Genomic DNA, 122,725 nt, shown 5'->3' with positions numbered 1-122,725 from the left:
GTAAACAAGAACGGATGGAGTAGTACCAATTTGATTCGCCGAAAACACTAAATGCATACGTTTTGAGCTTGTTCTCCGATCAAATCGAGACGCAATAATTTTTACACGGATGGGTACTGCTTGCAACTAAGGAACGGTACAAACAGATTCCATCTACGAACGGGGAACTGCAAACGAGAAGATCTAGACATTGGGGAGTTCGTGTTGTTTCTGAAACGCAACCTATAGACACCACACGGGCCACGCGTCTGGAGAGGATCAACGAGGATGCGGACGTCGAGCACCCGGCCAGACCACGGCAGAGTCGCGTGGTAGCCGCAGTGATGGGATCAGAATACATGCGCCTGGTCGTGCCGCGGTGGCATGGAATCCCGGGACCGGGATGGGATTACAATTCTATTGATCTATTCTCACATCTAATCATGTGAAAATTTTGATGGTTTGATCTTTTCCCAGATCAAGAGAGAAGGTAGTCTTGGTTGGAGTTGTTAAGCGCTCTCAGATGCATTGTTCCTTGCAATTTGAAACACTGTTGGTTAGGTTACTAGACGTGCAATATTTCCTTGTGTGATACGGCTGTTTCCTACTAGGGGTACTCCTTTCACATCCAAAAGTAATTTTTTTTATACTGTAGTAACATGTTCATTGCAACACAAACTGAATGCGCTATCTTTTCTCAATTATTGCCATTTTGCACCATAACTCATCTGCTACCTACTGTTCATAAGTGCACCTTTCTCCAGGTTCTTCTGTTCCTTATATATAAGGAGCAAGAAGGCAGTGGAAGCAGAACAAACTCGGCAAGACTTTAGAAAACCATAGGAGGTGAAATTTTGGGACCAAACCTGAATATTGCGATCATCTTTCTCGTTTACTCTAGTGTCCTTCATCCCGTACAGATGGGTGCCAATACTGGACCTTTAGTTTCATTCTTGTCCACATTCCACTCCACATAGGGAATTTGACAAGTATGAGAACGGGAGGCATCGGGATTCATCCTCCTCCTGTAATTTATTCAGTTTCAATTGATGGAAACCACCCTGCTTCTTCCTTGTAAGGATTTGTTTCGTGGGGAAGAAACCAGTCAGCTTGCTCAGCGGACAGTTGAGTTCATAATAACAGATGCAGGTGAATGGCAGCGCCATCAACGAGATAAGCGCATACAACAACAGTGTTAAAAGAAGCCACCATGTTCGTCGAAAGGGTCTAGAAATTTCCACGTTAATCATAAAAAAGAGAAAGATTTGCACCGTTGGATTTTATGAAGATCTAACGGTCTCAATAATAAGAAAAAACTCTACCAAAATTCAGAGCTATAATTAATAAAACATATATTAAATTTAGTATATATTAAACTCCAAACTCTGTGTCTGTATATGCTCTTGTAGCATATACGGAGATATAGAGTCCACACGTGTATTAAATTATTCCATGTATCCATGTCAAATTTAGTATGTTACATGGAAGTATAAACTCCCCTATAATTTTCTGAGTCCACGTGAGAACCCATATCTCAATCTGAAGCTTACCATATGTATTAAAGTATTCCATGTTCGGTAACGTATACGTATATGGGTACTTGGAAAAGCATCTGACACCACGATTAATCGTAAGAAGCCACCATATTTTAAGTTTATCGATTCTGATTTGATTTCTAAAAAAACCCTAACATACATGTTTCATTATTTGCTTTCCACGTTACATGCATAACCATACAACACTCATGCTACTCACAACACGCATCTGTCAAGATTTTCAAAATAAAACGCTTTCCAATCCATGTAAACTAATCCTCTAGGCTAGGACTAAATATGAGAGGATAAACAGACGGCGTCAGTGCGGATACTGTCACGATGCTCGGTGAACTCCAGAAGGTGCGATGACTTGACGACGCTTTGCTACAGCCAGCGAGGAGCTGGTGTCCATGGAGCATTTTTGGAAAGCAAAAGCATCATGTCTAAAAAAAATGGGTTGGACGGACGAGACGATCAGCTGGTTAAGTGGTGAATGAACAAGAGACAGGTGGTTGCTGGTCAGTTTTCTGCCCAGGTGTGAGCGATGTAGCAATCCAAAGAAGACATGTGGAGAGAGGAAGAAGAAGAAGAGATGACGTGGACTACACAGGTGAACTACAGAAGTGGTGAAACAATCCACATTTGCAATGAAAACGTCCACGTTAGCAAAAACATTAGGTAAAACCAGTTCAGGAGTGAATTGTCCAATATTTGACTGTTCAGGGTAGTAAACTCGGACAAGTTTTTGTTCAGATGGTTATATGGATAAAGTGAATTGTTGAGGGGAGTACAAAGAACTTCTTCCTTCCAATATATAGATCATGGACTCCTACATTCTTCAAGAAGAAGCTTGCAGGGGGTTTCCATAGCATTCTAAGTTATATTTTCAAATGTAGGATTTTTTGGGTATTTTTTTAGACAAAAAAGAATTGAATGGTTTACCTTGAACAAAAAAGTAGAGTAAACCTTGAACATAACTAGTTCACTGAAAAAGCATGTGCACGCGCTCCCTCTGCTACTGATTGAAGTAGCTCGTGCTTGCAGTTATTAGCAAGTAGCAGCAGCACAGTAAGTGAAATGTGAATGACACCCTCATCCTTTAGCCAGTTGATTCTGGAAAAAAATTGAGTCCAAGCCTGGGACTCCCAGGTTTTCCTTTCATTGTCCAAAGTGCACCACCCTTAGGAGCCTAACCTCACATGTGGCTCTCCAATTTTGATCCTGCACTGCCAGAGGCGTACGCAATATCGATGCGCTTTTGTAATGTACTACAGCCGTACATCCGTACATGAATATAAGACGTTTAGGACGACCTAGTTAGTTTATTTTTGAACGAGTTAAGTTGTGTACTACTGCTATTCCACGGGTCCTTGTAAGGTTGCATTACAGACACCTGCATGCTTTGGTTATATATACACATCCCTGGGAAAGTGCACAGAGATTAGCGCAAGAAAACGTATGGGAGTGCATCGAACTATCAGCTAGCTATCCTTCCTATAAACCAGCTACTGCGGCTTTTGTTCCTACTTTCTCTTGATCAGTTCAATCACTGCTGACTCACGATGGATAATGACTAACGAGTCTACCTTGAGAGGTGCTGTAGGACAGTAGTGGAATTCTCGTATTTTCTAGCTAATGCATAGAGGAATTCATCGTGTCGAGTGGGGTAACTGAAGCTGCTTTTAGCTTCTAAGGCCCTGTTTGGGAGAGTTTATTTCGACTTCGGCTTCACCTGTTTTACACAAAATGAGATACTGTAGCGTGAAATTATTTTGTAAGCCGAGGTTAAAATAAACTAGAAGTCAGGTGAAGCCACTATTTTTGGTTTCACTGGTTTTAGCTTCACTGGTGAAGCTGTTTTGGAAGAAGCCTTTCCCAAACGGTCCCTAAGTGGTTGAGCGAGATTGATCTGTGTGGCTCCCGAGCAATCTATCTCTGGTAGCTTGCTGGCTGAAATTTTTTCTTAAGCACTCAATCCCTGCTCACAATCCATAAGCAGTCTACCTAAAGGTGCCGAGGACAGTAGTGGAAATGGGATGCATATAGGAATACATTTGGTCAATCCATATTGTTTTCGTAGCTTCAAAATTTTGAGCGAGGATTTGTGGCGCCCCTGAAATCACCATTATTTAGCAGCTTCTGTCTGGGAGAAATCTTTGCCTGGTTTAAATTGCCCACGGTACTCCTCACTCGAGAATCATGACCTAAAGAGATGTTGTAGTTCCCGGCTGAAGAAAAGAATTTTGGTGATGAGCTAACTTTAGAGTTACTCATCATCATCTGACTGCACTAGTGACTAATTTACTGATGTATGGAATAAACTGTTCATCCTCTCACATTTTGAACAGAAGTAACATCATTTTGATTGAATAGCATGCATGTTGCTGCCAGATGTTCGAAGTACTTTTTTGAAACTAAATGTTCGAAGTACTCCTTGATGCCTTTGCCTAAGTAAGTCACAACAACAAAGATTTTTATGCTGCTCTGACTATTGAGCAATATGGAAATAACATCAAGCGAATCTGGTATGATGGGTGGTTAGAAATGGGTGTAATAAGGTTCGGAAGGACTTGCTTCCTCATAGGCTCAATCTCAAAGCTAACATGTATAGTTCTTTCTGTCCAGGTTGATGATTAGCCAAAACTCATTCTAGCAGATTGAACTTGAGATATTATTGCTGGAACCTCTTGAAATCAATTTTAAGATTTTCTTACCTAAACTTCTGACAAACTACGGACTCAGTGAGAGTGTGTGGTTGTGAATTGATCTAGCTCAAGAAGATTTGTTGGCCACCCCGAAGAGCGCCAAGCTTTGTTGTAGAATTGAGATCTGTGCTCTTCTATTATTCATGCCAAAACCTTGGTCCAGCCAAGCTGGGGCTTATTTAATAGCCAGCCTATGGTTCCAACAAAGTGATGGCACGGGTGCGGTGATTATTCACATAAATATTAAGACGTTTTCATTAGAGACTCCTGAATTCAAATTAAAAATTTAAATAATCACGAAAAAAGAGGGGAAAATGAAGTTGGTGACCAGCTTAATGGGCTGCCGAGGGATCATGACCGCAGCCCAAGCAAGAGGAAAATGTTTTGATAATCACTAATTACTGTGTGATGAAAGGATTACAAGATTTTGATTCTCTCGTACAAAAAAAAATCTAATTCCGGAATGCTTGTGGAGAACCCACATGCAATTGCATTGGCACCACGGGTGATGTAACTATATATGCAAAAATAGGGCATGGTTACTTTTTCTACTCTATCCGGTGTCTAGGTTAAATCCCCACTTCCAAGTTCACCTACTCTACCACGAAATAATTAACTATGGTTCGTGCTTCTTATGGTTCAGAGGCTAGAATTATTTCATTTAACTAAAGTTCCAAAGTCGCATAGCTATCTATAGGCATGAACCCTACATATATAGCTTGAGAAAGTGTCTAATAAGATGAAGGTGGTAGGACCTCTTGACGAATGGAGAAGAAACCGACAGAAAAAGCACTCAACAAACAATTCCCAATTTGTAACAGCATACATATATAAGTAGTTTGCTGATGTGTTGTCGAGGAGATCAAATGGAAATGGGAGGCGTGCAGGAAGTCATCACGGCTAATCATTCCCAAATTGCTTCACAGTCTCACAGATTCACCAGCGGGGTTTGTTACAATTGGTACGGTGTTCAGCAACACATGATTGTCTCTGCCACTGAAGCCGAAGCGGACATATCAGGGACAGCATCAACATTCAACAGCATCGCGGTGATTCTTCTTTTCCTAGAAGTAAGGCCAACGATACTCCAAACATCTCCAAAGGGTTAAGTAGGTTGTGATTAGAAACTAATGCACGCAAAGAACTGAATAAGGTCCAGACTTACATTGGTAGAGTAACTTTGTGAAAAAAAGTTGATGCCGTGTATATATTCATATTTTAAAATACATTATTATGATATTATATAAATTAAATATTGGTAGAGTAACTTTTTTTCAAAACCTTGTCATAAAGAAACGAGATACATGCTGGAAAAAAATGGAGTATGTAAACCAAGCAGTAAAAATCTTGAATAGTCCCATAACAGCAATTCACCTTACTCTGTTCCAAGACATTAAACTCTGGAAGATACATCGCATCCTTTTCATTCATTACCATTTCAACAATCAACTATTTGAAAGGGGCAGAGTAGGGACAGTGCAGTCTGAAGCCCTCACTTTGAAAGGCAAGAACAGTTGGCATGGGTGCACGGCTCCTGGATCAAAAACTGAATTACACTACTAGGGAAAACGTCATTACTACCGGTTGGAAACCCCTTTAGTACCGGTTTCGCAACAGAAATAACCGGTACTAAAGAGTATTAAAAAATTAAAAAAAGAAAGAAATCCTCGCTCGACCCCACCGCCCTCCGCCCCATCACCCTCCTCTCGCTGTTGTTGCCACTCCGCCCGCCCCCTCTTGCCGTCCTCCTCCGCCCGACCCTGCCTGCCTCCGCCCCTCGCCCTCCTCCTGCCGTCGCCGCCACTCCGCCCCGCCGCCCTCTGCCCCGTCGCCCTCCACCCGCCGTTGCCGCCGCTCCGCCGCCGCCTCACCTCGCCCTGCCGGTGAGGGGCGAGCGGAGGGGGGAGGGGAGGGGAGGTGAGGCAGAGGTGAGGGAGATAGAGAGGATAAGAAGAAGGAGAGGAAGAGGGGAGGGGAGGCAGAGGAGAGGAAAGTGTGAGGGAGATAGAATTGAAGGAGCGGTAGCAGGGGTTGAGGATAAGGTGGCGGGTATCACCCGGTACTAAAGGTTACCCTTTAGGTTCCACCCAGTACTAATGTGCCTTAGGGCCTTTAGTACCGGGTGGAGCCTCCACCCGGTACTAAACGGGGTCACGGGGGCTCCTCGAGGACTATCTTTTAGGCCCGGTACTAATACTTACATTAGTACCAGATCAAAATGCAACCGGTACTGAGCCTCGGGATGAAAGCTCATTTTTCTAGTAGTGTTAGTAGGTAAGTATGTTGATGTGAACTCAAAATATCTAGAGGAAGCAAGGGAAGAAGGTGAACAATAGATATGGAATGGTAATCATAGATGCGACTGCTGTAATCCATTTAGTTAATCCATTTAGTTTGGAATGTTTCATTCTCGACCGAGTTCTCAATCGTTGGTTGGTGTCATTCTGTGCAACAGGTATCTAACTTTGGAGATGGGAACGCGGGGCATCAGGAATTCATCTCGGTTAATCAAAAAAAAATTAGCCTTCTTAGTTTTTGCTTCAAAGGAGTTGATATTTAATTATAAACAATCTTCTTTTAGTGTTAGTGCTTCCTAGTTAAGCAGAAAAGGGTAACTACCAGTCTTGAAGATCGATGCAGAATCTTTACCATTTCTTTGTTTGCCAAAGTGGTTATTCAATACTTGATGTAAAAAGATTCAAAACAAGTCTTTGCTCCACTTTTGCGGCTCATCGTTCAGCTGAACACGAGCAAGTAGGATAACTGAATCGAGGATGCATGATCATCTCGTGCTAGAGCACAGTTTGGTGCATGATTCTTCTGCCTACCGGTTTGATTGCAGAAATGTAAGTACTTCTCGAACTTACAGCTACCAAACAAATGCTCGTTTTATCTTTCGCAACAACTTTCTTTGCAAACAAATGCTCTTTTTTATCTTTCGCAACAACTTTCTTTGCAAATATTTTCATGACAATGTTACTCGTATATATTATTGGAGTATCAATAACAACAGTCAAAACCGGTTTCCTTTTCTTATTGGTAGTCACTTGTATACTCTAAGCACTTTAGAGACAAGTGTTTCGGAGTTCTTCTGCCAAATTCCATTATTTGGACTAGAATACTAGATATCTAGAGTTGCACAGCAAGTATATAAAGCAAGCAGAAAATCTTGAATAGGTCCCACAATAGCAACTAACCTGAGTTTGCTATCAAGACATTAAAACTCTGAAGATACATCAAATCGTTTTCATTCATTACCATTTGAACAACCATCTATAGGAACAGCTGCGGTCAGTCAGTCCTCACATTGAAAGGCAGAACTGTTAGCGCTACTCCTGGACCAAACACTGAATAAGTAGGGTGATACGAACTCAAAAAGATCTACAGGAAGCAAGGGAAGAAGAAAGGCCATGGGTATGGAATTCTAATCACAGATGAAGATGCTGTGATCCATTTAGTTTGGAATGTTTCATTCTCCACTGAGTTCTCAATCGTTGTTTGGTTTCATCGTGGGCAATGGGGGTATCTAATTATGGTGATGGGAACGCGGGGCGTCAGGAATCCATCGTGGTTAGTAAAAAAAAAATTAACCTTTTCGTTTTTAGCTTTAAAGAAGTTGCTATAGTATTTTCTATTTTGTTTAGTGGTAGTGCTTTCTATTTAAGCAGAAAAGGGTAACTTTAACTAGCATTCTTGAAGATCGATTGAGCGACTCTTATTTTACCCATTCTTTTCTGCCAGAGTGCTTACTTGATACTGATGTAAAATTCAAAACAAGTCTTCACTCCACTTTGCAGCTCATGATTCACAGCATCATCTCGCAGCACACTACATCAAGGTGCATGGTCCTTCTTCCTGATGGATCGATTGCAGAAAGGTAAGCACTTCTCGTATTTACAGCAGCCTAACAATGGTTTTTATTTTATTTTTTCGCGACAACTTTTTTTTGCAAATATTTTCATGACAATGTTGCTCGTATATATTACTATTGGATTATCAATAACAGTAGCGAGATCGTCGGTTTCCCTTTCATATTGACACTCTAGTTCATCATGCACTTTATCTTATTCCTATATGTTCTTTTTTAATCAGTGTGCTATTGAACTAATTATTTTCTTTCATTTCGATGGGTTCCTAACATGGCCAGACTTATGCGGCGGCGCCGAACCCAGTTTGCTCAGTTGAACGTACTCCATCAACCTGGCCCGGCACCTCAAGCAACAGAGTACTGCAAAGCCTAATTTCTGATAAACCTTTGGAGTCGATCAGCCTAGTGCAGTCTAGAACATCACAGACTGACGATTGGTTGCAAGCCAACAACACCTAGATGATCTCACATTCCTCTGCAACTAGAAGCATCAGATAAGAATGACTAGGGACAATCTACTTGCTGAGATGTCTTAAACAAAAGCACTTAACAGTCTACTACGCGCTTTGTTTGCGGGTCAAGTGGAAACGCTGCAAACTGACGGCAGCGTCGCGACGTGATGGTTCCTTGCGTGACCGCCTACGCACGGCACAGTCTGCTAACTCGCAGCAGCTGCGGGGAAGTTTCCGTATCCCTTCAGAGCAAACGCCCCACCTCACCAATCAGCAGCGCTACGCCGCTACCCGTCCCGACCGAAACTACCCAGATTCTAGGATCTTACGCGTGGGCCCCGCGCCCTCCCCTAATTTTATGCTGCCCGCGGGGCAGGTCATCAGCCACCACCGTGTAGTTTATTCGCCTCGTCTCCCCCGTCGGTCGCCGCGCCGTCGAGTGGAAGGAATTTCTCCGAGTCCGTCGCCCCCTCCCTCCCCTTCGCTCGCAGGTAATGGTGCTCCCCCATCGGATTCCGCGCCGGATTCCTCCGTGATTTAGGGCTTAGGTTGCGGCGCTCCTGATTTGTGGATGTGGTGTTCGTGGCTCTGATTCGATGGGCGGATTCTGCCGCTAGGTCTTATGGATGCTCTCGATTTGGGGGGTTGGGATTCGTGGCGATTTGGGGTGGGTCAAGCATGGGGCCGCGGTTTGGTTGCTAGTTTGATTGATCTATTGGCGTAGGTCAGTGATATTGGAGGGGGGAGAATTGGGATTTCCCTCGGAGAAGAGGTTGGAATCTGCTCCGAAAAGGTTGACGAATTTTGGCCTGGGCGGGCGGTCGAGATGGAATTCGATTGGCTCCTGGTTGTAATTCCATGTTCTTCAGAGTTTTGCGTGAAGGTTCATACCAATCTCGTGGGAGTTCGATTTTCCCCCCTTTAAACACAAGCCCTGTTTAGGATCGGTTAGAACCATTTTGAAATCGTCAGGTTGCGCATCTAGAAGATGATCTCGTGTCAGAAATAAATCTTTAGATTTCGGGAGAGTTTCTGATCATGGTAATTGATATGTCGTCTATATCATAACTATTTGGACAATCTTTGTTGCTGCTATACTTATGGGTCTGTGGCTTAATTCTACTTAGGACCATGAGAATTTTACCCTTCCACTAAACATGGACCCTTTTGGTGGCTTTCACTGTGCTAAGTAGAAAAATGGGGTGCTGTTTGTAGTTATGTGTAATAATTTCTTACTTGTTGGTTGTACTAGGATTAATATCTTCAGTCATTTTTATGAATTTTATTGGTAGCCATGTTCTTCATCCTGTAATCCTTGGGAATTGCAGCTTAATTCGTTCCGACTATAAGCAAGATGTCAGCAAATGTTGGTGAATCAACGAGTGCTGGCAGCAGCGGCGACGCAGCTGGGGGGAGTTTTGAGTGCAACATATGCTTTGAGCTGCCACAAGAGCCAATAGTGACGCTTTGCGGCCATCTCTTCTGCTGGCCATGCCTTTACCGGTGGTTGCACATCCATGCACACTCACCAGAGTGCCCGGTGTGCAAGGCCCTTGTCGAGGAAGACAAGCTTGTTCCCCTTTATGGACGAGGCAAGGACCGTGTTGACCCAAGATCAAAGAACATGCCTGAATCTGACATTCCTCACCGCCCGACTGGCCAGAGGCCTGCCACAGCCCCACAGGCTGATACTAACAACAACAACAACAACTTCCCCAATGCCAATGGGAACCCATGGTTCATGGGCACAGGAGTCCCATTGGCGAATGCACGGTGGGGGAACTATGCATTCTCGGCTGCTTTTGGGGGCCTGTTCCCTATGCTTAGCTTCCAAGTCCATGGATTTCCAGATGCTGCTGCTTATGCGCAGCCTCCTGGGTTCCACTATGGGTACGGCCATGGGCATGGCTTCCATGGTGGGCATATGGGACACACCCATGGCGTCCACAGGCAAGCACCATTGGGGCAACAGCAGCAGGCAGACATCTACCTGAAGGCCCTGCTCCTCACAGTTGGAGTTTTAGTGATTGCAAGCCTCCTTGCATTTTGAAGCTGTTGGCAACATCCACCTGGAGGCCCTGCTCATCATGGTTGGAATTCTAGGGGATGCAAGCATGTCTTTGACAACTTTACATTGTGATGGACTTAAGAATTGTCTTATATCAGTGTTGAATCTGTATTATAGCTTGGTGCTGAATGTTGCGTAAGTTATTCGTGTATTTGCATGAAGTGTCCATAGAATATGTATTTAGCTCTAGATAAGTATTAACGTTTCACTACACCCTATATAGTATTAGGAGGAACCTGGTGCAATTATTATTGCTTAGTTTTGATGATTTTTGGAGGTGAACGTGATGTACAATTGTTTGGAAGTCATCTCCCCGCATTGCATTTGTAATCTGTACCCATTTAGACTGGACATGGATAGCACCAGACAGAATATATGAGAAATTGTGTTTTGTGTGTCTGAACTCTCGTATTTCCATCAATTGTTCATGTTTAGCAATGAATCTATAAGCCGCACATATTTATTCCACAAATAATAGCCTCGATAATCTTTTGTGCAACTTGGAAAGAGGTTTAAATTTCTTGAGTTGAGCCATACTTTGATTCCATAATCATATAATTATAACTATTTAGTGCGTAGCTACGAGGAATCAGATGTTTAATATACGTGACAGGATCATTACTCCCCAGATTTGATGCTTTCTTGTAGTGAATGATGTTTTGTATAATTGTAGCTGGGAAGTCATCTCCCAGTTGCCTCTGTATTCTTTACCCATTTCAGAAGGATGGCACGATACAGAATATATTAGAATCAGTGTATCTGAACCTGATTATACATGACTCGCTCATTTTCATCAATTGACAGTCCATACTTAAAACACACCATCTTACTGGTCTTAAAGGTGAACAGGTTTAGGAGCTACAGACTGCAATGCCTAGAACTAGAGGAACAGACTGCATAATAACAGGCAGAACTGGCATTCTGGAGTGCTAAGTGTCAATGAAATATATGGTTTTTAAGGATCGAAAATTGATAGCAGTAACTGCAAATAATAGTTTGCTCTTCTTTTGCAAGTTGTGTAACCATGATAGACTCGCTGTTACTTCAGATTCTAAAGATCTGCATGGGGACACCTGCTGCCAATTCGGGCTGCTTCTGAGGCTGCAACCTCTTTGGCCTAGAAACAGTACGCTTTTTTCAGCGCAAGGATCCTAATCAGCTGTTACCGAAATCTGAATCGAGCTTCCTGCCTAAGCCATCGGTTTGACCTGTTGAATTGTTTGTATAATACACGATGGTCCACTCACACAGTCACCCTGCACCCAGCCAGTTTGACCTCCTGGGCTTCAGGTGGATGGAATCAGTGCTCCAACACTTGTCCACTGAAAACGTGCAGAGAAAGAGATGAACCATGTGCTGTTGGCTTGTTGCCTTCAACTTGCGCGGATCCACCAACTGGACGAGAACGAAAATGCAGTTGGAATTGGGCGATGGTCCAGGGACCCAAAACGGGATGGATAGTGAACCATGAGGGGCTCGACAAAAGCCACAGAGCAAGCAAGCCCTTTGGTGCTGTTCAATGTTTGGTCAGTTGCGCTGACCTTGCTGCCCGAGCCGAGAAAATATGCGCTATCCATATATGATATGACCGTATCGCCGGGGCCGTCACCCGACAAGACGCGCTGTGGCGACTTGCCGGATCGACCCGCCTTTCCGCCGTCGAAAAGCCCCGCCGCGTTTGCACTTCCGGACAGCGCACCTGTCGAGAAAAGCGAGGCCGATCGGCGGAGCCGGATGAGATGGCGATGGGGATTGGGACTGGATCGGCCAAGTTGCGGCGGAACGGAACGGAAAAGGAGATCGAGGAAGAAGCTTCATGGAAAGCCAAAGGCCCGGAGCGGAATGCAGCGCAGAGGCCGGAAGTGGGGTGGGCGAATGATTAGTGGAGCCGCCACCGCTTCCGCCTGACTGCTGCTGCGAGCCTGCGACCGCCTGCAATCCGAGGCCACCGTCGCGGAGACGTGGACGACCGGATCGGAGAGATGCCGCTGGTGCTGCGGTACCCGCTGCTGCCTCTGGAAGTCCGGAGCCGTAGCCGATTCTTTCAACCCAGAACCAAGGCCGCTGGCCACACGGTCGTCGGCTCGTCGTGTCTATGGCGTGGCAGTCAGTCTGACGGCATGCAATGCCAATCTGGTGGTTGATGAGTCGCGCTTGTCAACTGCTGTTACAATGCTCTACAACAACAGCTTTTGAGCGGTGTTGATGGGTGCGTTGGTCGTAGTCCACAGCGCTAGCTGTAAGCCTGTAACCCTGCGACGACCCTGCTGAACGGCGGCTGGCTCCGGAATTCGACGGTCGTTTTCTTGCGCATCTCGTGTTCTAGAGTCCCAGTAGAGTTCGTGCGTGCAGTGGATGGATAATCTGCAGGGCGGCTGTGGGGTTTGCACCTAACCGCTGCTGCCTAAAAGTTGACAGCCGGTTTACCCGTCTGAGACCGGCTGACCTGCTCGTCAAAGTCCTGTTCGAAGTTGCCCTTCGTCAGTCGGTCACGCTTGTCGTCGCCCTCGCTGGCGCAGCAGGAAATGGAATGCTAGCAGGCTAGGCTAGCAGCCGTGGGGGAGACAACGCTTTGGGATCGCGACGCGAGCACGGCAGGATACATGGAAGTTTGGCGCGCCACTGCCACGCGGCTGACGAACCCGTTGGCAGTTTGGCATTGCCCCTGTTATGTTACGTTCGTGAGTGAGCGCGGAACAGAGCACATGGGATGGAAATCTATCGAGCCGACTAGCCGAGCATCTATCTGCTTGCGTTCTCACTTCTCACGTTGAACCGAACTAAGACCATTGCCAGTAGACCAAACAAGCACTCCCCGTGCTAGCATTATGCTACTCGAACCCTTTTTCATTTTAGTTTATTTGTATTTTTTTTTGTAAACATGAGGTATTTTTCCTGTCTCGTTAAATGTTTTATCGTTGGCTCAAGAATTGTCTCGAAAAATACACGCCTCGTAAAAAAAATGTAAAATACGTTCCCAAGATCTAGTACCTTGCACTGAGCTAAAGATCGTATCCTGCTGAATCGACAAATGTCAGAAAGGAATTCAAATCGAATAATTTGAACATGAATAACAGATCAGCTGATCAGGTGCTACTGCTGCTGCTGCCACGGGCTATTCTTTACTAAGGCACAGCACGCCCTCACAAGTATAACTACCATTTCCGAACAAGAGAGGCTCGAACAATGCGGCACCTCGATCGATTACTTAAAAGGTCCGTGTTAGGTACTCTGATCGGACATAGTATCCCACAATTTTAGAGATTTTGACTTCATTTTTTTTACTGATGATCAGAAGGAACATTTGACTTCATTTTCTTTTCGCTTCTTTCCTCTCTTTTTTTTTCACTTGGAGAATCAATACAGGTACAGTGGATTTTTAAGTGGCAACAGAGATACGGAATTATTGACTTGCTGCATCTGAAAGTTTGCATTGACCCTCCCTACGTGCAGGGCGTACTGTTCCTACACGTGAAAATGCCGCTGCACTCCTGCTTAATGCGTTTTACTAGGATATTTTTGTCCTTTTTTAGGGGTGTTTGATACGATATGCTAAACTTTAGCAGGGTCACATCGAATGTTCAGATACTAATTAGGACTAAACATGAGCTAATTACAAAACTAATTGCACAGATGGAGTCTAATTCGCGAGATGAATCTATTAAGACTAATTAATCCATCATTAGCAAATGGTTACTGTAGCACCATATTGTCAAATCATGAACTAATTAGTCTTAATAGATTCGTCTCGCGAATTAGACTCCATCTATGCAATTAGTTTTGTAATTAGACTATATTTAATACTCTTAATTAGTATCCAAACATCCAATGTGACCGGTGCTAAAGTTTAGCAGGGGGTATCCACCCCCTTAATGCGTGAGATCTGTAGGGTTTTCCAAGGGCCTGCTGCTTCCTTCTACTCTGTAGCTTCACAATAACTGAAGATGCTGCTCATGTGCTGTCTCTCAGGCTCAGCTCAGCACATCCCGTCTCCTCCAGCTCTGCTGCATGGTGTCATGGTGTATGTCGGTGCATCTCCCTGTGACCTGTCCAGCCCAATCAGTCTGATCGGTGTTACTTGATGCCTAGGTGGCCAATGACGAGTGATGGATGCTTCTGAATTCTGATATGCCATACATGCAGATTGACTAGGTAAATATTGCCGCATTAGCGTGAGGGTTCTAACTTTCCTTCGTGATCTCTAACTGTAAACTCCGTTCACTAACCTTGACAAGCACACTTTTATCGCAATTTTGCAATTGATCACATTGCCCCTTTGGGTAGGCCATAGCGATTCATTTTCCAGCAGTGTCAATTGTCAAATATTACAATGCTTCTGGAGCTAAGATATACATGTGGCGTCCCTTGTTTTGAACCATTCCATAAACACATGGAAAGCTATAGGCTATGCGGGGTCCCTTGTTTAGAACTATTTCAGTGTATACACACATTGAAAGCTGTAGGGATCCCTTGTTTAGAACTACTATTTCAGCGTAAAGTGTAAACACGTCGAAAACTATAGGATATGTGGTGGCCCATGCTTTGTTCCCTATGGAATGTAGAGGGCAGTGGTGTCCCCTGCTGGAACCGACTGCCTCCATGTGCTCATAGGTTCACCTTTGAATTCAAATGATAAAAGAGAAGATCATACTTGAATTGTAGCAGTGGTAGTACTATTGGACAGCGGGCACACCGACACTCGCCAGTGATTCTCCTTGCCAATTTTCGCAGGGGAGGGTAGCAAATGGAAGTTTTGGGGCGGCGCACTCGCTGGCATCGGAAAACGCCGCGAGCTCCGCTCCGCATTCCCCCGATCCGAAGCTGATTTTTGAGATCGCCACCCACTCGATTCGCCTCGCGCGTGGACCTCGAAAAAGCCCTCGCGGTTCCAGTCTCGCAGGGGCAGCAGGGGCGCAGGGCAGCCTGTGCTCGGTGCTCCACGCCTGCGATCGCATCTCATCGAGCGTGCGCGGAGCACCGAGATCGAAGCGAGCACAGTGAGGTGCCGAGCTGGAGCAGGAATGCAAGATGCCTCGTCGGGCGGCATGCTACCACGTGTCACGTTCTTCGGAGGGCCCACAGGAGCCACGGGGACCCCACCTGCTTCCTGCAGCTGCGGTGAAGGGACGAACAATCGTATACTTCCGTAAAAAAAATTGCAACTCACGCATTTTGAGGAGTCAAGCAGTTTCGAGTTAACTAAATTTATAAAAAATATTAACATTCACATCTTTAAATAGATTTAGTATGAAAATATATTATATAATGAATCTAAATGTTAGTACTATTTTGTATAAATTTAATTAAATTTAAATTTGGTTAATTTTTTGGGAAGGAAGAGTTGCATTTTTTTTAGGATGGAGGTAGTATCTCCTTGCCGACAAAAACAAGGCGCCATTATTAAAAAAACAAGACGCCATTTAAATCCAGCTGTGCACGACGACAGAGTCAGAGATGCCTGACTCCTTTGAGCAATTTCAGCGAAGTGGGCATCACATGTGTGTGAGTACAAGTTCAGGAAATCGGCGGCGGATTATTCAAAATATAATCACAAGTTTGATGGCTTCGATGTCCTTTTAGTGCCGGGTTTCACTATGGTCATGCTACGTTGCAATCTAATAAAAGATAAAAGGTAAATAAAGCACGTTTTTTTGCCACACTAACTGCTTGATTGGATGGTCTCGATGTCTTTTTAGGTCAGTCTCAGTGCACAGTTACCTAGATTGAAAACTAGGTAACTATGTTAAATGAGTGTCATAGGGATGAAATTTGTCTCTCATCTGATGAAACTTCTTTTATTAATTACTTTGCCAAGTTAGTAATTTTGCTGAGGTGGTATTGAATTTAATGCTATGAAACTCCCCATTAAGACTGGCCTTAACGCTCTACTTTCACTACAATCGTGTTTATGTTGCAATCCACGAGCTATAAAGATTAGGAAAAGGTAAATAAAGCACGATTTTTGCGACCCTAACTACTAAGATATTGGCTCAGAGAATACCACAGACTAAGTATTAGTAGGCTGCTTGGTTCCCAGTCATGGAATGCCATGCCAAAGTGCGGCGGCGCCACAACCTATGACGGGCAAAATTCACGTCTCACAAAAACTGTTGCAAATGCTTGTGGCGTACTGTGCTGACCAAACACCCCCTAGTATTGTTCCCCCTGGAAATAAATTAATCAAATAATTTTGGCTCACCATGTCACCCAACGTGGGCCACGCAATTCTAATGGATAGGAGTATATCATGGATCCTCCACTATGTTAATCCCAATCCGCTGAGCTTGAGCTTTAAGATGATTTTGATAGCCAACTTACATATATACACATCATTAAAAGAACGTAGTGGCAGTGTGGCACAGTACCATCAATCATTTTCCCCCAATCTCCGTAATCTCTGTTCCAATAAAGCGCACTGCCCACCCTACCTATTTACCTCACCCAAACAAACAGAAAGACCCCATGTGATAAACAAGTGGAAGCCTTCAGCTAACAAAATCACTCAAGATTCGCTTTATTTACCACACTTGCAATTATTTTCACGCGCTAGCAGTGCCTACAAGTCGCCCACTGCAACCTCACCGTCACGCCACACGCAAACTAGCTGTAACTTTGGAAAGATTACCCCAATATTTAATAACTACTACCGCTACACGTTAATCACATCGCATTCTTCTCCCTTGACACGTTCAAATCAACTTCGAACAGCGCTTTGCTCACGCAAGTTTCGGTGGAAGTTTCGCGAAGAGTTTCATATGTATTAAATTTCATGCCACATCAGCAATTTTGTTGATATGGCAAAATCTTTACGAGGAGAGAGAAGGATGAATTTCATCATATATGAGAAGAGTTTCATCCCATAACACTCAACAATTATAGTTACTTAGTTAACAGTCTCAGTAACAATATAATAAAACTGTACATTGAGACGGGTCTTCGCCAGCCAACCAGTCAGTCGTAGCCCCGCAAGCCTTTGACCCAGGTTTGACACCTCCACGCGTTCTCACTTCTCACCCGTATATAAACACGGGGGCGCGCTCACACGGACTCAGCCTCCCACAGGGCAACCCACACACACACGCTTCGCCGAGATGTCGCCTTCTCCTCTGCTCCTGCTGCTCCTCTGCGCCGTCGGCGCCACGGCCGCCGCCGTGCCGAGGTACCGCGAGGCGCCGCACTTCACCAACTCGGCGGCGGCGCAGTGCCCCCCGCCGCTCCCGCCGTCGAACGCGGACGCGGCGTGCTCGCCGCACGCCGCGGTGCACGTGGCCATGACGCTGGACGCGTCGTACCTCCGGGGCACCATGGCGGCCGTGCTCTCCGTGCTTCGCCACGCCTCCTGCCCGGAGTCCATCTACTTCCACTTCATCGCCTCCGCGACGGCCACGAAGGCGACGGCGGAGGAGCTGAGGGCCACGGTGCGCGCGTCGTTCCCGTCGCTGGCGTTCCGGGTGTACCCGTTCGCCGACGAGGCCCGCGTGGCGGGGCTCATCTCCACCTCCATCCGCGGCGCGCTCGACCGCCCGCTCAACTACGCGCGGTCCTACCTCGCCTCCACGCTGCCGCCCTGCGTGCGCCGCGTCGTCTACCTCGACTCCGACATCGTGCTCACCGACGACATCGCGTCCCTCGCCGCGACGCCGCTCCCGGGGGAGGAGACGGCCGTGGCGGCGCCCGAATACTGCGGCGCCAACTTCACCGCCTACTTCACGCCGGGGTTCTGGGCGTCTCCCGCGCTCTCCTCCACCTTCGCCGGCCGCCGCGCCTGCTACTTCAACACGGGCGTCATGGTGCTCGACCTCGCGCGGTGGCGCCGCGCGGGGTACACCGCGCAGATCGAGGAGTGGATGGAGCTCCAGAAGCGGGTGCGCATCTACGAGCTGGGCTCGCTGCCGCCGTTCCTGCTAGTGTTCGCCGGCCGCATCGCGTCGGTGGACCACCGGTGGAACCAGCACGGCCTCGGTGGCGACAACTACCGTGGGCTCTGCCGGGGGCTCCACGCCGGCGCCGTTAGCCTGCTGCACTGGAGCGGCAAGGGGAAGCCCTGGGACCGGCTGGACGCCGGGCGGCCGTGCCCGCTCGACGCCGTCTGGGCCAAGTACGACCTGCTCCGGCCGGCCGCCGGCATCGAGAGCTCGTGAGGATACGGCGCTCGATCGAGCGCTGGTTTTTTTGATCGATTTAGACATTAGAAAGCATGTGCTCTTCGTTCTTTTGTTGATCTAGATATTGATAGATAATCAGTGTGTTCATGTGAACTGTACATAGTGCTGCTTAAGTTTAATAACAGAGACTGATTAGCCATTTTGATCTTCAAAATTTGTGCCTTTTTAGTCAATGATGCATGGATCAGAATATTTTTTTTCAATTTTTTTTGTTTCAAGTGGGGAAAATGAATAGAGCACTTCTTCAATTTTAATTTAATCTAAACGCGTCAGTATCTATGTGGCCAACTCTAGATTTCAGAGACGCGCGCAAAGTGCCCGTGTGAGCTGTGGACGGTACTCTTGAAATTAACTAATATGCTTTGATATTGCTAACTTTGGCTTTTCTTTCTTGGCTAGAAAACTTTGGCTTTTCTTTCATGGGGCGGTATTCCTCGAAGTTAATTTAAGTTCCCCCAATTTTTTTTTTTGCTTTTATTGCCTCTGATTAGAAATTCAGAGGCATCTTTCACATAGCTGCCACCTTACACAGGCTGTCCAATTATGGTTCCCTGCCAATATATCTCATACTAAATCATTGAGCTGCTTTAGCATATTCCCCCATGTTAAAAATAGCCCGAATCAGTAAAGTAACAAACAAAAATACCGTCCACTCTTTGACAACAGTTTTTCGTAATTTTTTAAGAAAAAAAGAAAGATATAGGCAAACTTTTCTTGCTTAACTTTAGGCTAGTTTCAACGGCGCCAGGAAAGAAAGCTGCTTCGGAACGCTTTGGGCCCCGCATACCTGTAGGCGTCGCGTAGAGTTGGCGAGAATCCTACAAGCAAGCGCAGCGCGCCGCGGCATCGCTGGACCCCGGCCGGGCTGAGCGGGCGCATCCGGTGGTTCGGCCTCCACTTTGGGTAGCCGCGCACCGAGCTTTTTCTCTGCTGATGATCCGGTCGTTATTCACGGTGTCAGTTTCAACTCCACTTAACCCTTCCTCTCTCGTCATTTTCAAATTTTTTTTGAGAGAAGAACTTTGTTTTCTCGTCATCGTCTGGACGTCAGCGTCCAACGACCTCTTCTACTTTTTAAAAAAGGAAATGTTTCAGGCTTCACATAGCCGTTTTACGAGTTTTACAACATTCTCAGCTCAAAAGTTATGAAAAAAGAAAAATATGTATGTATATAAAGGGAATAAATCAAAAGTAAAGTCTATTATTGCTTCTCCATCCATTTTTGACGAAGATATCCAAAGTGACAATCTCCAACACTTTGCTTGCTGAACATATAGTTTCCCTTGATTCTTCATGGTACAGTAGAGACCAAAATCGCAACCAATATGCTCCCTAAAAATAGCCTGCTAAACCGTTTTTTCTCCAAACCCAAATCGCGTACACCAAATAGCTCACATAAAAGCTGCGACCCCACGATAATCAGTAATCTTTCTTTCTTTCCTATACCTGTTAACCAGTTTCGAAGCATATGAGATACTCCCTCCGGTATTGATTTTAAGGTCGTTCCGGAGATTGTTGCGATTTCAAAATAGAGGTCGTTCATCAGTGTTTCCGTCCATTGTGGACTATTCTGCCCTTGCGTGTGCTTGCTCCCGAGGCTGGACTCGCTAACTCTCGAGGTAGCAATTAAACTGCACGCGCAGCCCTCTTGTCTTCCCCGCTCCTCTCTGAACGGACGCACGAGCCATCCTGAACCCTTCAGCTGACACGGCCGTGCCCTCCCGTCTTCAAACGCCTACACGTCTTCCCCGACGAGATCCCCGCGCTGGCGATGGTGGAGGGCGGCGAGGAGCCCGCGCGCGGCAGCGACCCTGACAGCGGCACGTTGTCCGCGGCGTCGATCCGGAAGAAGGCCATCGAGGTGGGGTCGCACGTGGACACGCTGCAGACCGGCGTGATGGTCGCGCCGCCGCACCACCGCGAGCGCCAGAGGCACCACCACCACCTCTCTCGCTCGCTGCACGCCGTTGCTCATCGTCCAACAGTCATTGAAGCCATGGATGGGAGCTCGCAGGTCATCGCGCTGGAGAAGGACGACGATCACTCCATGGACGTGCTCATCGTCCCTGATTCCGAAGGCAAAGACGACGACTTGTGTTTGTGCAATCGTTGTGGTGAAGTACACGGTGTGCAAGACATTGAAGTATGCCGCCGCGTTCGCAGGGAGCAAAGCAGGTGCTCTCGATGTCGTCTCGTCCATAGAGACTACGACCTCACAGCATGGATCATAGACGGCTTCGACAAATTTGATTGTGAGCTATACATTCCCAATGTCAATGAGCTTCAAATGGACGGCGAGACAATCATTTTACCAGACCATGTCCAGAAGAGGGTGCATGAACTCAGTCCAAATATGCAAGAGTTAAAGGAACAAGAGGCAAACAAGACTGATACATAGGGTAAGTACAGAAATTGTTACATGTCTCATGAACTAACCCTAGTCATTGCCTAGTTTTAATCTTCTTCTCCTAATTGTTTGCTGCAGCAAGAATTGCCTTTGCTTGGTCAACTATGGATGCCTCACAAGGAATTTGCAATGGAAGCTGACCTAGTGTCTCTTAGTCTTTCTTTGTTTATGTGAGGGATTTTATATTTATTCGCTCCAGCAACCTTCATAGCTTCCTTCATAACTAGATGCAATGTGAGCCAAATTCTATTAGCCTTCTCTGGACAATACTCATTGAAAGCCTATTTCAATTATGAAAAAAATGTTAGAATGAGTATGGAACTGATATGAAATATTATTGCATGAATGTACTAGTAGTTTACCTCTTGCACAATAGGGACAAGTTCTTGGATTGTTCTTGCTGATTTCCTATATTGAATGGCTTGAATTGCACCAAAGAAGCCCAAATCTAATATATTGAAGTCCGGAGAATTCGGAGGTTGACAAATAAGTCTAATATCAAATCCATCTTGCCTAGCAGCTTCACAAAATAAATGATCATTAACCTCTAAATGAGATGGTGCATTGTCCTGAACAATGTAGATCGGTTTGTGAATATCCTCCATTGGCCATTTTTCTCTAATACCGGCAGCACCCTCTCAATCATGAACTCCCTAATCACATCTCTTGTGACGTGAGCAATTGGTTTAACTTCCCATGTTCCAGCTTCCCGATTCATGCTCCTCCTCTTAGCTTGTTCATAAGTCACAAGAGGGAATGATCCAATTTTTCCATCAAAAATACAAACTCCATTATGAAACCTTGGTCGAGCTCATACAACCAAAAACATTAGGCGTGGAATGTGGTTCTTACTTTTACTAGAACGATGTGGATCATCTTCCTCAGGCAGCAAGTAATGTTTTGCAGAATTTTGTGTAAGGAAAAACCACTTCTCATCGATGAATACATGATCAAATAAATCTTTGAAACATGGATCATTAGGTGTGCTGTCCGGATCAAGCATATCAACACACCATTGCAACCTTGCTTTCTTGTTTGCTTCGGTTAGGTAAGGTTTGATGCTGTTTGAATGGCGCCTAAGAAGTCCTTTACGCATGCACCGAATCAACTTTGCCTTGCCAACATGGAGGCGCCTACTCACAGTTTCTAAAATCATTCTTTCATTGAGAGGAATATTGCGTAAAGGTTCCAAATCAATAGGAGTTTCCTTTCGGCCTGAATGACCTCTCTTTCTACTTGTTACATTGATCACAATGCCTTGAGCTAGTGACTCTTTTCCTCTCTTCCAAATCTTCAGTACGAATATGCAAACCAAATTGAGATGCAACCTCTCTTGTTACTCCCTTCTCTAACCTCCCATTGTTACTTCTTGCCAATAAAGTTTGGTAAATTAGTTTCCTAACTTTATCAGTAGCATCTTTCTTTCTACTAGCACCTAGAAGTTTAAAATAAAAATGTGTGAACATGACATTCAACACAGCTACAAGTTCAAAAAACACAAATAAAAGTTGAAGAAACAAAACCTAGCTCCGGTGCCTCCATCTCTAATCCATCACTGCCATCACTTGTTTCATCAATCAAGTCCATAACATGATTGCCATCGAAGTTAAGATTAAATCCACCTACAAGACATAATTTTAGCCCGTAGTCCTATTGGGGTGCTTCAAAATCATGATAAAAAGATGATAACAAACTGACCGTATTGGGGTGCCTCAAAATCGATGGCACCATATTCATCTAGTGGCAAGTTCAAATCGATGAAACCATCATCTTGTGCCTCCATGATTAAATCAAATCCTATTAAAAAACTAAGAATTGATGACACAATAAAAGGATAGTTGCAGGGGAGCTGAAGAAAGAAGAAGAAATAGAGCATTACCGATGCTGTTTTCCAAAGCCAGAGGATCAAGGCTCATTACCGATGTCATTTGTGTGCTAGGTTCATTTGGGTGCAAGGTGCCCTGTTAGGCTGTTGCGCGCTTAAATAGACTGTTCAGGAGGCAACTGAGGCGACGGACCGGCACTCACAGGTGCCATGCAAAAGAAAAAAAGTGCGCCAATGCAACCAGGGCGAGGGAACCGAAGAAAAAGGAGCGCCATGCAACAAAAAAAAGCGCCAATGCAACCAGCACGAGGGAACGGGAAAAAAAAGAGCGCCATGCAAAATACCAGCGCGCGCTGCGCCATGCAAAAATGCCAAAAACCAGCACAACACAAGAATTGAACCCGCGACCTCAAGACTCTAGAACACATGCGATAGCCACTCAGGTGGAGAGAGGTTGTTGTATTTAAATTAATCCGAGGCATATTTAATAATGGCAAACATGGAAGAATAGATCCAAATTAATCACACTTTGGTATGCTAAACCTTGTCCTAAACGACCTTAAAATCAAAACCGGAGGGAGTACTGATTTAGGTGGAGTTAACCCAGTAGCTACATGAACAATCCTCCAAATAGATTTAGCATGCTGGCAGTCAAAAAAGAGATGTTTGATTATTATAATTGCAGAAACAACATTTTTGACTCACTGACCATCTTCGCTTTGCTAAATTGTCCTTCGTTGAAATTACACCTCGCTGGAGGTATCAAAGGAAAATCTTTATTTTTAGCAGAATCTTCAGCTTCCATATGAATTTATTGATGAAGGGAGTACCCTGGTTTAAAAGATATTGATACATAGATCGTACTATAAAATAGTCGTGACTATGTACGTCCCAGGTAAAAATGTCCCCTCCCATTAGAAAGCCAAAAAATAGCAATTTTTGCTACTAAATTATACCAAGCTACTAGTTTATCCCCAACTAATGCTCTTCGAAAAGAGATAATCAACAACATTTGATTTATCACATTTGCCACTGTTTCATAGGGATTATGGACAATATTATACAATCCAGAAAATTTCTCTTTCAAAGGTTTAGAGCTCACCTAAGTGTCCTCCCAAAATCTGGTTTGTGACCCATCTTTTATCTTTGAACCTAGATATTTATTCCTGACTTAGGTTTGCTAGTTGCCATTTTCGTTAAGTAATTTAAACAACCATTTGCTGAGAAGGTATCTATTTTTAATCCAGAAGTTTGTTATTCCCAAACCACCTTGATCTTTGGGATGACACAAGATATTCTATTTGGCTAAGTGGTATTTTAATTTATCATTATTACCTTGCCAGAAGAATTCGGATGGATAAAAGTCCAACCTTTTAACTTTTAGGAATTTCAAAGAAGGACATCATGAACATGGGAATGCTACTTAGAACTTAATTCAATAAAGTCAGCCGATCGCCATAAGATAAATGTTTGACTTCCCAAGTACTTAATTTGTTCTTAAATCTTTCCTCAATTACACTCCAATCTGCATTATAGAATTTATGGTGGTGCATTGGGATACCTAATTACCTGAAAGGGTATGGCCTAAGGGCACAACCAAACAAATCAATATATTCTTGCTCATACTGTTTAGCCTCTCCATAACAAAAGATCTGATTCTCATGGAAATTAATTTTTAGTCATGATAATTGTTCAAAGACACGGAGCAATAGCTTCATATTTTTAGCTTACTCCAAATTATGATCCATGAACAAAATCGTATCATCTGCATATTGTAAAATAGACAATTCATCTTCCACAAGGCGAGGTATCACCCTATTAATTTGCCCATCCTCCTTTGCCCTCTTGATTAAAATAGAGAGCATGTCTGCCATAATGTTAAAAAGATAGGCGATATGGGGTCTCCTTGTTTGAGGCTATCTTTTTTTGGAAGTAGTGTCCAATGTTATCATTAATTTTGATGCCCACACTTCCTCCTACAATAAAATTTTCAATCCATGTACACCACTGCTGGTAGAATCACTTCATGCGGAGTGTTTGTTGTAGAAATGACCATTTTACCTTATCATAGGGCTTTTCAAAGTCAATTTTGAGAATCACGCCATTAAGTTTTTTATGTGGAGTTCATGAATAGTTTCGTGTAATATCACTGTTCCTTCCATAATGTTCCGACCTGGCATGAATGCTGTTTGAGAAGGTCGAACCACTTTGATAGCAACTCCTATGAGTCTATTTGTAGTAATCTTTGTGAATATTTTAAAGCTCACATTGAGCAGATAAATTGGTTCGTATTGTTGTATTTTCTTTACCTTTTTATTTTAAGACCTCTTCTACATGGAATGGCGCTCCACACAGTCCACACTGCAGAGTTGGAACCTGTGCTGCGAAGGACTCGGTCGAACGGCTATCAGCTTTGTCAGCGCGATTTTTTTTTTTTTTTGAGAGGAAGGTATGTCAGCGCGAATGGATCTATGTCCCTTTTTTGAAGTGGTATTCGGATTTCCAGTAATTTGCCAGGGCCCCATGAAAACCCAAAATAGGCCGGCTGTTTAGCAGTGAACTCGTTCGCAAAAGGCCCATGAGCTCATAAGCCAAGGCGTTTGCAAGCCCAAGTTCCACTCCCTCGTCGGCTCGTCCGGCGTCCCTCGTCCGCAACGCGACAACGGCGAGGTGAGGGGAGATTTTTCTTCCGCGTCGAGTCACGCTGCCCACCGCCATTCACGCGTCGCCGAGCTCACTCTCCCCCGAATCTCCCTTCCTACGATCGTATCCCAGCCGATAATATCTTCCCGGCGATCGGAAATATCTCGCGTCGCCGTTCCCCTCATGTCCTTTCTCGCTTTGGCCACCCGTCCCCTATCCCCTTCCGCGCGAGACCCCTATAATAAGAAAAATCAGCCACTCCACTCCGCACCTGCACTCGGCGCTCGCGTCGCTCCTCCGGTCCTCTCCCGCCGATCGACAACGTCCGGAGCCGCCGTTCCTCTGAGGTGAGAGAGATCTGGCGCAGTGTTTGGGCTCGATTCTGCAGCGGGTGGGATTTTGTTTGTATTAGTTGCGCTTGCGACACTAGTAGATGCTCCCTCCGTCCGAGAAACAATGCAACTCTCGTTTCCCGAGGTGGTCAACTAATTTTAAATTTGACCAAATTTATACAAATAGTAGGTACAAAATAAAGTAATATATTTTTATATTAAATTTATTTGGTGATGTGAATGTTAGTAATTTTTTTTTATAAATTTGGTTAAATTTGAAACTATTTGACTTCTCGAGAAACGAGAGTTGCAAGGGAGTAGATAATCATGCGTGTAGACGGCAGTTCTCTTCAGTTTGTTGCGTCTCCTTCGTGCAACATTGATATTTCAGTTGTTTTCAGAAAATTTACCGTATAGCAATAGTTTACTCTAGTGGAAACATATAGTTCGGGTTTGTGAATAGGCGCAGAGGTAAATAGTCACACAAATGAACAATTCCAAAACTCAAGTATACACCCTTGTAACCGTCTTAAACAATGGAAATGTACTGTTGCTGAAACCAGATAGAATTAGTTAATGAATAGTCTCTGAGACGGTGGGTGCATGGGACAAGCATATAGCATCAGTTTGGTTGGCTTCAAACCTGCAAGCTAGAGAAATTTATTCAATTGCTAGATGACCCATTCTTTTGCTGTCATGTTTTGATGCCCTCTGCTAGCCTTGCTGTCAGGTCAAATTTCTAATATCATTACATATTTGAAGCACAAAAAAAAGTAGAGAACCTTCCATGGGCTTTCGTGGACGTAAGACTGTGCTTTTCTGCATTGGCAAATAGAAGCTGTGTATTTTTCCAGCCTATCTTAGTGCGCTGTGTGCGGTCACTAATTCAGTAATTCTTACCTTGATCAGGAAATGGCTGCACTTCAACCCTCATTTTCGTCAACAATGGCTCTGAAGAGTAGCTGCAGTGGGCTGAAGTTCCCAAAAACTGCACTTCTACCTTGTTTTGGTGGCATTTCACGTCAAGACATTCAAGACAGGAATGCTAGCCTCGCTTATTTAATCCCCAAGGTTGCTTCAGTGACTGACCAATCAACATCAGAGCCATCAAAACCCAGGCAAAGCAAGCACACAGTCGACCCTACAGCTCCAGAATTTCTGCCACTCCCATCATTTGAAGAATGCTTTCCAAGGAGTACCAAAGAATCAAGGTATGGTTTCCTTTCTCGTTTGACCTTGTGACTATTCTTGGACGTGCTAACATGCTAATAGCTTATATTTGTTATGGCTTATGCGTTTCAGTGAAATCGTTCACGAGGAATCTGGTCATGTCCTCAAGGTTCCATTCCGGAGAGTCCATTTGACTGGAGATCAGAAGCACTTTGATACATATGACACCAGTGGTCCTCAAAATATAAGCCCAAGGATTGGTAACTCCCTGGCCTTATGCTTTGTTTTTGTGTCTTGGATTGCTCTGACATTCTGGTTACTTATGTATGTTTACATATCTTTAAATTTATATGACCATGTTTACTGTTGCTTTTTTAAAAAGCTCAATTGGACTAATTAGTCTAATTTTCATAAAAAGAAGGGCGGACCTGGCGCAGTGGTAAAACTCTCCACTTGTGGCCTGGAGATCCTGGGTTCGAACCAGCCTCTTTGCAGAATTTTAAAAGAATTTTGCAAGGGTAAGGCTGTCTAGGAATTCCCTTCCCCAGACCCCACCTTGTGTGGGAGCTTTCGCACTGGGTACGCCCTTTAGTCTAATTTTCATAAAAAAGGGCAAGAATATGAAATGTTATATGTCCTGCAAACTGTGATACACGAATTTCCTTATAAAACTAACTGTGATAGTATAAAACAGCAAACAAGGCATTGATAAACCATAATAACTTAGAAGTGCTCACATCACCATGTTGCTGGGCTATTTTTCTCTTTGTCTATGCAATGTTTTTCTTTATATTTAATATAGTTTGATAACAGAAGGGCTCTGTCCTGCTGTTTTCCCTCAAAAGAAGTTCCATTGCTCCCCAGCATACAATTTAACACATTAAGCTGTTTATAATATTCAAAAATAATTTGCAGGACTCCCAAAGATAAGGAAGGAATGGATTGATAGGAGGGAGAAGATGGGTAGTCCTCGTTACACACAAATGTATTATGCTAAACATGGAATCATAACAGAGGAGATGTTATACTGTGCCAAGCGCGAGAACCTTAGTCCTGAATTTGTTCGGACAGAAGTTGCCCGTGGACGGGCCATAATTCCTTCCAACAAGAGGCACCTGGAATTGGAACCCATGATTGTTGGTAGAAACTTTCTTGTAAAGGTGAATGCAAATATTGGGAACTCAGCTGTTCTGAGCTCCATCGAGGATGAAGTTCACAAGCTCCAGTGGGCCACAATGTGGGGAGCTGATACTGTCATGGATCTCTCAACAGGGAGACATATCCATGAGACCCGGGAATGGATTATTCGTAACTCTCCGGTTCCTATTGGGACCGTTCCTATTTACCAAGCACTTGAGAAAGTAAATGGTATTGCTGAAAATCTGAGCTGGGAAATCTTTAGGGATACCTTGATTGAACAAGCTGAGCAGGGTGTTGATTACTTCACAATCCATGCTGGTGTCCTGCTTCGTTACATTCCTCTTACAGCAAAGAGAATGACTGGCATAGTTTCACGTGGTGGCTCAATTCATGCAAAATGGTGCTTAACTTATCACAAGGAGAACTTTGCTTATGAACACTGGGATGAAATTCTTGACATATGCAATCAATATGATGTGGCATTATCAATTGGTGATGGTTTGAGGCCCGGTTCTATTTATGACGCAAATGATAGTGCTCAGTTTGCAGAACTGCTGACTCAAGGTGAACTAACACGTCGAGCATGGGCGAAAGATGTGCAGGTGAGAATAAAAAACCTGTTCTGAACATAAACATGGTTTAACTTCAAAATGCATAAGGTAAATGATTAGTTGGAAATGGTAGCGCCTGTGCAGATCTGGTCAGAAAAGTATTCTATATTGTAACTTGTGAGGATCTATACTCAAAACTTGTTGGATTTGAAAAATGCGAGTTTGACAGAAAGGAAAACAGTGAACCAAGCTATCCTTTTGCAATACAACTAAATATGATTGCTGGATCAACAGATTGCATATCAAACATAAAATATGCCACTCCTAATACCATCTAGCTGTTTAACATCTAATCAGTGATCTGCTTTTATTTCCAGTGCAGTTAAGTTTACCTAGGAATTTTCTGTTAAATCGACTAACATATAACAAAGTACTAGATGATTCAAAGTTTCAAATTGCTGATTTGTAGACCATGGTTTGTATATAACTCAATAGTTGAAACTTTGGGGCAAACTTCCTGATATCTATCAACTTTTAGGTGATGAATGAAGGTCCAGGGCACATCCCAATGCATAAAATTCCTGAAAACATGGAAAAACAGCTGGAGTGGTGTAATGAAGCACCTTTCTATACGTTGGGTCCACTGACAACTGATATCGCACCTGGTTATGACCACATCACCTCAGCCATTGGTGCGGCCAACATTGGAGCTCTTGGCACTGCACTTCTTTGTTATGTTACACCAAAGGAGCACCTTGGGTTGCCTAATCGTGATGATGTTAAGACAGGTGTGATATCCTACAAAATTGCTGCTCATGCTGCTGATTTGGCAAAGGGTCATCCCTACGCACAAGCTTGGGATGATGCCCTTAGCAAGGCAAGGTTTGAGTTTAGATGGCTCGACCAATTTGCTCTATCTCTGGATCCAGTAACCGCCATGGCTTTCCATGATGAAACATTGCCATCTGAGGGTGCCAAAGTAGCGCATTTCTGCTCAATGTGTGGGCCCAAGTTTTGTTCGATGAAAATCACAGAGGATATTAGAAAATATGCAGATGAACATGGTTACGGAACAGTAGAGGAAGCTGTGAAGGAAGGAATGAATGCTATGAGTGCTGAATTTTTGGCTGCAAGGAAAACAATCAGTGGGGAACAGCATGGTGAAGCTGGAGGGGAGATCTACGTACCAGAAAGCTATGCAGCTCAAAAATAAGGTTAGCCTCTTTTGTATTGTTTAAAGTTTTCCTTCAGATACACATGAAGCTTATGTTCTGAAGATGTATGGTCTCTCAAGAAACGTGGGTTAATCTGTCATAGAGGAATCATGTGATAAATTGTTCCGTATTTTAAACCATTTTCACATTAACAAGCTAGTATATAAATGAACCCTAGCCGACTTGATACTTCAGTATTCATACATGCTAGTCAGTTAGCAGGGATATGGCTATTACATCATTTGATTTGCAGAAGAGATAGTGCTTTAGAAATTAGAAGTACTCTTGACTCTTCAATCCTTTAATCATGCCGGTAATCCTTTAAATGCGAATGTTACACAAAACTAAGCATACTGTCATGAATTTGAGCCATGGATCTTTCTCTCTTTTTTTCTGATGCATTGTTAACCATGGATGCTGATCTCATGTAGGACGCACTGCTTCCACCTTAAAAAAGTATTTATATTATGCGATTTTATTTGTAGTTTTACGAACTTTGCCAAACTATTAGTTTATTAGGCTTTGCATTTGTGTAGTTGTGAATACTGAAGCTTGTTTACTCAAAATTGCAATATTTGTGTAGATCTCCTCGGAGCCTTCCAAGTGAAGCAGATTTGCTGGCTGGAGCCTTCGTCAGCAGCAATTGTACCATCTTATGTTAGGAGATGGTAAGCAGAATGTGAATAAAGCTGGCGTTGCTTACCTTCAGTTTGTGAATGCCATTATGGATTGTAATAAAAGGAAACTCTATTCTGTGCCCCTTTGGATTCTGTTTCTCCCTCAAGTATTCATCGTATTGTTATGGGATTGTTATTTATGAAAGTTGCACCAGGGGTGCCTGCATTCTCAACAATGTGAAGGCTTCTTGGCCTTGACTGTTGTGAGATGGGCTGAGAAAGTCCCTTTGAACCTGAACAGGATAATGCCTGCGAAGGGAGTGTGCATTTCTTTTTTCTTGTTTTTCAGGAACCTGTCAGCCTTCTGGTGGAAATTGAGGTACCAACTGTCCGTGCACGTAAAGAGCTCAGTAGATGGGTCCGCCTGTGTCTTACATCTGAGGTAACATGGTTCCATTCCATGATCCTTTTGCATGATTTCATCAACCAGCTCTGTTACCGTTCCCATAGAGAGTAAAGTGTGCCTCATCATGACACTCAACCCATCAATACACCCATGAAATTTTGTGAAGAATTTGCTATCCCTACATAATCTATTTCGACATCTGTCTAACTACATTTATTTACATTAGGCGTATAGAGCAAGATATTTAGAACTGCTACAGATTGTTTTTTTAGCTGCATTCTGCCCCTTGAGAGTGGAAGTACCAACCAGAATTGCAATTAACTTGATCCTACCATCGTATTGTAGCCGTCTACTGAGATAGGAGTTATTTCTGTAAACAAACTTCTGCCCTTCTCATCAGGATGGTCAGATAGTGTTATCCAAAATTTCACAAAATCTTTTTAACAAAGAATATTGTAAATATCTCATGTGAACAGTTTCAAATTCCGCATTATGCATGATTGTTTACAACTGTATGTGAAAGCAGAGGCAGGATCTTAAAACATCAATAAATTCAAAATAGAAATAGATTGCAAGTCATTGCATTGGTGGAGAATAATTTTATCAGTTTTACTTTCTATGGAGTGCATGTTTCTCATGTATCACTGCCTGCTTCACTTTTACACTGAATTAGTGAATTATACCTATGTTCATATAATCCAACTGCCCTGGCTGCCGTGAGATGCCAAGAAAAATGTTTTGGGAAAGTAAACATTTCTTTTGTGGCTGGAAATTTGTGCTCGTTGCGGTACCACCATACCAATGAAACTATGCTCATTTACAAATTGAAGATGAACTCTGATTGTGCTTCTACAATGGAGTTTCAAATCATTCAGAGATGAGCTGGGCAAAGGCACCCTGTTACTGTACTGTGATATTGGTGCTCAAGTTCTCATGCCATCCCTTATAAGGGCTTCCCTAGCAAATTTGAGATGTTAACTGTTATTATAAACTTACATTCTGATTTATGTGGAACTCTGTCTGAAATCTGAATGTTCCCCCGAGTATAAGTTTCGTTACGGAACAAGGATACATGCTGCTTTTCTGGTCGCTATATATGCCTTCGGTACCGTTTTGTGTGCTAGTCCCTGAAGTCAACAAGATTGACGTCCCGTTGTTGACTGGAGGTAGAAATATTTTGCTTTATTGTTTCCGAATACGAAATAAAAGGAAAGGTAAATAGGAACAGCTTTGTGAACTCTTGCTCGACATAAATGGAGGCTTCTTGCAAAAGTATTTGGCGTTTCCAAGCTTCTATAATTTCAGGGTATAACTTGATCAGGGACTGTATCGCTTGTGCGCATTAGCCAACTGTTAAGAAATTACATATTTTTCCTTCCATTCTTGACACAGTTTATGTGCCTTTCATCTGAGCATCCAGTGTGCTGATCCACAGTTGTTAATGTGCTGGCTGTTTTATACTGCCACACGTAGATAGCTTGATGATGTGTAGAAAGCCAGAAAGCAATAGCTTCACAGTGACACTGCCATCGCTTCATTATGCTCTCGGTAGCTAGACGCGTCACGGGCTTAAGATAATCAGATACTTTTGGTCCGATTACTGACATCTTCGTTTACTTAACACCACCGGGTTTTTTTTCTATAGCAATTTTTTTTTTGACGGGTCAGGGGGGACGAAGAGTCCCACCTGAATTATATTACCACATACGCCGGCAAGCCGGCGATGGTACAACATTTGCACGGTTACAGTGGCTTCAAGAGCCAGGATGGAAGTAGAAGGGGACGGGGTAGATACAACACCAGAGTACAACAGAGGAATGGGAGGAACACAACTCGCAGACAATTCAAAGACAAAACATGTCACAATCGAAAGACAACCATTAATCACCGATTTGCGCCTCCACCGAACAACGTACTTGCCGGTTACACTATGACCGTTGCACCTTGCCCCACCCCTCGTAGCTACGCCGTCCTGCTGCTGCCCTCCATCTGAGTGACCGCGCAGCAAGAAGGGGACTTAGAGCGGCGAAAGGACGCGCAAGCCAAAGCTTACCGGAAAATGATGACATCCCTTGGAGCTGACGGCGCCACCTCCAGCACATCCGAGCTCCACGTACCACCATTCAACGCCGCTCAAGAGGAGGAATCCTTGAGGGGGAATGGCAGAAGCGGTGGATACACCACCCGGCATTTGATTTTCTGACACCATCAACAAAGAGAGCATCGACGAAATAGAGGCCCCAGGAGAGGACGCTCACCGAATCACGCCGGCGACAAACAGCCAATGACAGCCTTGCCAACGAACAGTAAGGAGAAGGAAGGCATAAGAACACCAAGAAGAACGAACCAGCTTTGCGGCATGGCGGACGACAGTAGTTCGGGATGGGCGATCTCGTCATCACCTCCAAGGAGGACCACGGCGCCTGAGGGCGTCGTCGGTGACGGCACCGGCCAAAGCCGAGCTAGGATTTCTCCTGACCGAACCATCCCAACTGGCGTCGCTCCAACCAGCGCAAGCGCGGCCATACCAACATGTGGGTGGGAACACCTCGAAACAACACCTCCATGGAGGAAACGACACCTGTAGGTGTCGCTGTTGTCGGCAACGGCATAACGCCGGGCTAGGATTTCTCCCGACGAGTTCCCGACCCGTCGGCGCAGCACAGGCATCGAGAATGACGGGGAGCCTTCGCCGCCCTTGATCTATAGCAATTTTGACCATTTTGTTCCTACGAAAGGTCTTTATATAATCCAAAATCTATATAATACCAATAAAGTGACTCACCTTTTTGCTTTTGTTATAAGGGGGTGTTTGGGAACACCATGCTAAACTTTAGCACCTGTCACATCGGATGTTTGGATACTAATTAGGAGTATTAAACATAGTCTAATTACAAAACTAATTGCACAAATGGAGTCTAATTCGCGAGACGAATCTATTAAGCCTAATTAGTCCATGATTTGACAATGTGGTGCTACAGTAACCATTTGCTAATGATGGATTAATTAGCCTTAATAGATTCGTCTCGCGAATTAGACTCCATTAGTTTTGTAATTAGCTCATGTTTAGTCCTTCTAATTATCATCCGAATATCTGATGTGACCCTGCTAAAGTTTAGCACCTCGTATCAAACACCCCCTAAGACTGTTCAAACCAATCGTGCTCTGCTGCCTAGTGTGGTATTGTTCAGGCCTTCAGGGTGCGCAACTGCGCATCTCCAAACCTTGAACGCTGGAAGCCACTGTTTTATGATCAACGCACCAGGTTTATGACAGCTTTAGCTTTTTTTAAAAAAAATAACTTGTCCAAACCAATCGTGTTAAACTTAAATTTGAGGGCTTTGATTGTCGGCTCCCGAAGACACATATGGTCGTGATCCACGAGGCACGGAGTACGATTTTGCCAACATTTTGTCGATCATCAATGGGTGCCAACGTGACAAGCTATATGTTGTCGTGTTCGGTAGCCAGCCATAACTGACCACAACTGGAAAAGTTGCGGTAGTCGCAGGTTAGACACCAACCAAGCACAGCTTATGTTTTTTGTGGCGTTGCTGTATGTGAGGCGTGGCGAGGCATGGCTGGGAAACAAGCACGCTGCATGGCCGAACAACTTTTCAGGGACCAAACGTGCATTTGACAAGGTTGCAATCCAATTATCAAAATAACTTATTGTGAAAAAGGTTTATTATGATTGGTAAGGCATCGGTTCAAATTAACCCTTACTTCTCCAAGCCCCTTGTGCTGCTGTTACACCCTCGCTACCTTATTTGTATCTCAAAACGTATTAGGCGATTGTAAAAACAACATTTTGTTTCTGATCCTAACCGAAAGTTAGCCTTCAATAACTTAACTATAACAAACCTAATGTTTTTCTTCTTCACGGATTATCTTCTTCAACCTCAAAGTCCCCTTCTTTTACATGTGCTATGATGCTAATAATATACCCCATCCTACTCTAGAGTATCAGACAGTCTTCCACTGTCGACTGTGCTTCGGCTTCGCCCACCGGTAGTTTTGTGCTACCTGCAGTCAATAACATCTATATCGTCTTGCCACACCGCTCTCTTGTGTCCGTCTCCTCTGCCAGAACATCATCGGCTTGTTTGGCTGGACTTATAAGCCGGCTGAAAAGTTGAAACAGCTGATTTGTTGTGAGAGAAAAATACTGTTTGGTGGCTGATAAGCTGAAGCGAACAGAGCCCATACTTTTCGAGAGCTTTCTCTAAACCGATGAACAACCCCTCTGTGTTGCTGATGTTGATGTTATGCATCGACTAAAGGTATAGAAAATTTTAGGAAATTTAAATACTAAAAGAATCACAATCCTTTTTTTAAAACACTCTAGGTAGTAGCAAGCCGAGCTGCATAACTAGTTACTGCACCTTCGCTTGCTGCAACTGCAGAAAGAGCCTCTAGTTTAAGCAGTGAGGGTATCTGAGCAGCACTTCGGATTTCGCACCTTCGCTTGCTGCAACTGCAGAAAGAGCCTCTAGTTTAAGCAGTGAGGGTATCTGAGCAGCACTTCGGATTTCAATCCCCCAATTTAAAATTGCTTCAAAATCTTATTTAGGGGAAAAAAATTATCTCCAACAGCTTACCTATCTTCCGCATCCTTCCCCAATCCCGAAATTTCCTGCAGCTTATGGCCACGGGCGGCCACAGCTCACGGCGCTGGACGTACGATTCATGGTTGTTCTTCCCTGTCGCGCAGGTTCCTGGTGAACGACGTGCCGATCCGGCGGTACGAGAGGAAGACGGAGGCCACGTTCCCGGACCGGGAGATGTGGGCGTACGGCTCCATCTGGGACGCCTCCGACTGGGCCACCGACGGCGGCCGCTACCGCGCCGACTACCGCTACCAGCCGTTCGTGTCGCGGTTCGCCGACCTCAAGATCGGCGGGTGCGCCGAGGACGCACCGCCCCACGGACGCCGACCCGTGCCGGCGTCGCCGTCGGGGGCGGCGCTCAGCCCGCAGCAGGAGGCCGCCATGCGGTGGGCGCAGCGGAACTCCATGGTGTACTACTACTGCCTCGACTCGTCCAGGGACCACGCGCTCTACCCCGAGTGCTGAAACCACTGCACTGAGGGTCGTTGCAATATACGATTGCAACTCCCAATCCAAACCAAACGCGTAGAAGAAGGTGCCGATCTGGTCCTTGGCCTGGAACTTGTAGGTGTAGTTGGCCGCCGGCGGGATGGCGCAGTTGGTCCCCACCACGCTGTCCTGCCACGAGTTCTTGCGCTGCTTGATGCCGTTCTTTTTTTTTTGAAACATTTTGATGCCGTTCCAGGTGAGGAGGAAGGAACATGTAGCCTTCTTCTTTATCGTGGCCGAGGTGATCTCTATTCTCTGCTCTAGGATTGGAGAAGCTCATGGCCACGTTCTGTTTCGGTTCTTCTTTAGTTAGAGGTAGAAGAAGAAAGAATGAGACGGGAAGAGAGTACGGAGGCGTCAGGCTGAGCCTAATTACGATGACGTGAGCTGTTTTGAAATATTAAGAGCTAGTTATTAGCGATCTGCTGTGGGTTGATATATTTTTGAGTACATAATTTTAGAAAAGAACTTTTCTAAGTTGCTTTATTTTAAAAAATCCCATCACAAAAGCCGGGATTTGAAGATTTTCTACCTGTGATCGAGGTCGTTCGGAGAGGTAGCGCTGCCGTAGAAAGTAGCAGGGCTAGTACGTGCGTGACTGTTGGCGAGAACGACGGCAGCCTCCTCTCCGTACGGCAACAAAGCTCCATGTACCCATACCATTTGCACGTCCCAAATCCCCACCCAATCCCGGAGTTTCCGCCACCATGCAAGAGCCACGGCCACGGATGCCGCGTAGCAATGCCATACCCACGAGCTCCCCCGGATCCATCGCAACCGTCCACACCGAGACGTGTCGAGCGATCTCGTCTTCCGGGCATTCCCACCCCCTTCCCCCCCCCTCCATAAAGGCACAGCCGCGCCACTCCTTGGGCTTCCCCTCGAAGCTACCGCCTCACTCCAAAACCGTACCCTCCCGTCCCGTCCCATCCCATCCGCCGCTTCTGCAGTGCTCCGGTCTGCGGCCGCCATGCCGAGTGGGAGGCGTCGCCGCGGCGGCGGCGGGGGGCGGGGATCGTTCGCGGGGCGCGGAGGCGGAGTTCAGGGCGGGTCGGGACGCGGGGGCGGAGGCGGAGGTGGGGCTGGGCGCGGGGAGTACGACCAGCAGCGGCTGAGCGCGGAGGCCATAAGCGACATCGCCTCCAGCTTAGGGATGGAATGCACCATCAGTACGTTCCGATACGGCTGCTCCGCTCCGATCATCTTTTCATCTCTCGCTTTGCATTCCGGGTTTTGCTCTCGGTTGTTGTCTCTAATGGTGGCTGCCGCCTGCCGGTGGTGTTCGTAGACTATGGACCTGACCTCCAGATGTCGCCTCAGATCAAGTTCCTCATGGCGTGCGACAGTGGGAACATCCGCCGCATCAAGGGTGAGATCTCCCGATTCCTCTCTCTCCGCTCCGGTTCTGAAGTGGGCTTAGCACTTTATGGGGGGGTTTTGGCCTTAGTTGGCTTGTGCTTCGGCGCGTGCGCTTGTGTTTTCCCCCCCAGTGTGAACTGTGTGTACTAGGGGATCTAGCCATCTAGGAATGGTGCGGGTGTTCTGAATTTAGTTGGGTTTCATTGTTCACGGTATGATATGATGTGCGGTTTGATTCCTGTATGTCAAGTATTCCCTGGGTTAGGAACGCGTAGTTTGGCCTCTATCCTGTACTTTTGGGGGAGGAGGGGGAGGAGAGTATGCAATAGGTCAGCCCAAGTTGGGGCTGTGCGCGCACCCATATCCTTCTATTCTAGTTTGAACAGTGTACCAGGGTAAATGCTGCCAGTGAATGCGAATGCGCTTTCATTTGACTGTGAAATGAGTCTATTTTCTTTGAAATCAGTTTTGCTTCACTGTCCGTGGCGTGATCTGCATTCCTGTATTTCAAGAAGGGGCCTGGGTTAGGTGACCAATTTTGTTTTGATTTATCTCGTACGTTGGGAGACTTGAGTATGGAATATTTTTCCTGGTTTGTAATTGGCTGTTTGGCATATGATTCTACACTTTGTTTGGCCCATTTATTTTGGGATTTTAAACTTCTGGATTCGGTTAAACTCTTGAAGTGTTGGCCTTTTGGGTTGAGGCACTGATTTCACCATTTTGCCTGGTTATTTGATTTGAAGCTATGCAATAATTACTTTCCAGACCTTAATCAAGATTTTTTAGAAGTTGCATTTACTGATTTCCTTTTGGAAATTTTCTATTTGAAGCACTGGTGGAAAGCTTGGATAAGGATGACAGAGAATCGCTTGCCTCTGCAAGAATGGAGGGATTGGGGGCACTGCATGCAGCAGCGATGAAGGGTAAAGTTGAGGTTTGCAGGTACTTGGTGGAGGTGCTGAAGTTTGACATCAATTCGGTTTCTAGCCCTGAGTTGGGTATGTGTTTCTCTTGTGCTACGATAGATGCTTCCATTTTTCTCCTAGTTCAAATTCCGGGTTTATGCAATGTAAGCTTTGATGTATTCTAAATCGTTATTGGAGTTTGAATTGCTAGCACATACTTTCAAGAGGTGTTTATTTGGTTTCCCTTGCCTATGTTGTTACTGTCTCAATTTTTGCATGGAGTAAACTGTTTTACTGCTTAGATTTTCTTGTGTCTAAATAATAACCAACCACTCTTAATCATAATTTTTCTTCTGGGGAATATGATTCCCATATACATGAATTGTTACTGTTTTGTGAATGGTGTTATATACTACGGTATCAACAGTAGAACTTGTTCACAGCTCCAGATGCACCTCCAAAGTGGTATTTCTGTGTGATCACCATAGCTAATGTTTCATCTGCTAAGCATGTGTCATAGAAATAACTTATGTGAAATGCCCTTGAGCTGAAATGTTTGAAGACTGTCTGCGTTTGTTAAAACTGTAATTGCAGTATGTTGTGGTGGGTGAAGTAGAGATGTTAATGATCACTAAATTGGTAAATTGTCTGCTTATAATGCTCTTGGCAGGTATGACACCTTTGATTTCAGCTGTCTCAGAAGGGCAAGTTGCTGCTGTCAGGTATCTTCTTGACAAAGGTGCAGATCCAAATAAGCAAGATCATGAAGGCTATGCTCCTCTGCATGATGCCGCAAAAGGAGGTATACCTTTCTGCACTTACCTAGACTTCTAAACATGTTCTTCATGTTTTCTACTTATCTTGAAGCACATTAGGTACTGTATTTCTCTTTACTGTCTAAGTGCTGTTTGACATGGTTACGGAGATGATCACTACCTTTTGTTTATGCCTAATGATGGTGCTTCTAATGAACGTAGGGTGTGATACTACAACTGTGATGTTGTCCTTGTTAATCCCCTTGAAACATATGGCAACTTCATATCTGCGTTCTTCTGTTTGATGCTTAAATTCACCCAGGTGGTTTGCACTGACATGAATGGTATATTCGTATCCATGACTTGACAGAAAATATGTTGTCCATGAATCATACATAACATAGAGTATACTATATAGTTGCAGCTAATTAAAAAGCATATTACCAAATGAAATAATAATGTGCTAAACTTGACATATTCCTCACTGCAATTCTGATAATGCATTTCCATTTATTTGTAGGATTTGATGAAATTGGACGATTGCTGCTAACTGGAGGAGCTATTGTTGATATATCATCTTCTGAAGGGACACCGTTACATGCTGCTGCTGCCTTTGGAAAGATTGGCATCATGCAGATTTTACTCGAGCATCATGCAGATGTAATGACAAATTTAATTATTCCTTTACCTGTGCTTTATGTGAAAATAATTGTAGAAGAACCTAATTGATAATAGCAACAGCTTGCCCCTTCTAAGCAAAGTTGGTGAGAGCATTCTGTCAAAGGAAGACAAAGTTGATGAGAGCAACTTGAACATTTTGGTAGAAATGGCTTTGGTTTTCTGCTTGTGATTTCAAAATGTAGGTGGTCTTAGTTTCGCCACAAGTCAGGCTTCTTTAACTTCGACCAGGTTTATAAAAAAATGAACTAACATGTACAACATTAAATTAGTTTTCATCAAATCCACCATGCCATGTATCTTTTTATTGTACCTATTAAGTATTGTAGATGTCAATATAATATTTTTTTCTATAAATTTTGTCAGTTAGAGAGAGTTGACTTAGGACAAAACTAAAACGATGAGGGAGTACTACATTAAACCTTTACTTTCTACTCCCTATCCTAAAATGTAAGCATATTAATCTTGACTAAGTTTATATACAAAAGAGTATCAACATCTATCACATCAAAGAAGTATACTATGAAAATGTATCTCATAATGCTTAGTCAAAATGAAGATGGTTTGATTTAGGACAACACTATAAATGCATTTTGGGACGAAGTGCCTAAGATTCCACTACCACTATATAATGTCTATAGGACAATGGCATCATGTGGTAATTGGTTAATGATCTGGTATAATTTTAGGTTTAGGAATTCATAAAAATATTTGTCTATAGTGTGCTTTAATTCAAGTAAACACCAAACATAGTGCTCCTGACTTTAGTAACATCAGAATTATGGTGTTCTTACATAGGAAGTGACTTTTCAAGAAAAAAAATTGCAGGTGAACAAGGTCTCAGCAAGGGGCTGTACGCCCCTGGCTGAAACTCTTCTTGCCACTCCGGAAAGACTGGATGAATCAACTCGCTTGAAGTGCCTGAAACTCCTTGTTAAGGTCTGTATCTCATTGTCGATGTCATTTGTATGTTTAGCGAGGGGACTCCCATGTGGAAAGAATTTCCTTTTCTTTAGAGTATTTGTATGGGCAACAATGTCAACATGATTTTATATTACATCATCTATTCACAGGCTGGTGCTGATTTGAATTCTAGACACCCACAAACTCCATTGGTGATAGGAACTTTGAAGGGCTTAACAGAATGTGTTGAATGCTTGTTGGAGGCTGGAGCAGATGCCAATATTCCTGCTCATGATGTGAGTTCTTATTCCTGATTGTGCTTGGCTGTTGCCTTGGAGCTTGCTAAGGCTCCTTATCATCATAATGCTACTGTTGTTTGTTTATCAAGATTAATGGTATCTTTAACACTGATTTTGTCAACTTTTGGACGTTTTTGATTTATAATATGAACCTTATCTACATAAATTCCAGGCTAGTTTTGCTCCCTTTTTTGTGTGAAAGTTACATGCAGAATTCATATCGTTTGCATTAAATCCCTTGCTAGGCAAGAGTAGGTTTCTGCTGTTATTTTATTTTGTTGTTTTGTTATATGCAGGTTGGTAGCAAACCAATTGAAATTGCTGCAGAGTCTGGAAGAAGAAAGCTTGTGGAGATCCTATTTCCTTTCACTTCACCTATTCAAGCTGTACCAAACTGGAGTATCGAAGGAATAATTGCTCATGCAAAATCAATTAACTCGAAGGACAAGGTAGCCTAACTTGAAGGTTTTCTTATGTATGCTTTTCATTTCCAGATTCATCCTACCTGCCAGGTAGCAACACAGCATGCGTTCTTGTGTAACATAAATAAAGCTAAATACAACAACAACAACAACAACAACAACAACAACAACAACAACAACATAGCCTTTCAAATAAAGCTAAATAATAAACAATGTAAATTCTATGAATATGTTGCCATGCTTATGTAAATGTTTTTTCTATGAATTTGTTGTTATGTGCAAGGCCAATGAGAGATAGTGAAGAAATTCAATCTGTCCAGGAATGAAGAATTATTAATAACCAAAGTTTCTTTTGGGGAAGAACTTGAAGGAATCTTCTGTTCCCCACAAAAAAAAAGTAAAACTTTTCATTCAACGAAGCACAAACGGTGAATTGGGAGCAAAAAATTGAATGCCTGTTAGCCGTTCAGGCTTACCACTTTTTTCTTTCTTTCTCTTGTAAAACTTTAAACTGTTCAAAACTTCAATGTAGTGCGAGAGCTTAGCTATGGAAATATTTTGTGAAATGTGCTCAAATTGTTGCACTTATAAACATGCTTTCTATGCTGAGGTTGAATGTGTACACGCCAAATTTCACATCCTAGTCTACACTCTCATACATGGTAAATGTACTTTTTTTTTTATCTGTAGGTTAATCAAGGTGATAACAAAGATAGCAAGGTTGATCAGAAATTACATGATGAAAAAGCTATCAAGCAGGATGCTGCTTCATCTAAATCTTATCCGGAGGTATCTCCTGGCCATATGTTCCTATTGGAAATTGGTATTTTATTTTGACCTTCTCTGACCTTTTCTGATTTCGGATAAGGCAAGTGATAATAAAGATAGAAAGGCCCAGCTAAAATTACAAGGTGGAAAAGCAGTTGAGGGGAAGGACTATGCCGGTGCACTAAAGTTCTATAGTGAGGTGCATGTCATATCCTCCTATTGGAAGCCTCTGCCTATTTTGAACTAAAACGAAATTCTGAAGTTACCAAATCAATGACCCCCATCCATTGGTTCACTGGATGCTTCTGTCTGATTTTTTTACTGATATCTTTTGCAAGAGTTAAAGCATTTGTTGTCCAAAAGCTGATGTTTCACGTGTAGTTTTTATCTGTTTACTTCCAGAACTCCTGTAACCGATATACAGTATGCAGCTGCATTGGATGGATAATAAAGCATCGAGTATCGTTTGAGTGTATCTTTCCTTCTGTGCACCGAGTTCTTGCCAGTATTTTGTTTCACATTAAATCGTTGATTATCATTTTTTGTGTCTTGTCACAATCATTCTGCTTGGCACCCAACTTCCAGGTTGTAACCGTGTTTTGGTTCAGTTACTTTCCAAGCATCAGCATACTATGATTTACACCAACCAATTATGTTTGTCTAGTCTAGCTCCGGAACCACATGCTCTTACCTCTTTTTTTATGCAGGCAATTAACCTGGATCCTAAAGATGCTGTCCTGTATTCCAATAGGAGCTTCTGCCATGTAAAACTTGGTGAAGCACATGAAGCTTTCCGAGATGCTAATACTTGTATTAGACTGCGGCCTGGGTGGACAAAAGGTTACTATCGTAAAGGTGCTGCCCTCATGTATCTCAAGGTCAGATAAAATCACAAGTTCCTTTGCTATCATTATCCTTTCCACGGCATGTGGATAATATGCTCATGTTCCCTTAGGAGTACAAACAAGCATGTGACGTGTTCATGGCTGGAATTAAACTGGATCCTACAAATGAGGAGATGGAGCAAGCGTTCTGGTGTGTATTGCCCTCCATTTTGCATGATTTTTCACATAATTCTTTATTGCCGGATGGCTTGTAATTTACATATCGAAACATTGATTCCACCTTGAATGGTTCCTGACTACTGCCAGTGACGTTTTTCAGGGAGGCAGCGGAAGCAATGAAGAAGGAACATTCGGCTGAGAAGAGGGTCAACTCCATCGATTAGGGTTTGGTCAAGTTGTGCTGGGTTCAGTTCTTTTGGACTTATTGTTTTGTATATATCTGAAGACGAACTCTCGAATAGTTGCATGATGATGTATGCAACATTTGTAGGGGGTAAGTTCTAGACTTCTAGTTCTAAAACGTTTAGTTAGACTTGGTGCCACTTATCATGAAACGCCAGTCAATCTTGTTTTGGACAGGTTTTCTTTTGCTCTCCTAGTGTGGCATCGTGACTATATATGCTACTTGTCCAATGTTCCCCTTTTGTATGCACACCATGGCTTGCCGGGACCGAGTTCCCGTGCAGTGGCTAGCCACCGCACGTTAAGCAGTCGGCAGTTGTGAGGGGAGTCCCCGTTGTCTTCTGTAGCAATGCTGTACATCACAGTTCGTGTTGGTACTGTTCACCTGGATCGATTACTGTATCGTTCAATCGGGATCCTCCATCAGCTAAATGGACGGCCACTATAGCACGCAGTCCTTACCTTGCAGTTGCTGAAAGCAATTGCACTGGATCTGCGTCCGGCTTGCCGAGGATGCCTACCACTGTGGGAGCCTTTGTATGGCTCTTCCGTTTTCTCCTTTTGGTTCTGTAAGCTCCATTTGAACAGTCTTAGAATGTGATTTGGACTCTGGAACCAAGAATTTCAAAAAAAAAATACTGATAACCTTTGTTTTTTTTATGAAGAAGAAAGCTTAGTTTTTTTTCCCTGTGTGGTCTTGCAAGGGCAGGCAGTGAGCTAAAACGAAAATGGATGATAGCCAACAGTAACTTGACGATGAACAGGGGTGGATGAAGGGAAGCAGCCCCCGCTTCGATCCTGACGACCCTCTCAATCACGGCGTTGACCAGCTTACATCGAAGGCGTCCCTGAACGGCTGAACCTGCCGACGGTGGCCTTCGGGATCCCTGTACACGATGCCGGGATCATCCGGATCACGTGATCCTTACCTCATCGCCGCTGCCGCTGCCGCTTCCGCTTCCACTGGGCCGAACTGCCGGAGCACGCCCTCCGCACGCACGCACCGAGCTGTTGCGCACCCTGTCCCGCGGCGGCGCGGCCCCAGCACGGACGCCAAGTGCTTGGCGTGGTCGGACGGCAGGTACCCAGTGCCACCGGTACCGCATGTACACGAAGCCTCCCAGGCGGGCAGAAGGCCGCGCTCTTTGCTTGAAGTGGCGCGTGACGCGAGTCACCCACTCACCCTCCATCGTCGGACCGCCGTGCGCGGTGCGCCGACGAACGCCAATAAGCAATGGCGGGCGATAAGGAAGTGGTCCCGCGCCTCCGTGCTGACCGTGCACCGCACCCCCAACGCACGGAGCCAGTTGGGTAATCCCGGGCGAGTGCGTCATGCGCGCGCTGACTAGACCCCTACAAGGAGGCGTTGTCTCCGAACTGTATGTCTGTATAAGACGGCCATACTGCATACCGCAACCAATCTGGTGGAAGATGACCTTGACTCCTCGATGTTGAGTTTTTTTTTTTTTTTGAGGTTCCTCGAGGTTGAGTTGTATCACCGATCTCTTGACGCTCAACGATGTCCCCAACGCTAACCTGGGAACTCTCGCGGTCGCGGCGACCATCACCGAGCGCGGGCGCACGCGGGGGGCGTGAAGGCGAGGAGCATCCACACGGCGCCGCACGTCGGGATGGCGAGCGGCAGGAACTATCTAGCAGCCCTCAGCACCGGCGACGCATGCGCGCTCCCCGTGGCGCCTCACCGAACACGCAACTAGCCAGCCGCTTCAAAAGGAACACTCGCTTCAGGATTAGTGGTGCTGGAGAGTGAAGATCATGCTTGGATTATTAGTGATTGCTTCTGAATCACATCATTTTGGTCAGCAACGGATGACATACGGCGGGTTGTGGAAGTAAAGGTCTGTTCGACTGGATTTATAAGCCGGCTGAAAAGCTGAAACGGCTGATTTGTTGTGAGAGAAACATACTGTTCAGTGGCTAATAAGCTGGCTGATAAGCTGAAGCGAACAAAGCTATAGATCGAGAAAAGCACAGGGAACTAGGTCTAGGTATAGGATCGTAGGATTGCCGTCCGTGCCAGCCCGGCAGTGTACGCGTACCATTTTAATATTCAAACTGCGATCCGATCCCGAAGCCTCCGCTCGCACAAAGAGATTCTGTCCGGGCGCCCCATAGCAAATCACTCATCCCACCTGCTCCCTCCACCATCTGGTCCGTTCATCCGGACACGCGTCCACCGATGGACGCACCTCCCCCCCCCCCCCCCCCCCCCCCCCCCCCCCCCCCCCCCCCCCCCCCCCCTCTCTCTCTTCCCGCGTTTCCCAGCTTTTCCCACTGCATAAAGCTGGCTGCCTGCGACGCAGCGAAACCTCCCCACTCACACTCCTTCCCTTCCCCTGGAAGCCTCCGCCTTCACTCCGAAAACCCCAAATCCCCCAAACCCCAGCCGCTCCTCCATGGCGGGCTGGAGCCGGCGCGACGGCGGGATGGGGGTCGGCAACTCCGACAGGCAGATGGCGGCGTCCCTTGGCTTCATCGCCTCCGCCGCCCTCGGGGGACGGACCGCCAGCATGAGTACGTTGCGACGACGCGCCGCCGCCGCCGCCGGAGCGATCCGGGGTTTCTTTGTTTTCGTTTCGTTTTCTGTCGTCCCTTGTTTGCGCCTCGATTCGTCGGGCTCCAGGCCTGCTTGTAGCGGCTGGTACGTGACGCTTGCCGTTCTTCCCCTCCTCGTACAGGTTCCGAGTCGGCGGACGAGATGAAGCGCTCCATAATGTCGTCGGATTGCAACAAGGCGTCGGGGAGGAGCTTCATGGGTGAGATCGACATCCCCCCTCTCACCCTCTATCCTAAAATGGCCTTTATTTTGGTTAAAGTTGTGGGCTCCCTTGATTTTGGTTGAAGTCGTGGGGTTTTTGGTCTGTGGTAGTCGGATCGTGTTTTCCTGCTGTGCATGGAAGAGCGCTCGTGGGTGGGGGGTGGGGGGGGGGGGGGGTTAAGCGTGTCCACATTTGTTCATTTGTGGGGGGCGTGGAGAAGGGTAATTCACTTGGCGATCTCATGCGTTCGTGGTGTGAATTGTGGTCTGGTACTTGTCTAGGACACAAACCACAACTGGTTTCCTGTTTTCTACTTATTAATTTAAGATTTTTGTGCATGTACGTCGAGTTATCCTATTGTTTCCATGCTCCGCTGCTTTTATAAATGGCAACCTCTTAAGCTATGTATTGTTTGGCAATGTTATGCTGTGAGCTGTGAATTTGGTAAGTGTGAACCTTTTCCTGGTTCCATGAGAGCTTTGATCTTGTGTTACATATTCATCTCTTTGAAAATATGGAGTATAGTTTTGAGAAGTTTTTTTCCTTTCTGGTTTGTTTGGGCCCTGTAGAGTTTCTTGACAGAATTACTGAGGAGTCTAACAAGGAGGAGAAACTGGGGCCACTGCATGATGCTGCAGGGAAGGGCAAAATGGATACATGTCAGCACTTGGTGGAGAATCTTGGGTTTGATGTCAATATTCCTGCTAATGATGGCTCGGGTATGTGTTTCCTCAGGTTCTAAGTTAATTAGACGTTCGCTGGTTCTGTAATGTGGTTGTTTCGTGTGATGCGCATCTTAACTGATAGTGTGAATTGTTTAACCTATAATTTCTAATCTAGATGCTCGAGTTTATCTTACCTTATGCTTTGTCATGCAATGTTGTCATGCTATTCATAATGTAAGATTATTATTTTCAAGTATGCACCAAAAGTACCATTAGTTTCTACCGTTACTGTACTAATGTTTAAACTGCAATGTGCCGTTGCTGGTATTGTTTGGTCTAGTTACTGGTCCTCTTCTGTAGGCATATTCTCCATTATTTTGGTTGTTTCTGTAATTACATGGGCCACGCTAATTGGATTCATCTTATGTTAAGAATATGTTTCTGAGTGATACAATATTGCAAAATGGTTTCTCTATGTGATTCTGCTTTTACTATCCCAGGAAAGGCATGTTTTTAAGTTACTAATAGTAAGGCCCAGTATGAGATGAAAATAGTTTTGTGAATTGTTGCTTCGCATGTGCTGAAATTTTAACTGTGGGATAGTATGATGCATTGGTGGGGTTTTTATTCCTTCTCTTTTTCTATGGTAGTACGTAGAGATGTCAAAGATATTACTAAATTGCCTTTTTTGTAACACACATGGCAGGTAAGACTCCTTTGGCTTGTTCAGTGTCGTGCGGCCAAGTTATTGCTGTGAGATATCTTCTTCATAAAGGTGCTGATCTTAATAAGCAAGATGTCACGGGCTTTGCTCCTCTGCACTATGCTGCCAAACGAGGTTACCCTTTCTGTGCATGCCTGCATTTCTGCTCGCACTTATCATGTTTCTTTTTGATTGATCACTGCATAATGCATAGAACTGCTATCTCGTTATAAACTTCTAATGATGATAAGCCATACAGTTCCTGTGTGCTAATGGCATGAATTAGAGCTCCTGCAGATTGTGGGCTGATAGTATCTAAGAGATGGCTGCATAAGTTTGTTACTGTAACACTATTGCCTGTTTCTTTTGTCCAGGGTACGATGGAATAGCACGTCTGTTGCTATCTAGAGGAGCTAATGTTGATGTGAATTCTTCTGAAGGGACACCACTACATGTTGCTGCTGCGCACGGGAAGTTTGGTGTCATGCAAATTTTGTTAGAGCACCATGCACATGTGAGTATTAATACAAACTTCTCTATATTTGCTACACTAGACTTCATTTCCATTATAGTCTTCTATTATATGTTCCTGATTTTGACTTTCAGCTTTGCTCCAGCTGCACTTTTTGTGGAGACTTAATATTTTAGTGACCATATCCTGAACTAGGATGAAATGTTCACTGTACTTCTTTATATTTGATACACTAAACTTCATTTTCATTATGTATTCTTCTATATGTTTGACTTTGACTTTCTGTGCCTCCATGTTTAGTTATACATCCTATATTTCTACCTGCCACTGGTTCAAAATCATGCTCATTGAATCACTTGTTATCAACAACTTTATGCTGCTTTTTAGAGGGTTTCCTTGGTATAACTTTGCGGCTGTTTGTTTTGCGCAATGTGCCCTCCCGAGGGTTACCAAATGGACCGATGACCTTGAAATTTTATCTTTATTCGAAAATTGTCCTACCTTAGGAATTCCTATGAAAGATATATTTCCATTTTAGATTTCAAGTAGTAACTATCTATTGCTTTGACATTGGATATCTCACTAATCTGTATAATTCATTTTGCAGCCAGATAGAGTTTCACCAGATCATTGTACACCCCTGGCTGAAGTTCTCTGTGCTGCTAATGAAAAAGTTAATGAATCTGGTTGCTTAAAGTGCATGAATCTCCTAGTCAAGGTGGTAACAATTTGCTTTAATTATATCTTGAAATATTCCTTTATTGAATTCAGTATTTTTTATGAGCTGTGCTAACAACAGGCTGGTGCTGATTTGAATTCTACGGATCCTGATACTCCATTAGTTATAGCAACTAGCAAAGGCTTAACTGGGTGTGTTGATTACTTATTGGAGGTTGGTGCTGATGCAAACGTTCGAAGCAAAGATGTGAGCTTTTATCTCTTGCTAATTGTTTTTCTTACTTGTTGTTATACGCCTAAACTCAATGCTCTTAGTAGATTAACTGATAATTAATTACGTTGACTGATTTCTGACAATTAATTCTTTTGTGAATAATTTGGATTCATGTTGGAAGTAATATGGATCATGAGCTGTAAGTTCCAAGGCTTTTGTTGTCAGTTCTTTTACTGGAAACTCTTTCATGAATTTTGCCTTATGCATGCCACTAATGAAATGGGTGATGGGGAATGGACTAGGCATGATGTAGATGTAAAGGGATAACATTTTCCAACTCGAAGAGACACAATGACGTGGGCTGTGGCAAGTAGAACACCTATAGGAAGTATCACCTACAGACATGTACGTGCATTAGGCACGTAAGCAAAGAGATGGTAAATTTTCACGTTGTGTAGGAGAAAGATCATATGCCACTGATCAATGGTCTATATAGTTATATTATATACTTTTGATTTTACTTGTAAGGTTGTTCACTGCATTTTTCTGCTGTCCTGGGTCATGCAGAATTCTTTGCGCTTGCTGGTTTGGTCGTTTAAAAGTGGTGTGTGGTGCATTGCATAACTTTTTGTTAAAATTCTGAGGTGCGTGAGTGTGTTTGCATCAGAACTTCCCTCCTGACCTTTATACTTTTTTTCCCTCCATAATGAAAACACACGCAGGTCTGCGTTGTTTGAAAAAAAAATGTGCATTTTAATCTCTTTATTTTCCTCATTTGGTTGAGGATTTGAGGAAACACTTCATCTGTCTGAGAATTCTAACTAGTTGTGTAATAGGATTTCTTTTGTTCTATATATTGCCAATATAAGGTATTACCTTTTGTTCTTTTGTTACATAACAGGGTGGCAGAAGGCCTATAGAAATTGCTGCAAAGTCTGGAAGAAGAGGTCTTGTGGAGAGTTTACTTCCTTTCACTTCGCCCATTCGAACTGTTTCTGACTGGAGTGTTGAAGGAATCATTGCTTATGCAAGATCAAGACCCACGGAAGACAAGGTAAGAATGGGATCCTGTGTTCTCAGTCATCTAGACATTTTCTTTAAATATCCTTTTTCTGTATGAATTAACCTATTTTGCATGTATATCATTCTTTGATCCCTGGTTATTTTGAAGAAAAGATGGATATAAAAAGAATTCGGCCATGGGGAGAAGATGACCCCCTGGCTCTCCCTCCCTCTTTAACTGGTAGGTTATTTAGAAGAAAAGAATGGAATGTAAAAGGAACTCAACCAGGGGGAGAAGATGACCCCCCCCCCCCCCCCTCCCCCCTGGCTTTGCCATAAACAGAGGGGAGTACTAACCCCTTTATGGAGGTAGTCGTAGTAACACGACACGACCTGCGAGAGCACCTAGGTTTGAGTCTGGGTTGGCGGCCTCTCAACCACAATACGGTTTACAGATGGGTCGACTAGCATCATGTTAACCACTGCTTGCAAGGTGGAAAGGGGCATCTGTTCCAGATTTTATTTCATGGCATTATTGTTGGGAGTCAACTTTGTTAGGTTTTAGGGGGTGGACTATTTTTTCCATTGCATGCAGCGCATCGCTGTGCTTATTGCCGCATCACCCCATCTATCATCTCCTGCCAGGCGCTGGTTCCTTCCCTTTTGCCGGTGCTGGTGGGTCAGAAAGAGAGAGGGTTGATGGATGAGAGAGTAGAGTGCCATAGGAATGGAGATTTTTTAGGTGTTCGGGTTACAAAGTAAAGCATGCTTGTTTCCTGAGGCAGCATGGTTAGCAAAACATGCATTCCTGCACCCATGTGCAACAAAAAACACTTCTCAAATGCTCTACAAATAGGTGTTTGTGATATTCCTAAGTTATAACTTGATGGTGAATCCGGTGCTTGTTTGGTGTTTCTATTTTTGTTTATTGCTAAATGATAGTGACCTGTTTGTGACTCACCTAAACTACTACAGTTTCAGCTTATAAATAGTCATTTGTTTGCAGATTTATTCATCATTCTCTTAACCTAGTTGTGTTATAGTATTTTAGTCAATTTTAGTAGCATGTGTGATTTGTTTTGATGTGTCTTTAGTAAAACAGTGGCCTCGAATGAAGGGGCAACTATCTGTGCATTGCAATTTTAATAACAAGTGCTAAGATTGTCACTAGAAAGTCTGAAGAATGTGGTTAGACTTCGCTACTTTGAATGATTCTTTGACTTCCTGTAAAGTTGCTTGGTCAAAACTATTTTTAGTTACTTGATTCTTATAGCTGTGATAGCCTTTTAAGTTTTAACAATCACCTTGAATCAGGGACAGGAATCTGATGAGGATAGCAACATTCAGCAGAATTTACGCGATGAAAGTGCGGTCAGGGAGGATGCTGGTGCATCAAGGGCCTGCACCAAGGTATGCCTAGCACGTATATTTTTATTGGAAAATTGTTTTAGCAGTGGCATGCTACTAAATTTTTTGTTTCATCAGTTGGTTAGGTAATGATAGTTTATTTCTTTTACATTGCCACATGTTCCCTTTATGGATTAGGATAAATTAAGTGATGAAGATAGAAAGGCTCAGCTGAAATTACATGGTGGGAAAGCAGTTTCACGAATGGACTATACTGGTGCTTCAAAATTCTACACTGAGGTATATCATCATGCATTATATCTTTCTAAAAGCACTTCTAATTACACATTACATTGCGCAAACCACACGAATAAGTAAATAATAATACATTGATATCGGTATCCAACTTTTATTGCGTTTTTTATTTCTTATTATCATTACTTGTTTCAAAGACATGAGGTTGTAAACTACCATTACTTTATGGACGTTCGATAATTTGATAAATCAACATGTTGACTTCAGTGGTTTAACTGGTCCGCTTTTTCTTGGATAGAAATGATGGCGCTTATGTTTCATGTAAAAGTGTGTGTTTTTTAACGAACCGCACAGTACAATGTTAGTTTCTATTGATTAGAAGGAAAAATACAAGAACATAGTCCTGGGAGGCTATAATGAGGAAAATGGGGAAAAAAAAGGACGACTACCAACAACTATCTGCCACTATCAATGGCTACCAACTGTTTTTTTAATTCTTACATCAAGCATGAATATTCTGCTCAGATGGTCAGATTTTTACTCATAATAGATCATACTGTGATGGATATTAACAAAAGTGATTTGTCCTTGTTTGATTCTAGAATGACATATTGTGCTCTCATGATTTGGTTTCATCAGGCAATCATGTTGGACCCTGCTGATGCAACATTATATTCAAATCGGAGCTTCTGCCATCTGAAAATTGGTGAAAAAAAGGATGCTCTTGTCGATGCTAATGCTTGCATAAGCCTGCGGCCTGAGTGGCCAAAGGGTTACTACCGTAAAGGAGCTGCCCACATGTCCCTCAAGGTCAGATAATGCTACAACTTGCTAGCCCTGTGTTGCTTTGGGCACCAGACACCATACCTCCCTGTATATCATCTGCTCCAATTTTTTGTCCTTAGGAGTACAAAGAAGCACGTGATGCATTCATGGATGGGTTGAAACTGGATCCTTCAAATTTGGACATACAAAATGCTTACTGGTATTATTCTATCTCTTGCCTTTCATAGTGTAATCACTATTAAAAATTTGCTTGAAATGGTGTTTGGCATTTTCTACACTAGGCTTGCGGTAATCAAATGAAATATGTTCCATTAATCTTCGTATTTCTATGAACGTTCTTTTGCACAAAATATTTTTCATTGTAAATCAAAACATAGTCTTTAGAACAAATTGTACTTCTCACTTTCAAGGTTTCTTAAAGCCAAATCCTTCATATCTCTGAATAATTATGCTGACATTTTCAGGGAGGCTGATGAGGCAATGATCAAGAAACATTCTGCTGGACAAAGTATCTGGCCATTTGCGTAGGGCTTGGGCTGAGTTACCTGCTGGTTTCAGATGTCTCTTTTTGGAGTGGACGGAAGTTTCTTTTGTTCATCACAAATTTATGTATATCATCAGGAGAAAGTAGTACGCTCTTATGGTTCCTTGCTAACCTCTGAAATGGCAGTTTCTGTTGGTCGGACATAGAGAGGGATTTCTAAACAGTACCTGAACCTGCGCTTTTTGCCGTAACTTAAGAAACCGTATTTGGCTTTTCTGTAAGCACCTTTCTGCTTGTGTGTTTGAAAAATTGTTTGCATTTATCGTCATGAACTCATGATCATTGCGGGAGTACTGCTGTTGCAGATGATTAAGCTAGCATGATGCTCTGATAGTTCACTTGCATAAAGCATTATGCTTGGGATGCAGCCATAGTATAGGATTTGTATCAGCTTCCATTGCGATAGTTAAAATGGTACAATTTCATTCTGAGAGATCTGATTGTAGATCAGAAGTGGACCTGAAGTGCTTGAAGTAATGTTCCTGTGCTTACCTATCATTTTTGACATTATGATTTATGAGGGCTACCAGCGTTATCCATTGGGGAACACAAACTATTGGTATGGTTTGTTCCAAAATTTTAAGACACTAGTTTGAAACGTACTGTCATGTAAATTTCATGTTAGTTTCAAATAACAGGTTTCCATGTAAACAGCAAGTTTGTAGAATCCCAGACATGTTTGATGTTTGCAAAGTTGCAAATATCTGAACACGGTTTTTTTTACCAATTAATTGTGTTGGCTAAGCCAATGCCAAAACCCCCCAAACCCAAATCATAGCCTCCGCCGCCGCACGAAGAGTCGGAAAGGCTAGAATGGATCCGCCGCAGCCGTCGTCGAGTAGCAGCGTGGACAAGTACGACTTCTACGCTGGTGTCCAGCGGACTGTTTGTACAGTCAATTCAAAATACCCAACAGTTTGATATTCCCTCAAAGGTCTTGTTTGGGAAGCAGGGACTTTAGCCTTCTCAAATGGAGTGCTAAACTTTAGCGCTGTGAGATGTTTGGATGGAGGGTTAAACTTTAGCACTTTGGTTGCCAAAAGACTCTTTTACTCCTCATTTACCTCCTCTCCTCTACCCCTCCTCTACTTTTTCCTTCTCAACTCACGACACTGCTCTGCTCGGATACGGTGCTATCAGCAAGCCTGAAGTACTTCCTGCGGCAGTGCAAGGATGGTGGCCGTGGAAATTGGTGAAAAACAAAAAAAAATCCCAAGCAATAGGTGATGAGCACGCCAGGCTCCACCTGCGCCACCCACTCCTTCGCGTCATCTTCCCTGTCTTCCTGCGGCGGCGCGGGCATGGCGGGCGGGGATCGAGGCAGCGCCGAAGCAGCCGCACCACAGCCGTGATGAGCTCATCGGAGGTGGCTGTGACGGGACGCAGCGGGGTTGGGTGAGGCGGTGGGGCTCGACGGAGGCCGCGGGGCCGGCCGGAGGCGGCGGTGCCGGTGGAGGCCATGGGGCTGGCCGGAGGCCGCGGGGTCGGACGGATGCGACGGTGCTGGGCGGATGCGGTGGGGTCGGCCGGATGCGGTGGTGCCGGCGGAGGCTGCGGGGCCGGGCAGAGGCGGCGAGGCCGGGCGGATGGCGGCGGGGGTGCGGCGGGAGGAGAGGGACGGAGTGCGGGGAGGGGGGCAACGGAGGAAATTGGTACCAAGGACCACTTTTAGCCCCCTTTAGCCCATTTTAGCACCCCTTGGAGGGACTAAAGGATTGAAGGGGCTAAAGTTTAGCACCCCTATTTTAGCCCTCCTGTTTGGGACTAAGGGGCTAAAATTTGATTAAAAGGGGTGCTAAACTTTAGCACCCTCCCAAATCCTTTAGCCCCTCCAAAGGGTGCTAAAATGAGCTAAAGGGGCTAAAGTGGTCCCCCTATCAAAAATTTCCCTGGTTGCCCCCCTCTCTCCTCCCTTTCACTCCTCCCCGCCAGACCCCACCGCCATCCTCCTCCGCCCGGCACCTCGCCGCCTCCGCCTAGAACCTCACCGCCTCCGCCCAGAACCTCACCGCCTCCGCCCGGCCTCACCACCTCCACCCGGCACCTCGCCGCCTCCACCCGGCCTCGCCGACTCCGCCCGGCACCTCGCCGCCTCCGCCCAGCCTCACCGCCTCCACCCGGCCTCGCCGCCTCCGCCCGGCACTCCGCTGCCACCGCCACCGCCACCGCGTGGATCTGCCTCACCGCGGTCCTTGCCGTTGCCGCGGCCGCAGGGCTCTGGCGCCTAAAGCTGTCACCACCTCAAAGCCTCTGGAGCTGGATCCGACCCCCACGGATGAGGCATCGACTGCCCTGTCCTGCGCGTCGGAGCCGGCCTAAGTGCGCCTTCGCCCAAGGAGCGAGAGGATGAAGCGGAGGAGCACGACGACCGGGAGGATGAAGTGGAGGAGTGTAACACCCCATGTTAATGGAAGCTTAAGAATGTCAATAAGGAGTTAATGATGAGCTTTGGAGCAAAGGGAAGGTAGTTTGACTCAAAGTCAAATTCGAGCCGAATTCGACCGAATTTGCAATTTGGAGTTTCAAATTTGGATAAATTTGGCAAAAATATAAAGTTGAGGCTTGAGGGTATTTAGAACTCAAAGGAGTGAAGCTAGAAACTAATTCGAGTCTTAAACCCCTCAAGAATGTGACCGAAGAAGGAATCAACGGAGTTACTATTCCCCGTCCGAAAAATACGCGAATCAGAAAATCATAATGAGTACCCAACTTTGAAATCAGTTTCTACATAATTTTTCATATGAGTGGGCAAATGTTTTTGAACATTAGTGGAATATGGTCCTTGGAGAAGCTAAGTGAGATGTTGTTGGCCAGAGAAAGTGGAGGACTCAAATGTAAAATGAAATTCAAAATCGGCGAATAAGCAGATTTCAGCCTAGTTGCTGAAATAATATTTTTAAGTCTGAAAACAGCAGTGGATGGCCATGTTTAGAGCAAATTTCAGAGAAATCTAGTGTAAAGGGTATCTGAGTTCTTGTGCAAAATGGAATTTTTGTTAGTTATAGAACACAGATGGATGAGGGTTGAACCATATAGAACAAGTTTGAGCTACTCAAATCGAGCCAAAAGGAGGGCAAATGGTCCTGTTATAACGCCTGATGAAACTGAATCAGAAGATTCAGATACAGTTCAGTTGTGCCCGAACTTGGGGCTTAAAAATTTCAGTCCTAGAGTGATTATCTCGGTATGGGGCCAATCTAGCAATGGAAGAGTGATGATTCCTTTATAAGTTGGCTTAAAAGACATTTGGACCTTGGGATTTGAAATCAATCGATTTTGAGGTCTAGACTTCAGAGGAAAGGAAAGAGGAAAGAAGGAAGGGGGGAGGCGAGCAGGGACAGAGCCGTGCCGCTGCCGGCACTCTCGCCCGCCGGCCAGCGCGACGCGCCGGGCCACGTCCGTGCCCACGCAAGCCTACAAGCTAGCCGAGGTGGCACCCATGCGCATGGTAAAAAATTTGTATATGTACTGCTCCCGCCGTTGCGCTTATCCCTTTTACCGTCACTCTATTTTTCACCGTCACGAGCAGAGCACGGCTGAGCTACTGTCGCCGGCCGATTCCGCCGTTCCACCGCCTCCCGCATCGATTTCTCTCGCCCAAATCCCCACCAGCACCTCGCCAACACCCACGCCTCTCCATTTTCCCAGTTCCCCGCCGGCGAGCTCCAAATTGCTGTCGTTTCTGTCCGCCCACCGCCATCGTCCTGCTCACGATGAGCCCCTCCATGCCGCCATCCTCTCTTCGTTTGGTAAGTTTTCGGTGAGTATTTGGGTCGCTAGGGAGCTGTAGGAGAAGCCGAGGGCCGTGTGTGTGTCGTAGCCATGCTTGGCCACGGCCGCCCGCCGCCGTGGAGAGGCCGGCTCAGGCCGTCTCCCGGGGGGCCGCCGCCGCCCACGGGTGCACCGTGGCCTAGGGGTGCCTCCCCGGCCTGGCCCCGTCGCTGGCAAGGTGCCGGCCGATGAGCCCCGCCCCCCCCCCCCTGTTGCGCCCTGCCTTTGGGCGCAGGGAAGAAGAAGACCCCTGGCGCCGAGGGCCCACGCGCCAGGGAAAGAAAGGAGAGAGAGAAGGGGGCTGGCGGGTAGAAAGGAGGGGGAGAGAGGGGCCGGTCCAAGGGGCCTAGTGCTTGAGAGAGGGGGTAGAAAGGAGGGTAGTGAGAAAAGTTTGACTGGGGGTTTTGAATAATCATAGGTTTTTCCTTTTGAAGATAAATAGTTTAAATCCGATTATCACCATTTAATTCACAAGAAATTCTAGAAATGTCCAAAAATAGTGAAACCAATTTTATTAGGATTTTTTATTTTCCTTTATGCATTAAAATTTTTAAACCTTAGGAAAAATAATAAAATTTAGGTATTTATTTAATGCCTTTTGATTAAGGTATTTAAATAAATGCTTAACTTTTATTAAATGCATAAAATTTTGATTAATGTTTCCTATTCACAAATTATTATTAAATTATAGGAATTAAGTTTTGAGATTAGAAAATATTTATAATGCTTTCCAAAATAAAAGAAAAGGGCTTAAGGTAGGTTAGTAAAGAGATTAAAAATGGGGGGTAGTTTAGTGTTGGCTTGCAACTTTATCACGAAGATAGGTTGTATAGTTATTTGTTGGCTTGCAACTTTATCATGAAGGAAAGTTGTATAGTCATGTGTTCAAAAATTTACATCTCTAACTCCTGCATGTACTAAATCATAGGCCCTGAAGCTCCAGAAGGGGAATTCTTGGAATTATCTGAAGAACCTTCGAAGTTTGAGGAGATTGTTGAGTTGATCCCCTGTGAAGCAGGACCGTCAGACGACACTAACCTTTTTACAGATGAAGGCAAGCCCTGGTGCATCTATGCCTACATACTTTGGAGTTATTATTTCATGTGTCCAATTATTGGTTATTTTCGTTATGAATGTATTAAGTCTAGGAATTGATTGAAACCTACTCTTGTGCATGATCCTACCTTGTTTAGAGGACATCTTTGCCACTTGTTCACCAGTTAGGAACTACCCTATGCTTAGCAATGCTTAGACGCTTTCAAGCAACTTGATTGCGTAACTCTAAGGTAAATTTTGGTCATACATACTAGTCAAGGAAAATAGCCTGGAAATTTGAAATGCAGACAGAAGCTAGAGATGGTAGTTCTGTCTGCCAAGTTAATTTGATTAAGGCCCGATCGTTGTCTTAACCTTCTATCAAGTGAGATTTACCTGGTTGCTTACTGGGTAGGGGACCAGTAAAGCCCGGTAGGTTGGTTGGCTCTCTAATCGGGAATATTTCGTACCCATGCTTGACGTGCTGGAGAATGGCAAGGGCGTAACCTAAAACTCACATGGAGATCAGGCCAGACGTGAGGTCCCATGTGGGGGTGCGTCCCTGAGTTCGGGTAGTCATATTCCAAATTTTGGGTGCGGCTAATCGAAAGGTCGTTATGTGCAACCTGGACAGTTGTACATAGCTGGTGGTCGGGTATCTCCTGCAGGATGTAAATTGATCCGGATCGCCGCAATTCTCGGTTATGAATGCACTTGATCATCGTTAATCATCGTAGTGTAATCCAGTTGAATACAATGTTTTTCCTAAAATTAAATATGTTGTATGACTTAGTTCCACCGGTTGCTAAAATATTTTTCTTCATCTAGACTGGTCAAGTAACAAACGCAATCTGAAATAAAAGATAAAACTAAGGTTTCACTTATAGTAAGCTCTTTCGGCAAAAATGTGAGTCAGCCAGTACACTAAACAGTTATCATTCAGTTTTAGAAAAATATCTATATTGGTTAGTCGGGTTAGTCTTGCTGAGTACCCCGTACTCAGGGGAATCCTTCATTGCTATTTCAGAACCCTAGCAGGAGTCCGCCGAGGGAGAAGCCCCGAAGAACTAGGGTATTTTTACGAGTCTCATAATACCCTAGAAATAAAACTCTGTTGTTTAACTTTTGCCTGGACTAGTTTATGTTTTAAACTCTTAGAACTGCTCTAACCTGCATTGTTAAGTTTGTTTCAAACTATGGTTTGTAATAATTCGCACCTCAATATGTATGTAAAAATGTAATATTTGTTGATACCTTCCCATCGTGGAAGTGATCCTAATATATGGCGATGGATCACATCGTGGATGTTTCGAGGAGTCCTAAAGACACTCAACGGACTACCGAACTTATACTGTTTTAAGTGCGTTTCGGATAATTGCTGTTCTGACAGTGATTAGGCGCACTTAAACCAGTTTAAGTTGGGCGGTTCCGCCACAAGGAGCATGACGGTGATGACACATGCGTGTGTCGGACTCGATCGGAGACGATGACGGGCCCTTTCGAATGGAGAGTTTGCACTGAGTCAAAGGAGGGAGGAGAGGAGGGGTAAAAGATAGGAGAGAAAACAGGGATAAATAAGTCTTTTATCAACACATGTGCTAAAGTTTAATCCTCCACCCAAACACCTCAAAGGACTAAAGTTAAACTTTAGCCCCTTCCTTACAAACAGGACCTAAAGGATTGGGGGGCTAAGCTTTAGCATCCCTTTTAGCCAAATTTTAGTCCCCCCTCCAAACACCCCCAAACTTGTAGAGTACAGACTTGTGCGGTATCATGTCGATTCCTCGGCCAAACTCGGTGGGCTTTAGAACCAGTCCAGTTAACACAGTGACCTCTCAATTTGAGGTATGCTCCCATGCTCGGTCAGCTCATTTTCCACCCTCTCCATAAATTTGGCAACACAGAACTTTACTATGGGCCGAACGAGAATGGGCTGACTACTAAGGCCACTGGCCCATTCATTAATTAGCCTGCCTCCGGTCCTCCCGGCCGGTTTCCACGCGCACGTCCAGTTGCCGCGGCCGCGCGGAGTAGCCTCCCAATATCTGCGCGCGTGCGTGCCGCCGTGCCCCGCTCCCCTCTACTCACGTCCGCGCTCCTTTGCTCTTCATTTACCTAACCACCGCCACAGTGGTGTGTCGCTCCTGGAGTCCCGGTGGGGAGCGCACCCACCCAGGTTCGATCCTCAGCGGGATGGCTTGGGTGTTGCACCGGGATTTATCTTGACTTCACCGTACCGGTCCCAGTTAAATTCTCTGCATTCAGTTTATACAGTTGAAGTATTGCAGTCTGCTATTATCCAAATTTTTTGCATCCTACTTCACTCAATGCATCGCCTAGCTTGTTTTGTGGGTCTGTAATCTGACTCTCCCATTCACTAGATATCCACCTGACGGCTAACGTGCTTATGTAGATTCACCCCCTGTAGTTGGAAGCATTATGATGGTGCATGATCTCACGCAAGTAACTTTACTTTCAATGTTCATGGCAGGTGTGACAGCTTTGCATGCTGCTGCATTGGATGGGAAATTGGACACTGTGAGGTACCTTCTGGACAATGGGGCTGATCCAATATAGGAAATATATGAACCTGGCGAAGTTCCTCTTCACTGTGCTGCAAAATACGGTCTCCTCTCTGCAAATGCTGAACCCTATATTGACACATTTGTTGATGTTTTAGAGAAATATATGCATATATATAGGTCAACAGCTCACTGTTTGTTGTGATAGTGTTTTTGTTTCATGTGGTCATTTCTCACTTTGCAGAATTCTTCATATCTATCACAATGGTAGTCTAAATTTGCTTGCAAGTTTATAAAGGGCAAGGAAAATTGATGATTTTACGAATTTTTGCCTTGTTTTTGTTCTTTTACTGCCTCCAGTCTTGTAACTCTTTTCCTTTTGACTCTGACTGAAATGATGCTCAAAACATCCCTACTTTGCCTTTGGATGCCATTTTGTGGCAATTTAGAGGAGCTCAGAATCAGTTGAGTTTGGTGCTTGAGGTGATCTAGAAGATGGTTCTGTTGTACCATTTAAGTGTCCTCGTGAATCAATATATGTTGTTACTCTGTGCCTACCTGTAACATTGTGAGAACAATTACTTTTCTTTTCCAAAAAATCCGTAACGTATTGTGTGCATTCAAATAGTCCTATCACCAAACATCATCCCTAGTAACGATGATATGAATCGTACATCTTTTAAGATTATATCCTTGTATTGTTTGTCAATTCCTTGTTACATTCGTACTTGACCCTTATATTTCTTATATTAATGGTAAGTTAAGGAAGTGGTAGATATTAACTTGGCTCTTTTTTTTCTTTTTTGATCCAGGGCATGATGAAGTAGCGAGATTGTTGCTTTCTAGAGGAGCTTCTGTTGATGTAGCTTATTTTCATGGCACACCACTGCATATTGCTGCTGTCTATGGGAAGACCAATGTCATGAAAGTTTTATTGGAGCACCATGCAGATGTAATAAGCAAACTCCACGTTTTTTTTCCACCTTGATAAATGCAATGGATGTGTATTTAGTTTGTTGAACTGCACTTCCATCATGGCCTTTTACCTGCCTTTACTGTGTTGTTGATATTCATTTGTCCTTCAAATTACTATCAGTTTAAAATCATTTAAGTCTACATCTTATATTTCCCTTTTATGTGATATTTGTAGGAGTGCTTGGGACTGAAAGGCTATGTTGTTGTTGTTGTTGTATTATGTGATATTTGTAGCTTGAGATATGATGCCAATTGATTTAAAGGTTTAGCATCCCCCATTCTTTTAAACATAACAGAAAATTCTTAATGTACCATGTGTGATTTCTGATTTGATTTAGCACAGCATAATTTTTTTTTACATAATATTTGCGCCAGATTTTCTTCACTTGAAAAGGCTGACCTTGCAGTTAAGCCATCTATAAGATAGTGCATTACAAATTGTCATGAGCTAAGCTTTGTTGTTTCACTCAAGCAAAAGCAAGGATATTTATGAGAAAAGATACATGTTTAATTTCTGTACATGGTAGAGTACTGTTTGAGGTTTTGAGTCAGACAACATTTGTGCTCCAAATTTGGGGGGCAAAATAATCCTAGAATACTTCGCCTCCATTTCTGTTTCAACATTTTGTCTTAATCCTGCTCTATATTAGCTTCAATTTATCTTCATGAGTGGTGATATGTTTCTTTCTTTCCTCCTGAAAAAATGTAGCCAAACAAGGTTTCAGAAGCTTTAGGTACACCGCTGGTTGCAACTCTTAATGCTACTTCTGACGGACTTGCTGAGTCCATTGCATTGAAATGTGTGAAGCTACTTGTCGAGGTCTGCTTCTGTTCACCTTCACCTCATCAGTTCAGCTTGCATAACTGAAGGCGTAGTCCCATACAAAAATGGCATTAATCTATTTATATGCATTGTTCACAGGCACGTGCGGATGCGAATTCTATTGATCCCGACACACCCTTGGTGGTGGCAACTACTCACGGCTTAACTGATTGCATCAAGTACTTGTTGAAGGCTGGCGCGGACCCTAATATCCCAAAAAAATGTGTTAGTGTTTTGGCTCCTTTTCACCTGCTCGTGTTTTTTCTTAAATGCTTGCAGTTTGTTAGTATGGTATGCTTGCTGGTAGCTTTACTCATATATTTTTTCCATAGAGTTATGTTTATGCTTTTTGTTAAACATTTGTTTGCAACTTTATAAAGCATACAGGGGGCAAATTGACACAAACATCCTATTTAAGTTCTAGCATTCAAGGACCTTAGCCATACAATCAAAATGCCACATACAGCATGTCAACAGATAACTGTTTGACACACACTTTTCCAAGTGCTATCCCTGTTGCCACAACTATGCCATGATCAAATGGGTGATGATCCTCACAAATTTTGGTTCTAAGAGTAGGTAGGTTAGGCTTTATTATTACCATGAGATCTTTGCTCTTTAGATTCTTGGCGGATTCTGGGAATTGATCTAAAGTTGGTATTCATTGCAACTCTATAGGGGAACTAGAATGTTGACATGAATTGCGCTCGAGTACATATAAATTTCTCCCTTGATTGGTGCTTCATTTTTGTATTTTTTGCATTGTCCACCATTTCTGTGTAATGAAGATCTACATTATCTTTTTTCAGTAGATATTATATATATATGTGATATCTTCATATACAAAAAAATCTGTTGAATACTTCTATTAAGCTTCCTATATTGTTCTTTTGTTGCTTGACAGTGTGGTGCTATGCCAATAGAAATTGCTGCAGGCCATGGAAGAAGAAAGGATGTGGAAATGCTATTTCCTTCCACTTCTCCCATTCAAACTGTATCAGAGTGGACTGTTGATGGAATTCTTGCTCATGCCAAATCAAAACATTCAAAACCCAAGGTATGATGAACTGTGATTGGGGTGCATACTCCTGTTCCTCAATATGATATATTCTAGAAACTTGGAAACAGCACGAACAGATGTATAAAAGACAATAATATCCACATAGGCCCTTGCTAAATTATGTATTTCTGTACTACTCCCCTGGAATAATTTTTTTGCAATGGAGGGGTATATAAGAAAAGTATAGTCAAATTCATCTCAATTCATATTTTGACTGAAGTTGGGAATATCATTTGGAAGGTAGAAAGATTTCTGTCTGAGAATAGAGGGCCAGGATGAGCTGGATTCATTGGTTTGTCAGTTTTACTGAGAAGTCTGATTTTGTTGTGAATCAGTTTTATTTCTGACATTATATCTTCTGGTAGAATTGGTTAGAAACTGTGTTAGAAACTCCTCTATAGGCAAACAAGGGATGACGATGACTCTCTATTGTTCCTGCAAAAAGTGATATAAAATTCTACCTCTATCCTTAATCCTTGAGCTACCTCTTTGTATATCACTTCCTGCCTAGCATCTCTCTTTCTCTACTTCCCCTGCTGTTCGATCTTCTCTCTTCCATTGCTGTTCCTCTCTTTTCTAGAATCTGTCCTTCCCGACCAAACCACAAATCTCTACTGGGTGCCAACCACACAACATACTAGCACTGCCAAAATGCATCAAAATCCGGTAGAAGGCATGTGCCGCTGCAAGCCAACCAAAGTCTTGGTTGCATCGTGTCTTTTAGCTATTCCCCGCATCTATTTTATTTTGCGCCGGTGCTATCCAGATATCGCTTCCAGTTTCGGTCACCTTCTGTCACCTTCTAGACTCCAAATACGCTGTCTGGAGTCCTGGACACCCGGCGCCATGCAGTTCGCGAACGCAAACTGGAGATGCTGTGCACCGGCGCGCCGTCCGTTGCGGCAGCCTATGCTCGATGGCGCGGCACGGAGGTCGCATCGGCCGACGAGCAACGCAAGGACCGGACCGGACATCTACAAGCAGTTCGAGCGCAAAATGAAAGCCCCGTCCGTTACGGCAGCCGCGGCACGGCGCGGAGGTCGCGTGCGGCCGCCGGCCAATGCCGCCCGGTGCTGACGGGGAGATCACAGCGACAGCTGCCGGCGGCCATCGCGCATCGGCACCGCTTGCGCTTGGATTTCAGCATGAAGAAAGAAAGAGCAGAGCTGTGCACTGCGCCAGTGCGGCGCTAACCTGGACGACTAACTGAATCGGATCATCGATGTCGGTTCTGCCTCCTGCTTCCACCGACGGCCATCCAGAGCAGCCCCGAAGCCATGGCCTCTCAAAGGCTCACATTCCCACGCTGCCGTGACTCCGCGCTCTTTAAGCCCAAAGATGTCCTCTTCTAGGCTTCTAGCTACCAGCTGAAGCAAGACTGTCGAGTCACGCTCTCACTCACAGAGTTTGACCGAGGAGGACAGATAAAACAATGCGAGAGGCAGGAGATGAGATGACTGAATAAGAACAGCGAAGAGATAATGCTACAATACTTGCTACAAAATCACAAAGTATTGAAGACAGCTCTATTTTCCTAATGAACATCGAAGCTTGAATCGTGATTCTAACATCAAACTTAATTTGTTTTAGTATCACATAATATCCACGCCAACCTTCTAAATTTTATGCTAAAACGTTTACAGTGGTTCCAAATTTGATTCAAACACATAAATGCGGTACTATATTTAGCATAGTAGATATTATTATTGTTGTTGTTTAAGTTAATATTTTTGTACAGACGCATCGCGCGTCAATCTGGCATATACAAATACCCCCCGTTTGGATCGTGATTAATAATCGCGATCCGATTATTTACATACAACCCCCTGTTTCGAGTTCTGAATTTCACAGATAGCACCCTGGTCCGGACCAGCTTCTTCCTCCTGCCGTCTGCGACGCGCGACCGCTGCCGCTGCCGCGGCCGTCCTCCCAGCCAGGATTGCGAAGGCCCATCCTCGCCCTCTTGAAATCCGCCATGCCTTGTCTCCAGTTTCTATGGAGGGTGGAGCCCCGGCCGGCTTGGAGGACTCTTCCATGGCCTCGCGGTTTACGTTTTGTCGCCACCGGCGGCGATCCGGGACCCGCGGCTCCTCATCTTGCCAGCAAGTAGAGAGCACAATTCCAGTGGATTTACTGGAGATCTCCTTGACTCCTTCACTGCTGGCTGGGGTGATTATATATGCTCCGTTCACATGTCCGTACAACCTCCTCCCTTTCTCAAACAAAGCTTGGTTGTCATGGAGAAATTTTAAGACTACTGCGAGACTCAGATTGTTCATCAATGGGTATTCACAAACGCAGGGAAAATTTTGACATAAAGACATGTCTGCCATCTCGGGTTATTGTTATCTCTGCAATGATAATTTTGGTCAGGTCTGCAGTTCGTCGATCCTTTTGAAGTTTTCGTTGTTCAGTCCTTCTCATGTGGACTGAAGAGGAAATACTCCGACAGCAGTAGACACTTTAAGGGGTGTTTGGATACAAGGTACTAAACTTTAGGAGGGGTCACATCGGATGTTCGGACGCTAATTAGGAGGACTAAACATGAGCTAATTATAAAACTAACTGCAGAACCCCTATACTAATTCGCGAGACGAATCTATTAAGCCTAATTAATCCATCATTAGCAAATGGTTACTGTAGCACCACATTGTCAAATCATGGACTAATTAGGCTTAATAGATTCGTCTCGCGAATTAGACTCCATCTGTGTAATTAGTTTTGTAATTAGACTATATTTAATACTCCTAATTAGTATCCAAACATCCGATGTGACGGGTACTAAAATTTATGGGGGTGTATCCAAACACCCCCTAAGATGACAATTATTGACAAACATATGTGGCTGCACCTGTCGTTCCTCAATGGTGGAAGGATCAAGGTCTGGACCGAATTTGCTGGCATCAGTGCCTGCAACCCTGAAATTTGCGGGGTTGTTCGGTTGGACTTATAAGCCGGCTGAAAAGCTGAAACGGCTGATTTATTATGAGAGAAAAACACTGTTTGGTAGCTGATAAGCCGGCTGATAAGCTGAAGCGAACAAGCTGTGCAATCCTGATGGACCAAAAAGGTAAGCTATGGATGCAAGCAGATCATCCGAAAACTAATTTGATCATCCCACGAGGAAAAGAAAATTCCAAGATACCTATTTCGCACGCATGAACTCATTTGCACCTGAATTTCACAGGCAGTAACAATTGGGCCTATTGCTAGTGGGCTGGAACAATTAAGTTTTAGATGGGCTGCAAGTTATGTAACCTTCCCCATCTTGTGGAAGTTGTACCAATTCCCCTCACAAACTCTCGCTGGGCGACAATTTCTTGACTGGCGCTAAATGGGCTACCACCAGTTGTAATTAGCCATTAGGCCCAGCGCGATAATTTTCCAGCGGGCCCGAAGCCTAACATAGACTGCACTTTTTTGACACAAAGCCACTGAAGCGACTTTGTTTTTTTGGAACAAAACTGAAGTGAATCTTCTGTATCCCTTTGCCACTCAGTCGCAAATTTCGTGCCATGTCCGTTAGCAATTGACCATAGCCATTCAGATGCAAATATAGCTGCTAGTCCGAAAATGGAAGCAAAAGAATCCGAACTGAGTCCACACTCTACGTCCTGGGCAGCAAGAAATGATTAGTAAAACGAGAAGCTATGCTCTGGACAGGAAGAAATGATTGATGAAAGTTGTTGAATTGGCCCGATGGAACCAGAAAAACGAGCACTTTCAGTTATGCGAGTGTGCTCGCTCTGATAAAAGACACAAGCCACCTGGCTTCTCTGACGACCCTAACCAACAAGAACACGAACAACCCATGAATCAAACAGCACAAACATGATCGCCTCCTCCTCTCTTAGTCGCCGTTCATCAGTCTAAACCTTTGTTGCGTGTGGTTTCTTAGAAGAAAGATATAAATAAAATATCATTCCGTAATACCCAACCAACAGCCGGGTGACAATCTCCATTCTGACTCCAATAGCTAGAAGCTCTTCAGAATTAGTAATAGCCGTCGATCACGACGACGAGGAGGCGCCGCTGGCGCTGGTGTCGTCGTCCCTGGAAACGGCGGAACCCTCGGAGAATTCGTCCTTGTACATCTCCTCGACCATCGGCTTCCACAGCCGCACGCGCGCGTTGATGAACCAGTTCGATATCTGCTCATCATCACCACAAGTGTTCGTGCAGCTGGTGGTTAATCACGCGGCTAATTGCAATGCCAAATGCAGATTAGTTTTATCTGAGCTCAGAGCTGCGCTGTGGAGTAGCAGTACGGACCTGGCTTCTGCTCAGACCGGTGGTCACCGCCAGCTTCAGCTTCTCGCCGTCGTCGGGGTACCTGTTGCGTTGCAGGGACGAGAGGGGCGCCATTGATTACGCTTCAAGCAGCACAGGTGCGTTCACATCATCACATGGCATCGGGTTCGGACACTTACGGGTGGAGGAAGTGGTCGAAGAGCCACGCCCGGAGCACGGCCACGGAGCCCTCCGGCAGGCCCCGGAGCGGCCGCCACGCCTGCTCCGCCCGCGCTGCCGCGGCCAGCTTCGTCCGCCGGGCCACCATCTCCACCATCTCCTCGGTCACCTCCTCGTCGTCGTCGTCGTCGTCGCCGCCGTCGCCGCGCTCCCCCTCCTCGCCGGCCCGAAGCGTCCGCTTCGCCGCGGCGGCGGCGTGGAGCCTCAGCCTCCGCAGGATGGCGCGGCGCAGGTTGCCGAAGTGCCGCGCCATGGCCTGCGCCATCAGGGACGTGTAGGCGGATGCCGCGCCGTCCCCTAGCGCCGGCTCGAACGACGACGCCACGCGCCCCAGCTCGCCGAAGTAGCGCTCCTCCCGGCTCTCCAGCTGCAAGCGATTTGCCATGGATTTTTTTTCTTCTTTTTTTTGTAACCAGCTAATTAAATGCAACGGTAATCTGCTATCGAATGCAACGCAAGAACCGTAACAACATGTTTACCTCGCTGAGCAGGCCAAGGAGCTTGGCCTGGATCCCGTCGCCGTCGTTCTTGTCCGCAAGACGCGCCGCGCGGCGACCGCCGGCGTCGAGCCGCTCCTGCTTCTCCGCGGCAGCCTCCTCGTCGCCCGCGCCGGCCGCCAGGTCGGCCATGCGCACCACCTCGCCCAGCAGCTCCTGCGCCGGCCTCAGGTACCGGGACCCGCGCAGGACGGCCATCGTGGCCGGCGCCGGCGCCGGCGCGACAGCGCACGAGCAGCTGCCGTCGGTGGCCGAGCCGAAAGGGCCGAGAGTCAGGAGCAACGGTCCAGCGCCGTTCGACCCGTCGTCCTGACGGCGGCGGTCGTCGCAATGGCCACAGAGCTCAAGTCGGAAAGGCGCCGGCGGGCTTGGCCGTTCGGCGACGGCGCTTTGGGGAGCAGGCTCATTGGGAGCCCGCTTCGGTGAGCCCTTCTCATGCTGCTTCGCCATGACCATTGATTATTGCTAGCTACACCAAGGACGCGTATTTATGAGCTGTGACCCTGAAACATTACATCACAAACTGCAGAAAGTGATCAGAAACAGTAGGAGCAACTAACCACAATCTATCGATCTGGTTGAACAAGGCAAACAGACGATTGACTGCATGCTCAGACTGTAATCTAAAGCAGTGTTCGTATGATTAAAATTAAGATCCGAGTAAAACAATCTCAAGAACATTCACGAGTTGGAACGACAGCCTCGCCGTTACCTTTGCGTGGTGTGGGGCGGGCCGGCAGTAGAGGTCTGGACCAGGACCAGAGGTAGTCGGTAGAAGCAGCAGCTAGCTAGGCATATATATAAAGTTGCAAAGATAAACGGCACAAATAAAGGCAGGCCAAAAGGGGCTTCGCAGTGGCATATATGTACACAGCCGTGCACACTCGAGTGTGGAGTCCTAGCTTGGTTGGGCTGCCTGCGCCCTGCCTGCCCGCTGTCTGTACTGTGGAGGCTTGGACCATCTCTGGCTCTTTGCACTGAACCAGGATGCACCAAAACCACAGGATCCATCCAATCCAATCTTTGCAACTTTAGTGCAAGCCTCAGCTCCTTTGTGTGCTGTCACTCCAAACTATTACTATCCAGTCTACACTACTCCTTCTACTCAGTAGTGCTGTGATGGTGATTCAGAGTCCAGTCTATCCATCTACACTCTCAGCTGGCTGCCTGTGATGTGTAAGCTTTTCTTGGGGAGAGCAACTGCATACCATGCAATGCTCGCTATCTCTGTGCTCTCTGCCTCTCTCTGTGTGTGTGATGTGTATGCGTGCCGGCCGGCCGGCCGGCTCCGGCTCCGGCTGCGAAGCCATGCATGCTACACCAGCACCAGTACCACTAGCTGGCCGCGCTGGGCTAGGTGTGGTGTGGTGTGGTGTGGTGTGGTGTGGTGTAGAATCTCAAGAAAGGCCGGCCGGCCAGGGCCAGAAGTTCAGAGATGCTGCATGCCGCGGTTGCTGCTTTAAGCTTTACTGTGCGCGTAGCTGGCCGGCTGGGGATGGCCGGCTGCCTGTCCTGATCCATGGAAAGCCCAGATCCTTTTTCTGGGCGCCTGCAGTTGGTTGGGGTGCACATGACATGACAGACTCCTGCATGGCTTCTTCTTCAGCTTGACCCAAACTTGCTGGCGTGCTGCACACCACACCACACACACTGTAGTAAGCATTTGGCCATGCATGGAGAGTACTCATCAGCTGATACTGATAAGGTCACCAGCAAACAGGTGTGAGATGCCCGTATCAAAGTGTGTAACTATATATGGATGTGATGGATGGATGAACACATCAACAGGAACAGCAATTGACCAACAGGATGAGGAAAGGAGTCCAGGTCAAGATGGATACAGTACAGTTTTGGGAGTTGCCTGCCATGGCATTGCGAGCGACGGGGAGTAGACGACTAGTCTAGTCTCGAGAGAGAGGCTGATTGGACGGATCCTAAGAGAGCGAGGTGAGTGATGGGCGCTGTTCGTTTCTGGGGGGCAGCGTGGTGCCTTTTCTGCTGCTTCAGGTGATGGGTATTCCATCGATCTCTACAGTGACGTTCGAGCCTGCACGCGCCTGCTCGACTTGAGGGCTGTGGCTGCTTTGAACGGCGCACGTTTGACCCAGTCCGCATCTCCGACGGCTCTGCCGATACTCTGAAGACAGCGATATGCAGTGGGCCAGTGGTAATGGAATTTCATAGCATCAGACTGGATTTTGCATTTACACTTCGGAAGCAGTTTCTCCGGTGAATCTATTCATCGTGCCAAGGAACTTTTTTAAAAAAAACAAAAAAGAGCAGGAGCACTCAGTTCGATATTACATAAAGACGATGAACTCAAACTTGAGGAACATAACATAATTAAAACTAGTTGATCTCTAACTCAGGGGTGCCACAGGCGGCTTGATGCTGCGCCACCTCTTCCTTAATCAGCCCCAAGACTTGCCCAGGTAGTAAAGTTTTGTGCTCGAAAACCCTCCGGTTTCTCTCCTTCCAAATTTGCCACACCGTGAACATGATGATGGCAGACAAAGATCTCCTGGAGCGCCCAGTGACTTGTTGCAAGTTCCTAGTCCACCAATCTTCAAAAGAAACCTCCTCCTGGTCGGGTAATAAGATGGGAAAATTTATCCAGCGTTTCACCTTCACCCACACTTCTTTAGAGTAACAGCAGTTGAACGTGCCAAGGAAATTACTGTTGAAAATACATCCATTTGGTTGGGTTTTTAAATATATGTGTGAATTTCCCTCGCGAGGAAAAAGAACAGAAAGAATTTCAGTCGAAAAATGTACGACCTGACGACAAATCATCAGTCCTGTTTGCCCAAGATGAGAGATAATCAATCCTTGGACCCACTGGAGCATCACAACCGGACCCACATGACAGCAACGGGCCCGCAATTACTCGTATAAATACAAGCCATTCTCTAGGGCAGCATCCTTACCTTATCTCCACCGACACGAGGTACAGGTACCATGTCAAAATTCCCATGAAAACTTTCTTTTTAAGTTTGAGAACAGAAAGCAAATCACATATTAAAACGATCAGCTCGGTGTGCCTCCAACCTCCAATTGCATAAGTAAAAAGGAAACACAGCAGCTGGTACTCACACTAGCACCACAACCACAGCTAGCCATGTTTGTTTCCCACCTCCTAAAATTTTAGCTCCTAAAAAGTTTTAGTTAGTTTTTAGTCCATGGTCTAAAGCATGTTTGGTTCCACCTCCTAAAACTGACTAAAAGCAATAAATGTTGTAGTAAAATGACCATACTACCCTCCCCCCAATGCCTTGCTCCTTCTCTGCCCGCCCCTCCCCTCCCGGCCCTGAGCCCTCTTGCTGGCCTCGGCGGCAGCGGCCGGCGCTCCTCCCACCTACGCCGCCCCCTCCCCTCCTCCCGTCGATGCCCCTCCCCTCTCTCCTTCCCCCAGCCGCCGCCCCCTCCCCTCCAATCCCGACCGCCGCGCCCCTCCCCTCCTCTTCTTCCCCGGCACCGCCGTCCCCCTCCCGATCCTCCCTCTCCCGGATCCGGCGGCGGCGGCGGGGATCCGGCGGGGGAGTGCCCGGCCGGCGATTCTTGGTCACGGAAGTCGGTGTCGATGGCGGATTGAGCGGCGGCTGGATTGGGGGAGCAGCCGGCGCCGAGGAGGAGCGGGAGCGCCACGGCCGGCCTGTGCGGTGGCACAAGGGAGCGGGGGTGGCGGTCCGGCGGGGGATGGCACGGCCGCCGGTGAGAGGCCACGGGCGCCGGCGTGGAGGAGGGAGGGAGCGGTGGCGGGGTCAGGGAGGGTGCGGTCGGGAGGAGGGTGTGGAGGCAGAGGTAATAAAGAAGGGGTAGTGGGAGTTCAGTACTGGTTTTAAGAAGTTTTAGGAGGGGGTGAGGGGACTAAAAATTTTGAGCCTCCTAAAACTTTTTAGTCACAAGAAGTGTTTGGCTCTTTAGTCATATTTTAGTCACTTTTTAGAAGCTAAAATTTTAGGAGGGTGGAAATAAACAGGGTCTAACATAAAGCCTGACGCGTGCACTAGCAAGAAAGGCTGAAGATTCTCCTGCAATCCATTCAGTTTATTAACCCATTTCCTTTTAACAGCCTGCACGGTATATATATACCTGGATCACGAGTACCCATTACAGGTAAATCTTCTTTACAGCATGGCCCTTAAATCATAGCATTTTACATGTATAAACGTATTCCATCTTTACAGGATTTCTTTACCGCTATCACCCCACCACCTACATTTACATTACATTTACGCTATATACCTCCCCTCCCCTTCTGTACCCCAATTGCAACTACAGCTACAATTCCACGCCTGAAAATTCAATCCAGGCATGTTATTCATCCTGGCACTACAAATGCCAATCTTTTTCCTCGCGCTTTTATAGAATGTGTGTGAGCTGAAATTCAGGCCACAAAATCATGCATCAGAGGCGATGGCTCGAACCGCTGCCGTTGTTGTTGATCCATTTGGTTCGTGGATTCATAGTCTGAAGACGTGGAGGTAACGTTGAGAGGAGCTGTGGCGTTGTAGATGTCTTCGTCTCTGACGCCGGGGAAGCCCGGCTGGGTCTGGGTGTTTGGCACTGAAGAGAGGCTGTTCTCGGCGTGCTGCAGACCCAACGTCAGGGACACGTTGTTGTTGCTGTATCTCCCGAGCTCTGCCAGGTGATACGCCATGAATTGCGTGCTCTCATCCGACTGATGAGCAACGGCGTGGTGGAGGAGGCTGCTGCCGGCAGTTTCACCTGGTCTCTGGGCCTTCAGCATCAGGCTCATGAAGCTGTCCTCTGGGTTCACCTCGTTGTGGAAGCTGCCGGCTGGGGCTCCGCCGAGGCTCATCATCCCACCGACGTTGGCTTTGGATTCGTCAAGCTGACTGCTTTGGCAAGCCTGGCTTGTTGAAGTCTTCAGGTCCTCCTTTTCTTCAGAAGATGGCGCTTTGTCCTTGCTTCGTGCCCCATTGTCGGAGGACGAATTTGAGTCCAACTCCACATCACCAACCTCTTCTTTGTACATATCTTCAATCATTGGTTTCCAGAGCCGGACACGGGCATTAATGAACCAATTTGAAATCTAGAAAAAAAAAGAATATAGATGAGTCTCAGTAAATGATCCTTTCCATTGTTCAAAGGAAAGGAAGCCGTCAGATCGGCTGTGCTCATTCAAATGCAAATATTCAACAGTGCTAATGTGTTTTCTCCCAGAAAAGAGCAATTGCAGAGTCTATTTAAAAGTTGTTTGTTGTTGGAATAAAATTTAAGGTATCCTATTCGTAGGATCTGGACTAAAGTCCGGTAAGGTATATATTACTCATGCGGATAAGCAGCCCAGCAGCATGTAGAATATGTTTGCAGCACAGTCATGTACAGCTATGCAACAACCTAAATTAGTTCTTCCACAGCATGTCTATAGATTTGAATGATATGGTATGCCAAGCATTTTTAAAATTGATGCGCTAGCTAGTCTAGCTACTTGCTAGCAAGAGAAAATAAATCTTAAGCAGACAAAAATACCTGACTTCTTGTTAACCCAGTTTGTCTCGATAACATTAGCTTTTCAGAATCTTTTGGATACCTGAAAGGGTGTCAAGAGTGTCATGAGAACAAAATAAAAAAGGGGGTGAGTAAACATATCTGTAATCTGTAAGTTAAAAGAAACTTACGGGTGAAGGAAGTGTTCAAAAAGCCAAGCGCGGAGAATTGAGACTGAATTTTCAGGTAGTCCCCTCTGTGGCCTCCAAGCATTTTGCTGTAGCATACCATACTGTTGGAAGGCTCGCTGTTGCCTTATTTGCTGATCAATGTAACGAAGGCGAGTTAATTTGCCCTCTTTACCAGATGTACTGTCGTCCTCCCCAAGTTTCTTGCGGATAACAGCAATTTGATCATTGATAGCATCCTTTAGACATCGGAAATGACGGGAGATTGTCTGGAGGGCAACTGCAGTATAAGGCTTGGCAGCTCCAGAACCAGCAACCATATCGAATGATGACATTACAAGTTGCATCTGATGATAATAGTGTTTGTACTTTCGGTCCACCTGAAAGTAATATCAATGTGATCTTAAAAATTCAGATATACCGCATAGTTAAACAAACAAAATACACCTTACTCATTGCTCTGATTGATCCCATATTAAGACCAATTTATCCTGCTAAGGGAGAAATATATTTAAGCTCATACAACCATCTGACAATTCGATTGGGTGGGTGGGGGTGGGGTGGGGGGGTGGGGGGGGGTTGACTCCCTTCTGCATTGGTGGTGATCCTACCCTGAATAACAGTTTTATCAATATAGCTGTTCCTACTCCGAAAAATGTTCAGTGCTTGTCTGGAGGACCTTTTAGCTAAAAAAAACTGGCTATCTATAGGTTCAAGCCTTGTTAAATAGCTACGACTGTGGGCAGCTAGGCATTATTAAGAAGGCTAGACCCACCTAAACTAATAACCTTTGACCACGCTGTCCCAGCTCTTCCAAGAACACAACTCGAGAAGCTCTAGTTAGGAGCTGAACCATTGCAAATGGCCTTTGGATCAGGAACCAACTATTTGACTTGATATTTAGGCCGCAACTCAAACAGAACGGATGGGTGGGATTCCTCAGGTATTTTTCTAAGAACAAAAGGTGGAAAATGGAGTCGACTTTCAATATATAAGAAAAGTAATCTGCAGCCGTCCCTAGATAATAAAGTATTGGTTTATCAACCTTCATATTGGAATATCTGAATATTTAAGGATTATAAGTGAAACTAATCTTTGCGAACAAGTCTGTCTTCATGCATATTACCTCTACACTCTACAGCTTTCAGTCTAGCAAAAACATCGTTGTGTTACTGAAATGGTAAGGTACAAGTGCAGTAGACTCACACACCTCATCCAACATTGCCATAAGTTTTGCCATCTTATTCTGGAGCTCTTGCTTCTCCGCAGTTGAAAGCTCAGCAGCGGCATTGGCACCAGACTCTTGTGGATTGGAAGACACTCCCTCGCTTTTAGTCCCCCCATCAGTCTCTTTGCCATCTGCTTTTCCTGATTCAGCAGGGCCTTTATCTGCTTTCTGCTTAACACTCTTCCAAACACTGACAATCTCATCAAGCAATTCTTGTGCTGCCTTCAGATACTTAGAATTCCGGATTGCCCGTGAGGCCTCAGATTGCATATTCTTCATTCTGTTGTCATCACCCTGGTAAGAATTTGGTGACAGTAAGTCTGGCTTTGCAGACCAGTATGGATAGGAAGGTGCCAAGATGTGCGTGTTGAGGCTCAGAGATAGCCCTTGGCCCGGTGCTGATGGAACACTTGTTGAGTTGTGGTTGTTTAACATGCCAAACTCGACTTGTGCAGTGTTATGGGCATCATTGTGGATGAGATCACTACCACTGCTGTGTGCTCCATCCATCAAATGCATTAACATCTCATTTCTCATATCTTTCAAAGGACCAAAAGAACGCTGCTCTGTGAGTGAAGTGCCCATGTTAGTAGCTTCGTTGGATGATGAATCATGTGACATTGCTGAAGGATGGCCAGGAAGGTCCATGAAATTCTGCTGAGGCTGAATAATGCCGCTAAATTCTGTATATGGTCCAGAAGATGCATTGTTCGGATAAAGCAAGTTTCCTAGGGTTGGTGGCATGGGATATGATGCATTGCCTGACTCTGTTGAGTACAGGGTTTGTGAATCTCTTTCACTGCCAGGGCTCGGGTAGTAAGTAGCCATATTCCAGCTTTGACTACTCACTTATCAAGATTACTGCAAAGGCATAGGCAAGTGTGGAGAAGCAACTACAGAGCCCTCAACCAATATTTCTGCTGACTTTCCTGCAATTGGGGGAATGGAAACAATTGAAGATAATTCAGTTTAAGAAATTATACTATGCATATACAGTGATATAGCAGATGACGAAACAGAACTTCCATTCGCCGTACAATAAAAAGCTTCCATTAAAAGGTAGGGTGAAAGAAGCTAAATCATAAAAGACGCGCACAAAGACCAGTCACGAGTGTGAGGCCCAAGGCCAAACCTCAGTTTTGGCAGCAGTTACCACTATCTTGTTCTTTTCTCTAACATTTCTGGAGGACAAACAGACATGATGCTCATCAAATAGGAAAATACAACTGACAAGGTAAGACGCTGGTTTGTGACCTATAGGTACAAGTGGTCCTTCATCCATGACATTAGCTAAGTTGTTGTCTTTTGCCACTACCTTACCAAAGAGGATGAGAATGTGGTTGTGAATTCCTTCTGCTTCACCAAAATAATACAGCTATTCAAGGCGTCCAACCAGAAATTCTATTCTACAACACATGCAAATTGCAAAACCACGAACAAGTTTTGATTTTGAGGAAAGTCCTTCAAGCAGAAAATGTTTGTAAGATATCATACCTTTTTCAATCACTTGGCTGATGACTGGTCTGTGTACTAGGCTTATCAGAGCTCCTTCACCAGCTCAGCACCCGGTAGAATGAATACTGCTTCAGAATCACTCTGGAAGAAGAGATGAAATAGCATGAGATTCGAAATTTCCTAGAAGAGACCGGGATGCTTCACTGCTCGTTTGCAGCTGTAATTTTCACTATTTTTTATGATATGAAAGAGGTGGAACCGGGAGAAATGTCCTAAGCAAAACTTAGTTGTCACACGATAAAAATAAGAGAGCACTTCAACTCCTATAAAAGGAGCTAAGAATTCCATCGCATAAAAATAATACAAGAGAGTAATCAAGGGAGTAATCCAACACAAGAACCGCCTCCTGAAAAAAGATGGGGGGAATGATTGAAGAAAAAAAAAAGGTAACGGTGCTTTAAGAGCATGACTTTCATGCGGGCATCCAAGCGGAGATAAAAGAAAAGATTCAAGAATCAGCAACAAATCCAAAAGGGCTCCACTCCAATCAAGCTCAATTCTATCATCCCAGCAAAAAGCCTCCCCCCTCCCGGTATCTGACGAAGCAACTAGAAACTCAGAACTGTGCGATATCAAACGGCGACAATCCAGCTGCAAGAAGCGCTGAATTCAAGAAATTAAGCAAGAATTCTGAGCCCAACACCAAGCACCAACACCAAAAAAATCAAGAACTTGAGGCCAGGAGGTAAAAGGAGAACCATGAATTCAGCAGCCTGAGCCCCATACCTGCACTTCCACAACAAAGCGAACTCAACACAACCGCAGGAACCCTGACCCGATGGAATTTCCCGATGAAGCTCTCACAGCTACAGATCCCCCAGCCACCTCAAGAACCCAGGGGACACCAAGAAACCACAATTCAGAGAGACAGCTATCCCAGAGCCCTCATGAACCAAGAAAACCCTATGCTCCAGCACAAACACCATATAATTGAGGGGATATCTAATTTTTTGCCACTATTAGGGACTACGTGAGAGGAGTGAATGTGAGAGGGGTTAAGTGAACATAGCAGGAGACCAACCAATCATTGGGGTCATAACAGCACCCATGGAAACCAAAAGGATTGGTTGCACCCACCGAAATCGGACGAGACACAATTCCAGAAGCAGAGAAGAAGAGCAAGAACCAGAGCGAGCAAACCGAATCGTGTTATCCAGAGAATATGCACCAAAAGAATTTCTGTTGCTGCTGCTGCAACCAACAGGCAGGAGCTAATGATGCGGAGGCGATTGATTAAGCAATAGGAAAATGGAGGCAGACCTGATGGTGTGCTCCTCGTGGGGGGCAGGGCAAGACGGCAGCGATTGCTGTCACCGGACCCGAGCCGACGCTCGGCCTTGGGAGGAGGGGCGGTGAGGTGAGGTGAGCAGAGGAGAGAAGAAGAGAGGAGAAAGAAACCCAACCCCCTCCCTCCCAGTATGGGGACAAAATCAGATCCCAAGATAACAATACCAAAAGGAAAATAGAGGAGAGAGAAGCTTCTCCCCCCTCTCTCTCTCCCTAGCTACCACCCTCTCTCTCCCCTCTGCCGCTTTTCTTCCTCCTCCTTCCTGCCCCCGGAATAAAAAAAAATCCAGCACCACCCACTAAATGCAACAAACAACAACGCCCAATATAAAAATAATTCGAGGGCCTGCCAGAGAAAGCTGTTTCTCCCCTCCATCTTCTTTATTATTGCTGCTGGTGTTGGTTGATTATTGTTGTGGAGGATTATTGGGGGGGAATTAAACCTACTCAACTCGGCTCAACTTGGCAGCTCCGCTTGGGCTGGTGGGAGGGACTTGGCGGTGTGTCCACCACAACTTCCGGTTGCTTCTTTCTTCACGATAACGCGTACTGACATGGGCCGTTCTTATTCGCCATACGCATCGTCGCGGCACCAATTATGCGGCTATTCTATTGGTCATAGGTGAGTACGCATAAAATTAAAAGCTTGTGGTGTACCAACTCAGCTTTTTGTTTAGCTCTCCTCTTGGGTACATCACCCTTCAGCTCAGCAGGTATTGTAAGTTAATGTTCTGCAGAGTACCATCGGATAGAACTCAAAATTATACAAACTCTCCAACAATTCAATATGCATGAGGGGAAAAAAAGATTGCATTTACCTTGGAAGTGTCTAAAATTTAATATTAAGAAGAGAATTAGCATCTGAATTTGAATTACAAGTTTTTTAGAACACGATTCGAATTTGGAGTTAGGATGGACAACCAAACGTCACACCCATTGATCGAGCGGATAAGTCCAACTCTACCTATAATACTATGCGTTTAGACCTACCCATTCCTTATACGTACCAAACTATCATCATGTAAATATAAAAATTGCATATTTGTATTGTACCTCTGTTTCAAAAAATATCTGTATTGTACTTGGACCGGCGGCGGTGATTATCAGTTCAATACTCTGCCAAAATGCCGCTCATTTATCGGTCGTGACAAGATAGCATCCAGCCGGCCGTGCTGTAACCGGAATGCCGCGGTGGGCCAGCGGCATCCAACCGTGACATTTCTGCCCCCACTGCACGAAAGCCCTGCCCACCTTGAATAATTGGAGCCTCCTTCCCGACTGGACCACGCGTCCATGCCGCTGCGCTCTCATCGGAGTCAAGAGCTGGACCAAGGCGGGATGGAATTAGAACCTCGCCGGTCGCCGCCTCGCCACTTGCGCATCAGATGGCGGCCGGGGCGGACACGGGCGACGGGACGGCCCGGCATCCGCCAAGAGGGTGATCAGGAGGGCGGCGAGCCGGCGACGCGGAGAGAAAGGATCTCAGGGACGGCATGCGCATCACCGCCTCGGCTTGTGGTTCGGAGGTTTGGAACGGGTTGTGTGCGGCCGGGCGATACTGCAATGTGGTCGAGCTCGAGCCGGACCATTTCTCGGGTGCGGGGTATGTTGGGGATTTTTTGTGGTCGGGGAAAGATTCATTTTTTTTTGTCATAGCTCTAAAATTGGCATGATCTTTTCGCGAGAAAACAACGTCGAGTAGTTTCTCAGCATAAGCTAGTGGTATTTTCCTGTAGCTCTACAAATCATAACGATGAGCATCTCTGATAGACTACAATCTCGTTCGGTTCTCTCGGAACCGCTTGAAATGAGATTTATTCTGCACGGAATGATTTGGTGAGCATCTCTCAGAGACTACGGCCTCGTTCGGTTCTCTCGGAACCGCTTGAAATGAGATTTATTCCGCACGAATTGATTTGATCCGGTTTAAAATCCAGCCTAACATAAAATAACCATTCGGTTCGGATTGGAATAGAGCCGAGCTTGATTCTATTACAGCTCGTTTTGGTTATTCCGGCCTTTTAACGACCCGGAATCAATTTTCATATCTTGACCTCTAAAACAAAACCCTCCCGAATCGAGTGACACAACCGGATCTACTCATTCCCCTCCAAGAACGAATCTGTTTCATGATTCAATCATGGAACAAGGCCTACAACAGACCTTGAAATTGACAAAGTCATGTGCTAGTTTCATTTGTTGCTCAAATAATTATGGTTCTCAGCCCTATATATTTAGCTCAAAATCATATAGTATTTCAGCCTGATTTTTATTGAGCCCGATTCTTAAATTTCTAGGCTGCGCATGGAGGAAATGACGGGGCTCGCATAGCCATAATTTGGGTAATTTCTTCACCCTTAATATGACTCAATTTCCTTGTGAGAAACCGTTTCTTCATCTCCTCTCCAATCATTTTGCCACATTGGTAATTTGCTTACATAGTAGGTAAATTAAACATTTGATTCTATGAAATTATCCTACTCCCCGTTTTGGTACTATCCATCTTGCTCAGATATGGTATGACAAACCGTACCTACTAATCCTCTCAAAAAAAATGTACCCACGGACTAGACATGCCCATCCGCGCATCAAATCAAATCATTTAATTACTGTAGGCACGAATGGCGAAGAAAGGCCGGTTTGCGCTGGCTGCTAAAATTTCCCCCGTGTTGAATGTCTGAAAATGCACGCGCATTGAATGGCCGCGCACGGTAGCGCCCGCCTGCCCGCGCCCGCAATTCGGTGGCATCTAGCGCGGAGGATACGCAGGATCAGCAAATCGTTCCAGGACAAAGACATGGGCAGAGGATTTATCGCATGTGACATCCAACTCCCCATGACAAAACACTCCACTGGTGGGGGACCTCAAACACCACAAATGCTAGGCTCACCAAGGAAAAAACGTTGTGCTTTGAGAAACGGTGATGAACCGGCTGCTCGTGTGGATGACTAGCCAATTGCTTGAAACTTATTCCCTGGTTAGAAATGAGAAAGTTCACAAGAAGAAGAAAAAATGTAGAGAGAAAAGACGTTGCTTCCTGTTGGAATTCTAAGCGATGCTTTTGGCTTTGTGGTCAAGAGGTTTGAACTTTTTGCGAGTCGCAAGTTGAATATACACATTGACAACATTTGCATTATGTTCGTACGTGTAGCGGCTATCGATGAAGGAAATTTGGGCTCTCGATTGTGTGGTCCATGGTGCTGTGCCATAGCTTGTGGTGTTGTGCAATAGCTTGGGTCCACTGCGAACAAGCTTCTTTGCGCACCGGCCGGGAAGAGTAGGAGGGGCAAAGCGTTGGGTGTGCCCATATCGTCGGGACTATTGTCTTTGCATGACTTAATTTAAAAGCCTAAGAATGCTAAAAATATACTGAAATCCTAACCGTGGAATATCATGATTATTGAGCATAAACAAGAGCGACAGAATTGTAATTGGCACGGACCACATGCTAGATGGATAATCTTTTTTATTGCAAAAGGTTCAATATATATCCTATTTATGGATTTATTTGATCTTCCGGCAAAGAATCAGTGGTGAGGTGCGCCAATGGTGTGGACAAAGGAAAAATGCGTGTACAAGTCTATGAAAAAGATTCTAAATGTGAAAGCTTTAATGACTTTAATTAATAAGTTCATATCATAATATTATGTCATGTTGACTTTATCTAAATTTGAATGTGTAATTGCTTTTTATGTGAATTATATATGGAGACAGAGACACATCATGCATGCCTCCAACCACCCAACCTAAAAGTAATTTTGATCCATTTTTTCTCATGGTAATAATATCATAAAAGATTCCTCACTAACATGAGAAAAAAGTTTCTTTTCCTCTAATATACTCGGAGAAGAATTTCCACAGGCAAAAAAAAAATCTGCATGCAACTTTTTACTGTTAACTCTGAAGTAAAGTCACACCATCACTCTTTTACTCTTTGTATACCTAGTAACAAGGGAGCCACCGTAGCTAGCTAACCTCAATAGTGATATTTTCTACCCAAACATCTTACCACGTGTTCCACACTAGGCTAGCACGTGTTTCTATGATATTTTTCTCGGTTAAGATTCCAATCCATTCAGATTTTGGAGCACCCAACGTGCCTGGTGAAACTGTCAAGATGATCAAATTGTGGAGCAGAGCTTGGAGCAGACACGTTGAGGTTGGGAGTGGGCGTTTTGGTTAGGATGGATGGGAAATGGATATGAAGATGATAGGTGATGGATGGATGGATGGATGGTCTCCATCCCCTTATAACAACCAGTTGGTGGACCTAAAACCGCTTCTTGCCTTAGAGCTTCAAAGACCACACCTCAGCTATCTCCCCCTTTATATCTTATCCCATCCTTTTCTTTGCTTTCTAGTTTCTTTCTCTCTCATAAACTTCTTTTTCTTAGGGGTTTTGTAATCATGCAAGAATGCGCCCACTAATTTGCGTGTGTGCACTTTTTGGGCTGTCTATGCAGCAAGTGACACTAGGACCACAAAAAGGGTGTGTGATTGACAGTGACGGTTGTTAAAACGGTGCTAGTAATAATACATATATATGTATATATGCAGAATTTTTTAGAAAAAAAAATACTTCCAGACTCTGCAACCGCACATAGCCAAGTTTTACAGCATTCTTAGCTCAAAAGCTGATGAAAAAATATGCACGCATATAAAGGAATAAATTAAAGCAAAGTCTATTATTGCTTCTCCATCCATTCTTAGTAAAGATATCCAAAGCGACAATCTCCAATGCTTTGCTTGCTGAGCAGATAGTTTCCCTTGATTCCTCATGCTGCAATAATAGTGTATATGCAAATGGTGAGAGACACTATGTGCTTATCCATTTTTGACCTAGTGAAACTGTAAATAACTTTGTGTGGGTCGCGTGAGTATTTATGATGTTTTCTTGTAATAGTAGTAAAAGTGGGATCAGTATATTTTTTATATTTTATAGTATAGTACCAATTTTCGGAAGTCATCAAGTGTACTTTCAAAAAGAAGTTCATAATTAATGTCTGAAGACTTAAATATTCCCTAAAGTTCATAATGTTACGAGTAAATGAAGGACAAATAATGTGACACCTTCTGAGAGAAAAGAAATAGTTTTGTATAATTAAAAGAACCTTTTACCCTGTTTCTTGAGCCAACTCTATCATTGCAAGTTGTTTTTTTCCGCTTTTGCATTTATGATATATTGCTAAACTAAATTAATGAGCTGAGCTAAGATTATTGACATGATCATTCAAGTTGTACTTGTGAGGCATTGGGTTCCGTTTATGCATGAATCACGAGCAATAAAATACCGTATATATGGCGTGTGCTTATTTGGTGTACACATGTTGTACTCAGGAAAAGCGGTCTCTGTACAAGTGTAACGAGATTCTTCGGGGTGTTTGGATACCACCCGCTAAAGTTTAGCACCTGTCACATCGGATATTTGATACTAATTAGGAGTATTAAACATAAGCTAATTACAAAACGAATTGCATAGATGGAGTCTAATTCGCGAGATGAATCTATTAAGCCTAATTAGTCCATGATTTGATAATGTGGTGCTACAGTAATCATTTGCTAATGATGGATTAATTATGCTTAATAGATTCGTCTCGTGAATTAGTCCAGGGGTTCTGCAATTAGTTTTATAATTAGCTCATGTTTAGTTCTCCTAATTAGCATCCGAACATCTAATACGAGATTGCTATATCCGACACTGCTAAAGTTTAGCACTAGTATCTGAACTCCTTCTGCCGCCTTTTTGCGCTGATGCAACAGTGACGGCTGCTCGATGAGACAACGATACAGCGGCAGGGGTTGCTTTCAGGTGCTTTGAATTTAGTGCGGGACGTTTCTGATTGCTTACTTGGCAAATCGATTGCCTATTTGATTTTTCCTCTCACATGTACCGGCACTGTGTGCGCTAAGCATACGTCGACATGTCGTATTTCACGTCCTTTTTTTTTCCACGGTTGCTGGCGTCACAGAAGATTCTCCTCGGAAGAAGCTTCTATTTTGCATTAGCTGGATGCCACGGCCTCTTGTATTTTCAGCTCGCTACAAAAAAAAGGGCAGTGGGCTCTTTTGTTGTCTGCTTTTGACACCATGCCATGCACGCAAAGAAGTGTGCACCCTAGCAGTTCATGAACCTAGGAGCTACGGCACCTCTGCCTGCTAGTAGCTAGCTAGGTTCTCTGAATGTAGTACCTGATTAATTGGTGATTAGACATTACTAGTTACTACTTTAGTTAGGCAGGCTCCAAAACAGCATTAGCGCAGAGACAAAAAAAAAAGTATCTCAAAGAGCATTGGTTCTAGCTGCCTGTGAATTTACACCTTTAGATCACATTTTTTTTATTACTTACTCCTTCCGTTCCCGTTGCCGGTATTGGCATCGTTTACTTTACTTTTTACTTTTTGTGCATGTTCTACCTTAAAATGAGAATTATACTGAGCCAAACTGAATATTTAGATGTTGAATTTATCAATTCTACTTTTTGATGTGATAAATCAAATATTTTAACGTCAAAGTTTTACACTTCCGACTACATGTATTTGAAGGTGACGTATGTGTACTTTTTAAATCAAAGATAGTAGATCGAACTTAAAAAAAAGGGCTAAATTAGCATGGCTATCCACGATGCTTTCTCCTTGATGTAAACTTGGGTGATGTGCAATCCGAGACGCAGACAGTGGCCATCAACACCTTCCCTTGGGCTTGGATAAAACCAGCAGGGGATCTCGCCATCAGGAAGACGACCTCCTCCTCTTGTCTCCAACACTGCCATCACCCAAACCACCAGCACCAACCACATCGCGAATATACAATTAAAAACGTTGCCCTCCCACACACGGTTAGGGAGGAGCCTCTAAACAACGGCACACACGCTAAATCGTGGCATTATTTTAAGCCGCGCATCAGCAAGCAGGACCGGCGCTTCGGACGCCGATTAAACAAAAAAAACCTCGTGGACACAGTTCTCTGTCTCCGTGCACAGGTCTGGCACGCCAGACACAGTTCTTGCTTTTTCAGAGGAAGAAAAAAAATCAAGCAAAGAAACTCTTGGATATTCCCCACGCTCCGGTCAGCAAGAAGCTTCTCGCTTGTCGTTCCCTCCGACGTCAATCAACACCGCCCTAAATTATCCAAACAAATTTTAAAGAGAAAAGAAAAAAAATGAAGGGAGAAGAAGCTAAGGTGAAGAGGCGTCTTCGGGTGCAGTGCAGAGGTGAAAAAATCATGGCGCACGCGCAGGTGTAGCACCAGCCAGCAAACAGCTGCAACGAAAAGTGTGGCAAAAAAGTCCCATAAAATTGGTACTATTCCAGTCTCCAACCATGAACGTCGCCGGGCAAGGGCGCGCCATCGTTTCTATCACGAGAGATCGGTCCTGCACCCGTAGACATCAACCAACGTGCCCGGAAATCTCGAGCTCCCATCCCATCTCTCGCTCGCCGTCATATCCAATTATCCACTCACTCCCGCAGGAAAAGGATAGAACGCAGACCAGACCGAGGCCACGGCCAGCGCCCCGAGAGAGCGGCCACTGGGTCCGTCGGCGGACGGCATCGCCGGTCCTCCGTGTGCGATTGTTGGGTGCGGCCATAGCGCAGACGGCTAGCCGGCGCTCGTGGCGGGCCACGGGCGGCCTCTGTTTCGGCCGGCAGTGGTTTGGACGAGCTGGCTCGAGTGAGTCAAAGGAGCATCGCACGCGGCGGTGCCCACGCGGCCGCCGTCCGCTGTCCGCGGGGCTGCCCTGCGCTGCAGCCTGCCAGCGCTCCTATCCGCGGGCAGGGGCAGGGCCAGGGTCAAGGCCACGCATACGGACGAGCAGGGATGGCCCGCACTCCGACTCGTCCCCGACCGCCACCGGGGGGCGCCGCGCGCGCGGACGAGACGCTGCCGCCGGCTTCTCGTTGCTAAATCCGAGCTCCTTCCACAAGAATATGAAGATGCGAGGTTGGATCCGTGGGGGTTGCCTGGGCGAGCAATCTATTTTTGTATTGGGGATTGAACGGAACATGTGCTGCTGGCGGTTGATTTGTGCGGCATGAGGAGGAGGAGAGCGGGAGAAGCAGAGAACGGAGGAGAGAGGAGCCAGGTTTAACGCCGTTACGGGAAAAGTGACAGCAGTGGCACATGCGGGATGGTAAATTAAAATAAGGAATTTTCTCATGATGTTGTGCGTTCATATGCGCGAGCACTGTAGGTCGTTGTACAATGCAGCATGTTGTTCTGCTGGCTGATCTGCATCTGCATGCCAAGATCGATGGATCTAGCCACTGTGGGCACTGGGCAGCGACCTTGTTCCTCTCATGCTCATGCAACGCGCGGAGCAGACGGGGATGCTGGACCGTGGACCTCGGTAGATTGTCAGAGAAGGGATCTAAACCACGTCCACGAGAATTAAGGACACTATGACAGGACGTGTGGGGCCCTCGCGCGCGGGGGATCATTTACCCTGTTTGGGAGAACTGTACTATCCGCGAGGATTTGACGATAATAAGTGGAAAACTACCCCGTCCGGAGGAACAGTAGAATGCTATCGGTTGCGACTCTCAGGGTCAATGGTTGGGTCGTTTGTCGATCCCAGCAAGGCAGCAATGGCCGCAAACTGCCGCAGGAGCCGCAAACCTTGCCTTAGCTTCTGTTTGGTTTCTAGGACTAAAGTTTAGTTCTTGTCACATAGAATATTTAGATACTAATTAGGAGTATTGAATATAGATTAATTACAAAATTAATTGCACGGATTGAGGCTAATTTGCGAGACGAATCTATTAAACCTAATTAGTCCATGATTTGACAATGTGATGCTACAGTAAACATGCTAATCATGAAGTAATTAGGCTTAATAGATTCGCCTTGCGAATTAGCCTCCATCTGTGCAATTAGTTTTTATAATTAACTCATGTTTAATCCTTCTAATTAGATTCGATGTGACATGAACAAATTTAGCTCAAGATCCAAACACCACCTTATAATTTCACAATCCCCTGGTTCGGCACATACCCATTGCGCCTGTGCTCATCGCGAGAGACTACACGCCAAACACCCCATCAAAGCACACGCGTACGTCAAATCTTCTTGACATGGACATCGTGTGAGCTCATGAACCAGTAAGTGAACTCGCAAGACTATTCTTCCAAGTAGGTTTTCTGTCTCATTTAGCCACTTTTTTTCCACATTTCTGGAAATTGATATGATGTGCCAATTTCAAAAACATGTCCTGATTTATTAGGGAGAATTGTCGATCTTATGGAGGAATGGAGTCATCAAATAAACAAAAATGATGAACATACATAAAACTGTTTCTTTGATGGGCCTTTGTCGTGCAATTAGCTTCCATCTGATGAGTTATAATGGACCTTGCCAAAATTTTCCACTCAAGACAAATCGATAAGAAATTGGTTTTGACTAGCCAACGCAAAAACTGCTACAGTTTTTACCGTCTCTATCTAAATCCTATAACTTTGGAAAATCGTAATCCTCTCGGGCTTTATCATGATCTCCGCTGTCATTTGTCAACCTCACAGTAAGTCAACCACCATGCTTTTATTTGTGTCTCTTTTTTTTTGACGCCGCTTTTATCTGTGTCTGTGTCTTCTGCAGTTGTAGGAGTAGCGATGAAACCATCCATCCTGCTGCAGTCTGCCCATTTTTCAGAGCTTGGTTGGACCCTTGCCCGTCTTCGGAAGTCACGAAAGGCGAAAAGCCCAAGGCTTCTACTACAGTTCTACTCCTCCCTCCGGCCTTCTACTCCACTTCCCCTCTCGCTCTGACTTCTGAGAGAGTCCTGACACATCCCCCAAGGCAACAGCACAGCAGCATCTCGCTCGCCCGCCTCCGTCTCCCCACGCGAGATCGCCCGCCGCCGCCCTCGCGCGCCGCGGTCCGAGCACCCGCGAGGCTAGGGTTCGAGAGGGAGGCCATGCCGGCGCCCTCGCCGGACCGGATCCGGGCGGCGTGAAGCGGATCCGGCAGGCGCGCGGGGCCGGCGGGCGCGGCGGCGGGTGGCCATGGCGTCCTCGCCGGTCAAGTTCTTCTCGGTGTTCCTCGCCGTCTCCGTCGTCGGATGGGTCGTCTTCACGTAAGCCCCTCTGCCCCCCTCCCTCCCTGCCTCCGCGCGAGCGCTGGAGTTCAGTAGGACAGTAGGGTCTCGCGGAGCCGCGGAGGCGCTGGCTGGTTTTCGGGACTCGTGGGTTGGCGGCGCTGCTGGGGACGTAGTGGGATCAGGCATTCCACGGCGGAGCCTCGCGCGAGGCCACGGGTTGCTTGCCACTGCCGCTACTTGCGGGCGATGGGGTTCCGTGACGGTGAATTGTGGTTTTTGGTGGTGCCGATTGGCGCTTGGAAACTGCAGTGGCTCTACTTCCGTGGTCTTACTATACTGCTGCTAGCAGTGGCGGCGGTGGCGCCTCATGGAGGTTTTGGGCTTGGGTAGGAGCTGCTTGTGCTGGGAACCTGAGGTTTTACCAGAATCATCCTTTGGGTCTTTTTGCGTTTGAGCAGGTGCAACCAGTCTGGAGCATTAAATGTTTGTGCAATAAAATCCGGTTCAAGTTAGAGGTGTCTGTGTTCCTGATATGATAATTGAGCTGGCATGCTTAAGCTTTGTTGAGGCCTGTGCCATATTCATTTGACTGGTTGCTTTAGAGGATGCATAGTGAAACCAAGACATCACTCTTTGTGTTTTGGAGCCTGCAATCGGCAGGGCGTTGAATAATATAGTTAGCTTTGGTTGTAACTAACATGACACGAGAGTTGCTTCAATCGTGCTTATTAGATGGTTGTTCCAGTCAGTAGTTGTTCTATTTGGAACCGTACAATTTCAAAGCTCTTCTACTTTTAGCCTAATGTAACCTGACTATTATAATTGCAACATGTTCTGGTGTGTTCTATTGTCTATTTTCTTGCTCTTTGGTGCATAGTTGGATTATGTTATGTTATATTTGAGCATGGATTCATGGTCACTTAGTTAAAATCATGATCTTATATGGAGGGATTGGAATAACTTAGTTTGCTTTGTTGTTATCGCATGTTATAGTTATGTTCGAGATTCAATGCCTCCACTTCCATGCTGTTCTGATGCCACATTGTGTGTAAACCTCGGAATTTAAATCTGAGGTTTTTGATTTTTTGGTTGCAGTTCTATATTTCACTTTGTAACGGAAATGAAATTGACTGGTCATTTAGACATGGCTAAACACATTTTGATTGTTCAGTGTCTCAGTCTAGCACCTTAGTATTATTAATACCTCGTAAAAAGCGATCATTCAAAGAGAGAACTATGCCGTTAAGTCGAATGTCCTGCCTCCCATGACAAACAGAAATGTTAGACACTAACACCTTCATGTTTTGCTGTAATCTTTTTCTGGTGAAGTTTCTGTTCAGCATTGATATGTGTTTTCTTCTTTGCAGATTTGCTGCGAGGTTGTTAGCTTGGTTCTTGAGCCGTGTTCTCTCAGCTTCTGTTGGGTTTCGAGTTGCTGGGTTCAATTGCTTGCGCGACGTAACGATAAAGTTTCATAAGGTTTGTCTTTCATCTCTTGCTGCCGAGGCCCTAATGCTATAAGTTCATGATTGTCAATGATTTTCTTCTCAAATCATTTTATTAGTAACATTTTGCTTTTGCACCTTTTGCATCTTTTTTTTTGGGTGATTCTGGTGCTTTTTCGCTGCTAATTTATCGAGGTCTTGTCAGACACTTCATTACAGTTTGCAAGCAGCTATTGGTGCTATGCACAGCCAAAAAAAAGATGGCTTGCACTCAAGGGGCAGAGTCAGAAAATATTCATGATGTGCCCCAAGTGCTAACACATGAATTATTAGAGGGACAAAATCAATTTCTTTTTCAACAAATTACATGGTGAAATTTTGTATACCTAGTAGGGGTGCATCTACCAAGGGGTGTCTTTGCCCCCCTCAGCCCCTGCTAACAGCTGTACTTCTTGATTATGATTGGGAAGCAGCTTAATTACCTTGACATTTGGAACACTTATCTTGTAATTATAACTATATGTATATATTTTTTTTAAAAATCACCTGGTTTCTATTGGGGATGTTGGTTTTCATGATCCTTATTTTTCTGCTTTCAGTAGATATGGAGAATCTGATCATACCATCTCTCTCTATTATGAAATATTGATGTGCCTAAGACTCAAATCATCCATGTTGTGTTGAATCGTAATGTCTTTAGTCACATTTCTGCTTCGATTTTGTTTCTTTCTTGCTAATCCATCTGCTCATATTATCCAACTTCTTCTCAGGGTACAATTGAATCTGTTTCAATTGGTGAAATAAAACTAAGTTTCCGCAAGTCACTGGTCAAACTAAGTTTCAGTTTTATCTCCAAGGACCCAAAGTTGCAGTTGCTTATAAATGATCTCGAAATTGTAACTAGATCATCACAAAACAAAAAGATAAGAAAGTCAGCAAGGCCTCGCTCTACAGGAAAAGGGAAATGGCTGGTCACGTCAAGCATGGCAAGACTTTTATCAGTTTCTGTGACAGATCTGATAATCAAGGTAACTTAACTGTATCGATAATTTTGTATAAGCTAAAATTTGGTTTGCACATGAAAAATCATGTCATTATTGGGGTTATGGAGCCTCGGGGTGTATGACTGCACCTACCCTAACTAGAAATGGCCAGAAAAGTCAGTAAGGACTAAGGATGCAATAACTTTTTTAGCCATGAGATACTCCCTCCGTATCAAAATATTTGTCGCTGTTGACTTTTCCTTACAACGTTTGACCATTCGTCTTATTCAAAAATTTGTTGCAAATATACGAGAAGATAAGTCATGCTTAAAATACTTTTGATGACAAAGTAAGTCACAAATAAAACAAATGATACTGACATAATTTTTTGAATAAGACGAATGGTGAAATGTCGTGACCAAAAGTCAACAGCGACAAATATTTTGATACGGAGGTAGTAGTTTGATCCCTTTGATGTGCGTGAAGATAAAATTTGTGCTCTATTACATGATGTTCCTATCATGATGTATTTTCAAAAAATTGCATGCAAATCTACATGCAGAACAAATGGCAAGAAACATGACCGAAGTACCTTGCGTTTCCTCATGTCGCATATGTCATTGTACCATGTAGATCAATGGAAAGATTGTTTATGGCTAAAGGAGTAAAGGCTAAAGCTCATGCCATATGCTATGCTTGTAGCTTCAAGCAAATTTATTCAGAATTTATTTGTATGCGCTAGCATTCGGCACGATATCTGTTTAATTTACATAGTTCTGGTGATCTGTGTACTATATGCAAAATCCTTGTGAAAAGCATCTAGCAGAACACACTATTCACCCATATAGATGCGTGTGTAGTTTTGCTGAATGCTTGACTGGAAGCACTGTAGTTTTCAAATAATCTCTTTCCTCGTATATGTGTTATCTGGTCCATGCTGCTACTTATGATTTGCCCCTTAATTTTGAAAACCAATGATGTAGGTACCAAAAGGTGCTGTTGACATCAAAGAACTAACGCTGGATACATTAAAAGTTGCTGGGCCTAACCATATTCTTGGTGTCAAGTTGCATCTTTTACCTTTGAATGTACACTTTGGAGATTTAAGCTTGACTACTGATCCGATGGGCAGTTGTAATCTGCATGATGCTTTCCAGTCTGATCAAGCTTCTGTATCTAACTCTGAGAAATGCTTGGCCCCGTTTGTTTGTGAAGATCTGTTGGTTACTTGTGACTTTGGTCATGAAAAGTGAGTTCTTTTTCAGCTCTTGGCAACTGATACATTCTGGTGAAGCTTATATTATCAACATACAAATCACTCTCCTGTAAAATCATTTAACATGTCTGGGATCTTGCATAGTATTCTTGAATTAGTTTTCTGTCTTTTGAAGCAGTAGGTGATTCTCTCAAAACTAGGGATTACATATGAGACTCAGATTGCATATTTGATTGCCCAAGACTTCTCATACCATAATAATTTGATGTTCCAGTAGTATTAATTCTTGCTGTGTGTATTTACAACTTGTTAGTTTTTTATCAGGGAGAAAGGTATCAAAATCATTAACCTGGAATTGAAATGTGGGCATGTTATCGCCAACATTGATGAAAGGTTGTTTCGCAAGAAGCATACAATTCCAGAATATAATACCGTCTCTTCAAACACTGGAGATGCTATCATGGATACTTCATCAATCAAACATACATCAAAAAGCAAATCCGTTCTACCAGCTTTAAAGAAACAAATGCTCACATTTCCAGATAAGGTTGGTTTGCCCAAATATATCTGTGTGGAAAAGCTGTAACTCTTTTGTTAATACTATTTTTCCATGTTAGCCTTGTAACAATTTGCTGACATCATTTGCATGCCTCCTTGTTAAGTCAATTCACATTCATAATCTTCTCAATTCTCGTAATTGGCTAGTATTTGAGTCTCCTAAAGGTGCACTTTCTATTGAAAACTGCTTCACATTAGTGAAAGGCCATCAGGTGAGAGAAATGCTTGGATACATTAATTTAACTAATGTACTCTCAAGTGTGTGTTAGTGCACCCTTTTATAATTGTAAGTATATTACAAGCAAATCACTTGATGTGAATTTTTTAGACTGCCTTATTTTCCCATCTATGCTATATACCTCTTTGCAAATATCTTGTTTACTACAATAGGTAGTTGGAATTCTTGCAGACCTGTAATGTAGTTGAATTTTTGTTTGTCTTCACTGGTGATCCGAGCACACTTGCATGAATGGTGGTTAGTTGTAACTGTCTAGTTCCAATGCATTCAGGATTGGATTTTGCTAATTCTATTGTCAAGACTACTATGACGGTTACAGCTAAAATCTTGCCCAACTTTACAGTTTAACTAGCTTGATTAGTAAATATAGCCACATGGCATAAATCAATTAACTCAACTTCTTTCTGGTGAAATTAAGCCTATACCTTGTTATACTGAGTATTGAATTAAGTCTAGGCTGTGGCTCTTAGGTTTGTTTATTGTTAGCAAAATGTGTTGGTTCCTATGGCGTATATTGCTTGTTTGCTATGAATTTTTGATAACTTCGTACTGATGTTTTCCAATATGTGAATTGCAATTTACATTTTTCTGCTGGCTATCAAATTAGCTGAATGGCTACCACTCTTATCGGTTGCAGATTGCTTGTTGTAATTGCAATACATCATACATGTTGTTTTAGACATACATGCAGTCAAAGTTTTCAAACTTTGATATTAATATATTTTTAAATGTTTATATTAGATATATGAAATGTGTAGCTTTATCTCGAAAAGTAGTAATAGCATATGGATAATTCTATTTACAGTCTCTGACGCCTGGGACCCAAAATTAACTTTGATCTCTGCAAGTGGCTAGTGAAGGGATAACCAGAAAAGCAGTCACTCTTTGAACGAGAACAGAAAAGGATGTCCTTCAGTTGATTCTAGATAATGTGAAACACCCTCTGTTTGTCATCTATTTAACCTGTAGGGTGGATATTTCTAACTTGAAGTTGAGGGTAGGTTTTCAAACCCAGGCAAGAAGTTTTTTGGGTGTTAATTAGAATCGTTCTGTCATTAAGAGTTTGAGGGTGTCAGATGCTTTAATGTGTTTATAAATACATTTCTGTAAAACTTAGTGGTCAAAACTGTATTTTTTGAGGCTCTGTTGATGCCCAAAATGTCATGTTTGGTGACCAGTGTCATGCCTTTATACCCTCTTATGTTCTCTCCACCCTGCTCATCCTTAAAGGTAAAAATATAGCTAAATATTGTGTTTGTTCTTTGGAAGGTTACCTTCAGTGTGCCGAAGCTTGATGTGAAGTTCAGACACCTGCATGAGGGACTTAGTGTTGACAACAACATTACAGGGATTCAGTTTACTTGTGCAAAGTCCCTACCACAGGATGATTTAGAAGAAGCTACACCACACTTCGATGTTCAAATTGATCTCAGTGAAATTCATGTAATTTTCTCGCATTATAACTAATAAGCTTGTATTTATCAGTAGCTATTCTTTAATTGATTGAATTTTACTTCGTTTCTTTCAGTTAGTTAGAGAAGGTACTAGCTCTCTGTTGGAGATTCTTAAAGTTGTCGCAAACACTTCTTTGGATGTTCCTGTGGATGTAAGTATCCTACATTTTTAGTTGGTTTATAATAACTGATCACCTTTTAGAGCTTTAAAATTTCTCTTTCTTTTAGCCATTTCTTCCAGTCAGAGCTGAGATCGATGCTAAGCTTGGTGGGACGCAATGCAATGTTATGTTAATCAGACTGATGCCATGGATGCGGCTTCTTTCTTTGAGAACCAAAGGAATGAAGCCTTCTAAGGGAGACTCCAATCAAGAAATTTCTCAAAAAAAGGAGTTCAAGCCAATTTTGTGGACTTGCACAGTCGCTGCTCCGGAAACGGCTGTCATGCTTTACAATATTGATGGATTGGCATTATACCATGTAAGTTCCTTGGTCATCATAGCAATAGGGTCTATTATTATTATTTTTTTTCAGGGGGGGGGGCTGACATGTTGCATAAATAGTTGTCTTATGTATGTGACTTGTGCTTGTTACATGGTTACAAAAACAGCATTTCCCTGTTGAAGCATTGTGTGGTGCAGACGCTTTGCAAGAAATTGCAATGAACCCTTCCTGCTGAGTGCCACTGTGTTGGTGTGCGTGATGTGAGGGACCTGTCCTTTCTTTTCTCTCTGAGTGTTCAATAGATAATTATGTACTTTTGGTTGTTTGTGCGCCATTGGAAAAAATGGAGAAGTTTGTCGAGGTTTGACTATGCATGCTGGACCAGGTATTGGGGCTTAGCTCTTATTATGGGTTCTAGTGATCACTTTCTTTTCTCTTGTATCTTCTATGTTGGAGTAGCACTTAGTGTTTGGACTATAGAATGCATGTTCTTCTAAGCTAACATTTACATTGTTAATTTATTCATTATTTGTTAATGCTATGCTCTAGATACTACGAATGCATTACCTGCTAAGTGTAAGCATCATCCTTTGACTTGTGTTTTGATTTGTTCCTTTTATAATTCAGGCTTGCTCCCAGTCATCACATTTGTTTGCAAATAATATTGCAAGCAAGGGGATTCAGGTACACGCAGAACTTGGTGAACTGCTAGTGCACATGGAAGAAGAATATAGAGAATTCTTGAAGGATAACAGATTTGGTGTGGATACTTACTCTGGTTCCCTAATGCATATCGCTCGGGTTAGCCTTGACTGGGGATACAGGGAAAGTGATGTCCAAGATATGATTGAAACTAGTAGGCATGCTCTTGTTTTGTCCATTGATATAAGTGATATAGAAGTGAAATTTGGCTACAAGCATTTGGAATCACTCTTGCTTAATTTGATATCATTTAGGACTCTATTTAAGAGTCTTCGGCCATCTGCCGGAAGTGTTAAAGAAAAAAAATTGGAGCGTAGAGGGGAAAAGAAAACGAAAGGTGTGAAAATATTGAAATTAAGCCTACAGAAATTCTCTATTTCCTACTGTGGTGATGCAAACATAGTAAATATGCCAATTGACGATCCAAAGCGTGTTAACTATGGCTCTCAAGGTGGTCAAGTAATTGTTAGTGTTTCTGCTGATGGCACACCACGTAGGGCAAGTATAACTTCAGTTTTACCAGGCAGCAACCGTCTTTTGCAGTTCTCAGCATCTTTGGTAATATCTCATCTCTCTATGTGTATAGACAAGGAGAGAAAGACAACAGAAGTAGAACTGGAACGGGTGAAGACAATCTATGAGGAATTACCTGAGGATCATAGTTCTGGTGTCAAAGTAACTTTACTAGATATGCAGAATGCTAAAATTGTTCGCCGATCAAGTGGCAGTACAGAACTTGCTGTTTGTTCCCTCTTTGGTGCTACAGAGATTAATTTGAGATGGGAACCTGATGCTCATTTAGCACTATTTGAGACCTTCCTTCGCTTTAAGCATTTCCTAAATCTCAACAAGTTACACAAGTCTGAAAAGCTTATCAATACTGAAGTTGCCAACATCAAAGCAAATGAAAAGGACAACATGACAGCTGGTTCAATTAAACCTCAGAAGTCTAACAGAAAAGGGTCAATCTTTGCCATCGATGTGGATGTGTTAAGGGTATCTGCTGAACTTGCAGATGGTGTTGAAGCAAACATGCACGTGCAATCCATCTTTACCGAAAATGCCAAGATAGGTGTACTGTCTGAGGGTCTCTCTCTTACTTTCAATGGTGCTAGAGTTCTAAAGAGCACCCGCATACAGATATCCTGTATTCCTTTCAGCAATGGAAGTTTGCTTGATGCAAAGGTTGATCCATCATCCAAAAGAGACTGGGTTGTTCAAGGGCATGATGTCCATATTTGCATGCCTTACAGGTTGCCATTGCGTGCCATAGAGGATGCTGTTGAAGATATGATTCGCGCACTAAAGCTTGTCTCATCTGCCAAAAGAAGTATACTATGCCCTGATGGAAAAGAAAAATCGAAAAAGGTTAATTCTGGGACATCCAAAGTTGGATCTGTGAAGTTTGTATTACGTGAACTGACTGCAGATATAGAAGAAGAGCCCATCCAAGGTTGGCTCGATCAACATTACCGTGCGATGAGGGACAGAGTCTGTGAGCTAGGTGTTAGGTTGAAATTTCTTGAAGAAGCTGTATCAGGAAATGTAGATCCAAACAATCGCAGCTCTGAGAAAAAAATTCTCTATGATGGTGTTGAAGTTTGCACGCATGATACCGCAGCTATTCAAAGATTGCAGGAAGAAATCCATAAGCAAGCATTTCGATCATATTATGTGGCTTGTCAGGACATGGCACCTGCAGAAGGGTCAGGAGCATGTTCAGAAGGTTTTCAAGCTGGATTCAAACCAAGCTCGAAGAGAGCTTCTCTTCTTTCACTTTCTGCTTCTGAACTGGATGTTACTTTGACCAGGATAGATGGTGGGGAGATAGAAATGGTTGAATTTATAAAGGGGCTTGACCCTGTCTGTCAGGAGCTAAACATTCCATTCTCTCGGTTGTATGGTAGTGATGTTTCTGTCCTTGCTGGGTCCTTGGTTGTAAAGTTGAGAGACTATACTTCTCCTCTGTTTTCCTCGCTCAGTGCAAAATGTCAAGGTCGTATTGTGCTTGCCCAGCAGGTCAGTTCTGCTTGCGTTCTTTCTTTTATGTTAGAACTAATGATTTTTTAAAGATTTGTAGTACATTGAGAGGGCTATGAATATTTGCTTTAAGAAAACACATAACCGTTCTAAGTTACACTACTCGACGCATTTGAGATGCATGATTTTGGTTGATCTTCCACATATTAGTGTTCCCTCAATTTGGCGCAGTGTCATGCATACAAATTAAGAAATGGGAATGGGTATGTTGTTTATCTAGTTAGTCAGCTTCCCAGAAAGCAGATTGATCCCCAATTCAGCTGCTACGTGGAGCCCCCTCTCCAGAAAGGAGCAGCTGTGCTGCAGCTAGTAATTGGATCTGGACTGGCAGCTAGTACTGGACACCCGATATTAGTTGTCCTTACCAGAATAATCGTCATTGGTAGTGGGCATGCGTCACATTTTGAACAGGTATACTTGCTGTTCTGTCTTAATGTCAGATGGAACATAAGACACAGTATATAAATAATGAACTCTCGATACGACAATTTTTAGTATGACTTGATTCTCAGTTTGGCAGATTAGGACATTGTAGTATTGCTCACATAAATATACTAGTCACGAGAAAATTTCTGTGCTTGTACTGTTTGCCTGTAACTGTTAAAAATCGAATACTTTGATAACTCAGATTCGTATGAACATTCATTTTAGAATCTGTTTGTGTTCATTCAACGTTGGTTACCGATGAGAAAAAAACTTAGGTTATCTAAATTTTTAAATTTGAGTTATTTATAAAGAACATGTTATTTTAGATGCTTGTCCATCCTTGTTTTTCTTTCTCACTGCGAGTACTTTCAGGCAACATGTTTTCAACCCCAAATACACCAAGATGTATATATTGGAAGATGGCAAAAGGTCACGATGCTACGTTCTGCCAGTGGTACTACACCAGCAATGAAAATGTACTCTAATTTACCTATTTATTTCCAGAAGGGAGAGATATCTTTTGGAGTTGGTTATGAGCCATCTTTTGCTGATATAAGTTATGCATTTCAAGTAGCCCTGCGGAGAGTTAATCTTAGCACCAGGGCTAGTTCTGGTCCAGCAGTCCAACCACCTAAAAAGGAGCGCAGCTTACCATGGTGGGATGACATGAGATACTACTTGCATGGAAAGATAGTTTTGTATTTTAATGAGACCAAATGGAAATTCCTGGGGACAACCAATCCTTATGAGGACATTGAAAAACTCCAAATTGTTTCTGAATACATGGAGATCCAGCAAACTGATGGTCATGTGGATGTTTCTGCGAAAGAATTCAAGATGTACATCAGCAGCTTAGAAAGTATTACGAAGAACTGCAGGTTAAAATATCCACCTGGTGTGCCCAGCCCCATACCTTTTATATATGCTCCTTTATTCTCCCTAAATGTGGTTATGGATTGGCAGTGTGAATCTGGGAATCCATTGAATCATTATTTACATGCCCTCCCTGTTGAGGGGGAGCCACGGAGGAAAGTTTATGATCCATTTCGATCTACTTCTCTCTCTCTTAGGTGGAACTTCTCCCTTAGACCATTGCAATCTCAGTGTGGTAATGGCCCATCATCCCCCTTTTATGGAAATAACTCAATGCTCCGTGGGACCACATCTGGCAGTTCTTGCAAAACAGCTGATGATGAATTCCCTACCATGAACCTGGGAGCTCATGATCTTGCTTGGGTTTTCAAGTGGTGGAGCTTAAATTACAGCCCCCCTCACAAACTTCGTTCTTTCTCTAGATGGCGTCGTTTTGGAATTCCTCGGGCTGCTAGATCCGGTAACCTCTCGCTGGACAAAGTTATGGTTGAATTCTTTTTCCGTGTTGATGCTACTCCCTGTTGCATAAGGCATGCAACTTTAACTCTGGATGACCCTGCTCGTGGCTTGACGTTGAAGATGTCAAATTTGAAGTATGAGTTATGTTACAGTCGAGGTAAACAGCAGTACACATTTGATTGTAAGCGTGAATCGCTGGACCTTGTTTATCGTGGTCTGGATCTTCACAGGCCAGAGGTTTATCTGATGCGAGATAGCAACCCGTCTTCAGGTGAGAACGCATCCAAAGTAAGGACTACTGTCCAACGGGGCAAATTTGTTCATGACAGATGTAACATGGGCAATTTCCAAGAAAAACATGAGGACGGCTTCCTCTTATCTGCGGATTATTTCACGATAAGAAGGCAAACTCGTAAGGCAGATCCTGAAAGACTTATAGGATGGCAGGATACTGGTAGGAGTCTTGAGATAACATATGTTAGGTCTGAGTTTGAGGATGACAGTGAAAGTGACCACACTTTATCTGAGCCTAGCGACGACGACGACGATTTTAATGTGGTGCTTGCAGACAATTGCCAAAGAGTATTTGTTTATGGCCTTAAGATTTTATGGACTCTTGAGAACCGAGATGCAGTTTGGTCATATGCTGGAGGAATTTCCAAAGCATTTGAGCCTCCGAAACCCTCTCCTTCACGACAATATGCACAAAGAAAGATGATTGACAAAAGGAATGCTGAGGGCTCTAAATTGGTGCAAGATGCCAGCTCTTCCATACATGCGGGTTCTGGATCAGTGCGACATGTGGATGCTTCAGGTTCATCTTCCCCGTTTCATAGTAAAGCCAATTACTCCTCTGATAAGGATGGCATTCTTATTTTAGTGATGTTTTTTATGCTGCACCGCAAGCTGCAAGTTGTGGTCATCTTACTTCTGTCTTAGTCCACTGAAAGCTAAACATTGTCCAAATTAATTTAAATTATTGTGAGCTTTGTTATTTGACCTTGAGCTTGTACTCTCAATGCAGTGAAGCTTGACATTTTTGATGATTCGGATAAGGGAGGGACACCCCAGTATATGGTTAATGTTTACACACCCCAATTCAACCTACACTCTGAAGAGGCAAATGTAAGTTATTTTGGAAATAACAAGTGCTTCTTTTGTTCTCACTTCGTGAATTTCAATTATGAATTAGTTTGTTATGTATGCCGTAAGTTTGTCTAGGTGATTTACATCATGCTTTCCAATTATTTTGAGATTTCAAAATTAGAGAACAGTCCAATGTTTAACCTTAACCTTGATTCTGTTTTCACCTGTAGACTTGTTTCATGAGTCACTTTTCCATGTTAACAAAAAAAACAATAACTGGTTTCGGCTTCATCTGTTTTACTGGCTACATTTTTATTGCCATAAAAGCCACAATGATCATGGTTGCCAAAAAGGGTAACACCACTCGTAAACTGTCCCAAAAAAAAAACTGAATATTTTTTAGATTGGGAGTTGAAAACTTAACCATATACGGAACTAATTCTAAATTCTGTATGTACCAGGGAAGGTTTCTACTTGCTGCAGCCAGTGGTCGTGTGTTGGCACGTTCATTTCATTCCGTTGTTCATGTTGGCAAAGAAATGCTAGAGGAAGCATTGGGTACAAGCAGTCTACATATTCTTGAGTTGCCTGAAATGACCTGGAATAAAAATGAAGTCTCAGTGATGCTTAAAGATGTCCAAGCTCATGTGGCCCCCACTGATGTAGACCCTGGTGCTGGCCTGCAGTGGCTTCCGCGGATTCTAGGTAGCTCTGAGAAATTGAAGCGCACAGGTGCCTTGTTAGAGAGAGTATTTATGCCTTGTCAAATGTACTTCCGTTACACTAGACACAAAGGTGGAACTGCAGACTTGAGAGTAAGTTAGACCCTGATACCTATGAGTTTGTACGGGATGTACTTTGGGAAACTAAATTATTTACATGAAATAATTTTATTGTGATGGTTAATTAATTTCATATTCTGTGATCCAGGTTAAGCCATTAAAGGAGCTATGCTTTAATTCTCCAGATATTACTGCAACAATGACTTCACGCCAATTTCAAGTTATGTTTGACGTGCTTAGAAATCTTCTACTGGCAACACTTCCCAAGTGAGACTTCTTGTAGTTTAATGATTTTTATTGTTTTCTCATATTTGTTCCCTTCACAGTTTGGTCCAATGGTTTATGTTATTTTCCAGCTCAATAAATAATATTTACTAGAATATGAATATTTCTTCGTAGGGTTAATATCAGTACTAAAGTACAGTTTTGGAATCAACATGCTTCCAGCAGGCATTGTTTAAACTTTTGTCATCTAGAATGCAGGAGTAGATTTGGTGGTAAACTAGACATGCTTGGTTTCATGTGAGCATGTATTTCCTTTGGACAAGCATTTATAAATTGTTCAATGGATCAGAATTAGCATTCTTGTGGATGAGTGTGTAGCTCAATGGTAGAGCACCCAGTAGAAGTGCCACCCATCCAAGGCTTGAACCCTGGGTGCCACATTTGTGCCCAGCTGTCCTCGCGATGGTTGATGGAGAGTCCCAGACGAAAGACTGATTGTGACAGTCCAACCGGATGAGACATCTCTTGTTTACAGAACTGTGCCAATGTGTGCCCACATTGTTGATTTACCAGTTCTGGGTATTGGTCTTTTGAATCCTAGATGCCAGCACATGTATCATGCTGGGGAGTGTAAATTGGACCTTTATTATCCTGATTAGTGAAGATACAACTGATCCCCATGCCAGCATTGCAAATATGTAAGTAGCAGGGATAAGGCCTAGTCTAAGAATTCCAACTGGACAACCTTAAATCATGTTTACTAGCACATGTTTACATGTTTGGTAGATTTCTCAAGTATGGTATCTCTTACCCTTGCATTGTCCTTTTTAATTTCTCCCTTTTTTTTTACACAACCTATTGAACTAAACTCATCCTAATTAAATTCCTGGTACAGGCCTAGGAAAAACAGTCTTCAGTATCCATCAGATGATGAAGATATTGAAGAAGAGGCTGATGAGGTGGTTCCTGATGGAGTAGAAGAAGTGGAGCTTGCAAAAATTAACCTCGAACAGAGGGTCAGGGAAATGAAGTTACTGCTAGATGATAGAAGGTCCCTCACTGGAAATGGTGATAGTGGAACTGATCACTGTTATTCTGCAGAAAAGGATGATCATTTATGGATGATCAACAGTGGGAAAACTTCATTGGTAAAACCTTGACTCTGTACAGCCTGTATCAAAATCAATAGTTTCATATTTTCTACAGTGTTCAGTACACCACTTTATTGTTAGTTAATTGCTCAACTCTTTGCTTATCATTCTTTTGCAAAAGTCAATGGAGCAGTTGGTGCTCCACGTTTTTGGGCCATGCCCAGTAGCTGACCACTGACTGCTGTATAGAGCAGCAGTGTCATCAGGAGAAGGGCAGTATGCCCTGTCACTTTGTAGTACTAGGGTAGATAGATAGTTGGTAGTTTCACTCATTGTATTGTGTACTCTGCATTGACTTTTGGTGCTATAAAGTAGAAAGAGCAGCTGCAGCTCTAACCAGTTCAGCAGTAACGAAGAATTGAGTGTGTGTGCTGTGCTCTATCTCATCTTCTTCTACCTCTAGCAAGAGTGTGAGTGTGCTGTGTGAGGGAGTAAGCTCAGGGAGCTTACCCGGCCATTGCCAACATTTATTTCTGGAGCAACAGAGCTATTCGATTGTAGAATTATTCAAGTACAAGGTTTGATCAATATTATACTGTTATCAGGTGGCCAAACTGGAGAGGGATTTTAAAAGCCTCGAAACATCTCGAAAATCTGCATCTTCAGCATTAAGGGAAGCACTTCAAAAAGCTGCACAGTCACACTTGAATGAGAAAGAAAAGAACAAAACCCCTTCTTTTGCCATGCGGATTTCTATGAAAATTAGCAAGGTTGTATGGAGCATGCTTGCAGATGGAAACACTTTTGCAGAAGCTGAGATCAATGATATGGTGCGTGCTCAATCTTTCTAGTAACTATTTATTTGCAATTTTTCTGGTCTTTTGTTTTATTCTTTTGCCTGTTTAAATGTTTCAGTTCATCGTGAATTCACTTCTTATTGGCTTTCATTGCGCAAATTGCATATTTGCTACTTGTTTGACCCGCAAACTGGGATTTGCCATAAAAGAACTGCAAAATTGCCACTGAAACCCCCTCCAATTCGGTCCATTTGCCACTAGTTTCTAACTTAAGTTAGGTATTGATTGGCGCAAAAAAAAATCAGAAAATTTATTTTAGAAAACCATAATATGCGGAAAAGACAAAATTACCCGTGGTATATCTAATGTGTCGAGCTCTGTTCTTATTCCTGATTCCGATCGCCATGGCCTGAGCCAGATTCACCCATCTCCATCGCTGGACCCTTCCTTTCCCCTGGCTCTGCACCTCCCCATCCCTGCGCTGGCCCATGGCCCTCCCCATCAGGCATCCTGCTGCTCCTCACCGTCAGCGTCATGCCCCTCTGCTGCCGCCTGCTACAGCCACCACGCCACCAGGAGGGGCTGAATGAGGTTGGGCTACCCAGAGGAGCATGGACTGGGCTATGGAAAGGCTGAGGTTGGGCAGATGTGCGAGTGGATGATCAGCCCGACGTCGCCTGCTCACACTTAGTGATACCGATGTCAGTGAGGACATACGTGGCTGTTGGTGGGATGATGGGGAATTGGCGGAATGGGATCCCTGCATGCTGAGGCTGCTGGTAGCTCAATCGGGCCATGATGGGGATGGATACCGTCCGAAGAAGACGACTAGCATTTGAGCCCAGGAGGAATAGAAAAGGGGCATTTGTGTCATGTGCATGGCGTTTGCCCCATCCGGTAGTCCAATGGAACGTTTTATGTTTGACCAACACTTCTAGTTGCAAATATGAAATTATGTCTCTTTTTAGTGGCAAAGCCACAATAATGATTCAAATGGGTGGTAAAAATGCGATTGGCTTACCATGATTTGTGGATGAGTCTTCACCTTTCCTTGAGGTTTGGAGAACTGTTTTTTTGAATATAAACAATTTGTGGTTCAACCATAGCACTTGAATATATTTTGCAGGTGTGTGATTTTGATCGGGATTACAAAGATATAGGCGTTGCTCGGTTTACAACTAAATACTTTGTTGTGAGGAATTGCATGGCCAATGCGAAATGTGATACATTATTGTCTGCCTGGAACACGCCTCCTGGAAAGTAAGAATTAATTTTCATTTTACCGCGGTCACTTTTTCAAACTATTCTGCGGACATTTGATTATAGTTGAAAATTCTGTGGATTGTGGAACATGTTTATCAGCTGTATTGTTCTTTTTCTTTGTAATATCTTAGGTTCACAGTGAGTTCCCCTTAAAAGATGGGGTTCCATTGAATAATAATTGATTGGATTCTTTTACAGAATTAACATGCTCCGTGTGGATGCCAAGCAAGGTGCTCCTAAGGATGGAAATTCTCTACTTGAGCTCTTTCAGGTTGGTTTAGCTAGTGAAAATGGTCTATTTATGGATCTGTGCCTGCCATGCAATGATTAAATTTTGGCCCTAGTAGCTTCCAATGAATTTTTTAGCTAATAAAAATTATGTGGGCTGAGACACAGACAGGATCTGTGAAATCCAACTTTGACCATCAAGTTATTTTGCATGCAAACAGACTATTTAGTAACAAAGGAAACCTTTGTCTTTGTCCAGTCGCTGAGACTGAACAGTTTAGGGGTCTAATTATTTCACAATTCTACTGAAAACTGTGTCGCTGTCTAGTGTCTGCACTCTTGCTTTGCTAGTTCTGTTCTTTTTCATATTGAATCCTTAAGTTTTTTTCAGGTGGAGATCTACCCATTGAGAATATATCTGTCCGAAGCAATGTATAGAATGATGTGGGATTACTTCTTTCCTGAAGAAGATGATTCACAACGACGGCAGGTAAGCTGCAGGGCCCTGTTTGTTTTGTGCTTCTACTGGCTTCTGCTTAACTTGGAGCCAATCAGAGAAACCTGCTTTTGAGGAGCTCGTCTCAGAAACCGTCTACGTGTTTGAAAACATGGCGGCTCTTGAAACAGGCTGCTCAAAAGTGAGCTTCTCCAATTGCCTCCACTTGCACTACAGAGCCAAGTAGAAACCAGAAGCCACCCAAGCAAATCCTCTTCCATTTTTTTCATTGTTTTGTCCTACAGTCCTTATTTCTGTTTTTTTTATTGGGAGAAAAGGAAGTTTGGAGAGTTTCAACATCAACTGGGCCTCGAAGAACAAGAAGGCTTTCTTCTGGTGTCGATGCTGTTTCTTCTAGCAGCTATTCTGTCAAAGAACACGAGCTTCCTGGGAAATCAGGTGCAATTGTATCTATGTCAACAAGTGTCTCGAGTTGGCAAGGTTTACACGGTGACAACTCACAGGTGAGTCAACTGGAACAATATAATTAGACGGGATATACATATGCACAAATTGTTCTAAGCATATATAGTCCCTCCACTTTTAAATATATTGGTGTTTAGGACAAGCTAGCTAGTTCAAAAACGTATATTTGAAAACTAAGGGAGTGCTTTGTTTGCGAACAGCCCTCTAGCTGAGTTGGTTAGATGGTCTCAGTAGCACTCCTCAGGTCCTGGGTTCAACTCCCCGTGGGAGAGAATTTCAGGCTGGGTTAAAAAAATCCCCTCGTCTATCACCATAACCAAAGCACAGGTCAAGGCCCGGCCCAGGTCGTAGCTGTGGTTTGTTTGGGCCCTCCTACCTGGGATAGTTGCAGTGGTCGCCAGCCCAGTGGTAGTCTCACAAGGGTTACGGGCTCCTATGTAAGGGTGGGGCAGAGGTTCGGGGGTTTTCTCAGCCTGCGTGAGAAGGTCTTCTCTCTTAGCAAAAAGCCCGGGGGCTGTCTTACCCCCCCGCAGGTTGAGTTTTTTTTAAGGGAGTGCTTTGTTTTGGTCAATAAAGCCATCCAATCTAGTCACTATAGTTCCTAATGTGGTATCACAACTCTTTTTTTTTAAACATGTATCGCAACTCTAGGTTTGTGATTCAACCACCACATCGTCAATCCGCTTTGCGTAGTTTTCGCATGGTTTCAATTGCTGCTGGTCCTTACTGACCTGGATCCCCAACACATGGCCTCATCTCGGCCGGATCTCCAGCTGTTGTTGCATTTTTTTTCTGGTGGTGGCCCATCATGGCCCAGTTATCCTGCCTGCTCGTCATGGGACAGTGTCGCCTTCTGGTCATTTCCACACCCTCTGTCATCGCGCTGCTCCCTCCACACATTGCTACTCATCACTCATGGGGATTGCGCATCTGTCACGGCTTAGTACCGTTCATCTGCAGCTCGTCATCATCCCTGTCCATGGCACGTAGTCAATTCGTCATGATCCCCATCAGGATCCATCTGTCATGGACCCCCTTCTGCTGCTCATCAAAGACCTTCCATTGCGGGGCCCCTTTGTTGACACTCGCCTGTCTCAGACTTGGCACTGCTCTTCTGCTGCCACCCGTCGTGGTCATGTCCTGCTGTTGTTTGAGCCATCTGTTGTGGTCCTCCACACTTTTCGTCATAGCGAGCAGGATCTTGGTCTCCGCAAGCCCCCAACTTCAATCAGCTCCCGTCATGGGATCCCTCTTTCTATAATTCTAAGATACATTGCTCTCCTGTGTGTTAGAAATAAAAAAGATTCACGGATTAATATTGGGTTCTGTTAATGTCTATAATTTGAGGTGATGTGTTACATAGAAGTCTATTTCAGAGAAGGGATTACAATGTCTCCTTTAAACTTTGAGACCTAAGGATCTAGTCTTAATTAGATGGTGGTTGTTAATGTTGGTGAGTACACTGTAGTATAAACAAATTGTCTTAATGCTTTATCTGCATGCAGGTCTCGAAACTTCATACTATAAAAGCAAATATGGTATGCGGTTCGCATCAAGAGTTGCGCCGGTCATCTTCATTTGATGAAAGGCCTTGGGATGAAAGCGCGGCAGAAAGTGTCACGAGTAATGATGTGGTATCACTCATGAACTCTTCAACTGTTTCTTCAAAAGGAGATGCTAACAATCCTGTGTCAGAGAACCCTGTTGTGGGAACTGATCTGTGGAGAAGTAAAACGAAAGATTCTAAGCCTGCCAAGTCTGGCCGTCTGTCTCATGAGGAAAAGAAAGTTGGGAAGTCTAATGAAGAAAAGAAGACACGAGCGCGGAAAACGATTGAATTTCGTAACATCAAGATCAGCCAGGTATAATCTTTATTGCTGCATCCAGAGGTACTATAACAATTATTTCAGTTTCTCTTACTTTAAATGTTGCTGATGTTGCAGGTTGAACTTCTTGTTACCTATGAGGGATCAAGGCTTGCTATTAATGACCTAAGGCTGCTTATGGATACTTTCCACAAGCCAGAATTTACTGGTACATGGAGGCGACTGTTCTCTAGAGTCAAGAAACACATCATCTGGGGAGTTTTGAAATCAGTGACTGGAATGCAGGCAAGTGTTCTGGGTGTGCACCATTTCATTATTATGAAATCTGTGCTCACAGTGTTAAGCTGCATCGTATTCTAGATCTACATTATCAACATGTTATATTTGGTCAAAACCATAGTCACAAGATCCCGGGTCGACCGGGTCAAGGAACGTGGTCAAGGGTCGGCACTTAAAATTGCGGCATGAAGGGGATAAACATGTGCTACTAATAAAGAAGCTTATTTGTACAAGCATATCAGAAAAAGGTACAAAATAGTACATTTGGGACATCGCGTACTCAGCCCATTATCCAACGAAACGCCTGCCAACCCACTCCCTTAACCTTGCCTTCATCTGCTCATCATCGATTGCTAAAAAAAAACAACTGCTCATCATCCCCACAAAGAATAGCAGCTGCCGCCACTCTCTCACCCCTCTGCAGCAGCAGTATCTTTTGGTGGCACATGGGCATGACTGGGGCTGCGACCCCTGCTGAATTGGGACATGACCCAGCCCTGAATGGGACACCGAGCCTATTCAACCGACCCTCGAATCGAGACAATGTCCCCGGGTCGTGGGATGAGGCATCGACCCGAATCCTGTGACTCGTCAAAACTCAAAAGCAGTTACTTGTTCTGTTAGGTTTTGGCTTCGGTGATGTACTTTTGGAGTCTGATACCCTAATCAATACTCTAGTAGTCTGTGAATGTTGACATTCTAACGCAATTAGGGTTCAACTCCCAAGGCAGCTAATTTCTATGTGGGTTTTCTCTTTCTGCAACTTTACTGGGCCTGCCTCTGAGAAATTACCCTTACCCCTTAACTTTGAAGTGCTGCTTGTCCTAACATACAATGTTGCTTCATGTCCTTTTAGGTCATATACTTGATAGTGTTACGGGTTATGGAAATTGCATGGCCCTTTTTCTGTTTGAATTTCCTGGCAACATATCATTCCAATCTGTGTGGTAGTTTTGTTTCATGGTTGGTTTAACAGATCGAGAATAATCATGTTCATCTACTGTCAAACCAGCATCCACATGTTTTGAGGAAAATCCCTTCCCCAGTAACTGCTTTATATCAACCAGAAAGGATAACTAATGGTTTCCATTGGAGCAGGGGAAGAAGTTTAGCAACCGCAGGGAATTACTTGAGGGTGCTGTTCCTGAAAATGATCTAAACTTGAGTGACAGTGATGATGATCATCATGGAAGACCTGATCAATTAACAGCTTCATGGTTGAAGAGGACGGGCGATGGCGCAGGTGATGGATTTGTGACTTCAATTAGAGGGCTTTTCAATACACAACGCCGCAAAGCAAAGGCCTTTGTGATTCGGACAATGCGTGGTGATGGGCATAATGATGAATATCATGACGAATGGAGCGAGAGTGATGGTGAGTACCCTTTTGCGAGGCAGCTTACAATTACAAAGGCCAAGAAGCTCATACGAAGGAAATTCCGTCCAAGAATGCAAAAGAGCTCGGGTATTTCTGCCGTGCTGATACTTTGGTTCACTACTCGAGCACAAGTGCAAATTCCACTCTTTGTGGGACTGACAATTTCTTTTCGTTTTCTACTTAGGTCTGTCGTTGCAAGATTCACTCCCATCTAGTCCGCGGGAAACGACCCCATACCAAAGTGATTCCTCCAGGTCATCATACGAGGACTTCCATGAGCAGTAAAACCGTGCAGGTAGATGGTGATGCTGTTTTCATCTTCTATATTTGGTGGACAAGATGCAGCCATTTTCGACAGTTGGGGGCAAGGACGATCATTGCTCAGTATATAGCTCTTCTAACTGTGAAGCAGCTGTTGCCTGCCCGGGCGCATAGCATTGTATTGTCAGCCCCTTGTATATATAGTAGCCTAGCAGGGTGTAGTGGTAGAATTTGTGTGGCATGTGTAACACATCAGAACATCAAGATGTATGATATGTAGTGGATAGGCATTGTATCTGAAATTATATGCCCATGTAAATTAATAAGAGGCCGTCTCGCACTCCTAGAAAACAAAATCTCCATGGCACGAGGCATTCTCACTTCTTTGTACTTCAGAAGTATCCATGTACATTCAATGGTGAACGAGTAGTAATACCTATCCAATACATTTTCCTTTTTTAGGGCATCCAATACATTTTCCTTGACGGATATGTAGAAGCATAGCAAAAAATAGGGAGAAAAGAGCGAGTGGCAAGCGATTATAGCGACACCGTGGAGGTGATTGTCCACGTGCTTTTTTTTTTTACGTGCACGTGTATTATTTGCCGACTTGCCGTATTTGTTAGGAGTCAGAAATGCATTGCAGACTAATTCTAGGATTACTACACAATGGACAGCTATGATTCCATGAGCTATAAAATATCTGGCGTTTCATTGATATCAATATAAAAGGTTTACCGTCATTGCGTGATACAAGTACAGGAATGTTATAGCACTCATACAACCAATATTTTATGGAATTATTAATTCCAACTATATGCAGACATAATAAACCACTCTTGGTTAGTAGACAGATTCAGAAATCCAGCAAGTAAAAGGTTCAACCTGCATTGCATTTTTGTGTCTGTTCCGTAAATTGACAAGATACAAACATTATTCTATATCAACAAAGGTAACAATGGCAGGACCTGCCGCTGATGCACATTCATTTACAACCACAGGGGCATGTTAATTTCAGGTCAAATGGGTCGATTGAATTAAGCCTAAATCATCTCCCATGTAAAGCAATCTGGCAACTGGAGGGGGCTGCTGCCAGGAAGGAAACGCCAATTGGAACACCCATCACACTGTGTCATCATGGAACCACCACCTGGTCTCCTTCGGTGACCTCCCGTTGCGGCAGTTCCTGACATAGCGATCATTATCGGCTGGGCGTTGCTGCAATCAGTATGTGTATTAGTCAGATAACAAGGTCAACTAATTCAAGAAGAATATGTAGAAAAAACATGTAACCTTTGCCGGTGAGCTTGACAACATAGACAAGATGCTGATACAGACAGAACTGACCGTCATCGCTGGGGACCATGAGTCATACAATATATCTGGAGACAAGTGAAGGAACAGTAAGCCGATAATTCATCTGGAATTGTAACACCCACAAATATACCACTCCAGCAAGTCGATTCAACAGTTATTAGAATAGCTTCTCATGGCAAAATTCCAACAGGAAAAGCAGCTTTAGGGCTTAGTCTTGCATCAAAAAATAAAAGCACAGGAGAGACTACATGTTTCATCTTCTACAGTACTAGGATACAAAAAGAACTATAGCACAGAAGACTTGTGCTACACTAGCTAATTAAAATAATCTAAGCTAGAGAAGGTAGATGATAATTTAAGTTGATGGGAGTAAAGACTGAAAAAAAAGAGGCACAAAACATATGCAAGCATAAGCAAAATGTGTACTTGCTCTAAAGAAAAAAAATAAAGAGGCTAGTGATAAATAACTCATACATGTAATCATGGTTAGTTAGTACTCAATTCTAGGTATTCCATGGCATAGCTAGGAAAACAAGACAACAGCATAACAAAAATTCTCTGTAACTGTAATAATGCCCACACACACATCACTAAATAGTTATTACAGTCCACGCCTGGATTAAATATTAACCCTTCCAACAAGTTTATGCAGTAGAGTAAGATAAAGCCAGCATGTGTTGTTCATAACGGGTAGCCAAGAAAGTATACTATTTGGCTTTTATAGAACCATTTTGTACTTCAAAGTGACATTCCAGTATTGCCTGAAGTATTACTTGCATGGCAACCTCCACATGGCATAGCTTGTCTTGACTAAGCATCATATTAGTACACTGTTATTTTTCATTCAGTGATCTGAAAGACTTTTGGCAATCATGATAAGCCATGTTACAGTTGACAGCTTACATAGAAGAAAATAATATGAACTGCAAAGATAACCTATAACTCAAGCTTAGTCACATTTCTATCTTTGTTAACAGATCAGATACTACTCCACAAGCAAAGGGCCTATTCCAAACTAGGAAAAGCAGTATTCACAATGGTAGCAAGGGTAAAATCAATAGGTGCAGGGCAATGGACAACGACCGATGGTTACTGATCATGTCAGGAACCAAGTAATTTTGCATGGCGTATATGTAAGAATGCTGTCAAGGATTCAAGGTGCTCTAGCATCATGAAACTGACAGCTTGAGGTGAGGCAATATGTGCAGATGCTTATTGGAGCTAGATGAGGTTCAAACAAAGCGCAATATTATGTATTTAGTAAAATAGACAGACTCATAAATTTCCTAAAGTGCGCCAAGTTGTAATTAACAAAGATACGCGGTGGTGTGATCAGAAGAGATGTCAATCATGGCATGAAAATGCATCCTAAATCTAGTTTAAATTTGAGTTATGTGATAGCCAGGCCCTCATTATTGAAAGCCGAGATCTCTAGTGAACTTCACAACACAAGAGCTGGACAAAAAATGGTGGTGAACAGTTAATAATCATACCTAAACAGATGTGCCCATTGCTGTAAATGTGCGGATGCATCGGAGCTGGATGCAGGAATATAACCTGCACAAAGGAACCATTAAAAAAACTAGAATCTAATGCACAAGTAATAATCAATTGAAACTAAACTAAATGGGGAATAAAGATACTGACCTGAGGTGCCTCCATGGGGTAATGCTCGGGGAAGTCCACCTGCAGCTGGTACGTCTCACCGGTGTAGAGGGTGCCTGGCGCCCCAGCCACATCGATGACCCACCTTTCGTGTTGTTTCATCCATCGTTATTTTTCATTACGTTTTTTTCTTTCGTTCAGGATCACAAAGATGCTACAAAAATTGTAACGAAAAACCCTAGGAAAAGAAGACGAGAGAAATCGCAAAGAATTCCACAGCTACAAGCCCAAAACGCACGCAACGCGACGCGTCTTGGACCAGGACTAATCGAAACTCGCAGACAGAAAAAATAAGCGGCCAAGTGTCGAACCACGGAGGGAATCATCAAGGAACCCCGCATGAAGGGATTGCTCGGTGAGAAAGTGGGGAGAAAGGGCGGCGAGGGAAAGGGGAGTCACCTCTGGAGGTTGTCGGTGACCCTGTGCTTGAAGCCGGCGGGCGGGTTGACCTGCCATTCCGAGAGCTCCTTCTGCAGGCGGCTGCACGCAATCTTGCTCAGCGCCTGCACGCCCACAACCCACGAAGCACGGAGCAAGGAACCCGACCCACACGGAAGGGGGAGGCAGAAAGATCAGTCGAATCGGGCGGCGACATCGCGCGCGGCTGGATCGGGGGGCAGGGGCGGGGGCTTAGGGTTTCTTACCTTCCGGGAAGTGGATGAGGAGGAGGAGGAGGAGCTCGTCATGGCGCGGGCGGGCGGGCGGCCGGCGGCCGCTGGGTTCCCGCGGAGGCCGAAGGGGGCAAGAGGGGAGGGGAGGGGAGGGGAGGGGGAGAGGAAAGGTATCTGTGCGGGCGGCGCGGCAGCAGAGGCTGTCGTATTGGTGGTGGGGCGGCAGCGCCAAAGGGGGAGGCGAAAGGGGAGGGTCCGAGTCCGACCGAGGACGAGGAGACTGGCTAGTTGGCCGGCCTTTTGGCTGTTGAAAGTTTTCCCTGTCTCGTGGTTTGGATTCATCATTTTTTTCCTTCTAAAATTCAGTTATCTAGAAATGAAGAACCAAGCGATCGCTTGAAGTATGTGAGGACCTAGGATTTTGATTAATTGGTTGGAAACATTATTGGTTTACACAGCAGCATTTCAGATGTCATAGATTCGCCAGTTAACTAGGTCCTAGATGATTTGAAGATAGTAAAAGAGAACTCCAACAAAGAGCTGGTCAGTTAACAAATACTATTTTTATAACGTGAAATCTAAAGAACACTAGAATAGAATGTTCTAGTCTTCTCCAAGACTCATTTCTTGTGTGTTCAATCTATAGCTCCATTCGCATTGTGGTGGAGCTTCTTCAGCTCCAGTAACCCGACTGCGAGGATTTGAGTAAGCGAGCTACCTATAGTCTAGTCTCTAATTTAGAGAGATACTTGACCAGTGATGGTGGTAGATGCAAGGGCGGGATAGCAAAGGTGACCGAATATTGTCAACTTTTAGATGGTGAAGGATAAAAGATTTTGAAGAGGCTAAGTTAGAAGGCATCTTTTTGACTAGCATGATTAACATGATGTAGAAAAAGAACATTAACCCTAAACAAATACCTAAGCTCTTGACTAGGTGTTTTCTTGGATACACTAAGTACTCTCTCGTTAAGTTGTCTTAGTTTTCTTCCAAATCAACTTATGCAACTTATGTAACTTTGATCAAATTATTAAAAAGTGCAAACGTCTACACCATCAAATTAGTCACTAAATCCGTTATGAAATATGTCTATTTATTTGATATTCTAGATGGTAATATAGTTTTTTTATGAAATTGATTAAAGTTAGAGAAGCGTGACTAAATAAAAAAACTAAAGCCGCTTACATTTAAAACAGAGAGTAATCTCTAATATTTTAATAATTTTGTGTTGATCGTACAAAACTTTTCTTTGGTACATTTGTTGTCCATCAACCTTATTTTTCTTGTACAAGCGTAAGGCTAAGAACCTAGTACAGTTATAGTATTCAGTGATATAAAGAAAATGAAGAAAAAATATAGAATCTTTTTTCCCACTATAACTATATTAAATATTTTCTTCTCTACCGTAAGATGGGTCCCACTTGCAGAGACCAGACACAAACAGCTAACCAGCTTGCGATCCATGCCCGGCCCCAGTCCTGTACTCCTGTCCCAACAACCCGCCACGGGAGCGAGGGCCCACAGCGACCGGCGCCGTCGACGCCCGGCGCTCCCTCCACCCGATCCAGGCGACCGGCGGCGCGTCATCGTTAGTCAAACCGAGGCCCCCCACGGGCCACCCGGCGGTGCGGCGCCAGCGCCGCGGGGCAGCGGGCTCGCGACCGCCCGCTGGCCATCCGGCATCCTCGCCGTCTCACCTCAGCTAGCCCCAGTAAGTGTGACCACTCCGGCCGCTCCGGCGTGCCCTATTGCTTGGGCCTTCCCAGTTTCAATGTACTGGTGGGTGAATTTGAGCTTTGAAGCACCGGTTGAGTGGATCAACTGGATCAATGGGTTTATGAATTTAGTAGGGTTTAGTAACACAAGTACGACAAACTGAAGATGATGGCTATATTTTTCCTCTAGAATATCCAAAGGAACTTCCCTAGATTGTGATTATTGATGTATGTGCAGGCTAAAGGTGCAAAATGGCTCAGCCTTCTGTCATTCTAGCGACTGCAAGCTATGATCACACAATCAGATTTTGGGAAGCCAAGAGTGGTCGTTGTTACCGCACTATTCAGTATCCAGACTCTGTAAGTATTGGCTCTGGGTTCTTAGAGTTTTTGTCATTCGGCTTGCGTATTGTGGTGATATGGTCTGTCTTTAACTTTATAAATAGTAAACAAATCACTGTTTTGTCAAAGTCATGTTCACTAATTACTATGATTTCTTCCTTCATTTTGATCATTGCAGTGAGTTTTCTGTAGATGTGTTTTTATAAGGATTTCGCTTAATATAATCGCTGTTTATATTTTTTTTATGCTACCAAAGGAATGAAGTAGATATTCTATTTGCTTTCAGTGTTATTCGATGATACTCTGCCCTGTTCATTTTTATGATGTGTAACCTATCATTTGCAGCAAGTTAATCGCCTTGAGATAACCCCGGACAAGCGATTTTTGGCTGCTGCTGGCAATCCCCATATCCGTCTTTTTGATGTTAACTCAAATAGCCCTCAGCCAGTATGCACACATGTTTTTAACAGTAATTAGTGTGGGCCATCGTGTTCATTTTCCTTATTATTTAATCAGAATTCTCCTAGCAGGTAATCAGCTATGATTCACATACTAGTAATGTGATGGCTGTGGGGTTCCATTGTGATGGTAACTGGATGTACTCAGGTTCTGAGGATGGTACTGTGAGAATCTGGGATTTACGGTGAGATTTCAAAACTTATTGTCTTGCTTGGTTACTGTTTCTTGAGTTCTAAACCAATTTTTCCTGACTCCAAACTTCAAGAACTATTCTAAACAAGAGGGGTCTATTGCATACCCATGTCCAGGTGATATCATGCAGATCACTCCCATACGGTCAGTAGGTCTGGTTTAGATGGACTAGATATATGGATATCAAATGCCACATGCATTATAAACCCCTCACAAATTGTGAAAGCATATGTGAAGAATCCCGGGAGCCAATTCTATATAAAACTGATCCGTACACATACATCCTCCTTTTAAGTTTGCTGATAGCACCAATAGATGGGATTAAATTAGGTATTAGCTTTCTACTAATTTTCCAATCAACTATTCATATTACACATTTGATATTGTCATTTATTATTGTACATGTATGATTTCAGGACTGCCACTTGTCAGCGAGAATACGAGAGTCGTGCAGCTGTCAACACTGTAGTCCTGCACCCAAATCAGGTTATCATCATTCTTTTTGGGTATGCTGACTCAATTGATAGCAAACTACACCATCCAGGCACATCAATTAAAATACCTTTGGGTACAAAAACTGTTGTTTAGCTAACACTTCTGTGCATTTTTTTCCATAAGTAAGAGATTGCACTAGCATTTATTTGTCCCTTGCCAAATCTGTATCACCATATGCTGACACAACCCAACCACCTGCATGTAGCTGTGAAACTATGTTTTTTTTTCCTTTCTATATTCATAGCTTTCAAAATTTTTGTGATACCCATGTTGAAATAACTGTTGTGAGTGAAGTGAATATTCATTTGGCAAGCCTTTATCAGAAACTATGGACATGCCTTGCCATTTACAGGCCGAATTCGCAGTATTTTTTTACTGTTGGGAACAGCGCTTGATTAGGCATGTCACTGATAGCACACAGGGATTACAACTGGTATTTACTTATTAAGGGTCAGTTTGCAGTTCCTTTGTGGTATTGTGCTGTGTCCTGTGGTGGCTCTGAATGCTTCTGAGAAACCACTTTAACCAAAAGTACAAAAAGAATGCTTGGTGTGGTGTTGTACTGCTGAAACTTTGCTATTCTGGCTCTGCAAGATAGGCTTCCAAGTTCCAACAAACTTTTTTAACCAAAATTACAAAAAAGTTATTTTTGCAAAATCAACTCCATTGTGAAATGGATGCTAATCTTCCTATTTTTGGAGTTTTTTTTCTCTTGAACTTGACTTTATACTTCACAAATGTTTCCAAATTAAATGGATCACTTCAGATGGTTCTCCTTTGCTACCTTTGCTCCTTATAGTACTTTGTTCGTTTCTTTCTACCAAATTTCATAACATTGTATCCCCAATCTTTCAGAAAGAACTAATATCTGGTGACCAGAATGGAAACATACGTGTCTGGGATTTGGCTGCTAACTCATGCAGCTGTGAGTTGGTGAGTCACATGTCATTATTATGGTTCTACTGTGGTAGGTGATATGCAAGAACATAATTGATGTGTTGGTTCCTTTTACCCAGGTACCAGAGGTGGATACTGCTGTAAGATCTCTGACAGTCATGTGGGATGGGAGTATGGTGGTTGCTGCAAATAACCGTGGGACATGCTATGTTTGGCGTTTGCTTAAGGGTACTCAGGTCAGTCAGTTGTATTGACCTACCAGTTGTTAAACATATACTTGTGATTTCGATATTTCTCAAGCTGAAAATTATTATGCAGACAATTACCTGCTTTGAACCTCTCCATAAATTGCAAGCCCATGATGGTTACATTCTTAAGTGCCTGCTTTCACCAGAATTTTGTGATCCTAACAGGTAATAAGTCAAAGGCTAGGGCACATGTGTCATTGTGTCTTCCTCTCTTCCACCGTACACATATTTTGAGCACTGCTTTGTATAGGCCAAAATGCATTTGGTTGATGTGGAGATTGCAGTAATAGTATTTCATTTGTAAAGCATTGATTTCACATTACAGCTCAAGTATTGCATCCAAGTAAAATAACTCTGTATGACTTGCTCTTTTCTGAATTTTATGTCATATATTTGGAATTGTTTGTAGGTATCTTGCAACAGCATCATCTGACAACACTGTAAAGATTTGGAATGTTGATGGCTTTAAGTTGGAAAAAACTTTAGTTGGTATTGTTCTGACTTCTGAGTATTCTGCAACATTTAAGTGTAAGTTGTGAAATTGCTTAATGGGTTCCTGGAACATTGCGGGTACTCAACTTCTCAGGTCATCAGCGCTGGGTGTGGGATTGTGTTTTCTCAGTAGACGGAGCTTATTTGATCACTGGTACATAACTACAGCTTGTATCACTCCATCTTCCCTATAATTCTTGAGTAGCCGAATGAATGTTTCTGCCTTGCAGCTTCGTCTGATGCCACCGCGAGATTGTGGACAATGTCGACCGGAGAGGCCATCAGGGTGTACCAGGGACATCACAAAGCGACCGTCTGTTGTGCTTTACATGATGGGGCTGAATCGGCTCCCCCATAAGCACCGTGTAACCTTGGATTCTGTACATAACTCTGATTGCCTACTTTCCAGCATTGTTGTGACTGAACATGTGGCAACTGTAGTGAAACGGGACACAACCATATTTGGGGTTCGTGCAAAGTTATTTGCATGCTAGTATTGGTCAACTTGTTTTAGGAAATTGCTGGATATTTAATTATAAAAAATGCAGAACTGGAGACCAAAGTACTCCCTCCATATCTTTTTACAAGGTGTGCACACGTTAATATTCAAATTTCATGAAATCTGGCCTGCAATTAGCTTACCCTTTTGTAGATTTTTTAATACAAAATTAACAGGATCGAAACCATATTTGAATGCACTTTACTAGACTTCTGTTTTTTGACATGGGATTGCATTCTTGTAGGCCGCTTTGCATCAAATCGTATTGAAACGGATGGAACAATTTGTTTATCAGAGGATGCTCAGAAAGTCCCCTCAGCTGCGTTGCATAAATGTAACCCAGTTTGAGTCGTTTTCGTTGGTTTTTGGCTGGCCAGTTAAACGATGCAACAAGTAGCTGCTGGTGACACGACACCATACTTGTCTTCTACATTATCTTTCGGTTAGGGAGGCACTAAACGACTACTATATTGCATGGTTCGTATGCACCACAGCAGAAAATCTCGCCGACCGCCGACCGTTGCATAGAAAACGGTATGCGAGCACGAGCACGAGCGCTCTTTTTCTGCAGGGGTCAGCACCATGCACGTGAACACGATATGAACAAGCACCCCGATATTTCCCTGCCGACAAGCTACATCTTTCACGTGAGTATGAAGTTTTCTAGACGCTGCCGCATCGATCTAATTTCTCTCACTCGACTCAAACCAAAGAGCGCCCGACCAAGATGTCACGCTCTGGTCAAGTGTTGCGTAAAAATATCTGCATGATGAAGAAAGAAATGGAGCCGGCATACGAAGAGAAATTGAATGCCAGCCTCGGATTCAAAAATGGAGATGAACAGATGATGCGCATAAATGAATAAGTGACATGGAAACTGAACATTTGAATTATTTGGCCTGAACTTGGAGGTGAAAGTGCAAGGGGCACATAATCGGCATTCTGCGACTCCCCACGAATTAACATGCAACCGGAACTTAATCCAGAGTACGGTAGAGTGAGCCATTTTATATTGCTAAAACAACCCCAGCAACAGAACAGCAGTTCCTACAGATCAGCCATTATATTGCTATCATGCCACACACTAAGTTAAAGTGCTTTTATCTCCATTTCGTGATGTTACTTCCATACAACATGAACTGAATTAACTCAAAAGAGACAACAGGTAAAAAGACAAAAGACAAAGAAAAGAAAAAAGCTTACATCTAGCCCAGTCATTTTTTCTACTTGGAATTTTCCCAATTGTGGGTAGGGAACTAGGGCAAACAATGAAAGATTAATACAAGGGTCCCATTATTCATAAATTAATGCAACAGAAAAGGAGGGGCTGAACAATGGACGGACTTGAAACCACAGCAGGACCTCACTACGCATAGAAACTCTGCAAGAATTGGCCTTCGCTACCACCGTTATGTCTGAACTCAGTCGACATTTTTTCCCCGATGCAAGGAACTCTGACCTTGTAATCCCCAAGTCGATCAATGTTGATATGAGCGCACCGATAACTTGTCATCTCAATAGGTGCACATGGATGCTCATGGGGTAAGTGAGCAGCAATTATCTGAGGAAGCATAAACATGCTTTCAAACGATGTTTGCATACTTGTGGTCTTATGGATGCTGATACGAATAGGGTTTGCTTGAGATTACTAAAAAATAAATGTCCATAATAAATTGAAAGTTCAGTACAGATATATTCCATCTTTTTGTGAACTGCCATGACCAAGTCAACACAAAAGGTAAGCAGTACAAAAAGTGGCAATGCATCTCACAGAAATGCTAAAACAAAGCGAGAACATCAAGAAGAGGGCATAAACAGAGTAGTACAGTTTTAGGTTACAAGATTAAAAACAACTTACGAACACAAGCACTAACAAATAAATGAAGCAGGAAGGTTATATTACCTAGTTGACCAAAACCATATCATCTCCAGCAGCCTTGGCAGCAACAACAGCTTCCAATTGTCTCCATGCAGATTCTCGTTGCTCCTGCATCTCTTTGGCTTTTGCTTGTTTCTCCATGTACTGCTGTTGGCATTCTTCAAATAGCTCACTGTCCATGTCCAAAAACATCTTGCGTACGTTTGTAGTGAGACCATGAACAGCTTGATTCCAGTGGCTCTGTATATTCCTCTCAAGCGCTTCAAATATGATTGGAAATATAACACCACGATTTTGGGCTATCAAGCTTACAATGTGATCATTGTTCCACAAGAACAAAGCACGCTCAGCAACCTGACAAAGGAAAATCAATAATAAGCAAGAAAAAAAAATCAGACATGGAGTGATCCTGTATCACAAGAGCAGGAGCTAGCAACTTAAAATAGTGAAATACTAGTGGAGGCAGATTTTGTTAGGCAAGGGTAGCTTAATTTTTATTCATTTATTTTGCTGAGCATACCTAGCAGGGTTATACATATCCACAAAATTCAATAAAAGGGGTAAGGAAAAAATCTGTTAATAGGCAAAGGCCAGGAAATAAATCCAGTGAGTGAAGAGCCATCATTCAGATATGGCGCAGAGATACATGGTGAGTGCTAAGCAGAGAAAGGACAATGAAGCAACTCCTTATATTAGGTCCTGGTTTTGGATCACCTACATTCGCTTACCAACCAGAAAACTACGCAATAGTATAAGCTGCCCACAACATTGCAATAAGGTATAATGGCTTGAGTTTAGAACCAAAGAAACGGAATTTCAATCATTTGTGCCAATAGTATAGCTTGAGTCTATAGAACCAAATTGCATCATGTATCTAGTCTCCAATAGTACATACAAGCACTATAACGAAAAAGAAATTACTATGCTAAAGTAGATTAAATGGATGTGTTTACTAGAAATCAGCTCCAAACTTCATGGGTTAAGAATGATTTGGAGAACTTTATCAACCAAACTATTGCACTATGACAAGACACTGACGAACTATTCAAGAAGACAAAGCATTATAGTTGCACAATAATCAAACTAACTAGAAAACATGGCAAATTAGTATCCAGTAAGCACCGCAGTCCAGCATTTAACACCCACAGAGCACTGATGTTCTTGAAATGTTTAAACATAAACAATTAGCAAAGGAAAATGGCTGGACCCAATACAGGGAAAGTTTGAACAAACAATTATAACCATCGTTTACATAATGGATTTCATGAGGTACAGTGGGGTCTGGAGTTAATCGGATACAAGAAATGTTGCAACTACAGAAAAGTCATCTACAACAAGAAGCTTTATTTCACTAGCGCAGAGGTTTATGTTTCTATACTAAAAAGTCAATGTGACATATGGGCCAATATTATATGCCGATGGCCATATTGTCCACAAGGACAAATTAGCTACACACCTATATTACATAAACAAAAAAAATAGTTGAAATCTGGACAAGGATTTGTTGTGTGCATAGTTAAAACTATAAGTAAATGTTGCATGTTGCTAGATCAGTTAACCAGTCTTGTCAATACCAATAAGTGATTTTTGGTGCCTATGAGTAAAATCACACAGAACAGATCGACCCCTAACAATGCATCTTAAGCAACTGCTGTTAAGGGACATGATTATCTTAATGAAAAAGCTAGCACAGATATATCCAAGCATGCCAACTATGAACAGCTTTCACTGGGGAACCAGTCTTTTCAAACAGCTTCCTTTACTTTATGCATGTCTTAGCTCCTCACATGACTTCCTCCCAGACCAGCTAACATTTGACAAAGTTAATGTCTAAGGTTATACTCATTTAGGACATCCACATGGTCTCCAATATGACACCTTAACTTGCATTTGTTTTTCCTAAAAGTATATTATTTTAGTATTTCGAATAGAGAAAGTTATATACAATGAAAGTATTTTCCATGATGAATCTAGTAACATCAACCATACGTTGTTAATCCACATAACCTTTTATATATTGATGGATCAAGTTAAAGAAGTTTCATGGACTAGAATTCAAAGATGACCCGTATTTGAAACTGGAGGGAGTACTAGGCTACTAGCTATAGCTATCGCTGAGAAAATAATTGATAGATCTGGTTCTCCTTATAGACAGCAAAAATACCTTGCAGTTTAAAGGCTCTGTGCAGTGTGCAAAGAAAGTAATCTCCCCTTTCAGGGCGTAGTACAGTGTTGTAAGGAAGTAATTGCACAGTACTTCAAACACATTTTCATGCTGATAAGATGTATTTATGGCTATTAGGTAGCTATGAAAAAGTAAACAGAAATCCACTAAACTGGATAACTGTGACAAAACAATAACATGAGAAACCAAAAAGGGAAAGGAAGGATTGATAAGCCAGCCCTTCTATCTAAAGTCATCTTAAATTATTTAATCCAATAGCATCCAAAATATTTCAAAATTGCAAGACTGGGAACTCGATAAATATATATACGGTATATACCCGACTATTACAAATGGTGCTAACACTTCATGACTCCATGGTTAGTGTATAGGGGTGGACACTGAATGATGGTGGTCACTAATTTACTGAGGAATCAAAATTAAAAAATACCAAGCCTACAGATGGAAATAAGTGCCAGCCTCCCAACTTATCTATGTTGCAGTAACTATTTTTTATCAAGGAAAAACAGCAAGAGCCCATTAGTCCTGTGAAAGCTATCAAGTTGCTACTACATTGCTTGGAAACAATTAGTTATTATTACCTGGTATACTCTACTGTATCAGAAAGAATGTTAGTTTTTCCCCGATAATGCAAAAGACTTGATGAGAAAGAAATCAAAATGATGAAAATTTTCCTTTTCCCTGCAACGCAGTTTCTGAATTCCCAAAGCAGCTGGTACACCCCAAAATGACCTTGCAGACAAGAAGCACGCAAAACCTATACCTCTAGCAGTAAGCTACAAAGGGGGAATTAATAAAGGACATACAACAAATACTAGTTCAAAACTATTAACCCTCAATGGTGGTGTGCTAACCTGACTGAAAACTCATTTGTGTAAATCAAGAATTTTTTTATGTTAGATTGCAAGAATAACATGCACATAGTAATACAG

At 43.9% G+C, this 122,725-nt stretch overlaps 12 protein-coding genes across 19 annotated transcripts in view; 8 read left to right on the top strand and 4 right to left on the bottom strand.

Moving 5' to 3' along the window:
• The first annotated feature begins 8,869 nt into the window (after positions 1–8,869).
• LOC117840368 (uncharacterized) lies at positions 8,870–11,010 on the top strand. Its single transcript, XM_034720877.2, has 2 exons — positions 8,870–9,030; positions 9,868–11,010. Exon 2 carries the CDS (start codon positions 9,894–9,896, stop codon positions 10,587–10,589), a length of 696 nt encoding a protein of 231 aa, XP_034576768.1. The 5' UTR covers positions 8,870–9,030; positions 9,868–9,893; the 3' UTR covers positions 10,590–11,010.
• A 6,660-nt stretch (positions 11,011–17,670) lies between these two features.
• Positions 17,671–18,911, top strand: LOC117839693 (probable galacturonosyltransferase-like 1). The gene has a single exon (XM_034720087.2). It carries the CDS (start codon positions 17,699–17,701, stop codon positions 18,746–18,748), a length of 1,050 nt encoding a protein of 349 aa, XP_034575978.1. The 5' UTR covers positions 17,671–17,698; the 3' UTR covers positions 18,749–18,911.
• A 6,922-nt stretch (positions 18,912–25,833) lies between these two features.
• Positions 25,834–30,814, top strand: LOC117837363 (phosphomethylpyrimidine synthase, chloroplastic). The gene is made up of 6 exons (XM_034716972.2): positions 25,834–25,994; positions 26,889–27,190; positions 27,282–27,409; positions 28,065–28,891; positions 29,379–30,054; positions 30,638–30,814. Exons 2-5 carry the CDS (start codon positions 26,892–26,894, stop codon positions 30,051–30,053), a joined length of 1,929 nt encoding a protein of 642 aa, XP_034572863.1. The 5' UTR covers positions 25,834–25,994; positions 26,889–26,891; the 3' UTR covers position 30,054; positions 30,638–30,814.
• Positions 30,634–36,700, top strand: LOC140221448 (xyloglucan endotransglucosylase/hydrolase protein 31-like). Its single transcript, XM_072291068.1, has 2 exons — positions 30,634–30,722; positions 30,887–36,700. The coding sequence occupies exon 2, from the start codon at positions 35,862–35,864 to the stop codon at positions 36,150–36,152; it is 291 nt and encodes a 96-aa protein (XP_072147169.1). The 5' UTR covers positions 30,634–30,722; positions 30,887–35,861; the 3' UTR covers positions 36,153–36,700.
• Positions 36,701–37,051: 351 nt separating this feature from the next.
• On the top strand, positions 37,052–43,730 carry LOC117835144 (ankyrin repeat protein nuc-2). 2 transcript variants are annotated; one of them, XM_034714517.2, is made up of 13 exons: positions 37,053–37,345; positions 37,465–37,545; positions 38,369–38,536; positions 39,114–39,245; positions 39,719–39,858; positions 40,705–40,815; positions 40,950–41,075; positions 41,375–41,527; positions 42,191–42,289; positions 42,369–42,467; positions 42,976–43,146; positions 43,224–43,303; positions 43,433–43,730. In XM_034714517.2, exons 1-13 carry the CDS (start codon positions 37,147–37,149, stop codon positions 43,494–43,496), a joined length of 1,623 nt encoding a protein of 540 aa, XP_034570408.1. In that variant the 5' UTR covers positions 37,053–37,146; the 3' UTR covers positions 43,497–43,730. The 2 variants fall into 2 exon arrangements, with proteins under 2 accessions (XP_034570409.1, XP_034570408.1); XM_034714518.2 differs by lacking the exon at positions 42,369–42,467 and having other exon boundaries at positions 37,052–37,345.
• Positions 43,731–45,855: 2,125 nt separating this feature from the next.
• LOC117836703 (uncharacterized) lies at positions 45,856–53,182 on the top strand. 2 transcript variants are annotated; one of them, XM_034716178.2, is made up of 13 exons: positions 45,856–46,050; positions 46,215–46,292; positions 46,865–47,014; positions 47,667–47,798; positions 48,038–48,177; positions 48,743–48,853; positions 48,935–49,060; positions 49,929–50,081; positions 51,350–51,439; positions 51,575–51,676; positions 52,271–52,441; positions 52,537–52,616; positions 52,882–53,182. In XM_034716178.2, exons 1-13 carry the CDS (start codon positions 45,933–45,935, stop codon positions 52,943–52,945), a joined length of 1,515 nt encoding a protein of 504 aa, XP_034572069.1. In that variant the 5' UTR covers positions 45,856–45,932; the 3' UTR covers positions 52,946–53,182. The 2 variants fall into 2 exon arrangements, with proteins under 2 accessions (XP_034572069.1, XP_034572068.1); XM_034716177.2 differs by having other exon boundaries at positions 51,344–51,439.
• A 13,638-nt stretch (positions 53,183–66,820) lies between these two features.
• LOC117837636 (BEL1-like homeodomain protein 11) lies at positions 66,821–69,044 on the bottom strand. Of its 2 annotated transcripts, none has more exons than XM_034717361.2 (5): positions 68,827–69,044; positions 68,097–68,637; positions 67,578–67,984; positions 67,420–67,480; positions 66,821–67,298 (listed from the first exon to the last, which is right to left on the bottom strand). In XM_034717361.2, exons 2-5 carry the CDS (start codon positions 68,568–68,570, stop codon positions 67,158–67,160), a joined length of 1,083 nt encoding a protein of 360 aa, XP_034573252.1. In that variant the 5' UTR covers positions 68,571–68,637; positions 68,827–69,044; the 3' UTR covers positions 66,821–67,157. The 2 variants fall into 2 exon arrangements, with proteins under 2 accessions (XP_034573252.1, XP_034573253.1); XM_034717362.2 differs by having other exon boundaries at positions 68,097–68,617.
• A 3,096-nt stretch (positions 69,045–72,140) lies between these two features.
• LOC117837635 (BEL1-like homeodomain protein 6) lies at positions 72,141–78,037 on the bottom strand. 3 transcript variants are annotated; one of them, XM_034717358.2, is made up of 6 exons: positions 77,760–78,037; positions 76,479–76,580; positions 74,967–75,913; positions 73,760–74,136; positions 73,611–73,671; positions 72,141–73,170 (listed from the first exon to the last, which is right to left on the bottom strand). In XM_034717358.2, exons 3-6 carry the CDS (start codon positions 75,810–75,812, stop codon positions 72,502–72,504), a joined length of 1,953 nt encoding a protein of 650 aa, XP_034573249.1. In that variant the 5' UTR covers positions 75,813–75,913; positions 76,479–76,580; positions 77,760–78,037; the 3' UTR covers positions 72,141–72,501. The 3 variants fall into 3 exon arrangements, with proteins under 3 accessions (XP_034573249.1, XP_034573251.1, XP_034573250.1); XM_034717360.2 differs by lacking the exon at positions 77,760–78,037 and adding an exon at positions 77,521–77,731; XM_034717359.2 differs by lacking the exon at positions 77,760–78,037 and adding an exon at positions 77,226–77,473.
• A 9,468-nt stretch (positions 78,038–87,505) lies between these two features.
• Positions 87,506–109,263, top strand: LOC117840780 (protein SABRE). 2 transcript variants are annotated; one of them, XM_034721312.2, is made up of 23 exons: positions 87,506–87,857; positions 89,189–89,300; positions 90,037–90,294; positions 91,233–91,498; positions 91,790–92,012; positions 93,531–93,704; positions 93,790–93,867; positions 93,944–94,195; positions 94,787–96,880; positions 97,700–99,494; positions 99,684–99,784; positions 100,207–100,560; positions 100,676–100,794; positions 101,648–101,900; positions 102,449–102,673; positions 103,767–103,900; positions 104,102–104,174; positions 104,523–104,621; positions 104,906–105,091; positions 106,559–106,915; positions 106,997–107,164; positions 108,257–108,623; positions 108,721–109,263. In XM_034721312.2, the coding sequence occupies exons 1-23, from the start codon at positions 87,787–87,789 to the stop codon at positions 108,819–108,821; spliced, it is 7,860 nt and encodes a 2,619-aa protein (XP_034577203.1). In that variant the 5' UTR covers positions 87,506–87,786; the 3' UTR covers positions 108,822–109,263. The 2 variants fall into 2 exon arrangements, with proteins under 2 accessions (XP_034577203.1, XP_034577204.1); XM_034721313.2 differs by having other exon boundaries at positions 87,507–87,857; positions 97,700–99,473.
• Positions 109,264–109,660: 397 nt separating this feature from the next.
• On the bottom strand, positions 109,661–112,584 carry LOC117840782 (ubiquitin-conjugating enzyme 15). Its single transcript, XM_034721315.2, has 6 exons — positions 112,424–112,584; positions 112,179–112,282; positions 111,762–111,864; positions 111,608–111,671; positions 110,091–110,179; positions 109,661–110,015 (listed from the first exon to the last, which is right to left on the bottom strand). The coding sequence occupies exons 1-6, from the start codon at positions 112,463–112,465 to the stop codon at positions 109,920–109,922; spliced, it is 498 nt and encodes a 165-aa protein (XP_034577206.1). The 5' UTR covers positions 112,466–112,584; the 3' UTR covers positions 109,661–109,919.
• A 1,291-nt stretch (positions 112,585–113,875) lies between these two features.
• LOC117837514 (target of rapamycin complex subunit LST8) lies at positions 113,876–117,806 on the top strand. 2 transcript variants are annotated; one of them, XM_034717172.2, is made up of 11 exons: positions 113,877–114,101; positions 114,344–114,465; positions 114,793–114,894; positions 114,978–115,090; positions 115,515–115,584; positions 116,449–116,526; positions 116,610–116,726; positions 116,809–116,903; positions 117,148–117,227; positions 117,325–117,384; positions 117,461–117,806. In XM_034717172.2, the coding sequence occupies exons 2-11, from the start codon at positions 114,358–114,360 to the stop codon at positions 117,586–117,588; spliced, it is 951 nt and encodes a 316-aa protein (XP_034573063.1). In that variant the 5' UTR covers positions 113,877–114,101; positions 114,344–114,357; the 3' UTR covers positions 117,589–117,806. The 2 variants fall into 2 exon arrangements, with proteins under 2 accessions (XP_034573064.1, XP_034573063.1); XM_034717173.2 differs by lacking the exon at positions 114,793–114,894 and having other exon boundaries at positions 113,876–114,101.
• A 1,008-nt stretch (positions 117,807–118,814) lies between these two features.
• The window catches only part of LOC117837513 (serine/threonine protein phosphatase 2A 57 kDa regulatory subunit B' alpha isoform), a 5,653-nt gene continuing 1,742 nt past the window's right edge, over positions 118,815–122,725 (bottom strand). Inside the window, exons 2-3 of the mRNA XM_034717171.2 lie at positions 119,633–119,962; positions 118,815–119,290 (exon numbers count right to left, since the gene is read on the bottom strand). Coding sequence (XP_034573062.1) covers positions 119,633–119,962 — 330 coding nt within the window. The 3' untranslated portion in view covers positions 118,815–119,290. The remainder of the gene's footprint in view (positions 119,291–119,632; positions 119,963–122,725) is intronic.

Source organism: Setaria viridis, chromosome 9 (assembly GCF_005286985.2).
Source record: "Setaria viridis chromosome 9, Setaria_viridis_v4.0, whole genome shotgun sequence".
NCBI lineage: Eukaryota > Viridiplantae > Streptophyta > Magnoliopsida > Poales > Poaceae > Setaria > Setaria viridis.
The sequence above is the reverse complement of the archived record's forward strand: the minus strand, read 5'-3'. Positions and strand labels throughout refer to the sequence as shown.

Bases quoted from the DNA above. Each gene is read 5' to 3' on its own strand.
- LOC117840782 (XM_034721315.2), bottom strand. From the start codon at position 112,465: ATGACGAGCTCCTCCTCCTCCTCCTCATCCACTTCCCGGAAG. The intron at 111,672-111,761 runs GTCAGTATCTTT...TCCTTTGTGCAG, and splicing joins ACCCCATGGAGGCACCTCAG to GTTATATTCCTGCATCCAGC. The intron at 110,016-110,090 runs GTTACATGTTTT...TACTGATTGCAG, and splicing joins TGTCAAGCTCACCGGCAAAG to CAACGCCCAGCCGATAATGA.
- LOC117837636 (XM_034717361.2), bottom strand. From the start codon at position 68,570: ATGGTCATGGCGAAGCAGCATGAGAAGGGCTCACCGAAGCGGGCTCCC. The intron at 67,985-68,096 runs GTAAACATGTTG...AATCGCTTGCAG, and splicing joins TCCTTGGCCTGCTCAGCGAG to CTGGAGAGCCGGGAGGAGCG. The intron at 67,481-67,577 runs GTAAGTGTCCGA...GCAACGCAACAG, and splicing joins TTCGACCACTTCCTCCACCC to GTACCCCGACGACGGCGAGA.
- LOC117837514 (XM_034717172.2), top strand. From the start codon at position 114,358: ATGGCTCAGCCTTCTGTCATTCTAGCGACTGCAAGCTATGATCACACA. The intron at 114,895-114,977 runs GTATGCACACAT...TTCTCCTAGCAG, and splicing joins ACTCAAATAGCCCTCAGCCA to GTAATCAGCTATGATTCACA. The intron at 116,727-116,808 runs GTCAGTCAGTTG...ATTATTATGCAG, and splicing joins GTTTGCTTAAGGGTACTCAG to ACAATTACCTGCTTTGAACC.
- LOC117835144 (XM_034714517.2), top strand. From the start codon at position 37,147: ATGCCGAGTGGGAGGCGTCGCCGCGGCGGCGGCGGGGGGCGGGGATCG. The intron at 37,546-38,368 runs GTGAGATCTCCC...TTCTATTTGAAG, and splicing joins GAACATCCGCCGCATCAAGG to CACTGGTGGAAAGCTTGGAT. The intron at 38,537-39,113 runs GTATGTGTTTCT...TGCTCTTGGCAG, and splicing joins GGTTTCTAGCCCTGAGTTGG to GTATGACACCTTTGATTTCA.
- LOC117837363 (XM_034716972.2), top strand. From the start codon at position 26,892: ATGGCTGCACTTCAACCCTCATTTTCGTCAACAATGGCTCTGAAGAGT. The intron at 27,191-27,281 runs GTATGGTTTCCT...TATGCGTTTCAG, and splicing joins AGGAGTACCAAAGAATCAAG to TGAAATCGTTCACGAGGAAT. The intron at 27,410-28,064 runs GTAACTCCCTGG...AATAATTTGCAG, and splicing joins AAATATAAGCCCAAGGATTG to GACTCCCAAAGATAAGGAAG.
- LOC117840368 (XM_034720877.2), top strand. From the start codon at position 9,894: ATGTCAGCAAATGTTGGTGAATCAACGAGTGCTGGCAGCAGCGGCGAC.
- LOC140221448 (XM_072291068.1), top strand. From the start codon at position 35,862: ATGTGGGCGTACGGCTCCATCTGGGACGCCTCCGACTGGGCCACCGAC.
- LOC117837635 (XM_034717358.2), bottom strand. From the start codon at position 75,812: ATGGCTACTTACTACCCGAGCCCTGGCAGTGAAAGAGATTCACAAACC. The intron at 74,137-74,966 runs GTGTGTGAGTCT...TATTACTTTCAG, and splicing joins TTATGGCAATGTTGGATGAG to GTGGACCGAAAGTACAAACA. The intron at 73,672-73,759 runs GTAAGTTTCTTT...ACACCCTTTCAG, and splicing joins TTTGAACACTTCCTTCACCC to GTATCCAAAAGATTCTGAAA.
- LOC117839693 (XM_034720087.2), top strand. From the start codon at position 17,699: ATGTCGCCTTCTCCTCTGCTCCTGCTGCTCCTCTGCGCCGTCGGCGCC.
- LOC117840780 (XM_034721312.2), top strand. From the start codon at position 87,787: ATGGCGTCCTCGCCGGTCAAGTTCTTCTCGGTGTTCCTCGCCGTCTCC. The intron at 101,901-102,448 runs GTAAAACCTTGA...TACTGTTATCAG, and splicing joins ACAGTGGGAAAACTTCATTG to GTGGCCAAACTGGAGAGGGA. The intron at 106,916-106,996 runs GTATAATCTTTA...CTGATGTTGCAG, and splicing joins GTAACATCAAGATCAGCCAG to GTTGAACTTCTTGTTACCTA.
- LOC117836703 (XM_034716177.2), top strand. From the start codon at position 45,933: ATGGCGGGCTGGAGCCGGCGCGACGGCGGGATGGGGGTCGGCAACTCC. The intron at 46,293-46,864 runs GTGAGATCGACA...TGGGCCCTGTAG, and splicing joins GTCGGGGAGGAGCTTCATGG to AGTTTCTTGACAGAATTACT. The intron at 47,799-48,037 runs GTTACCCTTTCT...TCTTTTGTCCAG, and splicing joins GCACTATGCTGCCAAACGAG to GGTACGATGGAATAGCACGT.